This window comes from Colossoma macropomum, unplaced genomic scaffold, assembly GCF_904425465.1.
Source record: "Colossoma macropomum unplaced genomic scaffold, Colossoma_macropomum, whole genome shotgun sequence".
Taxonomy (NCBI): Eukaryota; Metazoa; Chordata; class Actinopteri; order Characiformes; family Serrasalmidae; genus Colossoma; species Colossoma macropomum.
In genome coordinates, this window is record NW_023494791.1 from 12,355,891 (window position 1) to 12,500,069 (window position 144,179).

The 144,179-nt window shown below is 40.1% G+C and overlaps 1 protein-coding gene across 10 annotated transcripts; it reads right to left on the minus strand.

The window, feature by feature from the left end:
- Nucleotides 1-42,436: 42,436 nt before the first annotated feature.
- Nucleotides 42,437-100,958, minus strand: fgfr3 (fibroblast growth factor receptor 3). 10 transcript variants are annotated; one of them, XM_036573935.1, is made up of 18 exons: nt 100,373-100,958; nt 95,275-95,534; nt 81,662-81,946; nt 76,732-76,785; nt 70,978-71,144; nt 61,878-62,001; nt 61,589-61,779; nt 58,754-58,904; nt 53,962-54,143; nt 51,091-51,236; nt 50,381-50,502; nt 50,114-50,224; nt 49,264-49,454; nt 48,953-49,075; nt 47,525-47,595; nt 45,241-45,378; nt 44,957-45,062; nt 42,437-43,407 (listed from the first exon to the last, which is right to left on the minus strand). In XM_036573935.1, exons 2-18 carry the CDS (start codon nt 95,414-95,416, stop codon nt 43,243-43,245), a joined length of 2,469 nt encoding a protein of 822 aa, XP_036429828.1. In that variant the 5' UTR covers nt 95,417-95,534; nt 100,373-100,958; the 3' UTR covers nt 42,437-43,242. The 10 variants fall into 10 exon arrangements, with proteins under 10 accessions (XP_036429828.1, XP_036429829.1, XP_036429827.1 ...); XM_036573936.1 differs by lacking the exon at nt 58,754-58,904 and adding an exon at nt 57,190-57,334 and having other exon boundaries at nt 51,091-51,239; nt 53,968-54,143; nt 70,978-71,147; XM_036573934.1 differs by having other exon boundaries at nt 70,978-71,147.
- Nucleotides 100,959-144,179: the final 43,221 nt, after the last annotated feature.

The following is a 144,179-nucleotide window of genomic DNA, read 5'->3' on the forward strand; positions in this document are numbered from 1 at the left end:
TCTGTAAGTTTGTAGACACCTGCTCATTCAACATCTTCTGAAATCAATGGTATTAATAGTGAGTTTGTCTCTCTTTGCTGTTGTAGCAGCCTCTAATCTTATAGGAAGATTTTACACCAGATGTTGGAACATTGCTGTGAGAATGTGATGGCATTCAGCCACAAGAGCATCACTGAGGTCAGATGCCGGTGTTGGATGATTAGTTCTGAATCACAAATGCCACTCCAGTCCATCCCAAAGCTACTGGATGGTATTTTAGACAACACCTCAGCCAAATGTAGCTAAATTCATTCATTAGAAGATGTCTACAAACTTTTGAACATGTAGTGTATATATTTGTCTTCACTCTTATTCCTCTTATCAGTGCCATCACTTCAGCCTTCGTATATATATGTCTCCTCTCTCTTTTTCTTTCTTTCTGTATCCACACCCCCCTCTATCTAAATGCTGTGTGTAGTTGTACTCTCTCCTCACAGTCAGTCTGCAGTCTGCCTGTAATAATATTGTTCCTCTTCTTCCTACACAAACACATCTCCTCCACTCTCCTCCGTTCCCCTCGGTTACCCTGCGTCGTCACGGCGCCTGCAGTCACCAGAACCCTGGCATGGCGTCCGGGAAACAGGGTTGTCATGCCAACGGCTGCGGTCAGCAATGGGAATGCTTATTGGCTGGTGAAGATGATCTCTGTGAGTCATGAGAATTTAAAAAAGATGAAGAAAAAAGGGGGCTCAAAAACTATGAAAACAAACAGTACTGGTTTGAACAGAGGAAAAATCCCACAAGCGGCATTTCAGAGGCTCTGAGGTTTGCCCAGTGCGCTGCTCTGAAATGCTGGGTTAGCAAAGCCCACTAAATGGGTAGTTATTCCGGCCTTTAGTCTGTATCCCAAACCCACATTGTGACATACACATCAGAAGCTTTATATAAACTCATTATAGGACAGGCACACTGTCTTTACTCTCCCAGTGCCCTATATGACTGTATGGAACAAATGTGCAGGCATGTATTTTGACCTCTTTGCTATGCAACAATGGCAATTTTAAATGGAGTTACAATAGGAGGCCTAGACGGGTTCCTGTAGGACAGAGTCAATATTGACCCTTTGTACAGCCTCACCCTGTTCCCTCAGCACTGCTCCACTGCTTTAAATGTCCTGAGCGGAAAAGGTGCCCAGGGCAGGCACTCCAGCGCTACTGTGGCTGTTGCTCGGTGTGCAGCAACACTCTTAAAAGGTGCCCAAATTGGTTTGTATTTGGAGCAATGCTATAGGGAAACAACTATTGGTTCCCTAAAGAACCAAGAAAGAACCTAACAAACTAAAGAAGGAACCTTGCAATGGAGATGTGCAAGTGAATAGACTAACTTTAAAGTTTAAATATTATAATGTAAAGGTTCTATACCATTAAAGTTTTTTTCTAGAGCCCATATCTGTCTAGGTTTACCTGTGACCTTTGTTTTTGTCTTTGCTGCAGTTTCACAGCCATGAATGCAAATCTCACAAGTTTTCACATTTCTCAAAATAAAAATTCTGGTGCTACTCAGCATCATTGCAGTAACAGCCTGTACTGGACTCATCTTTGTGTTTGGATTACACCTCCCAGCATTATTGACCAATACAGCCACTTTATATTAAGCTCCAGGGGACTGATTTTGTGTGCTGACTTCTAAAAGTCCTACTTAAATGAACGCTAAACAAAAGCAGTCAGCATCTAAATGGTGTATATATTCAATATTCAAACATCCCCCTGAATGCTGCATTAAACTTGATACATCCTAAAAGGGGGTGCAGGATGGCTTTTATCTTTGGGTTTTCCATCATCCACCTCCATACAGGCCCAGTGCTAGAACAAAATCCTGAGAGTGGCACTCGAAAACCACAGAGAGGATGGGGATGGGGGTTGGTGGAGGGGGATAATGTGGCTACTGGGTGGCAAGTACAACATTTAAGCCAAAGAAATTACAAGTACTAAATGTCTGGTATATCTAGAACTAGATCAGGTTAGAATTGAGACAAGAGCCACTTTTACAGCAAATCATCAAAGGTTTCGTTTAGAAAATCTGTTTATTTGTCCACCCACAACATACAGTCATCCCTAAAATGCAGCCAATGTGAAAGTGAACCCTTCTATGTTAATCAATAGCCTCTCATATTGGGCGTCCATGGCAAGGAGCAGCAATGCACAACTACTTCAGATTCACTTTGTTTTTGCCACCTGCCACTAAAGAAACCTGGACTGGACAGTAGGGCATTGCCCCACCAAGTGACCCCCTGACACCAGGCCTGCCTATATTTCTGTCAAGGTCACAGGTAGGAGAACTGTACAGCCAAGCCAAGAGCCATTGAAACACCTTTATTTTTAAAGCTGAAAGTTGGACGCACTTAGGGGTTAAGGAGTGAAGATGTCATGAATGAGGATGTGGCTCACACTGAGAAGAGAGAGAAGTTAGAGTGGTGCTGAGAGTTTGCTGTGAGTGTGTACTTCAGTGTGTTGAGACCACGTTTGGGTCTGGCATTAGCTTAAAGCTGGCAGTTTGGCATGGACCGGACAGTAAAAGGCGGGCAAGATTTAAGGGAATAGAATGGCGTGTGTGTGTGTGGGGTAGGGTTCTGTTGAGCAGGTGTTAGGGAAGCTGCTCTTTATGAAGGCTGAAGCGCTGGCACTGATCAGAGAAATAAGAGAGAGAGGGAGGAGTAAGGGAACGAGAAAGTGGCTGGTGTAAAAAGGATTTCCTGGCTGGAAGACAGCTGGTCATTCCCTCAGGACTCATTACTGCTCTCTGACAATCTAGTGGCAGTGTAACACACACACGCACACACAAAACTAGGCCACTGTAGGCTCATATGAATGTATAACCATGTTGTAGTAAAATACAACATATGAGGAAAGCTCTAATACTTAAAGCGTATCGCTTGAGCGTTATGATTGACATGCCTCTCAGCAAATCATAATTGTCTCCTTTGTAAAGGGAAAGAAAAGCTCTGACGAAACACCTCAGAACCCACCAATACTTTCAGAAGAAAAGGTGCTAAACTGTCACTGGGGCAGTACCCTTCTTGTCACTGGGGTTGTACCCTCAAGGGTACATCTCAGTACCTTTAGTCAGGGAACATAACTGTACCATAATCCATTGAAATGATATTTAAGTTATATTGCCTCCACATATTTAGTCTCGTCTCCAGGCTTTTTATTTTATTGTTCTGTTTTAAAACATTCGGTTATGAAAAGGTACAAATATGTACTTTTCACCTGGAAAAAAACTTATTTAAGGTACACAAACCTTTAAACCACTGTTGTACCTTTGAGGGCACATTTACATTGTTTGTCCCTTGATGAACGAAAAAACCACCTGCACAGAACTGTTATTTCCAACAGTGTAGAGTGAGAACAATGGTAGCAGGAAATGAATCCATTTTTAGGCAATTATTAGGCTAAGAAATGGTGGAGAGGTGTTGCTGAAGAACAGATAATGACTGACAGGTGCTATCCTGGTCATGTGCAGGACGGTGCTGTTTCATTTCATTCCTGATGCTGAAAAAGTTTTGTGGAAGATCAAACTTGCAACTCAATGTCAAAACTTTTGAAAAAGACTGATGCATTTCAGGTGTTGTAGGTGTCAAACATTTTTAATGATACCCACTGATATTCTGAGAACCAATGGAAGACACATAAAAACACACACACAGAGGAACTATGTTGCTCTGTAGCTGCAGTGTGGTGGAGAGCTATTTTTAGAGCTTTGATGTATAGCCTGCTCTGTTTGGTAATGTAATGCATTTCAGTTGCACAGCAATGTGTTTCTGTGTGCATGTGTGCACATATGTATGTGTTTTTGCAAACTCAAAGCAAAATATGACCACATTTTTTTCAGTATCCCCAGAAAGACGTCTGCAGTGAACATCACGTTCTCTGCTCCTCTCAAGAGTCTGATTGTACCCTCTCAGAAAAGGGGAGGTAGGGTTCTGTTGAGCAGGAGTTCGGGAAACTGCTCTTTATGAGACAAACAGAGGACTTAGAGCATATCAACACTCTTTGTCCACTTTATCAGGTCCACTTACCATTTCGGTACTGTGCAACAATCAGAGACCACCTTCATTTATTTAAAATGCCCATTGAGAGAAAATGGGGTAACCATGCAAGACCTTGCAGACCACTAAAACTGTCACCATCAGATAAACAGCACTTAAAGCTTTCATCTTTGAGAGAGAGGAGAAAGTCGAGCTCCACTTTTGCTTCAGATCTGAAAGAATCCACAGGTGTTTCTGTCCATCTTTCCACTGTGAGAAGACAACTCCACACTATGAGTCTGAAACGATGTGTAGCTGTCAAGAAGCCCTTACTGAGAAAAGGAAACAGACAAAAAAGATGAACAAATCAGACAAAGAACAGAAAAGTGAAAGCAAGTCCCCTGAAAAGAATGAAGGTTGTAAAAAAGGCATAGTGAACACACCACATACCGAAAAATGTAATATTATATTTACTGTGTTGAGGCTTCTGTGTAATTTTCTGTTAAATATATGTTTTCTGCTTTTTTCCTGATGATGTGAGATGAATAACTGCTTAATGGCGGCTTTGAGTGGAAATTCTGACTGGATCCGACACAGCAGTTTTGCTGGAATTTTTAAACGCTATGTGCACTTAATGTCCACTGTAATAGACACACCTACTTTGTTGATCCATCTTTTAGATGTAAAGTTAGAGACGATAGCTCATTTGTTGTTGCATAGTTTGTGTTAGTCATCCTCTAGTCCTTCATCAGTGGTCAGGAGTGTGCTACTGTGGCATGCTGATGTGTAGACCTACACCGTCTCTGCAATTCCAACCAGTGTTCCCCCTGCCCTGATCAGTATAGGAGTAAAAAAATGAGAGGTGTGTGTATGTGTGTGTGTGTCAGGTTTATGCCACATTGTGGGGATACTGAGGACCTGGTTTTAAGATGAACACATGTGTTACGGTTAGAATTATGGTAAGGGTAAGGATTAGGCTTGTAGTATTTATGTATTTATGTAGAATTAATGGAAGTCTATGCAATGTCCCCACAATTCACAGAAACAAACGTGTGTGTGTGTGTGTGTGTGTAATACTATGTGCAACACAAGCGCATTTGTGTAGTGCACTCCATTATCCTCTCTTTTTCCTGTATAAATTCTGAATATGACAGAATGTACCACCTGTCAAGTTACATTCTTTCTCTCTTTATCTCTCTCTCTCTCTCTCTCTCTCTCTCTCTCTCTCTCTCTCTCTCTCTCTCTCTCTCTCTGTCTCTCTCTCTGTCTCTCTCTCTCTCTGATGGGGACAGATGGCTGTGCTGCAGCGCTGTAGTGGTTAGGCTGCGTCTTCATTTATTCTCATTACTGTTTGGGCCTGATATTGAGACACTCACTGCAGTTCTGTGTGTCCATAATACACAGAGTTTCTCTCACACACTAAAGCTCTATGGATTTCCATTACATATGAAGCTGAGTTTGCAGGAGGCTAATGGGACAGAGAAACTCCTCCAACTAAAGCCACTAGAGATTAGAGTGCAGTTATAGAGCTGCTGGTCTAGCACAGAGAAAGTGAGATAGGCCTGCTGTGAGTACATCCTTAAAGAAACACAAATTAAAAGTTCCCTTAAGGTTTTGCAGAGTCCAGCATTATTGTTAATGATTTAGGCTAAGCTTTTCATTTATGAGTGTTTCACCTCGCTTAATCATTCTTTACTGTTTTGTCAGGCAACATTAGTAGGGAAAACGTCACCTAAGCAAAAGTGCCCTTGAAGAACCTTTTTTGTGTTACATTTTTGCCATATAACCATGTGTACACAATAGCAATATACTCAGCATCCATAGTAATATTATTTAAAGGAGTAATTCAGAAGAAAAAGTATTCACTGTACCACTAAAGTAGCTGATTAGCATTGTGCAAACTGCATGCCTGAATTGTCTGCATGGCACATTGTTGTTTTTTTTTTACAAAATTGGACAAAAGTATGGACAAAATTCAAGCTTCAAGATAACAGCTAATACTGTTTAGAGCTATGCTATGAATTTCTGTTCATATTTATAGAGAACAGTGTGTCATATAGTGTCAGAAAGCACATAAGCAAGTCTATTGAGATTATTAAGAGGAAAATTCCATTGATTTTTAAAAAAGTTCTGCGTAGTTAAATTGTTGAGTATTGTTCACAGCAGTGGAACCAGATGTCTGATGAGTTTTATGCCTCTAAAAGCTACCTCAGATAGTTATTACACAAAATAGTTACAAATATATGTAGTGCTCAACATAGCACCTGTTTACATGGAAAGTCTCACCTTTCAAGGTCAGCTCGCTAGTTATGTCATACGTGGGAAAAAAAACTCCCTCGTTAAGGAGATAAGCTCATGTGCAGTAGCCAGAAAAAGCTGAAAAATGTGTTTTGTGTGATATTTGAGCTTCAAACTATTTGTGCTGTTTTGCTCAGATTTGACCAGTGATTTCAAATATGTTTTTCAAACCTTAACATGGCTTTTCATTTTTAGTATATCACTGCTGTTGGAACAAAACCTCGTATCTCCATTATTGTCATTTCAAAATGTTTGTTGCCGTTTACATTGTGTGTGAATTTCATGATGAAAGGCCCAACAGAAACAGCCCAAAATGACTTGGAGAAATGTTGGGTTTCAATTACTTACATTAAAAGTAAAGTAGGTTTTTTCCTTCTCCTGTAAAGTCGTCATTTTTGGTGATACAAGGTTTTATTCCGACAGCAGCAATATACATCTCTCTCCTTTCAAAGAAATAGGAGTCTGGTTTTGTATGACTGGAAACAACTGCCCGGGAGCAATGCTGAGATGGCCATCGAATGGACAGACTTTCCTATCCGGACTTTGATGTAGGACAGTGGTGCCCAATCCTAGTCCTAGAGATCTTCCACCCTGGAGAATTCAGATCCAACACACTTCTAAGATCGAATTTTCCTTGAAAGCCTTCATTACCTGGATCAGGTGTGTTCAGTTAGGGTTGAAGCTAAACTCTGCAGGGTGGTAGATCTCCAGGGTCAGGACTGGGCATCTCTGATGTAGGACATCATCAGGCAAAATAGCACCCAAAGAAAACATGTTTTTTTTTCAGATTTACCACTACTTTACCACTCTCAGCATTACATATATATATATAAAAACATAGAAGACACATGTAGGTTCACTAGTTGTGTTTAATAGTACATAAATTCTTATATTTGTGCTGTAGACATCATGACCACTGGTTTCTATCACCACCACTGTGACGAAATCTGAGCCAGTAAGTTTCTCTTAAATTAGCCATTTACATCAAATAACTCTGAATGACTTTTTACATTGAATAATAGAGAAAATTTGAAAAGTTGGTGGTAACAGCTTAGCACAGTATAAGGCCTAATAGCTCTAAACATATCCTGACTGATCGACTGCATTTGTGATAAGAGGAAAATTGTGCACATCTTATTATTTTGCTCTTTATTTCTTGTAAAATATTCAAAGCATTCAAACATGTCATACATGGACTTGTGATTGTTATGACTGATATGTCGATACCCATGGGCTGTTTAGTAGGGTGCACTGTTCTTTATTAATGTCTAATAAGCCATAAGAATGTTTTTGTGAAGTTCAGCCCTTCAATTAAAGTTTAAGTGATTGTACACTGTAGACAGCACAGCAGGAGCAATGATGCTAAAAGTAGATTAGCGACTCATTAAAATTTGTGACAGGTTTATAATTACCCTTTAGCAGAGTTTAAACATAGTGTCTCTCATTCACGCTGTGACGTTAAACCTTTGAGGTGTCAGTGTGTGTGTGTGTGTGTGCGTGTGCGTGTGCGTGTGTGTTTGTGTGAGACTGAGTCAAAGAGAATTTGGGATAGAGTCATGTGTCATGGCTGTCACCTCTCACTGAGTGGAAAAAAGCACTCTGCCACTGAACGAGGCTGAATGCTGAAAGAGAATTTCACTCACGTGCTCGTGGGGGTCAACAGCAAAAGGACGGTGTGTAGAAGTGTATGGATCATGGTCTCTTGAGGCCCCCTGGGCACATGAGTCTTTTGGAAGCCCCCTGCCTTCGCTTCCTTCTCTTTCTTTGCTTTTCTTTTGGAAGCACTGCTATTCCAACACAATCCATTATCAATTCTGTTGTGCACGCTCAAAGACATTCAATGTCAATTGGTTTACGTTCTTAAAAATGTCTGCAAACAACACCCAGAACTTTGGCTGGATACCAAAACAAAACAATTTTTCTTAGCTTAGGGTCAGATATTGGTTTCATTTGTTATGTTCATTTAAAGATTACTAGAGCTGTGTTCAAAACATTGATATCGTAGATGAGCTTGAGGGGTGCAAAGTGGTCTAACAAGTGGGGTGGACCAACATCAGGAGGCTAAAGCTAACATACAGCAATTCAAATGACAATTTATTATCATATTCATATCATATCATCATATCATCATATCATATCATATAATCAAAAAATTACACTCATCATATTGATATAACAAGCTTTATTTGTCATTGTTAAAGCACATAACAAATATTAGAGTTAACAGGAACACTGATTTTATATGTAATTAATACAGAGATTCAATCTTGCTTTTTCAATCTATTTTTTTTTCCTTTTCATTGTGTCACTAAAATTCCTAGTCTGTTTAAAATTAAGAGGAAAATGGGAGGTCTGTTAAAAGCGGTTATGGAATAAGTCACAAAAAACATTCATAGTATGCTGAAGCGCTGAAAACGATTCCAGTGCAGGTTACTGCTTATGTCATTTTGTCATTACTGACTATGACTAAATGAAACAACCTATTTGGGGTTTAATTACAGTTTCAAACTATAATAGACAGTAATATAATAACTGATATCTGACAACTTTGTAACTCAGCTGTATACTTCTTTTCAGCAACCATCTCGCAACCCTCAAAATTTAAACAAATGATTTGTAAAAGTGCATCCCCCCATGAATTTGCACCAGTGGGTGATATGTATATTAATACAGTGATGGCTATATCAATATTAATACATTCACTTTTACACAGTGCATGAATGCTGAGTGAAACAGATTCTGCATTGGAGTCTGAGAGAGGTAGGTTTACATCATCAAATAAGAGGCAAATGTGCTTAAATAGTCAGGCTTTACTTTTTAGTATTATAATGTTATGACAAGCTCTTTTACAAGGATACGTTTCATTCCGGTCCCTTCTACACATCACGCATTCAGATAAAACAGGCATGGAGGTTATCATCTGCTGCTGTGTGTGTAAGTGACGTGATTCTTCTTTAATAATTGTTCTGAATGCTGTATGATGCTTATTAGTTGTGTACTTGAGTTAGTTTTACTTTCACAGACATGTTTTAGTTCATGATTGTGCTGAGTTATGTGTTTGTAGCTGCTGTGATTAGCACATAGCCATTAGCATTTTGGTTGTGTGTTTGTTTAAATACTATAGAACTTAAATACTAATGGATGATGTTACCGAGATGTGTGTGATCTGTGGCACATATAAGTGAACACTTTATTGTTTATTAATGAGTTTATAGCCACAGACTCTCTCAGGTACATATGTGCCCAAATACTGGTTACTGGATCACAGGCTGCTGCAGCTTCTGCCACTCTGTGCTCTGACCAGCACATTGAATCCATGGCAAGTCAATGTTAAAGTGTCAGTGTTAACTTCATTCAAACATTCTAATGTAATTTTATTACTTAATTACTTTTGCACTCTGAATTAATATTGAACAAACATTGAAATCTTAGCAAATATTTAACTTAACAGCAATGCTACCTCAATTATTTTTCAGCCCTTAAAATTCTATTACTACCATGATGTCATAGCCATCCTGCTTTATCTCCAGCAAGAATAATTTCTTAAAGGGGAATTCCACCATTTTTTCACAATTTCTAGATAAGTCAGGGGCTGAGATGAAAACAAAGTCAGTGTTTTGTTGTGAAATGGTTTATTGTAGAGAAACTTATCGATTCGTTTCTTTACAGTGGTGGTGATAGGAACCAGGAGTCACAACGTCCACAGCACACATATAACCAATTAATATATTAAATAACATGACCAGTGAACCTACATGTGTCTTATATGTGAACTTATAGTTTGTATGTATAACGTTGATGATGGTAAAATAGTGGTAAATCTGACAAAATATAAAAAGTTATTTTTCCTTCAATCTTCTGCACGTGAATGTTTTTAAAAATACCTTTTAGGCCAAAACATTTTTTCTAAACTATCGTAAAACAATGTCTCAGACAGCGTATTCATAACCTTTCTGTGAGGGAGCTTTAGAAACATTGAACTGTTCAGGCATCTGGTTCCTATCACCACCACTGTAAACAATTCTGACTCTGTAAGTTTCCCTTGAACAGAGCATTTCACACCAAACCACTCTAAATGACTTTTTTACATCTTAACCATTTAATTATGCAGAAATGTTTATCAAATCAGTGGAGTTCCCCTTTAAAGCTCCCATCAACATGGCTTCAAATGTTATTTAATAGGAAAGAAATGCCATGGAAAAAGCGTTTACCAAGAAATGCTTATAAATTATTACAATTTAATAGGAGCCACTCATAATGGAGTTAGTGTTGTTATATTTCTTCACATTTGCTGTTTAATTATTGGTGTGTAGTTAGCATGTGGTGCGCATTTATTCGTGGAGGGCTGAGGGACTTGCTGTTCATCTATATTTACAAGAGTGGTTTCTGGACCTGTGGTCAGGCTGGCCCAGGGGCCCTGCTGAGGGGTGTGATTTCTTCAATTATGTAGACTTTTTTGCATATTCAGGGCTGCTTCATCCTTTAATTTGTACATCTGCGGTGGATTCTCCTGAGTCTTTGAGCTGCCTCAGGCCTTGTGGTCTGCGGCCCTCCAAGGCCTTTGGCAGAGGCTCATGTGCACTGGCCCCACTGGCCCATTCAGTAATCCATCCCTGTGTGCAGGTGTGTGTGTGTGTGTTAGAGAGTGAGATTCAACAAGGGCTGAGAGTGACAGCCCTTGTCGATATCTCCATCTTGGTCACGGCTGGGTGTGTCCCTCCTGTCACCAGTCTGAATAAACAGGTCACGGTGTGCCATGTTCTTTGGCCTGGCCGGACTAACTGCTTTTCTCTCCACTCACTTCCCCTCATCTCTTCTTTAGCTCCATTTTCCACTCGGCTCATCTTTTTCATAAAGGCCCTCCTCCTGCGCGCCGTGTTTTAAACCCCCAGCATGAAAAGCATCAACAGCAGCATTATGCGCAAAACCCCCCGCAACTTCTCTCCATATCACTCCCCTGCCCTTATAGCCTCCACGCCTGGACAAAATCAAAAGCCTGTCTGCAAGTTCAATACATATCTAAGCTACTCACACACACATACTCTCACACACACACATGGCCTAAAAGGAGTTTCATTGTCTGCAGGCTGCTTTTGTGATAGCAGAAGAAGCGGAGGGGGATCCTCTAAGCCATGTTAGCGAGACTGACAGCTTCATAGAGCAGAGAGCGAGAGGGATGGGGAGAGAGAGAGAGCGAGAGAGAGAGAGAGAGAGAAAGGGAGAGAGAGAAAGGGAGAGAGAGAGAGTGTGGGGTTTGAAATCTAAAAGAAAGGGCCTCGTGGGGTTTTTGGAGCCGCTGGCTGCAGAGAGCTGTCCAACCCTGTGCTGCTTCCTGTCTCTCTGCAGGCACTCAGGACTCCCTCAGTGATTCCTGATGATGCAAGTCTCAGGTGAAGCAAACCCCAACCCACAAAGCTTCACTGAATAATATGTTATTCCAAATATGACAGATCTTCCATCGCTCCTTATTTTATGAGATTTACTTTGATGTTTTTGCCTTATTTATGTTTGAAAAATTGTATTGAAAAGCATCATATGCGTCCATTCTTAACATTTGCATATTGCTGCTGTTCTGTCAAAAGCTTATAATATTTTGAAAGCACTGGCTGCCCTGAACATTGTCATTGTATGAATGTTTCATGGTAATAGACCAATAGAAATGGTCTCAAATCACTTTGTATAAAATATTGTAACAAATCTCAATTCCAGAAAAGTTGACACCCAGATTTATCTCAGTACCAAATCCATCAAAAATCCACTCCCAGACAGTTAGAAACTTGTTTATGTGAGATTAAACTCTGGATGAAACATTACTTTCTCAAATTAAATGGTGACAAAACTGAACTCCTTCAAATTGACTCAAAATCAGCTCATCAGCTCTCAATAAAACTGGCTCAGTAACTCTTTCACTTGACAGTACTGTAGTCTCCTCTGCCCTTCAGCTCAGAAATACTTGACCCGACTCTCTCATTAAGTGTCCACATTTGGTTGTTAAAATGTCTTTTTCATCCTCTCTATAAAGGTAGAATTTGACCATTCCTCTCTCTTTCTGCTGATGTATCTCTTGTACAAGCTTTCATCTTTAGTCATTTGGTCTACTGTAATTCTGTCCGTGCAGGCATTAGCTCTACTCCCTTCACAATCCTCTGATGGTCCAGAACTCTGCTGCTCACCATCTCACTCATACTCGCTGTCACAGCCACATTACATCTGTTCTCCATGATCTCTACCTGCTTTCTGTAAAGTATCACATTCACTTCAAAATTCTTCTGCTCACTTACAAAGCTTCGCTCCTTTCCACCTCTCTGGTTTTCTCCTTCTTTATAAACCCACTCGTACTCTCCACTCATCCTCAGCTGATTTGCTAACCATTCTTCCATCCAACCTTCATAGTTTTGGCGATTAAGCATTTTCTAGATTTGCTCCTCGTCTCTGGAACTCTCTTCCTCCACATGTCCATCAGCCTTATTCTCTTTCCATATTATTCTCTCTAGCTTACAGCGTACTGCCAAGATAATCTTACACTCTATACTTTAGGTAACTATACTTTACCCTGTCTTCTTCTCTGTTGTCAGTTTGTGTGTTTTTGTGTTTGTCTTCTAGTGTTCTATTGCAATTCTCAATGTCTTTGCATTCTTGAAAGCACTATATAAGTTTCATGTACAATCCCTTTTCTAAAAAAGTTGGGATGCTGTTCAAAATGTAAATAAAAACAAAATGCAATGATGTGTAAATCATTTCAACTCTAAATTTAATTGAAAATAATATAAAGACAACATATCAAATGTTAAACCTGAGATATTTTCTTGTTATATTTGCCCATTTTAAATTTGATACCAACAACAAGTTTCAAAAAAGTTGGGACAGAGGCAACAAAAGACTGGTAAAGTTGTGTAGTGCTAAAAAAAACACCTGGAGGAACATCTCACAACTAATTAGGTTAATTGGCAACAGGTCAGTAACATGATTGGGTATAAAAGAGCATCTCAGAGAGGCTGAGTCTTTCAGAAGTAAAGATGGGGAGGGGTTCACCACTCTGTGAAGGACTGCATGGGCAAATATGTTTCTAAAATAGCAAAGAACCTGGGGATTTCATCATCTACAGTGCATAAGATCATTAAAAGATTCAGAGAATTCAGAGAAATCTATGTATGCAACGGTTGCTAAAAATCAATACTGGATGGACCTTAGGCATCACTGCATTAAACACAGACATGATTCTGTAGTGGAAAACAGTGCATGGTCTCAGGAACACTTCCAAAAACCACTACAAGTACAAAGAAATATTTCATGTTACATTAAACAGATGATGATATATATGCTTGGGTATAAAGGCCTAGTCTTTATGAACAAAGACAGGTCGAGGCTCACCACATTCTCTAAAAATGTGTCAGCAAATAATCAAAAAGTTTAAGAACGATGGTCCTTAAAGAGCAATTGCAAGTATTTTTCACACTCTACAGTGTATAAAATCATTAAAAAATTAGAGAATCTCCGTTAAAAAAAGAACAAGACTGAAAACCACAACTTAATGCCTGTAAACTTTGATCCCTCAGACAGAACTGCATTAAAAACCGGCATGTGGGCTCAGGAATACTTCGATAAACTATTGCCAATAAACATCGCTTGTTGCAAGAGCTACAAATGCAAGTTAAGACTGTACCATGCAACACAGAAGCCAGATGACAGTAATGTCCAGAACTATTAGTGTCCCTGGCATGGGTCACTTGCACATCTGTAAAGGCAGGATAACCACAGGAAGATATAGACACATTTTGAAGCTGCCTTCTGGACATCGTCTTTTTCAGTGACGTCCATCTTTATTTCAGTCTGACAGCGTCAAGCCAATTCTGCGTGTTACACCAGCATGGCTGCATAATCAGTGTGTGTAAGAGAGGCCTGTCTGCAGTCCAGAAGACTATGTGGAACATTAGGAAGTGCAAAATACAATAACAAAAGACACTCACATTTCAAGTTCATGGTTAACCTGGCTGGCTAGTTTGCTATCTGACATGTCGTAGCTGTACTGTGGTAGTTATCTGGTGTTACTAGTTAAATGTTTACAGTTACACTTTGCAGCTAATTCACATTATGATACAGTGATAGTAAGTTAGTAATCTGCTCAAAAGTTAACTTACTTTTATCTGTGAATATTTGTGCTGCATAGAATTTAAAAGTCTGAAGGGCTTCATCCTCTTTGAGGTCCTCCAGAAACATCTCCATTGTGTTGTGACTGGCTTGTCAGCGTTTCTGGAGTTGCATGTGTTTTCTGTATTTGCAGCATGTTTATGAAATGCAACCTCTGTGTCATCATTTTGATGAAAGTGTTTTCTGAGTTTGCAGTGTCTGCAAAATGCATTGCTTTTGTAAAATGCAGCGTCCATGTTGTTGATTTGATGAAAGTGTTTTCTGTGTTTGCAGCTCATTTTTATTTGCAGTTTGTTGGGTGTTCTCGGCCACCGTAGCTGTCGTCTTCAGGCCTCAAACAATTATTCTGTGTTGTTAAAAGGAAAGATGATGTAACACAGTGGTAAACCTGTTCGTCACAACTTTTTTGGAATGTGTTACAAAAATTGGAATGAGCAAATACGAAAAAAATGAAGTTCATATTGCAAAACATTAAATACTGTTGCACTGTTTTCAGTGTAATACAGATCAAACAGAATCTACTAATCACTTCTGTCTGTTCTATTAGCATTTCACATACAGCATACAAACTTTAGCTCCCAAATACACACACACGCACACACACATTTTCTAAGCCGCTTATTCTTCTGAGTCACGGGGGGAGCTGGAGCTTATCCCAGCAGTCATTGGGTGGAAGGCAGTAAACACCCTGGACTGGTTGCCAGTCCATCACAGGGCAGAAGTTCCAAAACATTGAGACAATATGTGAAATGCTAATGAAAATGTTTTACGTTCTCCTACAAATTTACCTTTTCAGAGTTACAAAGTTTTGTTATGATAGTATAGAAATGTAAAAACAGACATCACGACATACTATAGTTGTATTATATTTTATAGTAAATATAATGTAATAGCGGTAATAAATTTGTAATATATTTGTCAAGTTTAAACACAGCACTCAGAAAACCATGGGGAGCTAGTAATCCAGTATAGGCATCCAGACCCATCTACAGGGTTTCTAAAAACACACACACACAGAAGGAGAAGGGAGCCTGAGGGGGTCTTTGGCTTGTTAATGAGGAGAGTGTTTTGGCTTGTTTGGTGTATTGGTTGGTCTGGAGATGAACTGATTGATATGTATGTGCTGTGGGAATATGAGTGAAGGAGATATTCCTTGATATTCCTCCTCAGGTATTTACACTCTGTGCTGTGCTACAGCCTCCAAGGCCGAAATAAAACCCAAAAAGCATTGAGAGGTATGGGACTGTATGATTACTCAGGTTGCTCAGATGGCATCTGTGGCACAATCATTACCAGACATTAAAAATAAATCATTTTAACTGTGGGCTCTAGAAATGTTTGCAATGTCGAGTAGTCAGTGTGTCTCAGCAGTGTGTGTGTGTGTGTGTGTGTGTGTGTGTGTGAGAGCTGATAGTGGTCAGCTGTCTCATTAGTTATATCATTAGGTTGCACAGCTGAGCATTAAGGAATAGATTTTCTCTCTCACTCTCACTCTCTCTCTCTCTCTCTCTCTCTCTCTCTCTCTCTCTCACTCTCTCGCAGCATATGTTTCTGTGTGCTATGATCTGAATACAGAGCTATGCTTTTCTATGGGGATTAGAGAGCTAAAGACACTTTGAAGCACTCATTATCTGCTGTCTTACCTGAAAAGATTGCTTTTGTTTTTATTACTGTAATACTGAACCGCTTTTGTCACAGCACGCTTCCATATGCCTGCATTGATTTGCTGTGATATCATACCCTTACATCCATCTGTTGTAGTCTTACGTAATGTTAAAAATGCGTGACGGAGGGACAGTCAGTTGGCAGTTATGGTGCCCTGAAAGACAATTTTGATTGACCTCTCCATGTTCTGTCCACAAATGCATTCTTTTGTAGGTTGGATAAGCTTCACAGAACGTTGGCAAAAATCCCATCCAACTTAACGAGAAATTGCAGTGAAGAGCTCAGCTTTTGTCAAAGTGCCAAGATGTAGAGTGCATTATTAGCTTTGCTGGCTAGTTAATGTCACAGCCTGTGGTACTACTTACTGCAGCATTGGCAGCAGCTACTCTAAAGGCCATTGAGCACTGACCCAACATTCCCCAACAAGAACTAACACTCTAATGGTGTCAGTCGACTTTATACTGTTACAGAATAAGAACTGACAAGCCAAACGAACCAGTGAGAATGGAGGGAACGTCCTAGAACAGTGTGAATAGGGTGGAGTGTTCTAGAATCCTGAATGGAGGAGAAAACGATTTGAATTAGGGGAGAAGACCCCTGCTGAATAAAATCACAGAAACCATTAAAGGTTTGTACTGATTCTTGTTGGTGTTCGATGGTGAGTATTGGTATTTTGTGTTTTCTTGAGTTGACATCACAGTGTAAAAGACTCTGGTTTACTGGGTATTCTGGGACTGATTCCAGATGCATTTGATGGTTTCCTAATGAAATACAAAAGTGTCCTACAGGAAACTGGTCGTTTGTAAGGCCAACAATTAAGCTAATTCCCATTAGAAAGCAAAACCATCAGGTCTTATTCCTACTGGTTCTAATGGTCTTTTTTTCAGCAGGCATTCTAGAACAGTGTGACTAAGGAGAAAATTCTAGAACAGTGTCAATAGGGGGAGAACATTCTAGCACACTGTAAATGGAGAGAACATTCTAAAACTGTGAATGGGGAGAACATTCTAGAACGGTATAAATGGGAAAGAACAGTCTATAACAGTGTGAATGGAGGGAACATTTTAACACACTATAAATGAACAGAACATTCTAGAACTGTGAATGGGGAGAACATTCTAGAACAGTATAAATGGGGAGAACATTCTAGCACACTATGAATGGAGAGAACATTCTAAAACTGTGAGTGGGAAGAATATTCGAGAAGACAGTATAAATGCGAGAGAACATTCTATAACAGTGTGAATGGGGAGAACATTCTAGCACACTGTAAATGGACAGAGCATTCTAGAACTGTGTGAATGGGGAGAAGGTTCTGGAACAGTATAAATGGGAGAGAACATTCTATAACAGTGAATGAGGAGAACATTCTAGAACAGTATAAATGGGAGAGAACATTCTACAACTGTGTGAATGGGGAGAGTATTTTAGAACAATATGAAAGGGGGAGAACATTTTAGAAGACTGTAAATGGGTAGAATATTCTAGAACAGTATGAATGGGGAAGAACATTCTAGAATACTATAAATAAGGGGAAATGTTCTAGAATAGTATGACTGGGGAGAACATTCTATAACAGTGTTAAAGGGGAGAGTATTCTAGAGCACTATAAAAGGGGGAGAACATTTTAGAAGGCTATAAATGGGGAGAAAGTTCTAGAACATTATGAATAGTGTGTATAAAATGGTTGTAAAATGACTGAGACAGCTGTATAACATGATAATAAATTAAAGGGTCTAAAGCTGACTCTTTCTCATTTTCCTCAAATCATTGAGGTTGATGTATTTTGTAAACACTGTGAAATGTTCTAGAGCAGTAAAGATGGGAAAACATTCCAAAAGAGTATGAAGGGGGAGAACACTCTTGAATGCTAAATGGGGGAGAACACACTAGACTATGAATGGGTAGAATTTTCTAGAACATTTGAGAACAGTGAATAGAGGAATATTCTAGAGCATTTTGAAAGGGGAGAACATTCTAGAACACGATAAATGAGGTCAAAGAACAGTATGAATGGGGAGAGCACTCTTAAGCGCTAAATAGGGAGAATGTTCCAGAATACTATAAATGAGGAGGGAATTCTATAACTCTAAATGGGGGAGAACATTCTAGAAGACTATGAATGGGTAGAATGTTCTAGAACAGTATAAATTGGGAAGAACATTTAAGAACATTGTGAATGGGGAGAACATTCTAGAACACTATAAATGAGAGAATGTTCTAGAACAATATGAATGGGGAGAACACTCTAGAACAGTGTGAATGGGGGAGAACATTCGGTTGCCTCAAAAGAACGCATGTAGGCTGAGCGTGTTCAGGTCAGTTGGTTCTATGAAGTAATGTTCATTGGTTCTGCGGAGGTGTCGTGCTGGTTGGCACTCATGGTGTATTTGTCACTCATTTTCTCTCTCTCTTTCTCTCTCTCTCCCTCTCTCTCTCACACAGTGGTAGTGAGTGTGTGAAGGCCTCTTTCATGCGGATGTGAGGTGAAGACGTGGCGGTGGAGGAATGGAGCTCTAACGCGTCTTTCCGATAAATGCACAGGAAGAGTAAATATTTGTTCCCGCACAGTTTTCACAAGGCCTTCCTGTTCAGCTCCTCACTGCCTCATTCACCACTCTCTCTGCCTCAGTATCTGCAGTTTGCTGTCACAAATAACACACTCTTAATGATGTGTGTGAGGAGGTATGACAGAGTGTGGGTTTTCAGAGTGTGTGTGTGTGAGAGAGAGAGAAATAGCATATAGTTTTTCTGTTAGTACACTACCTTTCAAAAGAGTAGAATCAAACCATATAAACCCAACCTGAGTGTATAAAATGATCCTGAAATGACTGAGGCAGCAGTATAACGTTGATATTAAGTTAAAGCGCCCACACCATGGAAAACTCACTCTTTCTCACTTTTCTCAAATCAAAGAGACGAATGTAGTTTGTAAAATTTTCAAGATGTACCTTTCATTCCCCAGTTTATCCAGTCTATATATGGAAGCCAAACTACAAAAACAGCCTGTTTTAAATGTTTGTGATGTCATGTAAACTGTCACATTTACATACTATTCAGTCTATAGTGGTTTAGCTCCGCCCATTCATGCTGAAGTTATAAAGAGGGTTTCAACCCAAAGAGTTTATGCAAACTCAAGCAAAGAGTGTTTACATAAAACAATCTTCAACAATAAACAGCCTGTTTAATTCTAAGGCATAAGAAGAGGTTGGATCATGTATGTATGAATTGTATTTATAGCTGTTTTTGGTATCATTCATCATATTTCAAAACTTGACAAAGTATGTAAATAAAGAATTACCGTATATTATTTATCATTTTATTCACTTCTTGCTTACAGAATTCTCATAAGAATAAGTAACATTTGGTGAATGGCTTATAATATTTATATCCACATTGTATGTATAATTATTGTATATAAATAACAAAAAATGTTAATGTGGGAAGTGATTCCAGACTTTTGAACGGGATCTTCTCTGCTGAACAAAGCAGTGTCAGATGACCAATTTCTATGCACGATCAGAACAGCTGCCGCCCCCCCACACACACAATCTTGTTTCTGTGAATTGTGGAAACTTCCATTAATTTCTTGGAGACTTACCTAAACCTTAACCAGAGCTACTAATAGCCTAACCCTACCCTTAACCCTTACCCTAACCTTAACCTAAACTTTACCCTAACCTTCACCCTACCCTCACTGTGAAATTTAGTGATTTACATTGTGGGGACCAGCCTGTGGCCCCCACAAGGAAGAAACATTCCCACAATGTGAGCGCATGAACAGGTTTTGGTCCCCACAATGTAGCATAAACCTGGTCCACATACACACTCTCTGACAGTATTTCTGGTCTCTTCCTAATCTAATGGTCAGATTAAGTTACATAATGGGTGATCCTTATGGCCAAATCTCTCTGTTTTTCATTTGTCTCCTCCACCAACTATTCTGTCTGCCCCCTACTCTCTCTCTCTCCTCCTCTCTATACCCTCTCTCTCTCTCTCTCCCTCTCTATACCCTCTCTCTCTCTTTCTCCCTCTCTATACCCTCTCTCTCTCTCTGTGTGTCTGCAGGATGTCTTTCTCTCTGTGTTTATTTGAGTAGTGTTGTTGTGAGTAGTTGTGTTCAGCGTCTCTGGTATGAAAGCCTATAAACACACTCGGCAGGACTCAGCAGGACTCAGCAGGACTCAGTGTGTGTTGACTGGCCAGAATCCACAGCATCCCACTGAGCACTTTACTCATATCACATCTAATCTCACACACTCTCACACACCCAGCAGAGGAGCGTCAAAGAGCACTCACGTTAGAGCAGCAAAAATGTCTTGGGAAAGCAAGAGACAGACAGACAGACATACAGGATTGTAGAGTTAGCTGCTGTGACTGTGCACTCACTATAGGGTCTTGTAGACTGGACACAGGCCAAAGACATCCAGTGATGCAGATTTCTTTGTTGAAGCAGCTTTGTTGTTAGTGACAGCGAATGATTTTGTAGACAGACAGACGCTCAGTGGACGGCAATAATGCTTGCTTTTATTTTTCAGAAGGAAAGCTACTGATCTCAACTGTTCATGTCCAGTGCATGCTCAATCCGAATGCCTAGTACAGTTAAGAGATAAATATTTCACAAGTACACTTAGTCTCTCAGATTATCTGTCTCTCAGAGTCTGTGCAGAAAAGAGGAATGGAAAAAAGAGAAAATATCTGGATTTAGTAGATTCAGTATTTGCTCTAAATTGGGATCTGCAGCAATATTAAAAATGGGCCTGTCCAAATTCAGGATTTAAAAATATCTGCTGTACTGCTCACGTGCCCGTGTGTGTGCGTGTGTGCCTGTCGGCGTGTGTTCTCTGTGATTCTCTTTGATTTCTCTGTGCTCTTAGATCTCCCACATCTTCCTCTCCTCTGCCTCTGAGTGTCTCATTGTTTCAGGGCAAGAGCCGAAAAATGGTTTAATGTCCTTAATGTAACCTCACACACACACACACACACACACACACACTCCTCAAACCACTCCCACCTCATCTCCTCTCTCCTTTCTTATCTTCCTTCTATATAAATTAAGCGTCTCTCTCTCTCTCTTTCTCTCTCTCTCTCTCTCTCTCTCTCTCTCTCTCTCTCTTCCTTTCTTTCTGTCACTCAGAGCCTGAGGAGAGAGCGGGAGTGATAGATGAAAGGGTGAGAGTTGAAAGGATGAGTGTACAGCAGGCTGTATGTGACCCCGAGGCTTTTCTTTTTCTCTCGGTTTTGTTTTTTTGTTGTCCTTCATTTCACCTGAAAACACATATGCACACATATAAGCCCCCGTACACTCAGACCTGCTGTGCATTATAGTCGTTCGGGTGGGGCCTGGAAATTCAACATGCGGTTATTTTTTACCTCTCCCTTTAATGACAACATTCATTACCATCACACACACACACACCCACACACACACACACACACACACACACGGTAATGACACCCTCCATTAGTCTGTATTTTTAGTTTGGGATGTTTCTGGAAGTGTGTCAAGTGTGTTAAGTGGTGGTTGGTATGGCTGAGTGAGAGAATGCACTCAGGCTTCTATGTCTATCAGTGAAAACACCTTCAACACTGCCCTGGCCTCAAGTCACGTGTGTGTGTGTGTGTGTGTGTGTGTGTGTGCATGTGATTTTTTTCATTTTTTCCATTTTTTTCAGGACAAAGAATATCCAGATTTCAAAGGAAACCCAGATAAAAACAGGGCTAACCAACAATGTCGAGACAAATAAAATGGTCCTGACTTTGTAAAATGTTTTTTTTCAGAAGCTACATTTTGTGGTACACTGTCTACCTATCTATACTAGTAACTTTACAGGAGAAGGAAAAAACCTACTTTACTGTTAATGGAACCAGATGTTTTTCCAAGTTATTTTGGTCTGTTTCTTTTTGTCCGTTCATCATGAAATTTACACACAAGGCCGACATGCATTTTCAAAGTATGTCTGAAAAACTGAAAAACGAAAAAATGAAAAGAAGACACAAGGTTTTGTTCCAACAGCAGCAAATGTACATATATATGTGGTATTAGCCTTTGCTTTTCAGGTTAGGTTTTATACTAGATGTTGTAAAAGTGCTGTGAGGATTTGATTGCATTCCATCACAAGAACTTTAGTGAGGTCAGGTAGTGATCTTGGATGTTTAGTTCTGAATCATAAATGACACTCCAGCTCATTCCAAAGCTACTGGATGGAGCTCCATCACTCCAGATAATACATCTCCACTGCTCCACAGCTCAGTACTGGGCAGACATTACACCCCTCTATCCAATGCAATGGGAATGGTGGCTTTATGCTCATGTGCAGCTGCTCCAGAGTGTTCCATTCTATTGGCAATGCTCTTCTATGGAGATTATACAGGCTGTATGAGCACAATCGAATGCCTGTGTCAGCAATGGGTGCATCCTAAAGTAGCTGAATTAGCTAATTATAAAGGGTGTCTGGATATTTTTGGACATTCAGTGTATTTGGATTCAGCACAGCTCTGTGCATGTATGGATCTACAATAAACAATGAACAATACTGTAAAACAATAAAGTGCAGGACATGAAAAAAATGCAAAAACAAGAAGACGTTAAAAACACCCCATACCGGACATCTCGTCTGCACCCACTTCTTTTTGACTTTTTTGTATTTTCAAGTAAGGCTTTTGTCAGGAGATCACGAGTTAGATCCCTGCAGCCAGATGCACCAGCTGAATGTAAGTTCAATCGTCAGTTGGGGTGCAAAGTCCATCCCAGACCTTACGTTTAGAGTAGTTAGTTTAAACTAGTGACACCCAGAATTTCGGTTGCACCACAGACACTTACGGTACATCTTAACTAGTAGAGCAAACTAGAAACTAGTAGATCAAAACACTGTCGCACAGGACGTTTTTACTCTGCAGCCAATTAGTAAACACTACCTGGCATAACCAAGAAACATTACATGCAGAGAAATGGCTCACATTTCTCTCTTTTTGTGACACCTTTACTTTGCTTAAGGTCTGTCAGTCGCATTAGCTATAATTCATAAAGAGACTGTGTTGTACAATAAAGTGGTGTTTTCAAAAGTAATGTCCATCTCTTATATGTGTGTATATTCTGTTCTGCTGCTGGAATATTCAAACTGGGGTTCTCGTGCACATTATTTTAATGGCACTGAATGATTGGTAATGTTAGCAAGCTGTGGCTAATGTAATCGCTATTTGAATTTGCTGAATGACAAAAAGGTGATGTTAGCTGTGTTAGGTATATTTGCATTATACATTATGTATGGTATGGTAATCAAGTCAGCACCACACACACCCTGAGCACTGATGGAGCTGCTTTTATTGCTCTGCACGCAGTTGACTTGAACAGAGTTCCCACCAAGTTTTGGAATGACCCTCTAGAAAAATATCTCAGTGCCAGACACAAAGTGGGACTCGGGGCTCCGCTACTGTCTGTGTTATATAAATCTGCGGCTAGGAGGTCTGTGATCTTTTCTATCTCTGATCGATGAAAACAAGTGTAATCTATCCTGCAGAAGTGGTTGCCGACGCAAACCAAGATGTAGTTTTCTTGTATGTTTTCCCGTCGATCAAACCGACCAGCCATTTTAACTGATTTTTAAGGCAGAACTTACACCAACAATAGGGTATGTGTAAATTTTAAGATATAACTTCAAGCTATATTGAAACTATATCACTTGAATGTAGTGGCAGTTTACGTTAAAACTAGGCTATGATTGAATTTACATTCAGCTGGTGAAACTGGCCACTGGTGATGCTGCAGCCATCCATGACCGGGAGTCCAGAAGAGCATGGATATAGTAGGATGACCTTTACTTTTCCTTTATTTCTGGCATTACAGAATTGGCTGTTAGTGTTCTACTCCAAGCGTGTTGAGGCAGTTTGAAAAGATGTCTCGGAGGAAGCATGTGCAAGCCTTCACCCTCCCAGCCTTTTTGCATCGTCTGATAGATGAAGACCTAGCTAGTGGAAGGAAATTGGACATGACTACAATGAGGCAAAAATCGCTTAAAAAACTGAAAGAACCAATACTAAGCAGCAGTCACTGGAGTGCAGTTATGAATTAGATCCTCTGATAGTTGAAGGGAGGTTCATTTTGTCAATGAAGAGTCTGTGATGTCTGCTAGAGGGAAAGGGTTGAAGTACGAGGTGTGCTTGCTGAGAGGAATCAGACGTGGTTCAAAGCTCTTTTCTAGATGTACTTGACATACAGGGACTTCACCGATCTCTATAGCAGATACAATAAAAACCTGAGTGGCAGGACTCAGGGTTTACTCTGAAAGCATCCGACTGAGGCACCTGCCAAGCTAGTCTGGTTGCCAGGCAACATCTCTCTCCCCCTCTCGCTCATTCTTTTTTCTGTCTGTTCTGCATGTGCTCCGTTACAAACCTGGCAATAATGCTTAGTATGGGTTTTTGATGCCCTTGAGAATAATACATTTGTGTGTGTGTGTGTGTCTGTATATATACATATGTATGTGTGTGTGGGGTGTAAGTAAGGTTGAAAAACACTGTATGAGTAATTCTGCTGCCCTGGTACTGGGCTGGTTGAGCTAAATTAACATAATCATGCTCTTCAGGTTCAGACAGTAAAGAGGAAGCTGAATAACTACGGCACATCAGGCCTTCTCCAGGTTCTGAGGTTAGACTGACTTTGATTTAGCACAGTAACAGTCTCCCTCCAACAGTCCATTCGGGATGCCCCATCTCTGACAGTATGGTGGCGTCTCATATGTTGGATCCAGTGGGCTAGTCAGGTGTATTTTGGCAGTTTCCATACAGTGACTTCTAAAGATGAGTTTTTGGGTAAAACCACTTCTATTGTTTTTTGATTATTGTTTTGACAGCATTTTTTGAAAGGTTTTTTTTATTTAAAAATTACATATTAATAACTTCACTTTAAAGAAATAAAAATACAATGAAAACATACAAAAAAGTAAATATTTTCACCAGTTGAAATTTAGAGGTTAGGGCTGGGACAGACTGCTTCCAACAGAAATGACCATATAAATGATGATTTTGTATATATATTTAGCTTAATACTGCCTTAATTAATACCTTGGGTTTAAATAAAACATAGCATAATTCTTGTAAATATCACAGCTCTAAATACTTAATCAAGTTAATTGTTCAGTTTGTTCCAAAACTATCTATGAAGAGTTTAATTCCAAAATGCTGTAGATCCATCAGTAGCAATTTTGGATATGAAGAGTTTTTGAAAAAAAAGCAACTTTCTTTAATAAAGGTATTGATCTTAATATAGTATTAATATTTCTTGAATAAATAAATTAAATAAATAAAGCTTAGGACTACACCTCTGGTTGTCTCCATTGTTGTAAAATGTGTTGCTGCATAAGCATAATACTAATAATAATAATAATAATAATAATAATAATAATAATAATAATAACAGCCTCATTTTCAAACTAGAAATAATAGAAATTTGTGGTCAGGTGCTGACGCTCTTTGAGTTCTGCTATATATATAGTACAGACTGGTAATAAAGCTGGTAATCAACCATACAATACAGATGCAGTAGATAGAAATTAAATGTAATAAACACTGAGTATTCCTTAAGTTCTATGGTTATAGGAAGAACATGAAAAAGTACTATATAAAAAAGACAACGATAATGACGCCGAAGAAGTCTGTATGAATCTCTGAATGTCAGAGTTTTCCAAAAGATGTGAGAAATGTTTGTGGTTTAGGGAGATAAAGTGCTTGGAATAGTAAAACGTCTCTTCTAAACTGTGCACACAGTCTGTTTCAGTCTCCTCCATTGTGCACATGCATGTTCTACTCTAGACTTCTTTGCACATAATGTATTAGACTGTAGATACGAGAAGACGTAATGATTATAGATGATGGTGAACCTTAACACATCTATGTACCTCTACATTACCTCTTTGCCTGAGATGAGATAAAGATTTGTGGCATTTCCGTTCATAAATCTGAGGATATGGCTGAAAGTAATGGAGGTTGAGAAGGCTAAATCTTGTGCATATTACACTACTCCCCTCTGCTTCCTCTTCAGGTAGTGGATGCATAAATTTTATCCAGTTACAGAGTCATCTGGCAGCCTCACAGAGGAACAACTCCAGCCAGCATTGTGTGTGTTATCGGCCCTGTAGCAGGCTCTCACACACACATGCTCGTACATACACATGCATACACATACCCTTGGGCTCAGTATGACGGTTTGGAGAGAAAATGAATAATGGTGTATTATAGGATATGATTTGTGTTACTTCTTGTCCTCGTTTCTTTCCCAGCTCAGCAGAACACAGTAGTATTAGACACAGGAAGGCTCTGTAGTGCAAATGATATGCATTTACAATGAGCATGATGGGTGTCCAGATTTTCCTTGTCTGCAGGTGGTGTGTGTGTGTGTGTGTGTGTGTGTGTGTGTGTGTGCGCGTTTGTTCCAGATGTGCTGATTGATCACGCTTGGGCTGTCTTGGCATGGCTAGAATGGCGAGTTAGTGGAGACGGAGGCCAGAGCATTGTGTGTGAGCCGTCCATTTTTAAAGACAGCTGGCACAAAAACTCACACAGGAAGGAGATGCCAGCGCAAAACTTTTACTGTTTCCTCCCTCCTCTTCTCTCTCGCTCTAGCTCTCTCTCCCTTTCTCTCTTTTTGCTCTCTCTCCGTTTCTCTCCGGTTCTGTTCTACAGGAAATGCACACTGAATGGACTCTATTGACTGGCCTCCTCTGCCCCAACAACAGTTGTCAGGGAGAGGGACCCCTCTGAGTATGGACCCCAAAACCCTCCCTACACAAACACACACACACACAAACACCCCTCCCTCCCACTGAAATCTGTCCAGAACAAACTAAACGCTCAACAAAAAAACGTGCAAAATAAACCAAGTCTAGAGAGGATTAATTGGTAAGCAATGGAACAGTCTTGTCACTTGTGTGTATGTTTGTCTACTTTTTATGTGCTTCTGTTCGAACAAGTAAAACAGGCGGAACATCGGCATGGAAATAAAGAAAAAACAACCCACTTTAGGCCCAAACGGTGCTGCTGATTTAGCTCTCATACGCAAGGCTTGTCTGTTACAACCACTGTAGTTTTTACTATATAAGACGTAATGAGTTTCCATTCATTCATAAACACTGCACCATTCATTCTCACACATTTTCCCCAAATACAGCCATTATATATTACTGTGGCTCAAAATAGTGCAGGCCTTAATTCCATCGATTAATGGTGAAAATGTAAACAACCACTTGCAGCTTTCAGAATTTCAGTTTTCAAAAGGTTTTCAGAATTCTCTAAGAAGTTTCCTAGAGCATTTGTACAGTCAGAGCATGTGTGAGTGTTAGAAGGGGGGCATCCCCATCTTGTATTTATAGATTTTTTTTTTTTTATTTACAGCACTTTTCTTAGTTATTTCTCTGTAGGAAGTTCACTGGCGTTGAAGAACACTCTGATTGTGCCACAGCATTTTCTCACTGGACACAGGAGAAAAACTTGTTCTCCCTTTTGATTTGATGATTAATAAACCCTTAACAGAGTATCAGTAACACATCAACAACATATTAGTAGTGAAGCATCTGAATACACTGAAGTAATTATCTTGTAGATGTTCTGTTGATACATTATTTACATTAAGTAGATGTATCGTTAATATGTTACTTCCATTATGCAAAACCTAACCTTACCAACCTTACCCAAAACCTAACCCTAACCCCTAATCCTAACCTTAACCTCAACCCAAAACCTAATCCTAATCCTCATATGTTTTTGACATGTTACTGATAGTCTCTTGAGTGTTTGTTTCATTTAAAAGGACCACTCAAAATAAAGTGTCACCATTGATTTAATTTACTTTTTGCGTAATTTAAAAAACACCTGCTTGCCCTTCAGATTACGTTAACATTTCATGATAAATGGACCAATACAAATGCTCCAAAATTACTTGTGTGTGTTACCATAGTAGATCATAGTTAATTACTCCTTACTAAAATAAGCCACTATGTTGACTAAAATGCAATGATTTAGTAACCAATTACCAACCACTGTGGTAACTACATGTTTACAGTTTCCTTAAGTACAATTCAGTTCCTTAATTAATACTTAAGTGCTTATAAACTAAGCATGACATAATTAAGTGTTGTCATGGTAGGTTATCATTAATTACGATGTTGTAACAAGTGTAACAACACACACGTTTACAGTTTCCTGTAATGTCAATTATGTCCACATGTTCCAAAGATCTAAAGGTTCCAGACTGGTTAACAACAGGAGTGTAGCCCGGGGTTGTTGAGTGCCACATAGCATGAAGCACTGTCACCCTTCTTGTCACCCTAGTTAAACAGTGAGACAGTCAGTCACCGTCAATAAGGAGCCTACTGTGATAAACTACCTTGCTGAGCAAACAAAATTAGGACCATGTTAATCGTTTGCCCTTCAAGTCCCTTCAGGGAGTGTTACCTCATGAATGAATAAAACACGTCAACTTAGTTTCAGTTTACATTCAGCAATAATTGTAGTGAATAAACACATTTTTATGTTATGTTAATTTTGTAGAATAGTGTATACGCACAGAAGAACGCTGTTAACCAATCATTATTTTTGCCTTTGCCACCCCAGTAGAATCACTGGGTCTAACCTGGCAACCCTTTTGTAAAAGTTCTGGCTATGCTACTGGTTAACAAGTCTTTACTCTTTGTCAGTATATTAGATTATCATAGTGATGAGTTATTTATGAACTAATATGGTAACAGTTGATCACTTACTGATTAGTTAATAACTAAATTATGGAAATGAATTAAGGAAACTTTGAACCACAATTGTTTGGGATTGGTTGCACTTTGATCAGTTAAAAGTGATATTTATGATCTACTATGATAACATGATTATTTACTGTTTTTTTTAATTTTCACTAAAGTCCCTGTAGTTATTGAATAAGTCTTAGTGTGTAATAAGCGCTTCTGGGATTTTAAGGGTTTAAGAGGTTAATGTTGCCTTCACAGGTGTGCACGTTATCCATGCCATTAGTAGTAACACACCCTTACACCATGGAGGATGCTGGCTTTTTAACTTTGTGTTGGTTACAATCAGGATGGTCATTTTCTTCTTTGGCCTGGAGAACACTATATCTATTATTTCTAAAAACAATTTAAAAGGCGGACTCACACGTTTTCACTTTTCATTAATCCATCTCAGATGAGCTTTAGCCCAGAGAAGTTGGCGGCGTTTCTGGATATTGTTGATATATGGTTTCTGCTTTGCATAGTAGAGTCTTAACTTGTATTTGTGGAAGCAGCAGTGAACTGTGTTTACCGACAAGAGTTTTTTTGAAGTAATCCCAAGCCCATGTGGTTATGTTCATTACAGAATCGTGTTGGTTTTTAACGCAGTACCGCCTGAGAGATTGAAAGTCATGGGCATTCAGTATTGGTTTTCAACCTTGTCTTTTATTTTTCCAGATCCCCTGAACCTTTAATAATGTTATGGACTGTAGATGATGAAATTACTAATACAGGTCCAATACAGGTATTTTTGATCATCCCACAAACTTCCCAGTCTTGCACTGCCCCTGTCCCAACTTTGGAATGTGTAGCAGGCATCAAATTTGGAATTGACAAATATAGAACATTTACAAAAATCAGTAAGGTTGATGAGGTAAAACATTACATATCTCTTCTTAGTGTTGTCTTAAATTGAATAGCTGTAAAAGACAGTTTACAAATCACTGCTTTTATTTGCATTTTGCCCATTATTCCAACTTTTTGGAATTGAGTTTGTTTGTTTAGCAGTTACAGTTAAACAATCCTGAAATCTGACAGTGATGCAGCCCCCCTCAGCACCCCCACTTCTCACGTCCATGCTACCAGCATATTGCAATGTCCACCATGAGCTCAAGAATTCCTCCCTCCAGTCATCTTTTTCCCTTTGCATATCTATCATGTGTCTTCTGACAGAGGGAACACTTCAAACTCTCTCTCCCTGATACCTCTCTTTCTTTCTATCTCTGCTTGTTTGTGCTTCTTTTTCCTTTGGGCAGTTTGATAGGCAGCTTGCACATGTGGAAGCAATCTCTTCAGTAATAATGACTGCTAATTTCACAGCGAATACGTCCACAGTACTTTCTTTCTTTCTTTGAATCACACACTATTTGCAACGAGCCATGAAAAAAACAACAAAATCTCCCCCAGTCCGACTGGGCCTGAGCGGTTCCCCTTATCTGCTGAACTGCCACTGAACTGGAGAACTAACCAAATCAAAGTCTTTACCTTTTACGGTGAAGGGCTGTATCTGTAACACACACACGCACAGCACTGGACGACATTCCTCTTTATTAATGAGGGTGCTACTAGTCTGCTTGGAGCTGTTTCTTCTGTTATCTCTTTCTGTTCCTCACACACACACTCAGCAGAAAGAAAGTGCTCATTAATCTATTTGCCCTTTAGCCAGATTGTCTCACTGAACTAAAACACACAGTTCTAATTTTCTACTGTGCATTTTGTATTCTCAGTAATGTGTTTAGAGCGACGCTAGACAATTGTTCAGGTTAATAGACCTTCAGGTCTAAGCGTGAAGTAAACACACTGCATTTCTTTGTGAAAACAGTGAAAGGAAGGCCACTTTTAGCAGCAATAGTTTCCAGACAGCAGCTCTTCACCTCTGTAATCTTTTCATTCCTTCCTTCGCCTTCATTTTTATCTCTTCGTCTTTCATCTCAGTCTTCAGTCCAAACTTCTCGTGCTGTTTTTTGGTGATATAGCTGATCATTTACTCTGCTCTGGAAGCTAAATGGGTCACAGGCAAATACCACAATAACAGGTCGGACCCAGTACTCCCAGCCTCAGATGCTCAGGGCCACTTGCCGGCATGTGGACAGTCTGATATTAATTGTTTGCTAAGCTGAACACCACTATCCAAATTCTGTTATGCTCTGATAGGATATCCACACTGGCATGTGCATGCACTTCTGTTGACTGCTTTTCACTAATTTATGCCCTTAAAATCTCAGGCTTATTACATACTAAGGCTTATTATTCAGTAACTACAGGGACTTCAATGCAAACTGGTTGAACTATTCTTAGGTTATAGAAGTGTGTAATAAAACTTTGGCGGGCCCTGGCCATGTAAGGGGTTGATGGAAACACTTTTTTAAGCAGTTGTCTGCTCTACACACTGTGACAACAATGACGGCTTCAGAGCAAGATGTAGCCACTGGATTGAAGAAAGTTTGTGAAGTTCATGGCATCTTGTCTGTAAAAGCTATTCAAGATTTTCCTTTAACTCAGTTAACAAGTAGTAAATGAACTATGCTCGCAAGTTGATAAGAATACAACTTTGTTTCATGTGGGTCTGTTTTTAGTGTAGCGTCATTTAGACAGTTACCAGAAGCATCGTAAAGTTTAGGCTGTAGACAACGTAGGAGAGACCTCTTCAGTACTTGGTCACAAACAATCAAGACAGCCTTAGTTGGCGGTACCAACATTGTGTGAATAAGACTATTGTGCCCAACACTGTGACATATTTCTTTTATAGATTCAGCGTCGTTCTTTAAAAGCTACTTCATTATGTTTTACGTGTACAACTTACATTGTATTGCAAACTCTGGTGCTTTCTTATCCAATCCCAGGTGTTTCCAGCATTTTTTAAATTAATTTTAAAACTTGCACTGCACACAAAGGAGGTGAGGGGAGATTCTTGGCCACATTTGAAATATTCTACAAAATGGGACTTAAGCAATGTAACGGTCAAGAAACATGGTCTAGCTTGGCTGCATCTTTGGCTTTGAGGAATGTCTAGGGAATGCAGTTGCCTGCTTCTACACATCATGCAAAAACAATGAGTGTGCTTACATGCACTCAATAATCTGATCATAATCGGATTTCAGCAGTTATCTGCTTATTCAAATGGCCATGTAAACACCATACTCTGATCTAGAAGTCTGATTAAATAATTAGATTAAGAGACCTAGATTTTAGCTCAGTAATCAGACTTCTTAGTGCATGTAATCTCTTACTCTGATTTCTTTCAGATTTCTCGGTCTGTGCATGTGCAGAACAGATTGCTGTGCCAGAAAATAAGCAAGCTGCATTGCTGCGAGATGCAGTAAAACACTTTTGGAGTGACTCTGAAACCAATTACATGCTTGATGAAATGAAAGATTTAAATATTCTTCAATATTCTAAATGATGTATTTTCATATTTTCAGATAAAGTGGGGCAATGTTTTTTTTTTTTTTAAAAAGCAGCAGCATGAAGTTTGAGTTTTACATTATGTTTATGTCATGTAGACCAGGAGTTTCACATTATCTGATTACTCAAGTGCATATAAATGTGTTGATCGGATTACTGACGAATCTGATTTTCTGCAGTTATCAGAATATTAAGTGCATGTAAACACACTCAGTGACTTGTGGTTGGATGATTTGCATATCAGTTGAATTATCTCTTTCAAAATTCTTAGCTATGTTGAGCGACAAAACCCACTGATGCCTTTTTCTAGTAGTGCTCAGTGATTTTTTTTATTTAATATGTTACTTAATTGCAAGTCAGTTATTTATTTTAAACCTTTTAAAAAGCTTGTTGTCTTCAGTGACAGTTTCTTTTTCAGATTTTGTTTTCAGATTGTGCAAGTGAACCTGCAGGTGCTTAAATTCTACTGATTCCCATTCAGTTATGAAGCGATCACGGATGATCTTACCTCAGATGTCACTGCTCTTCATTTTCATTTTATACTTTATGCTGTATCAGCCCTTAAAACCTAAAAGAAGCCACACTCGGTTCTGATCTGTTTGTTTTATGTTGAGAGTAACACTGGGACATTTTAAAAGGTGTGTGTGAGCAACTAGAAAGAATTACAGCAAAGGTAAATTTCATTTTAAAGAAAGTGCTGCTTTGCTCAGAAGCATAAACTTATGTAATTGCATGAACTAAACTTTATAAACTTGTAACCAAATCTACTGCCAGGCTGTGATTTTTCTCGTTTCTTTTGCGTAGCTTTTCCTGATCTAAAGTGCAGAGTAACTTAGAACTGTTTGTTTGCTTCTTTCTTTTTTTGCGTGAAGTATGATAACAGAAACTGAAAGCAGACCCGAGTGCGTATTTGGGGACCCCCCACAAGCTAACTATTTATTCCACAAAGTGACCGCTGGAGTCAGGCAAAGCAGAGGGCTCTACAGCCGGCCTGGGAGACAGAGGGAAGAGTAAACTCTCTGAGTCTTAGACATGTGAGAGAGGAAAGGTTAGCTGCTCAGCTGTACACACACTGGGGGAAAGCATTTAGGCTCAGAGCGATTGGAGTTGGACATTTAGATAATTGCAGTGCTGAGGTAAAAGCCTGATGTGTGGCAGAGCTTTCAGCCGGCTACTGCACATAGCTGACATTTCAAACCAGTCAAACTGCACTGCTTCACAATGATAGCCACTCTGTGTGTGTGTGTACTCTGTGTGTGTGTGTGTGAGTGTCTTACGAACACCTGTCCCTGAACCTCACTCTTCTTCACGGCTGTCTCACACACAGCCTCTCTAATTGCTGATTTGGCATAGTTATTCTGACAACATTCCAAGGCCCAGTTACAGGAGAAGACCATTCACGCACACATGGACACATACTTAACCACGCACCTCACTTCAACATCAGAAACATGCAACCATTTCTTTTCTTTGCTTATAGCGATTATAAACATTTCCCAATGCTGCTTATGAATAATGACTATAATAGCTGAGAAAGTGGCAGTGTCTGTGCTGAGTAAAGCAGGATTTTGGAGCTGAGCTGTGCTCTCGCTGGGCCGGGCTCTGGCCTTTCTGGATCTTGGAGCGTCCAATAAAACCACGAAACCTCAGATGTCTTATAAAATAGGAATTATCATTATAAATCGTACCCTTCCAGACTTTAAGGCCCTGTAGAAGCGCCATTCATTTTCCACAACTGCATTGCTCAAACATATTTATTCTTCTTTATTATACACTCAAGCACACTCAGTCTTTTAAAGGAAAAGTTTGACAAAAAATGCAAATCTGTGCTATTTTTTCCTTACCTTAAATGTAGTTAACCAAGACATATTTGATTTCTGACATTTGCTTCTTTAGTTTTGAACTGGATGAGACTAATGTAGCTAGAACGTCACTGAAACTTGAAGTTACCCCTAAGTATTGTACAAACTGCATAGCTGAATCATCAGGCACTTGCTCCAAAATGCATGAAGTCATTTCAACTAGACTTGCTTATGTGGTTTCTTGCGCTGTATGACACACTATCAATAAACATGGACAAAAGTAAAGATAAGTAGGCCTTGAGTAACTGCTACTACTGTTAATTAGGTATTTTTGTTTTGCAAAAATAGCAAACTGGACATACAGTTTGCTCAGTGCTTTCTGTTGGCTCTAAGCTCCCTTTACTTGTTAGCTACATTATCCTTGTAGCTCTAATGCAATGCTAAGAAGCAAACCTCAGGTAACGAACATGTTTTGGCCTCACATTAGTGATAAATGTCCAGTTGTTTTTTTTTTTTTTATAAATGTCATACTTAACAGATTAGTCTCCACCCATACATACGGTGATCGTCTGATATCTACAGTAAGCTATGTTGCTAAGCTATCAGTTCTATTCTTATTGGCTATCCACGCTTCCGTGCTGTGGGGGTTTGATCAGTCTGATGGAAACAAACTTTTTACAAGCAGTTGCCTGTTCTGTGACTGTAACTTTCAAAGCAATGTAGTCGCTGGAATCTTATGAATTTCACGGCATGACATATTTGAAAGTTTTTCAAGATATTTCTTGGAAGCATTTAGTAGCTTTTAAATGAGATACCCTCACGGGTTTGACATGGTGTGCTTTCTTTTAGCCCCATTTTATGAATCTATCTAAATTTATAACCTATACATCACAGAAAAGCAATAGACTGTGGTTAGTTATTTTGCATGCCAGTCAATGGCCCTTCCATGTCAAAGTAGGTGGTTCTTGGTCATATTAAGTGCACCAGGTTTTCCATCCACCCCTTTTATGCAAATTTTGAAAATGTGCTCAAAATTGAATGGAAAACTCAGAAATACAGAAAAATCCATAAATATCACAAAATAGTTAGTTTATTGATAAAGGAAAAATGCAAAAAATGATGATGAAAACATCTGGAATAAGTGAACGAAAGTCATGAATGGTGCTACGTCCTCTCAGAACTGTTCGGCTCTGTTTCATTTGCAGGGGGTTTGGTGGGCTGCTGTGGAGTGGACAACCACTTCAACCCTCATTATATGGGCCATTGCTGCCTTTGCCCAGCGTCTCTGAACTGTTTGGGCTACAGCCATGTACAGCTGACAGAGAACTGTCAAAACTGCTCTACAAAGAACTCATCAAGGTTTGAATCTCTCCATTTTATATGCCACGCATGGTAAGCAAGACTCCTGACTCGCATTATGCAATGTAAGAATAGCAAACTAGGCATGCAGTTTGCATGATGCTTATTATCAGCTCAAAGCTCCCTTTACTTGTTAGCTACATTAGCCTTGTAGTTCCAATGCAATACTAAGAAGAAAACCCCAGGTAATGGACCTGTCCTGGAGATACACATTAGTGGTAAAAGTGGGCACATTTTTGCTGAACTATTCCTTTAGACCCAAGTGTGATGTTTCCAGGCCTATGAGGAACTGTCTTACTCCTCTCTGAACGTCCAGGACACACAGTTCACATTCTGCTGCAGTGCTGGAACACACTCCTCTGCAGTGTCTCCGAGCCTTGATAAACACAGGCCGCTCTCAGCGAGGTGGGGAGTCCCCCAGACTGCCCCAGCCAAGGCCCTGCGCCTTCCAGCCTGACGTTATGTTTGACACATCTCTCCTCTCGCAGCTTTTCCCTCTCACTTTCTTGTCATTTTTCCTCTCCTCCTCCTCCCCTCCTCCCCCCATCCTTCTTTCCCTGCGTGCGTCATAAGCGCTGGTGTCTGCAGCGGCTTTTTAATAGGCCTGAAAAATGTCGCCACAGACTAACGGTAAACAGCATGTCTGGTCAGAGCCCAGTCCCAGCCAAGCCCCCTTTCTCTCTCTCTCTCTCACACACACACACACGCACAAGATGTGCACATACCCCTCAAGCCCCATGTTTTAACTTTATTAAATTTAGCAAAAAATAAATTCTCCAATCCTGCCCTCTCTGTAACCGCAGTGAAGCTATTAATTATGCGTAGGCCTCCCAGTTTCAGCCTGTTACTGCATACCCCAGATCACTGTGCATGTGTGTGTGCTTCAGACCACTGCGCTCTATGGGTGCCCCACTACACAGTTAACTAGCAAAATTACAGAGGGGGGCCTGGCAAGACATGAGTCCGACACATACGGCACACACATATACACAGAATGTGTTCTCTCTGTTTTTAGGTTTGTTTATGCGGTGGACCGTTTTGGTCTGTTTCTCTGGTCAGAAAAATATTCAAATATGTTGACTGAGGACGCAGACCAGCACAGACTACAGAAAAACCAAGCCACACATGCATACGCACACACACGTATCACTGAGGAATCCACAGGGCAGAATAGAAATACTGCAAAACACATTACCAGTTAGCCACAATGATGCTGGGGTAGGTACTTTCAAACAGGAGTACACACACTGGTGTTATCACAGCACTGCATCAGCTTCAGCTGTTATTATGTGTGGCGAGCAGTTGTGAACTGTGACTATATGAGCTAGGCCAGGAGTTCAGGCCTTAAACGTCAAAACTAGGTCAAAAACAAGGAGAACGAGAATGGCAGCGCTAATTTTTGCTAATGCCTATGGGATTCTAGTACTATGTACTACTACTATACAGTGCTAGAGTAATACTAGCCCTCATGAGCTGCTGATCACACCGGCGTGATCAAGTCAAGGCCAGGCATCACAGCATAAAAACAAAATCTTGTTGAGCATTGCCATCAACTTCTTTTGAAAATGCTGGCCTGAAACGCTATGCTAGTTTCTGTTTGATGTTGAAAGACCAAGCAGAAACTGAGATAGGATAACATAAATTTGGTATAACACTTTATTTGGAGAGGTCCTTTGTAGATGATTAATTATCTCTTAACAGATTATCAGTAACACATCAACAACATATCAGTGAAGTATCAGTAGTGAAGCATCTGAATACACTGAAGTAAATATCTTGTAGATGTTCTGTTGATACATTACTTACATTAAGTAGATGTATCGTTAATATGTTACTTTCATTACATAAAACCTAACCTTACCAACTTTACCCAACACCTAAACCTAACCCCTAACCCTAACCTTAACCTCAACCCAAAACCTAATCCTAACCCTCATATGTTTTTGACATGTTACTGAGAGTCCATTGAGTGTTTGTTTCATCATCATCATGCATATTAGCATGCAAAATGGAATAGGGCTGGGAGTTCATTTTAAATTTATCATTCAACGTAATATCTTTGTCATTTCGTTATTTATGGAGAAAAGCACATTAAATGGTAGAAATAGTTTTTGTGGTGGCCAGAAAAGATTAAGCTATATTTTACCTCATATATGTAGCTGTTTTACAGTGAGTCAATAATGAATGCTGACGTACAGCTGCTGCCTCTGCTTTCCATTTCAAACAACTGACTGAAAGCTGGTTTGGCTACCAGTCATACTAGCAGTCAGTGACATCTAGGACTCACAGAAGCCCTAGAGTGAAGTTTTATCTCACAAAAATGGTCCAACCCACTGGAATTTGGTTAATTGTTTGATTGCACTGTCACTTCCCAAACATGTTGGCAGTCAATCTGACATTTTGGCCCTTCAGACCAGCTTCTGAAATCCTAATCAATAGTAGAGGTAACTCAGGCTGTACCTGCGTACCCAAATGTTGATCTTTGAAGGTTCAGCAGAGTTAATAATGCTTCTTGTAAAACTCCTTAGGAGAAATAGTGTTGGACATAATGGAGACATGGGATCCTTCTGACCCAGAAGGCTATTAATTATAACAGCACCAACACTGAGAAGGCTCTTCATAGTGCTCATAGTGAGATTCCTTTCTTTCGTTTAGCAACAGATAAACATGAACATTATTATCCTGGTAAAACTGAGTGTGTGACTATATTAAAATCTCTACTAAAAGAGGACACGTGAGATTACTGGGGTCTTGCAGTGTATGTGAGCTGTAGGAGACTCCTTTGTCTTTCCAGCTGATCTCATTGTTGGCTAGCAGAAACTACAAAGATACTACGGAGATCTCTTTTTTATTTTTCTTTCCAATGTTACTAGATACCGCAGCGAAAGAGAAATCTTGCTTGGACAATTTTCTGTTGAAAGTTTCAGGATTTCAACCTTTTTGTCTCCAACAAAAACATCTAAACGAAATTACAGACATAATTTACAGACGTTTTTTTAATTTTGTGAAAAACAGTCCTTCTCTGAAGAGGCAACGAAAGAGTTTTCATACGCATTACACACACAGCCTAAAAGCACTCGTAATGTATGACTGCAATGACTGTCCAAACACACGCTCTTCAACACTGATGTCTAAAGTGATACTGAACATTCAGTAAGATGCATTTTGCTAAGCTAGTCTAACAGCTAACAGGCTTCCATGGAAATTTGAAATAAACTAAAATAAGGCATGTGTGCTGCTGCGAGTCACCCTGTAAATAATCAGTTAAAAGTCAGATGCGTTAGACTGGATTTTGTTGGTGTTTTTCTGCCTACATCACACTTTGCCTGTTAACGTTACTCGCACAGGCACAAAAAGAAGCCCCAGCTTGATGTTTTGATCTCACATGCAAAATTAACATTACACTGAGGAAGATATGATGACAGTAGTAAACAATTCACTTACATCCTTAGAAGACAAGTCCTTCACCAAGTTTTGACTGAGTTCTCTTTGAAAACTCTTTCAATGTGCTCGCAATCTTCAGATTCATCCGCTCAGGAAAGGTGTCCGAAGCACAACTGACATTACGAAATGTTCTTCTGCATGTTGCATGCAATTACACATGTCCACCAGAGAGGTCTCCAAATCCCCAGATCTTACATAGTGTAGCTGTAAGCTATTTCTGTATGGCCTGCAGAACTAGCTTGGGTAGCTTCAGATTAGCTTCAGTCTACATACTTGTTTATGGTGGGATCAGTATGGGGTTTTGGCTCAGGCGAGCTGGACAGTTTAGCTGTCCAGACCATAATAGCTAACAAGCTTATGCTGGCTATCCCCTTTACACTCAGTACACTGATGAAAGTGTGGCCTACAAGAAGGAGCATGAGAGAAAAAGGAAGAGAGTGAGAAAGCGAGAGAGGGAGAGATGCAAACTCGTCCCCCAGTGCAAACACAACTCCGCAACAGTAACGTTCATTTAATACTGGCTCTCCCAAGCACTGCAAACACATTTGTGAAAGAGGCTCTTCAACTGCGAAGCAAAGTCTACACACACATACGATGAATGAGCCTCTTCAGCTTTCTGGAGAAGTGCAGGATGTTCCCCTTCTGGCCCTATTGCAGACTTTAGACTGCAGGGAACCTGCAGGAGTCAAGAAAACCAACACACGATTTTTGATTAAAGAAAAAGAAAAAGGTTTTATGGTCCATTGCTTAATGTATAAATAAATAATAAACAAATCTAAATGCATAAGTCTTTTCTCATGTGTTTCCCTCTCACACTGTTTCTGTTTACGCTCTTTGATCATTTTCTTTCTTTTTGTTTATGCCCTTTGTAATTTCTTGTCTATTTAACTGTAAATGGTGCCATGGGTTGTTTTTCTTGAGGAGAAATGAATAAAAAAATGGAAAGCAGAGAGGCTAAAATGAGAATGTGAAAAGTATAACAAGAAGTCGCTGCTGAATAACGCATTCATCCGAGCAGAAAACAATGTGAAATAACAATCAATAAGAATAATAGAATGAACGCATACAAGAAATATCACAAAAAGCGATTCATTTCGTATTGTGTTTATTGAAAATGTTTTTGATTGACAGCAAAGTTCTGTCAGGCACAGACTGCGAGTGTAGAGAGGTTCAAGTCCACCGTCTCTGTGGGGTGGAACCGAAATACAACGGAATGTTCCAGAGAGCAGAGACACAGACCAAAAAGAAGGTATTCATTTCAAACTGTTAGTAAACTTTTGTTTCCCCATTCATGTGTTAGAAAGAGAGAGGAGTAGATGGTGGCTGAATGACCTGGGTCCTCGAATTCAGCAAACTTCATTCCCTCACAACATACGAGAAAATAAAAAAGCCTACATGGAATGCATTGTCTGACTACGTCCTTTGTGAGAAAGTACTGTCACTTCTATCGAAAAGAATCAAATCACACACCTATATAAAATCTACTCAATGTACAGTAATAATCTGCAAATTAAAACTATAATTTAACTTAATATCTTTCTCCTAATAAGAGCTGAATGGCGCTATCGAATAGAGCTATAAGAAAACGAATTAAAGACGAATGGATGAATGGTCATCTGACCGTATTGCTCATCATTCCAACCAGTTCGAAAAGTGGCGGGAAAAACAATGATGTCTCAAAGCGCTGTCACAAAGTTCATGTAAACATTTTCCAGGTCGCTGGAAGTGAACTCTCTTCAAACCCCAGAACACTTCTTGGCCCTACCTCCATCTTGGAATACGAAAGCATCAAGACGTTAACATCTTTGTACGTAAGTCTAGACAGAAATCATAAATACGTTGAAATAAATAATGCGGATTTTTAAGCGGAAGGGGAAAAAAAGACCAGCTATACTGAGTGAACTACACAGTGCTGGTGGGGGGGCTTTCAGTAGTAGAGCAGGGGATACGGAGGTGAGCCAGGGGTCAAAGGGTCAGGAGAAAGCATGTATTATATTCTAATCAAAATACATGCAACTCCAAACAAAACGGCAGTTAAACACCCGGCGCTCTCTCCTTTAGGAGAATGGCCTCCCTCGCCTGGAAGAAGAAGAAGAAGAAGAAAAAGAAGAAGAGACTGAACATTCCGCACGAATGTCTCGGATGCGCCAGGCTGAGAACAACAGTAAAGAAGTGCCTTACAAAAAATTAGTTTTAAGAAACACCCTGCTTATGTCCCTGTTGCTGTGGCTGTACATTCAAAAACCTCTAGCAAAATATCGAACCCTCGGGGGCCAGGCACTTGATGAATACAAAAATGGGCCGATAAGAAGAAATCAGAGAGGAGAGAGGAACAGCATTATGCTCATCAGGTATCAAATCTACAGTTTTCTTGTTTTAGCAGCAAGCACGTCACCATGCTGTCTCTTCCTTCGTCCCTTTGTAGATTATTGCCGGTTATCTGTTCGGAGCGCAATTGTCTAAATACACCCTGAGACCCAATCAAGACATCCCAGAATGCTTTGCTTAGATTTACATGATCAGAGACACTCGAGTGACATCAATGCACTCTCAGATCGAACAGCAACGAAAGGATCTGTGCTCATTTTACATACTCAGAACAGAAAGGAAGATGAAGAGTTTGGCACTTTTACAAACGTAGCGACAGAAGATTGCCTCGGTTATTCGACATTACATTTCCGCTTAGCATAGATGAACAAAAAAAACACACTTATAAAACGGTTTGACCATATAGTTACTACTGTCTTAGTTTATGCTATTTGGGTTTCAACCACGAAGCATTCCTTCATATCATAGAGCAACACAGAGGACCACAGTGTTCATCCTCAGAGAAGACTGTCAGACTGTCACTGCTGTGATATACTTTCCTCTAATACAGCTTTACCTCCAGCTGTGAAGAGAAAACCTCTAGCTGGATGAAGAGAGATCTAATGTTGATGCAGTTATATAATGACTTTTTAGGGCTTGAATCAAATGATAAATGCTAAGAAATTCGTGACTTTAAGTGCTGCATTCTGCATTGTGTGCTTGACCCTCTAGAATTCTGCACATTTCTTCTCCGGGGAAATTCACGTGTGGTCCTCATGTGGCGCAATTCAACACTGAAATCACAGTCAAAACAATGTAAAACATTTGGCATCCTTTGTTCGTGTCTCAGAATTTGACTTCTGGTTCATTGTGTTACACTGGTACTTATATTGCCAATGGTGTTTGTATACATTCCTGTCACTGTAAACAAAAAGATGGAACAACAACAAAAAGAAGAGGAAGAAAAGATGATGAAAAATAACAAAAACCACTGGCTGAGAAAATGTTGCACCTCTGTGGTAAATAACTTACAAAAATTAAAATCTGAACAAAAAAAACCCCTTTGTTTACAGTACCAAAAACCCTAGACTATAATTTTAGACCTTAAAATCCTTATGTTAAGTCTATAAATAGCTTTACAAATATACATGTTAATTCAAATAAAACTTTTGTTTTGCTTTTTAAGATTAAATGTTTACATGACCTCAACAGTGTATGCTCATTTGCAATGTATTGTTTTCTTAAAACTCGCTTAAAAATCAATTCCTTACATACACTGCTGCTGACTGCAATATGATACATATTTATATCTATATATTTACAATAGAAAATTTAGATACATACAAAGCACACAATTATATTCGCTCAAATCAAATCTCACATGTGGGGCTCTTTTCTTCAAAGTTCACTGTGAAAAAGGTTACAGAGTAAAAAACATGAAACTGGCCTTGTGTTTGAAAGCAATGGTTTGAAATCAGATATTGCGGTAAATGAAAAAAAAGAAACTTTTCCCACAACTTCCCATATTGTCCTGTATGGAATGGCACTCTGTGTGTCACTCCAACATGTTGCTGCGCTGTGACACGTTTCTCCACTTTTCTTTTTTGTCCCGTCCAGCTGTTTCTGCACTTGTTCGGTAGGCACGGAATGGTTTCACCCTTCAAAATGCCGAGAGGAAAGGAAAAATAAACTGGCCGAGTAGAAAAATAGGAATTCTCTTTTGAAAAAGCAGAATGTCGGTTTGGAAGCAGAAGAGGAGCAGGAGCAAGAGGGAGAGGACTAATGTCCGTCCTTTGTAGCCACTCAGTTCAGACTCTACACACAGCCTTTCCCACCCTCCAGCCTCAGTGTGTGGGGCTAGAGGGCTGGAGCGCTCTGTGCAGTGTAATGACACTCAAGCTGGTCCACGCAGCTATATGGAGGGCTATAGGGGGTTTTCCTACAGCAGGGTCTCTATGACCCCTGAGCCCTCTTAACTGTGCTGAACGTTTAGGGATCTGATGTGTATACGATGCCATTGCTGTGGTGGTGTTAAGGCCGTCTATGTCCGTATGACGCCGTTGCTGTGGTGGTGTTTAGGTAGGCATGGTTCATCAGGCAGGGGGTCATGAGCAAACACAGAGTCGTCACCGGACGAGCAGGTGCTGTTGGAGTCTGGACAGGTGGGAGAGTACTGCTCAAATGGCACGGAGAGATCCAAATACTCCTGTGGAGTTCATAAACACACACAAATACACTCAGGTTTGTGATAATGCATAACAGCTGAGTACACAACGCTCATTATATAGTATACACTGCAATGGCACACAGGCCAAAGGTTTGAAAGCAAAGCTAACTTTGTAAAAATAAACATGAAAATTGTAGCAGACGGTTTAAAACAAAAGGCTTTAATTGATTGTCTGCAGCGACAGTGAAGCCTACAACTAACAGGTTCTTCATTTGTTTTGTTCCTGGTGCTCACACTGCGTTTTATTGTAGTTTTATTCCAGTTTTATTGCAAAATTAGGAGTTTTGTAAATAAAAACATGTAAAGGGCCTGTTCTCAAGAAAGAACATGAAGACTTTCCCATATAATAGGCTAAAGCACAGGTTCTCAGCCCTGGTCCTGGAGTAGCCCCTGTCCTATACATTATAGTGTTTTCCCTGTTTCCAACACACCTGATTCAACTAATCAGCTGATTGATTGGCCCTCATTGAGCAGACGTTCGTCTGTCCAAAGAGGAAAACTGTAACATGTGCAGAGCAGGGGGTACTCCGGGACCAGGGTTGGGAAAAGCATATCACTGCAAATCATATAAATCAATGGAATACTTTGGAAAAAATTTCTTTGGTTAACCCCTCCCACATCTAATGTCTCACCAGCAATACATTCGGACCTTTTGGCTTTGTCCCCTATAACATGTTAGAATTAACTGCCAGGTTGGTTACAGTGTATGCATGTTCAGATTGGGCATAGTAAAAAAGTAAAATTCCTATTATACATTTTATTATGGCTGTCAAACCAAATCATATGTAGCATGTCTATGGCTATAACTCCTCTGAGAGCCCTCTTGCTCTCTCTTTTGTTCTTGTTCATACGGCTCTTTTCTTGTTACAGTGGGAGTTCTCAAGGGTAGCTGGATATTTTCACTTTGCCAAAGCCAGTGGTTGGCAATATGGGCAAAAATATTATATCAAGATGCTTCAAGAATATTTCACAATACACTATTTATCACAATATTTTTTTTGCTCACATCCGACGTGTTGAAATAGGCAAAAAAGTAGTTCCACATTTAAAAAATACTATCAAAAACTGAGTTCAAATGATTTTTACTTAACGTTTCTCATGCTTTGATGCACTAAATCCAATTAAACAGGACTAATTATGCTCAGTGTTCTATTATGCTCAGAAATGCTTCTGGTGACATAACGTATCACAAAAAAGATAAACATATTTCCCAGCCATAGCTGAAAGTATAACTTTAAAATGCATTTAAAAAGAGGGCTACAATCCCAGATTTTATCATAGCAACATACAGTGAGCGAAAAGCTGGGCTACAGCCTGGAGTACTACATTCAAAGGGTTAAACTTGGGAAATGTGTTTATGAGGTTAAACATTTTCTGACGTTCATAATTTATTATGTTAACACTATTAAACAAATGCACTTGAACTGCTGTGTATATCTGGAGACACTGAGAAGGAATGTGATGAGGACAGAGAAACGGAGAGAGAGAGAGCGAGAGAGAGAAAGAGTGAGGATGAGAGCGCTCTTACATCAGTCGATGTCATGGACAGCACTCTGTCGTGATCCTCCACCAGCTGTCTGAATGTGGGTCTCTGAGAGGGAACAGCATGCCAGCACTCACGCATGATCATATACCTGCCAGAACCACATAAGCATCAGAATAAACATCCTATTCTCTCATTCTGACGAAAACAAATCTCAATGAAAACAAAATCAGGAATGTAGGAATATTGCTCCTGCTTGGAGCTAGTGATGAAAGAATGCAGTATGAAATCTGTTTTGAGCTGAAAAGTGAGTGGCTTGAGTGGCGTACAGTTCATGAGTGCAGTTGGCGGGCTTGTCCATTCGATGGCCCTCCTTCAGCAGCTTGAAGAGCTCCTCCACAGGGATGCCGGGATACGGCGAGCCGCCCAGTGTGAAGATCTCCCATAGCAACACCCCGTAAGACCAGCTGCAAGAGCAGAAGAGGCCAGAGGTGAATACACACCACCAAACAGAGAGAGAACATGGGTGGACAACAGAGAGTAAAACCACAAAGCTGTATGGACAGTGTGATTAGATCAGTGGGTGAGGGATTGCCATATATTGTGAATTACAATTGCATTTATTCATTTGGTAGATGCCTTTATTTAAAGCGACTTCAGTGTGCAGTTATGATAAGAGCTGTTGCCCACATATGTAAATTAACACTTTAATAACAGTAATGCAATAAACTATTAATCACACTTTTTTTTTCGCTGTTAACACATTTTTCTAGTTTGGCCTTTTGAACCATCTGTAGTTCCAGCCTGAAGCTCAGCTTTTTAAAAGGAAAGTTCCATCGATGGCTGTCTTGACAAAAGTTATTTCCAGCTACTGTCACGCTGTGCATTTGTTTTCCCACTGAAGTATGTAGTACGCAAGTCCAATGTAGCATTTACAAGCCAAAGATGATGCTGAGATTCATCATTTAAGGTGGAATGGGAAAATTTGAACAAGAAGCTGGCGAATGAGAAGCTGACTTCAGCCTCGTAAAAAAATCGAACATCGAGAGACATTTTACAAGAAAATGTTCTACTTTTGAGGAAAAGTTTCCTGACGGAGATGTGAGAAAACCAGCTAGAGCTGAGCTAAAGCTTAAAGCAAAGCGAAGTAAATCTGAGTTTTTGTTTGTATTTTTTAGCCTTTACTAGTACATTAACACATATAGAAACGTATTTACAACCAAGATGGTAAAATGGACATAAGATGCTGTGGCTCCCAAGGTGGTTTGATTTTTGTTGAAAGGACAAAATGGCTCTTCTTAACAATTGAGTTGCTGACCTCTGGGTTCAAATCACTGTATTGTTGATTTGTTTATTTGCATATACTCTAATATTGGTGTTTTTTTATGAACAAATAAATGTTTACAGCCCAGATAAACAGCTTTACATATCATTTTCTCAGATGCTTAGGACTTGTGGACAGTACTGTATTTCTTCATTAATTTGCATCTTCAAGCTGTATAAACACCTTCGCAAAGCTTCAAAGCTGCTTCTCTCTCTCTCTCTCTCTCTCTCTCTCTCTCTCTCTCACTCTGGGGTGTTAGGTTGTTGGCGGATGTGAGAGAGCAGTATTGTTGGTTCTCAGTGAGGCCTATAATGTGTGTCTGTGATATGAGAGGCGAGTCTATTAAGCAGTGTGTGTCTATGTGTATGTGTTAGTGTGTGTGTGTGTTATCACAAGCTGTTCTGTTAACCCAGGGCTCTTTTGTTTGGCCTCATTCCTTCCACACCACCACTGAGCAGCGCTAATCAAATTAGGCACGCTAAAAGACAACAGGAGCTAAGAGCCAGTTAACGCTAGCCAGCTAAACTCCCCACTCTCTCTCTCTCTCTCTCTCTACCTCCCTCTCTCTCTGGGTCTCTCTCCCACACCCACACCATAAGAGGCCCAATGAATGCTGAATAATTGGCCTATCATCGCATCAGTATCCATTCATTAGCTTTATGTCAGACTCAAGTCTTATTCATTCATATCAGCAGGCAATGAAATGAGAATTCTTTGGGGACACACATACACATACATACATACACCACACTGTAGAGCTAAAAACAAAACAGATCGTCTGAATTAAGGCCTATTTCCAGCACTGCGGTGCCTAGGGGAGCGTGCTGAAAATATGATTTCACTACAGCGATCTCACTCAGCTTAGGCAGCAATGATTACGTTCCATTTGAAACATATGGGAAAAAAACAGCACTGTGTGTGTCCATGAGAAGACCAGGAGGACTACTGTATTGCTTTGTGACACACTGACATGCTAATCAAAACCTGGTGTGCGAGCAGACAATGAACAGAAACCTGCTCTCACTCCTCCCCGTCACTATTAAAGTAGGATGGAATGTGAGTGTGCTGGTGTAGGTATTAGAAAGTATGTTGGACAGTAAAACATACACACAGACACTTTCCCAACCCCACGCATGGCTGCGTTTGATGGTAATACCCGCAGTCACGGTGTTCAAACAGTGGCATTCTTCTGCCGGTTTATGAGCGGGCCGGATGGAGCGACGGCATGATGGAGAGAAAAGATGGAGTGAAGGGGAAAAGAAGGGATATGCGAGGCAGTGTAAACTCACACATCGCTCTGGTGCGTGTAGACCCGGTCGAACAGCGCCTCCGGTGCCATCCATTTAACGGGCAAACGACCCTGAAAGCACACAACGGTTTGGTCAGAACAAGAGAAAAGCTGAAGAGGCAGAACACACAGATGCCCAGATAATGTCAGCAGCGCTTCTGCCTAATCCTCTACTGACCCATCTAATACACAGATACTTCAGTAGAGCACATCTGATCATTCCCACCAGCTGAAGCCCAGTGAGATCCAGAACTGTTCCCATAAACAGCCTTCTCCTACTGTCCACTCGTATCGCTTCAGTAAAGCTCTTTACAGCATGGAGAGTCAATATCAACCCCTCAAACTGGTGGGTTATTATTCAGTTATTAATCTTAAGATTCAATCAATAACTACTTGGGGTAGGGGTGAGTGGGGCACAGAGTGAGGTCACATAAAACACGGACATTTAACGTAGTAAAACAAGTTCAAGTTAAATGTTCTTTTAGCCAGATATTTCTCAAGATTCACCCAGAAGACTGTTCTTATCTTATTTTATTTATCAAGTGTTTTTTGATTACTGAGTTGTGTGTATGTGTGTAAGTAAGAATTCACTCCAACAGTACGCCAATCACCCTCTTTATGGCTGTAATACAAAAATACCAAAATATATTTGAAGCATATCATTCATAGTGAAACAAATCACAGTGAGAGCTAGCCAGGCTAAAGTACAGCCTCCACATGGCAGAGGTAGTTTTAACACTAGAACTACAACTAAGCCTGCTGAAACGAAGTCCATATCCTTGTGCATATGGGGTTAATTGTAATGTTTGCACTCCTGCCACTTTTAGCTGAAATGCTCATAAATGGTAGGTGTTTTGTAGCAGGGATGTATGGGTTGATGTAAAAAATATTAATCTTGCTCAAACACTTTTACAATTAAGCAAAAAAAAAGCATTAGGTGGCGCCCCACTCTTCAACTGATTCAATATTGAAAGGGTAGAATCAGTCATATTGAATTCCAATAATATTCAATAAAGTATGTACTCCAAACGTAAAAACTGTCTATATTCCACTAGTGTATAATGTTGTAGTTCCTCTTAATTGCTCAGTGTACTTTTATTAGTAATTCTGATCTGTACCAAAACTTCCCTGGAAACAAAAACACCCGGATCTCCACCTTGAGACATTTCAATGGAATATTTTTAAAATGCTATATTTTTATTTAGCATGTTTCATTGTAATACTCATATAATCTTGATGTAGTGCTTTGACCTTAATGGATTCTAATGTAAACAGATCATATCATAATAATAACATCTACATGATCTGACAGCATTATCAAAAGTAAAACACAGCATACAACATAGTTAATGTTTTGTCACCTGTAAATAACTAGCACAACAGTGCAGTGCCACTACTGCAGTGAGATTAACAATCATGTCTAACTTACATTGGTGGTCTTCTTGTAGTAGTCTATGTTATGCACATCCCTAGCCAGACCAAAGTCTGCAATCTTCATGACGTTATCGTCCGTCACCAACACATTCCTGGCTGCCAGGTCCCTATGGATACACTTCACACACACAGAAACAGGAGAGGTCACAAATGGCCCTAAACTACTTTCATGGACCATGCAGCCCTGCACAATTCATTTGAATTCATATAAATACACCTAACTTCAAGTGTAAAAACACTTACATCAACAAAGCATGCATAAGATTGAGGTGTTAGAACAATAGGTGAGTTGTGTAAGTGTTTTACCTTCTGAGAGGCCAGGTACTCCATGCCTCTGGCCACCTGATAAGCACATGACACCAGGTCTTTGAATGTGAGTGTCTCGTTGGGAATCTTACAGGTGTCGAATGAGTAGTCCATACCAGGAGGCCTCCGAGCACGCAGATACTCCCTCAGGTTCCCTTTAGAGGCATACTCAACCAGCACATAGAGAGGACCTACACACACAAACACAACACATTTAATTATAATATTAATTATTATGTTTTTGTAAATTTCCAAGACCAAAAACATGATTTTGTAGGAAAACTAGTGAAAAACTGAGCTTATATCCTTTATCAGGACCACCAAAATGGCCTGACTTTGTAAAGTGATTTTAAACAAAATGTTTCATTTTTTAAAACTGACAGGATAAAACCATTGGTTTGATTACTCAGATTAGAGTTAAGAGCTAAATATAATATCATGACACTTGAAGACATTTTCATGATACACTATATGAGTCACATTTCGTTTTTCTGAGGTTTGATAAGTTGGAACAGAGAAAAACACCAGTAGTGCCACATTTAGAGAATACTATCAAAAACTACAGTGATGCATTTCACGTACTGCACTGCACTATATTCAGATAAACAGTACTAATTATGATCTCTTTCTAATGAAACAGGCAGTTGGTTAGTGCTCTTTAGGTACTAACGATATATATGATGACATAATTTATCACTATAATGATGAAATATGGTCATACTGCCCACCTCTAGTTGTTACTACATATGTGTAATTACATGTAAAGTATATAATACATATGGGACATATGTATGGTTTCATAAAAAGTACAAAAGGGGTATAAAAACAATTTCTGTGTGTGGTCACTAACCATCTTGTGTGCACGCTCCAAGCAGGTTGATGATGTTTTTATGTTTACCAATCATCTTCATCATCTCCATCTCCGACACCAGATCAGACAGGTCCTTATCTGTGCCATCATCTGAGAGAAAAAATACTAAAACTCTTATTATATCCTTATAAAGATAATTACCCAACAATCACCCTGAGCAGCAGTTCTGCAATGGGTGCCTCCTCATGCGTTAACAGATTTACATGCTATGACAGAGTTCACTGGTAGTGTCTTTGTCTCACACACCTTTGAGCATCTTTACGGCGACCGTGAGAGGCTTGTTGGGTTTCTCTTTATCGATCCCGATGGCTTCAGCCATCACCACCTGCCCAAAGCAGCCTTCCCCAAGAGCCTTCCCCAGCGTTAGCCTACAGAAACACACGCAACAGGACAATCAGCTGAATTAAAGGAGCAAACACAATACTGAGTGATAATGAACACATAGGAAAATACTCAGAAAAGAAAGATAAATGATCTGTGATAACTTTTAAACACCAAGTATGTGGGCATACACTTCAATTCATTATTTAGTTATGAAATTATTCATAGTAGTTACTGATTAATAAATAAATCTTAATAAATTAAGATTAATATAAGCTTGCAGTTTAAGGGGTTAACATTAGCCTCACATTGATATGTATCTAGAAGGGCAGCACAATATATCATTTGTTAATTGACATCACGATATTGGACTGTGTAAAACTGATACTGTAAATGAGACCTCTGGCCAATTACTATGTGTTTTGCTGTGTGCTATGAGCATCTTGATCAATCATAGTTCTAGATGAGTGTTTCTGTGTTTCGATTAATTAACGTGTTTACATAATCCAATAAAAGTAAACTATATTGGTCAAAATAATGCAGGCCAATCTTAAAATGTGAAATTATTAATATGTATGTTTCAATGTGTATGTTTAATATGTATATGTGGCAATGTATGTAGGCAGGGAACTCACTTTGAGCGAGGAAACTCCCACTTGGGGTCAGAGGGCAGCTCCAGTTCAGAGACGTTGGGCAGCATGGGTCCATCGCTGGACGATAGGCGGGCGATCCTGACCAGTGGAGTGTTGGAGTTCATGGAGGAGTTTGACTCCAAGGACACCTGCTTGAAGGAAGAAACAGAGGAGCATGTTGTCATCTCTGCCCAGGAGAAGAACACGAGGAAGTGTGTGAAATGGACAGAGGGAGAGAGTGAGAAGGCCAAAGATGAGTGTGTATGAAAGTAAAGAGATAAGGATGGTGTGTTGAGAGAAAAGCAGTGCCCGCAGTGTGCTGGACGGAACTTGTCTCTTTGCAAGCTCCGAGAGACAGAAACATGGCGGCTGTCCGTTCTTCTCAGCCACAGATCCGCACAGAGAAAGGAGCCTGCACCTGCCAGCTAAACCGAGACGGAGCATAAAGACACACAAACACCCACACACACACACACACACACACACACACACACACACACACACACACACACACACAGACTTATATGTATTACTGCTGTCATCTCGTATCCTAAAGAAATGCCTCAGGGACTGTCAGCTCACCTGCTGCTTCTTGTCTCCTACCATACTCATTGTCAGTGTCTCTCTCTCGTTCTTTCTGTTTCTCTCTCCTTTCCTCTCTTGCTCGATTTCTCTCTCTCTCTGTCTCTCTTGTGCGTTCTCTTTCTGGTTCTCCCTCTTGCTCTTTCCTTCTCTCTCCTTCTGTTCTCTCTTTCTCTCCTTTTCTTCTTTCTTTCTCTGTCGCTTTCTCTCTCTCCTTTTCTCTCCTTGGTCTTTCTTTCTGTCTCCTTTTCTTTCTCTTTGTGTCTTTCTCTTTCTCTTCTTTCCTCTCTTGCTTGATCTCTCTCTCTCTGTCTCTCTTGTGCATTCTCTTTTTGGTTCTCCCTCTTGTCTTTCTTCCTCTCTTTCTCTCTCTATGCTCTTTCCTTGTCTCTCCTTCTGTTCTCTGTTTCTCTCCTTTTCTATGGGTCCTTCTCTTTCTTGTTTCTTTCTGTCGGTTTCTCTCTCTCCTTTTCTTAACTTGGTCTTTGTCTCTCTTCCTTCATCTCTTGTCTGTCTCTCTCCTTTTCTCTTGATTATACTCTTTCTTTCCTTATATTCTGTTTCTCTCTCCTTTTCTTTCTTACTCTTGGTCTTTCTCTCTCTCTTTTCTTTCTCTGTTTCTCTCTTGCTCTTGGTCCGTCTCTCTTCTTTTCTCTCTGTTACGCTCTTTCTCTCTCTCGCTCCTGTTTCTCTCTTTCGTTTTCTTTCTTGCTCTTGGTGTTTCTCTCTCTTATCCTTTTTTTTCTCTTTCAGTTTCTCTCTCTCTTTCTCTGTTACTCTTGGTATTTATCTAGCTCCTGTATGTGGTCCTCTCTCTCTTTCTCTCTCTGTTCTCCCTCCCTCTCTCTCTCATGTACTGACTCTATATCTACATCTTTCATACACTGACTGTTCTATCTCTCCCCTCAGGTTGATGGATGGTCCTGCTAGAAATAGAGAAAAGTCTATCTCAATGATCTTTTCTCCTTTTCTCTTTACCTCTGGGGTATTTCTCATTACAAACAAACTTACCTATCTCTCTCTCTCTCCCCTCTTTCTCTCTCTGTCTCGCACTCTGTCTCTCCCCTCTTTCTCTCTCTAGTGGTGTGCACATCAAAAGCTCAGTCAGTGATGACTCAATCTAAGTGCTGTCAGAGCTGCTTTTATAGTCGACTCTACAGCGGAATATCAAACACCTGAGAGACAGCGGGAACACGAGGTTCCTCACAATCACCACACACATTCGCTCGCACTCACACCTGGGTATGAAGTGTCAAAGACAGGCAGTAAAAGACATCACTCCAGCTAACACTGAGATGACACCTGAACAAATAAGATGATGACTAGAGACAGGTTAAAGAATCACTGAACTTTCATTGATTGGAGCTGAAGTAGGCTGAGATAACTGTCTGTGTAGAGTCCAGAGAGGAAGAGGGAGAATGAATGAGAGAACGTAGGGGAGAATCTGTGTCTGTGTGTGTGCACGTGTGTGTGTGTGTGCATGTGTGTTTTCAGCTGCAGCTGCTGCCGTTTAAAATCTTTAAAACAACTGAGAGAGACTGGGTTGCAGTGAAAGTGAAATATGATCCACACTCTGGCAGTCATGGGAGAATATGAATAACCTGCTGCTACATTACAGCTATGACAAACTCCCATTCTCTCGCTCTCCCACGCATACACACACACACACTCACTCACTCACTCACACCCACTCCATACTGTATACTCAACTCTGCATACAATACTATGCAAAATCAGAGACCATCCTTCATCTATTTATTTCGCTGTTGTCAAAATAAAACCTCCTATCTCCAGAATTGTAACTTTACAGGAGAAGGAAAAAACATACTTTACTTTTAATGTAAGTCAATGGAACCAGACTTTATTCCAAGTCATTTTGAGCCATTTCTTTTGGTCTATTCATCATGAAATTTTGACACAATGTAAAGTGCAACAGGCATTTTCAAATGATGTCAAAAACTAAAAAACAACAAAAGTTTTTGTTCTGATAGCAGCGATTCATGAGAAAATTGCATAGAAGTCTTAATAGTAATTATATTTTTTTCTCTCTCAATCATAAAAGCTTTAGGTCCTGTTCATCTGACGGTGACAACCTCCTCAGAAATATCTCCTGAAAAATTAATAAACTGTACTTCCTGACCATTTTGACTGGTCCGCTATATCAAGCACCATGACATATGCAGCACAGTTACAGTGAAGAAAGATAACTGGATTAAAACTAAATGAAAAAGAAAGAAAGAGAGTGTGAGTGGGGGGAGGGGGGTAGACTGATCAAATCTTGTATCTACTTTCTGTTACCTGTCTCTTGAGGGGGAATTTGGAGAGCTTTTGCACAGGAGGAGTGGGCAGCGTCTTCTGCGTGTTCATGCGCATGCGGCAGAGGATGATGATGATGACGGTGAGGATGAAGAGCACGCAGCCCGTGCCGTAGATCAGGAAATCGGCGTAGTCGTCCTCCTTATCCAACTCCACGGCTGACACAGGGCACGGGGTAAAGGTTAGAAACATGTTGGAATGTGATTTATTCAATATTAGCACTGAATTAACACTGAATTAGCACTTTATTTGACATATTGTGACCTGTGATTAGCTTTATTAAGCCCCATTATCAAATCAAACTGGAAGAAACCTGCACCTGCACATTTAGAAAAGTAATGAATAAAAAAGCACTATTTAGTTTTAGGAATGGGCGTGGTTATTTGAGTATATGAATATTTGAACGCATCTTTGAATTCACGTCTTTGAGGTTTAAGGGATGCATGATGATACTGGAATCATATCAGCATCGGCAGATATTTGCTTTTAAATATATAAATCAGCATCGGATAGATGTTTAGATTTGATCAATATTTGAAACTGATATTTGGTGAGGTATTTATTGTACTTTTGAGTACAACAAAGAGCAAAACATTTAGGTGATGCTGGGCTGCTGTGCTAAAATATCTAGATATTAATCAGTGTATTGCATTGGTAACCCTATACAAATAAATGATACATTTCCCCATAATACTAATCCACGTAGATTTATAAAGGTCTCAGCATCAGCAGATATATAAATGAAAAATACTAGCTCTACAGTTCTCTTACTGATGAAGTTTTTAACTGAATCTGCAACATAGGACTGCAGATGCAAATTTTTGGACAAGTTACAAGCAGTGTAAGTTGCGCAAGTTATCGTTCTGTAGGTCAGGTGGTGGTTGCTTAAATGCCATACAACTAAATCATAAAGATAAATAACTAAATCAAGTCGACGGTCATGTCGTTGCTTATTGTCGCTTTAAAATCAAATTGACACTTGTCTTTTCTTCTTTTTTTAAATTTTAAACTATTTGAAAAAAACTAGCTGCATGAATTATCAATCCTTCCGTTTTTTTCTGTTTTTTATCCATAATAATATGAAATAATTTCTCTTTGGGTTATATACAGTACTGCGCAAAAGTTTTAAACACCTGGCAAAAGTTGCAGGTCTGTCCACTGAGTCTTTGGTGGGTACAGCAACCAGCTGACACATTTCAGGTTCAAACATATATGCTTGAGGCTCACTTGTGCTGAAAATGCTGACAAAATCGTAATCAGACGCTGTTTTTCCAAGTACACTAGCTGAGCTTTTTCGGCCAAGTTACCTTATGTCTGTGCGTCTGTGTGTTTAGGAATTAACGTAGCCCTGCTTTCGGTCGTCTTGCGTGGAATGATACCACATATTGTACTGAGGTACAAGTGGTTCCACATCGATTTGTCAGTGCGAAACGAATGAGGATCTGGACGCATTTTGAGTGGGTTAAGAGGCGCTTCTGGGCATTTATTTATGGAGAAGAGTTTGGTGACAGTCTAAGTCCAGTATTTGTTAGCAATATCAGCCCAGCATCTCCAGCAAACTTCAGATACCAAGCATGTCTTGGCTGAACGACTGCATCTGGGATAAATGATGAATCATGTTCATTAGATTTTGTACCAACATATTCCTTTAAACAATGTGCTTAGGTGCCTTTGCACAGTACTGTATATGCAAATACTCAAAGAGTAAACAAGGTTTAAATGCCCATCCCTAATCCATATCTGAGCACATCAGTGTCTGTCAGTACTGTGTTCTTCATAGAGCAGGTCATTAAGCTAAAAGCCCACAACCAATTTACAGGCTCATTACAAACTAATTAAGCAGCTATCATGCGCCCCTGCAGGTACACACATCCCATAATGCTCCCTTCCCAGGGGAGACCGTTATTCATGTGGCATGAGCATCCCAAGCTCCCCAGAACAGGCCAAAAAAAAAGCTTTTTTAATTAAAGAAGAGATGTGCACGTGTTTGTATGTGTGGAGGGCTGAGGACTAAATGTGTGTGTGTGCCGTCATTTACTGCAGCTCCCCGCAGCGGTGTTAGGAGTAGAGTAAAGAAAGTGAAGTTGAATAGCATCAACACACACTGAGCTACAAGCTTAGAGCTAAGAGCTCCTGACATGTTATGAAGCCTCAAACAGAATCAATGAATAAAACCCCACCACATTCTAAAACTCATTCTCTACAGCCCACTTTTACTGTTTTACCCTATATGGAAAGTAAAAAAGCTCCCTCTGTTGTGTTTCTTCTATTACCCATGCAACACATTTAGCAAAAAAGGTAGTTTTTGCATTTAGAACAACAGAAAAGTGTGAGAAATAATAAGAAGACAATGTTGAGAAGGCAACACTTCAAAGAAGTACAAGAGGAGCTTAACCCTCAGAAGTTTGGCTGTTATTCCTAATGTGGATACTGGATACTATTTAAACATCAAACAATTCAAATAATTAATAGCGATTAATCACTTTATTTAATGCAGCAATTTGCAATTGCTTTTGTTAGTTTGCTGCTCATTGATTTATTGTAGTTCTCCCGTGAGCACCCTCCAGCGTAGCCCACTAAAGGTGCTAAAGCCTTTGTTTTCAAAGCCATTTAAAAGCTGTATTTGAAAGAGAAGGAAACAATCATGGATTCTATCATAGCAACATGGAGTGCATGAGCAGTGGGGCTTCAGCTTAGTACAAAGGGTCAAACTAGAGCTCTGTTAATGGCTTTAGTAGAGTTAATAATTTAATAATAACAAAATTGACAGCCCTAGTTATCATATAATTACAAAATGAATTCTGTAGTTAGTTATGGAATTAATTACATATACATTTACTTTACATTTACAATCAATGGGTACAAGTTTGCAGTGTTTTTCTGTTAATTTACAGGTCAAACAATGGCACAAAATGTGTAAAGGATTATTTAAAAGATTTTATTCATATCATCCCCATATTCTCTTTTACTTAGGGGCACAAATGTGATATTGAATGAAAGTTTTCAATCTACACATTTGGCAGAATTTTGTTTCAATGAGCAACAATTCAAATCACACCGTGTTTATGTTATCATCTGCTTTGACTTCAACTTCTGAGGGTTAACATGAGATGCATGTAAGGAAAAGAAAGGCAGAAGACAAAGACTTTAAGGCAGAAGACAAAGGGCAGTGAGCGGTCAGACAGAGAGAACAGCTGGTTGTACCTGGTATAACGGTAAGCCAGGCAGAGTGATAGGCATAGCCAATAGAGTTCCCCGCAAGACAGGTGTACTCGCCCGCATCCTCATAGGACACATTGGTCAGGAGGAGAACCTCCAGCTCCTTATCCGTAGTGTTAATGCCAGCCGTCTGGAGGGGAAAGGGGGCGGAGGGAAAGGGAGAGGGAGAGAGAGAGAGAGAGAGAGAGCTATAAACCACAACCCCTGAGAGAGAAAAAAGGGTGAAAATGGAGCCCGTCACCTAGAAAAAAGCAGTTATCCCATCACCAGATAAACATCAGCAAAGCTTCCTGTTGACACCTGGTTGACACTGAAACAGCCTGGAAGAAATAAAGACCCTCCACCTTACTGCCAGCACCATCAAGCCACATGGAAAGAGTGTTTGAAATGGGCCCCTAATCACTATTTACTACATTGGAAAGGCAAGTTACAATTACATTTTGTGTTTTTATTTAGTTTGTCTTCATTTATTTATTTAATTTAATGTTTTTTTTTTATTTTATTTTATTTCGTTTGTCACAAAAACTACAGTTTGAACAAGTAAACATATGAACTGGGGAATGTAATCACTCACATTTTATCATTACTGTTTTTAAATAAATCAGTAATAAGTGTTTGCCACTCCAAACTACGCTCTGAATAAGCTCACTTGAAAAAAATCACCGCACATACAGCAATAAAGGAAGCCTGGTGCATCTTTTATACAGTGATAGAAAACATGGTAACACACAGAAAGCTCTGATTCTACATGCTGATGTGTTTCACTGTGGCCAAATTCTCTGCATCGTGGGCGAAATGCGCTTGCTAGGGTGAAGAGTACACCCCATATGCTATTCCCCACTATGTTTTCAGACACCGTTTGAAAATGGAAGACTGAAAATAGCGCTCTATATGTTGAATAAGACTTAGTCTGGGACATAGCCAGAATCTGCATCCGGAGTGGGTGGTTGATTTGTCAGAGGTCTAGGGGCCTACCCTTTCCAGACTGTGTGTTTTCAGTGGCGCTTCAGTGACTGCGTTCTGTGTCTGTTTCCTATTTAAGTTGAGTTTAAAATACTCTGTGGTGAGGTGGCCATTAATGTCTTTAAGGCTTCTTCAAGCTCTCTGTAGTTAACGCTGCCATCCATTCATCAGAGAGGGCTGCCAAGTTTGTGTGTACGTCTGTGTATATGTTAGTGCAAGTGTGTGTGTGTGTGTGTGTGCAGAAAACGAGTAATGGTTCAGTTGTGGGTAGCAGTGTATGGGAAATCAATATGAATGTGTGCGGATGTATGTGTGTGTATGTGTGTGTATTTCAGTCTTGGTTTCCATTATAGTTCAGACCCTGTGTTTCGCATCGATCGGAGAAGATGAGGAAGCGCAGAGTAAAATGAAGCAGACACAGATGCCCTGTGTCCTCAAAGCAGGCCTGACATACAGTCCAAACATTAACAAGAGAGTGCAAAACAAAAACTAGAAGTCCACAGAAGCCACCGCCACCGACAAGAGAATATGATTGACAGCTGCTGTTTTTGGGAGACTATCTGAGGCGTTTGGGGGCGGGGTTTACCTGTTTGGCGCACTCGCACTGTGAGCCAGAAAGAGATTTCAGACTTGCCTAAAAAGTTGGAACCTGTGCATGAGTACTGTCCTGCATCCTCCTCTGTCACATTGGACAGAGTGAGGGTAACAAGAAACTCCTTACTCGTACTGTTCAGACTCTGCAGAAACACACACACACATGCATGCATACTTAGTAAGGGCCAGCAAACTCATTAACCAAGGGGAACACTAGGAGTGGGTAATATGGTGAAACAGTAGGATCACAACACTTGAGAATGTTTTCATGATACACTATCAGGATACTTTGAATATTTAGATTTTTATCAAATTCTGAGTAGGATGACATTTTTATTTAACATTTCATGTACCACATATCACTACATCCAATAAGGAACAATTAGACTCTCTTGAAATATTTTGAGCTTTCTTGAACACCCCTTTTAATGCAACATGCAGTTGGTCAGTGTTCTCTAAGTACTGGCGATACCCACTGGCAAACCACAACTATTAGACTATTCTAGCTTTTACTTTGTGCACTGCAGTTTTACAGTGACAAAAGTACCCTGATGATACCTATAAAATACTTATATATAGTATTATATATAACTATATATAGTATATACATAGTTACAGTGACAGTTTATCATAATGACAGTTTCATATTGATATATCCCCTAGGGCGCACATTTATAATGAGTTGCAGTGTTCTCCATCTCTCTCACACACACCAGATCCTCCAATACCATTTCACTGTCAATGATGGTAACCAATACAGAAGGAAATCAGACATCTAATATAAATGCACAGAACTATTCGAGCCAGCAATCACTGCCATCTGTGCTGATGATGCTGGTAATCTCTGCATTGATATCAGCATCAAACCAAGCCTTGATTCTCTCCCCCACGTTTCGAAGTGCTGATGAGTTTAAACACAATTCCACTTTCCCTCTCATTCCTCCAAACACATCTCGCACTCTTTTATTTCACTTCAATTACACATGTGCTTTGTTCTCTCTGTCTCTCTCTCTCTGTTTCCCCTCTCTCTCCCCAGACTCTGTGCCACATATGATCTGTCGCTGTGTGCTGTGGGACAGGAGAGGGGGGAGGGTTTTGGAGGTTGCGCAGATGAGTGCAGTGGGGAAGGGTGCACGGCTCCCACTAAAATACTGTTTCAATTATATGGAGTCGAAAATAGAGCGGCGGTCTGGCCAGTCGACTCTCTCTCCCCTCCTCTGCTTGCTGACTCGGCCCTTCCCTCGCTTCCCCCGCTCATTTTTTCCATGGCTTTTTCGGGCGCCTCGTCCCTCGCTCCCTCTCTCCTCCTCCTCTCTCTGCGGAGAGAGAGCGGCTGTCTCCCCGCGTGACGCCAGAGCGGCGGTTAGCTTAGCCCAAACCAGATGTGTGTGTGTGTGTGTGTGTGTACCTCCTTGCTCCCTCTCCCCTCTCCCTCACATTTCCTCAGTGGAGAGAGAGAGTACCCCCCCTCCAATCTCTCCTGTGGCAGGCTGCAGAGGCAATGCTGAGGGAGTGCTGCTGGATGTGTGACTTATCCTTGCTTTCTTTAGATGGAATCTAAATAGTATCATTGGTCGATTGGCATAGTGTAACACCTCACATACAGAAAATCAAAGGTTCAATTACCCATCCAGACAGGAATGCCGCTGCTATGCCAATAAGAATAGCTGATCTAGACTCCTAACACTATATTAATCTATCACTGTATATCACACTTGATTTAGCATCTGCTAAATACATAAATGTACAACATAAACAGTCTTAAAAGAGCTGGCTAAAGAACTTTGGTTCTTAGCATGCCACAAAAGAACACTGTATCTGACATTTTTACCAGCAGTATTATTTGGTTTTAAAGGGCCCATATGATGGAAAATGAATTTTCCTCATTTTCTTGAAATAAAAGAGGTTCATGTCATGAGTAAACACATTTTTCCAAAACATAACTTTCACTCCCCACTCCATAGAGCCTTTTCTGGAAAGTAAGCTGCAAAAACATGCCATTTTAAATTCACTGTTTCCCTGAAGTAAGGAAAACCAACACATTTACCTAAGTCTACCTATTCAGCCTATTGCTGTTTAGCCCTGCCCATCCTTGCTGAAGTTCTAAATGGTGTTTCAGATCAGAGTGCTTATTGAATGAGGCAAAATACAGAGCAGCCAATCAGAACAGAGCTCAATTACATATATCAGTCTTAAAGGCACAGTAACAAAAATAGCCTGTTTAATGAGAGGTTCAAAATGGTCATGTAAAATGAATTATGACTGTTTTTGGTACATAAAAACACACTGACGTTATAAGTGAACCTCAGGGGAAAAAACAAAATACAAGGTAAATGTGGGATATGGACCCTTTAAAATAATACCCTAAAATGCTCTACCTACACTAACTTAAAAAAAATAAAAAACGGATAAAAGCAAGTTAATGTTAAAAACTATTTAATGCGTCTTCATTATATTATAATGTCCAGCACAGTCTGGTCATTTCCCTGCTCAAACACACCTACTAAATCTGGTTCGTCCAGCTAAATCTGGTATTTAATTAGGTGTTTTTGACTGGGTGCACCTGGTCCACCTGGACCTGAGCTGGGTACATCAGATCTAAAGTGTGCATTTCTTATCTTCTAAAGAGGATTCATGTTTCATAATAGTAATTTCAGATGTCTTAATTTATTGCCTCAAAGTGATTTCTGAGACTGTCATCAAACTGGTGCTATAAGCTTTCACTGCTTCTCCCTTAGCCGTGTAGCTTCAACTAAACTAGCAAGCGAACTTCAGATAACAAACATATCTCTGCTGACCGACTGAAATTTGGGTGGTGCTGGTGTACCTTGAGAACAGTGACGTAGGGGGTGCCGTTGGGACCATAGCGGCTGCCGTTCACCTCAATGTGTTTCAGCCACTGTATGTGAGGCTGGGCATCACTGTACACTTTACAGTAAAACTCCACATCACTGCCCACCACCACCGTCTGATTGGCCGGAAGACCCGCCTGCAGGATGGGCCGGTGCGGTGAGCGCTCTAATTGGACAGGAAAAAGACAGAGAAAAAGGTGAACAAATGCACAGAGGTAATGGGAAGTGAGATTTTGCTGGAAGAATGAGTGAGTGTGTATTTACCTAATACATCGAGCTGGTAAGTGTGTGTGATGGTCCCGTATTTGTTCTGCACTACACAAGTGTAGTTCCCTCTGTCTGACGGAACAGCACTCTCCATTACCAAACTCCACTGCTGATGCCTCAGCTAGAGGTGTATAGAGAGAGAGAGAGAGAGAGGGAGAGAGAGAGAGAAGGGGTAGAACAAAATAAAAAATAAAATTCTTTGTAAAACAAAAAAAAGATTATACTGTAGTCGTCCATATGTGAGTCCACATTTCAATTCCTCACTAAACATAATCAGTTTCCTAGAAATTACTAAATAATTTGTAGCAGTTACTGAATATTTTACAGCAGTTACTACGACAATTTAGCATTTGTCAATCATTATCTTGATATCGGCCCTTGTAATACTTTTATTGCAGAGGGCTGTTATATGCAAATCAGCCCTCTAACCAATCATAACATTCTATACTGTATCTTGTGAGCATTTTGATCACAGTTCCACATGAGTGTTGTTGTGCTGCGTTTTCATAAATCAAAATATTCATATTATCCAACAAAAACAAATGATTTTACATTATTTATTCACCAATGTGTATGTAATAATACACATCACAACTGCAATATGTCTCAATATAATTACAAAGCTGGTATTTGTCCGTGCAGCCCTAATTGCTAAAAGTAATAAAGCAATAAGCCACGAGAGGCCGCTTCGTGTTGAGCCTAAGAACACCCTTCCCTGTGATAAAATCGGCGTAACGCACAGCCTCAAGTGGCTTATTGCTTTTACAAAACAGTGGCCAACTTAAAATAGGATTAAATCCACACAATAATAATCAACATCATCAAGTAGTCCACCAAGAAATGTAGTTCCTTTAGAGTATGGTATCACTGCCAAGCAACCATGGTCCGCTGAATGAGGGGAACATTTGGTTGCCCATCGCTGTATATTGCAGTTATTTTGTGAATTTTTAAACTTTTTGTAGTGTAACAATGAACGTATGACAACACAGCACTGTTTTATGCAAACACTTTTGCTTTACACATACTTTTTATCACCAAATTGCCACCGCAAGACTTATTTAGCATCAATCCAGTGGCACCACTCTTCTCATGCTGGGGCTGAATCCCAAACGGCTCCCTGCTCCCTACATAGTGCACTAGGTAGGAATTTAAATACTGGATGCTGCACCCCAATGGTGCAAAATATAGCTAAGTCCTAGTCATTTGGGATTCAGCCACATCCATACTCGATAAATGATGAATTATTTACCTGTAGAGGCTAGAATTTCTAAACTTTCATAGCTAGCACACTATTTAGGGAGTACGGAGCCGTTTGGGATTTAGCCTGGGTTTGATGCTATTTCCGACTGAAACACAAACATTTGAAGTGTATTTTTTTCTGTGCCGTAATGCAGTAATACACAATTCAGTTGTTGTGAGGCGGTCATAGGTGTGTGTATATCGTGGATTTTACAATGGCTTTGAACGTGGCTCAGCCAATCATATTTTAGCGCAGTTTATGTAGAAAAAAATTCACATTTTATTTTACATGACTATTTTCTAACATCTCTCTATCCCTTAGAATTAAACAGGCTGATATATGTAAATAAGCTCTGTTGTGACTGGCTGCCCTGTATTGTGCCTAATTTAAACAAGACTGTAACATTCCTTATAACTTCAGCATAAATGGGCAGGGCTAAACTGCTGTAAACTGAATAAGCAGATATATTCAAATTTCATGACATCACAAAAACAATTTAAAATGGGCTGGTTTTAAATCTTTAACCATGCATACTTAACCACCAAATGCTACACCAAACATCAAACACCAAACTCTAATTTGCTACACGGCTTCCTACATAGTGCACTGTCTAGGTCATTGTACTGTGATTTCTACACCCGAGTAGTGCACTAAATGTCAGAAAAGGAGTCATACAGCTTTCATTGAATATAAATGGCTTCCCATTAGACATATAATGAACTATTTGGCCTCAGAAGCTGTTATTTCATGACCTACATAGCGCACTACATAGGCAGCAGATAGGGAGCTATTCGAGATTCAGCCATGATATGGGCCCTTTAAAGTTAATAACTGAATTATAAGCCTGTGAGGGGTTAAATGAAGTGGCTGTAAAATTCATCATGTTAGTAAAATGTTATGTGTAACATACATGAAACCTGCTTCAGACAGAGCAGCATGCAGACAGAGTTCCTCTACACGCACACACGTCTGAACGCCATGTCAACAGTACCACTCACATGGAACACTTAACATCACCAGACTTGGAAAATGTGCCGATGGGTCACAAAGTATGGCTCTTTAGTGTTTACACGAACCCTTAACCTCTACACTTACACTCGCATGCACATACACACTCACAAAGGGCCTACAACCCATTCATACTACTGTGAGAGAGACTGTACTTATAGACGCATGCTCTCTCTCTCTCTCTTCCTTCTCTCTCTCTCGTTCCCTCTCTTTGCACTTTGGAGGTCGGAGTGGAAAAAAATGTAACTGTGTAAATATTATGGGCTGTGTTTTCACACAGTCGCATGGTAACACTGACCGGCCTTACACACATACGTACACACACATGCCCCAGAAAGTTGGCAAGTGTGTCCGGTGTGCCCCTCGCACCCCTCCTCCTGTTCCGTCGCTTCTCTTCTCCTCCTCTCCGCTCCCACCCCTCTCTTGCCGCTGCTCTCTGAGTCAATGACTCTTAAGAGGCTGCTGACGGACACGCTGCATCAGAGTGTGTGTGAGAGAGAGGGGCTGAGTGTGTGTTTGGGGAGGGGGGGGTCAGGGTGGAAGACTGTATTATTCTGAGGTTGGTATCATGTGAGTTTGCAAGACATTCATCTGAGTGGCTCAGTGAAAAAAAGGCTTAAGAATTCTCAGCTGTTCCTGAAACGGTAAATCAATCCAAATACTATCTACTGAGAGAAGGGGGGGGGTAAAGCAGAGTATGAGAGAGAAAGAGACAGAGAGAGAGAGAGAGAGAGAGAGAGAGAGAGAGAGAGAGAGAGAGAGAGAGAAAGAGTAAAAAGTGAGAAAGAGGGAATGAGAGTAAAACAAGACAGAGAGAAACAGAGTGAGGGACAGCAAAGAGGAAGAGAGGGAGAGTGTGACAGAAAGTATAGACAAAGAAACAGAAAGAGAAGAGAGAGCAAAGAGAAAGAATAAAAAAGAGAGAACAAGGGAGAGCAAAAATAAATAGTGTGAATAATAAGAGAAATAAGAGAGAAAGTAAAGCTCAAAGGAGCTAAATAGCAAGATAAAATCAGTATAATGAGAAAGAGAGTAGAGAGAGAAAAAGAGGGAGCAGAGAGAGAGAGAAAGAAAGAAAGAAAGAAAGAAAGAAAGAAAGAAAGAAGAAAGAAAGAGATAGTAAAGAAAAAGAGAGAAAGATGGAGAGATCAGTGAGAGAGAGGGAGCAATAGACTCCAGAGAAAAAGAGAGAGAGAGCAGAGAGGGGGAGCAAGAAACAGGAGAGCAAGAGAGAGAGAAAGTGAGAAGAAGAAGAAAAAGAGAGGGAGCAGAAAGAAAGAAAGAAAGAAAGAAAGAAAGAGAAAGAAAGAGAGAGAGATGGAGAAAAAGAGATAAAGATGGAAAGAAAGCAGAGAGAGAGAGGGAGCAAGAGATAACTGAGAAAAAGAGAGAGAGAGTGTGAGAGAGAGAGCAGAGAGAAACTGAGAGAGAGAGGGAGAGAGAGAGAGAGAGAGAGAGAGAGAGAGAGAGAGAGAGAGAGAGAAATAACCAGCAGAAAGTAGAGCTCAGTGTGTTTGTTCTACTGTAATCCCTTTCAGCATTGTGATTGCTCCAGATTAAAGAGTTTAGGGATGAAGTTCAGTTCAGAGAAAAAACAAATACAGGGGGCACCGGCAGAAAGACAGGGGACAGTAAAAGAGAGAGAGAAAGGGAGAGAGAGAAATGGGGAGAGAGAGACATCCAGATGTTGATAGCAGGTGAAAGGAGTAAAAGGGAGAAGCAAAAGGCAGAAAGTTGAGATTTCTCTAATGTGAGTGAGTGTTGGATTTATGGCGGTGTCAGGATGGTGCAGGCTCGTTCAGACTGCACAGTGCTGCTTAATTTGACCCACAGAGACAGGAAGCAGAAACTACTGACCCCTGGGCCGGTCATTAAAACGACAAAACTCTCTCGCTCTCCCTCTGTTTCTCTCGCTCTGCTTTTCACAGCAGCGCAGAAAGCACGGCCCTAATTGGAGACACTGAAGTTCCAGCATCAAACAAATCCATCAATCTTTTACAGACTGCCTGTAATTACATACACACAGATGCGCACACACACAGGGATACACATGCACACACACACACACACACACACACACACACACACACACACACACACACACACACAAGGATACACACAGTTATATGAAAGATTGATCAGAGCTCTGAAGGCTGGCATGCATTCAGAAATCCACACATAAACACTGATACAGCCCTCCGATTCCCTTTAAACAGAAAGACTCTTAAAGAAAACCAAAGTAGTTTAGCAGGGACGTGTACCAGCAGAGAGCAGAGAACCTGCCCTTCCACATTCACTGTTCACACACACACACACACACAAACCAACCAACCACATACACACAAAATCTATTTAATAATAAATAAATTGTTGCTGTCATAACAAGACCTCATATCTCTATAAAGGCAACTGGAAAAATGTTCTTAAAGGGACACTCTGGACAAGTTAAACCCTTGTGTGGTGTTCATGTTTTTGTTACTCAGTGGTCTGATGGACCCACCGCATTACTGATTTTTAAACCAATAACCAACCATAAGAAATTATGTAAAAATACCAGATGTTTAAAATATCACAAGTGGTCATGCTTGCTACCTCCTATAGTGGTGCTGCAGTCTTTAGTATGAGATTTCATGGTATAAAGACTAGGAGAGCCTCCTTCTGATGATGTATCTTGAAGGTAGAAGTAAATTTTGAGAGACTGATTTAGGGTGAATACTGGAGGGAGGGATGAATTTTTCCTGATAGCTGGACGAATATTTCCTTTAGCAAATAAATAAATAAATAAATAACGCTTGGCAACCATGGCATCACTAAAGTTAGCACCAATGATGTATTTGTTAGCCTGTAGATCAGTGGCTAGTAGTCAGGTTTTGTCGAGCACTGCACAGATCTCTAGTGCCTGTGTGATATATCTGCATATTGCATGCTGGGTATTGTAGTGAGAGAACATGTATGGGTGGGTGGGTATGATGGGTGAAAAACAGGTAATAAAATTGTAAATGCTGCACTACAGAATGGCACATAAATACCATATCAAATACTAATTTTCGGACGAAATTCCCCTTTAACTTTAATGTACGTTAATATTACAAGCTTTCATTTCAAGACAATTAAAAAAAGGAAAAAAAAAACACAAAAAACACTTTTGTCATAATTTTGACATTGCCCCAACAAAATGTTTCAGCTTTAAAGCAATTAAACACTTAATTAAGTAAAACACAGAGACAGATTTATGCATATATCTGACCATTCACCTTAAACTGAAAGTAAGTGCCCCCACTGAAGGCCATTTAGGAAAGTCAATGACATAGATGTCTTAATACAGCGCTGCAGACGGACTTATTGATTGAGCTGTTTAACGTGTCGTAAGACGTCCACACACACCGACCCAACTCACACACTTTCACAAAAGCCTCAGTGTGTGTATGTGTGTGTGTGGCGTGACTAACCTGTAGCGCCACAGATTAGCATTTGAACAATGAGACCCTGGTAGCCATATGTGACCATGACGATAGCCACGCCTCCCCTGTCAATCAATGGCTCTCAATCGCCACGGCAACACCCACACAGACCCGCCCCCTTCTGATGACTCAATAGAGGGATGACCCCTGACCCCTCAGTCCTGCCAGTCGGTTCAGCGCTCCGTGCACGTGTGTGTGCGTGTTTGTCTATACAGGCGAAAGCTGTGGGAAAGTCAACTGTTTCAACAGCGAACTAGACAGTTTTAAACAATAAGACTACAGGCAGCGGCTAATTTTCTTACATCTAGAGCTCATTAGGCATTCGTAGCGCATTTACACACTATTTATCAAACTCTGATCACCAGACCTGAAAAGAAAAGCCCTATTACCTCACTCCTGACTACGGCTCACTATAGTGACACAAAAGTACACTATATCCCGTATCATATACAAAGGAGAATCAGAGGAACTTTGAATGGAAAACCGGATCAGCCGTTAATCTGAGTAGTACAACTGCCACTTAATTCCTTTTCAATTGTATAAACCTACAACGCACCACTCGTGTTTTAGTCCTGATGGCTTTAACACACATAAACATGGTTCACAACAGACTTAAAACCCTGATGCTTGCTTGTAATTACAAAAATGAGCCAGTCACTCGCTCCCTTTGAGCTTTAAGCATCATCCCAACATGTACAGAATCAAGCACGAAGACTCTTCTCTGTCCTGCACCCAGAAGATGGAATGAACTTCTCCTGGGTGTCTGAACAACTAGGAGTCCCTCACTGTCTTCAAATGCTGACCGAAGACACATCTCTCTGGGTCTGCAATTAATCATACACTTATTAACCCCTTAAAATCTCAGGCTTTTTACATAATAAGGCTTATTAATCAGTAACTGCAGGAACTCCAATGCAAACTGGTTGAGTTATTCTTAGGTTGTAGAGGTGTGTGATAAAACTTTGGGCCCACTGGTGGGCCTTGGACATTTAGATGGCTAAATTATCTTATTGAATCAATCACAATTATGTCTTATGTATTTTGTTTTCTTGTGGTAACTTAGCTAAGACTATTTTCTGAGTGGACAACAAAGCACTTCTGTTAGTCACCCTGGATAGATGGCATAAATGTAAATATAATATTCACAACACAGACACACTCTCTTAGAATACAATCATTTCAATTGTTTTACAATAGTGAATTATGCACTATTGCTGGTAGGTGCAGCCAGACACTTAAACTAGCTTCAGCTTTTACAAACTATAGCTCAATTTTGAGTAAAAAAGTCATCTTTGTCCCCACAAAGTCAGGATTTTCACATTTTGTCTCCACAAAGATTGTAAAACACAATACTCACACATTCAGGGCACATTTACATATGCATGGCTATGAGGGTTATGACTTTAAGCCTGTTGCTTTAATAGAGGTTGAAGGAACTCATTGTGGAGCTGTCAGACGGAGTCTAGAGCCCTGACCCTGACCCTGTGTGTGTATGCGTGTGGATGAGGGTGAGTGGTGGGGGGGGGTTGACAATAATAAAGCTGTCAATTCCATCTTCAACTCTGACCATACAGATGAACTTATCACCACACAGCTGAGCATCAGAAACGTGTGCCAGTGAAAGACAGAAATCCTCATGATTCTACCTAATTCTGAATTTAACTCAAATCTACAAAATAGTCATAATTTGGAAATGTACCTCAGTTGTGGTCAGGGGTGTGACGGTGTTACAGTTGTCTGTCTCGCAAAGTCTTACCATATTAAAAGCTAATTGCAGTAAAATCCTGCTTGGTTTATTAAGTCTGAGGGTAGCGCTAATAAAATCCATCAGGAATATTTGAAAGTCTACAGCACAGATGTGAGTCTCTATGTGAGTTAGAACGGATTTGGTTGTAACATTCCACCTCTCTTTTAAAGTCTGTGTGTTTCTCTGAGTGTGCATACTTGCTTTTGTTCATTTTCCAAGGAAAAATGTGCTGACCACAAAAAAACAGCTACAATGGCAAGATCATCAAAATAGTTCTGACTTTGTAAAGTGTTTTTAAAAAAAAAATGTTTTTTTAACTGAAAGGGTAAAACCATACAAAGTACTGTGCAAAAGTCAGATAAAACCTTTTATTTATTTAATTTCCATCAAAATGGCCATTAAGTACAAGTTATTAGTTTTCGGAAGACGTTTTGGGGGAGATTAGATGTAAGATAATGCACTTGTATAAATACGGCGAAGGTCAAAAGAAAAAACTCCCAACAACCGTGCAAAACCTGGTAGACCACCAAAACTGTCACCATCAGATAAACAGTCCTTAAAGCTCTCATCTTCAAGAAAAATTGCTTTGATATGAAACAATCCACAGGTGATTCTGTCCACCCTAACACTGTGAGAAGACAAATCAACACTATCTAGTCTGAAAACTAGTCTGAAAAGGATGTGAAGCTGTCAAGAAGCTGTTATAAACAGACAAAAAGGAAGAAAAACTGCAAACTGAACAAAGAAGCTGATAGTGTTCCCAGACCAATGGACTGACCACCCCATAGTCCAGACCTCAACATCACTGAATAGGTTTTGGGCTTGTGAGAAATGGAAAATAGGACCAATTTCTAAGACTGAACTTTAGAGGTGAATATATGTTTCCTGATGCTAATAACATTTTGTCTGACTTTTGCACAATATTATAGGTACATACATATAATACATGTAGTATATATGCTGTCAGAGCAAAACATTGTATCTCTATTTTTGACATTTTTCAGTTTTTGGCATAATATGCCCTTCACATTGTTTGTAAATTTCATGATGAATGGACCAAAAGAAATGACCCAAAATGACTTGGTAAAAAGTCTGGTTCCATTGACTTACATTAAAAGTAAAGTAGGTTTTTTCCTTCTCCTGTAAAGTTACCATTTTGGAGATACGAGGTTTTGTTCCGACAACAGCGATATGTATGACCCCCATCCTGACATTGTACAAAACAAGTGTGTGTGTGTGTGCATGTGAGGGGTGTGTCTCTATGCCCCTGAAGGGGTGGAGAGGTCAGTGTTGGGACAGCTATGGTTGAAAACACTATGATATTTAATTCATTTACTACTGGCTGTAGCTCTACCATCAGTGAGCGAGAACATGCAAACACACCTACTTGCAAAAACATAAATAACAGCAGGACCACTCAGAGCACTGATACAACCTGCTCTAATCCTTTCAGAAAGACAGCAACAGGTGCACGCTCCCCAGAGAGAGAGAAAGATACACAGAGAAGGGGAGAGAAGGGGGTGCAGTGTAAACTGTTAATAACTAAATCCTAATTAAATGTAACCCCACCCCCCTATACACACAGTCATACACACACATCACAAACAGTTCAGCACTCATCTGTCTGGCCGAGGAACGTACCTTAATGCCGCCCATCCTCTGTTCACCCTTAAACTCTTTGCCGTTTTTCAGCCAGTGGATGCTGGGCATGGGGTTGCCTGCAGCAGCACAGCGGAACTTCACCGTGTTGGCAGCAGGAACAGCCAACAGTTTCTTCTCCATCCGCTGAGGATGTGTCCAGTATGGTGCTTCTGGTCGGAGGAAGAAATATGTTTTGTTAATCCCTCAAACACTTATTATTCAGTTAATAATACTAAGGCATATTATTTAATAACGAAGCTAATATGTATGTTATGAAAGAAAATGAAATGTGGGCCCATACAGTACTGTGCAAAAGTCAGAGACTACACTTGAAGCAAGACTGGGGCTTAATTTTCTCCTATATCTCAAAGATGAAAGTTCTGAGCACTGAAATTTCTCCATAAAAATCAATATCAAGAAATCAATAAAAGGCTGTTTTGACTGGAAATCAAGTAAATTATGGGTGGTCTCTGACTTTTCCACAGTGCTGTATAGAAGACTATAAAAGATTTAAGAGGTTAAAATAATCTAAAATCTACTACATAAACCTACTTTTGTTAAATGACTGCCTCGTTTACGCCTTTTAAAAAGTAAAAGAATCCTTATTTATTCTATGGTAACAGACCATATCAAATGGTACAAAATTACAGTATAATCTAGAGTGCATGTTTGCACTGTTTCTCAAGAAGTATGTGTGTATGCGTGTGTGTGCGTTTGGGGTCTATAGCCATTTTCTAAAGTGAGGGTAAGGGGTGTTCCCTTTCCGTGCGTGTGTGCGTGTACTCGAGTCTCCGTGTGGGTGAATGTTTATGGAAAATTTCTCTTGCACACTGTGGCAGCGTCAGACTGGCTGCCTAATTCCCAGACTGAATAAAGATTTGTTTGGAAAGAAAAACACACACACACACAGTAAGAGTGTGAATCTATGCTTGAGAGCCGAGATTCTGAAAGACCTTTCTTCAGAAATATTAATGCACCCTGGTCGTTCTCAACCATAGAACATCAATCACTGATTTTGACTGAAATTGTTTTTGATCTCTTAGATCAACACACACTCTGAGATGCCTGATAGAACTACACCCAAATGAACCCATTCAACATCAACATTTCTACACATTTAGCCAACACTGCAAAAAGTGGAACAGGGCAGACGTTTTCTGGAAGTTTCCTTTGCTGTAAAATAATAATTTTGTTCATGTAAACTGCTGTCATCTAAATTTTGCTTTGCATTGTTTTGTTCAAACTATTTTTTTAGTTTATGAAACCAGTTAAACTGTCTGTTGCCATACAATGTATTTTTTTAGGTTGAACTAACAAACCACTTTAACAGTAGGCGTTCCTCGATGTCTGTGCTGTATTTTTATGAATGTGTGCATTGTTGAGGTGTTGGGAAGAAAAGAAGCACTGATAACTGGAATAACAACTTGAAGGTCTGAAACGACAACTTTATAGGAGAGGGAGTACTTTTAGTACTCTGATGTATTGGCTGTATCATAAAATGACAAATTTAGTTTTCACAAACATCAGAAAAACTAAATATCATTTAAACTTACTCTACATATACATATTGTGCAAATCTAAACGCCAATGCACCAATGAGATCTATGCCACGTGGTGTGACGAGAGCCATGAGAGGTGGCGTGAGGATGGTGACTGGCCCTGTGCATCGGTGAGAGCCATGAGAGGTGGGGTGAAGATGACACGAGCACTGACGGGTACAGTATCATGTTGTATTGTACTGTATCGCAGTGCATTATATTATATTGTATTGTTGCATCGTGGCTAACATGTTAGCATGTGGCTAGAGCGTACAAATGTGAGCCACATTTTCATGCACTCATATTTTTGCTGTATTGAAAAATGTATCGAGTCCAGACACCACTGTATCGCACTGAATCGAATAATGAGTTTTGTGAATCGTTTCATCACTATTCAAAAGTATTCTGATGTTATATTTGCCACATTGTTGGCCCTATTCCTTTTAAGTGTGTGTAGTTCTAATCCCAGGCCTGTTTTGAGCTCTCTAAAGCTACTGCAGCTGTCAGCAGCTGCTTTGCCCCATACTTAATCACAGCACACACAGCAGTGGTGTGCAGGACAAGTGAATGGACACAATCTGAAGTGGGCGCTCTACAGCAGACTTCAGGACGATCAGGCCAAGTAAGCAAACAGGACAGGCCTTCATCTCATCTCAATAATTCACTCCAGACCAGATTAAGCCTGTGAAGCCATTTCACACAAACACACACACACACACACACATATAATAGACTCACACATAGGGAAACATGCATGCCTAAGCCCAATTTGGGGACTTAAAGAGAGAAAGTGGGCAGACAGTAGCCACAGCATGCAAATGAATCTAAGCCAAAATGACATTTTTTTCTGAAAACTGCTTTGTATTGAAAATAAACTGGCAAATTCCTGACAGATGCAGGAAAAATGTGGATTTAAGCCCATCATTAATTACTTTTCCTTCTTTCGGGTTCTGTGTCTCTGGCTGTTAGAACGCTGGTATCAGAGATCAGAGTGTGAAGGGTGATCTGCATGCTGGAATTTCCTCTGGCATAATGGGTACAGGGGTCCGGCACACACACACTCTCAGGCACGCACGCACACACACGCAAACAAACAAACACATGCAGGACTGGCACATTACACTTCTGTGAAAGTCTCAGATGATTTGCTGCTGGTCAGTAGAGCGTGTTAAGCAGGAGGCCAAGAATGGCTCAGCCCTCTGTGTGTGTGTGTGAGAGAGTGTGTGTGTGTGGTATTTTGACCTCTCCGACACTCTTGTAGAACTCACTAAGGACAATCAGAGCTTTGAGTGGATGACCGCAACCCTGCCAAAATAAGCAGAGCACAACTATACAGAGCTGCCTTAAACACTCCTGGACAGTGTTGGCAGTTTGCTTCAAATGACGAAAGAACAAAACAAAACTGAACCACCACCAAGACACTGTTGTAAGTACATTTAAAAGAAAACTCAGTATATGTCTCTACACCGCTAGAGGCCCACTTTGTGCAGTGGACCAATCACTGATTAAGAGTTCTGTTCAACAAGCAGCGCACACTGTGCTGTATGAACTCAAAACACAGCATTGTTTTGGCCAAAGAAACATAATTTTGCTTTGAAAAGTCCTTTTCTTTTCAAGTCTACTGCCAGTTTTAGTCCTGAAGAGAGTATTGACCATACGCAGTCATTAATTATAATCATTTTAAAGAAAGTATGCAATCTTTTTTGGCCAAAATAAATGAAATTTCACAAAACCTCCCCCCAAAAAAAGGCTGTATTTTTGTGTCTATATTGCCTGTATTCCTCTACTCTATAAATAGTTCCTGTGCAGTCAGTGTGCTGTTTTTTGTAACTTCATATATTAAATAATACTCAATCATACCAAAATAATCAAATTTAATCAATTCAAACTGTGATGAGATTTAATGTTTTACAATTGACTGAACTGTTTCCTAAAGAATCGCAATTGAATCATATCACTGTGAGGTCACACATGTACAGTACAGCGTTTAGTTTTTCAGTTCTAAAGCTGCCTTAAAACTTTATCAACTTCAAATAATACATTTAACAGAACGCAGTTCTTGTTCTATTAACTCTCTATTTGATGTTTAATGAGCTCATAATTTTCAGCTGCCAGGTTTCTTGCTTTTTAAGTTAAAATAACACATCTATTTCACGGTGCAGAGATTTACACCTCGGGTCATGTAAAACCCCAGCCTTAGTGACATCATCGCAAACCATGATATGCATCAAGTGCTCAGTTTCTGAAATGCAGCTGGTGTTAGTGTGGTGGACCGGGCATGTCTTGTTTGAGCAATACCAAGTTTCTGTGGAGGACCGAGAGCACCTCTTCCTTTCTTTTCAGCACAGAATGGAGCCTACTGTGCACACAGAGGCCTGATGTATAAGAGAGTGATGTCATCAGACTACTCACATGTTCTAAATCCACAGAAAAGCTGAACTTTCACATGATGGGCTCCCTCTCTCTCTCTCTCTCTCTCTCATTAGAGGTGGATTACTGGTCATTAAACTCTAAAGGGGTTTTAAGTTTTCTCCTAATCCCCCCCACCTCCTCCCCCACCCAGCAGCCACAGGCAGCACACACACACACACACACACAAACACGCACGATGCTTAATTGTATGAAGGCAGATGGATTACTCAGTTCAACATTACGCATTATGTCAAAAATGAGCTCACACAACTCTTCCTACTTCACTTTGGTCTGAATCTAATTGACACACATGAACACGTATATTTTTATACCTTGTCGGGACATGCGGTCATACACATGCCCATACATTATATATAACATAACCTTCTACGAGATAAACAGATACCAATATCTCAGAATTGGAAACTGTTTATATTTACAAGACAAGGAAAAAAACATTCTTATTTATTGTATTTTAATGTAAAGACACTATATTCTATATCACTGTGAAACATTTCTATTGGTCCATTCATCACAAAATGTTCACACAATGTAAAAAGCACCTGGAACTCTCAAATAGAGTTACAAAGCGTTGATGTTAGAGTAACAAAAACGTTTTTATCCTTTCAGTTTAAAATATGAAACTACAAAAAAGGAGGAGTCAGGAGAACTTTGTTGGTCTTGGACAGGTAGGTGAGGCCTGGTTTTCTAATGCTGACTTTAGATCTGAAGTGACACAGCACACATGGCAAGCCTACACTGCTTCATGACTCACAAGCATTGTGTTGATGAAGCAGGGAGTGATTTTTGACTGCACAATGTAGCACGAATACTGAGTTTTAGATTTCTTCTACACTGTTAGAAATAAAGGTTCTGTGCAGGTACATTTTTCGTTCATCAAGGTACAAATATTGTAAATGTACCATCAAAGGTACAACAGTGGTTTTAAGGTCCAATTGTCTACCCAATAAATGATTTTTTTCCAGTGAAAAGTATGTATTTGTACCTTTTCATAACCTAATGTTTTAAAACAAAACAATAAAATAAAAAGCCTGGAGACGAGACGGGGTGTGTGGAGTCAATATAGCTTAGAAAATATAATTTCAATGGATTATGATACAAGTATGTTCCCTGACTAAAGGTACTGAGATGTACCCTTTAGGGTACCACCCCAGTGACAAGAAGGGTACTGCCCCAGTCACAGTTTACTACCATTATTTCCAAGAGTGTAGACTGAAACCACCAGTAAACGTCAAAAAGTGGATGCAAAGCGTATTCTGGCACTTCACGTGTGCATAACCGCCGCATGACGCATCTTGCTGTTTGGTGTAAAATAGGCTGCAGTTTTCTGCATGGTGACAACATTTTTGTCCAGAAAATATACAAATACAAATATGCACACACAGCAACCCTGACTGTCAACTTTCTGTCCGTTTTAAATTTTCACTTGAAATAGTCTGCAGAGCCAAGCAGGCTCAGCTAGAATCACATTAGAGCTTTCTTTCTGCTTCCTGTACCCCCTATCCCCTCTGTCCATAGAGCCACAGGAGCTGTCAGCAAAACACCAATGATCTCTCTCTCTCTGCCCTGGTGCACACACACATGCGCACACAGTGTTGCTTGCAAGCCTCTGTTTTTCAGTTCCATGGGAGAGTAGATGATGAAATGAAATGCAAGCTGAAATCATGAATGACAGGCCCAAAATGAGCTTATTAAAATACAGAAAAATGGAATGAAACATCTAATTCCAAAAGAAGAATTTAAAATGAAAGGATGAAATGAGGGAACACACCATTTCCATTACCTGCATCATCTGGCTCTTCGTCGTAGTCTTCATCGTCGCCAGATGAGAGAGAATCTGAGAGAGAGAGAGAGAGAGAGAGAGAGAGAAAGAGAGAGAGATTATATTACCTCACGGCACAGTGGTTTTTCTCACACAACAATGAATCTATTCATAATCCACTGAATGGAGAAAGTGAACTGATAACAAATCAAAAACAATTATTGCACACACAAACATACAACTTTTCACAATGACCCACCACCCCACCAAAAACACAAACACACGCACAGCGGTTAACGGCTGGCAGATGTTAGTAGGCACTCCGTAAGCAAAATGTCCATGAGATTTCTGACAACAGCTGTATTATTACACAACCCCTCTCTCTCTTACACACACACACAGTGAGAGACTCCTCCCGTATGGTAGTTCTAAATGAACTCATTCAGAGGGAGGAAAAAATAACATGACCCTGAAAAAAGAGAGATTATTCTCGCAGTTCAACAGTCGTTCACACAGGTAGCGACTCAACACACACACACACTTTACACACACACAGGTTTCACAACTAATCACCCGATTCTAACCCCAACCTGACTTTAGCTCTCACTAAACACCCTGTCTTCTCTGAAGCTGGGGTAGGAAAAGCCACTCAGACCTTACACAGCTTAACCCTTGTGTGGTGTTGGGGTCTGTGGGACCCATTTTCAGTGTTTACCATGAGAAAAAATTATGATTTATTATTATTTCAATTTCAATTTACTATGATTTCTTGGCCTTTGCTCAATTTCTATGAAGAACACATAAAATAACACAATTTCAATCACTTCACACTGTTACACCCCCTACACATTTATATTTTATGTATATTATATGTGGTTTTGGGGTGAAGTAAAAGTGTGGAGGAGCTGTGTCCGTTCACTCTGTCATTTAAAATCAGCAAGATTTTAATGAATTTAAGGTACACTGCACTCATTTACACTAACAACTACTTAATTCTAAGTAGGTTGCCCAGGTGTCGGAGTCAGTATTGGTGAGTTCCAAATACATACTCTGTCTAAAAAATCAATGCATCCCTAATTTTCACATTAGTTAGTTCAAGATAGTAGGTTTTAGTGCACATGAGTAAGTTGTACCAGGCTTTATAGCAGAGTGGTTAAGTCATTTGCTTTACACTCTGGAGTCAGAAGAGCACACCTCTGCTGTAATAGTAGATATAGTTTCTTGCACTGCATTACTACCAATGAGTGCGTTTACTTGCAGATAATAATCTGATAATTGCAGAAAATCAGATTTTGTCGGTAATCCAATCAACACGTTTACATGCACTTGAATAATCAGATAATGGGAAACTCCGAGTCAGGCAGTAATTGGATTTCTGCTTTGCAACCAGCCAATAAACTCACAGAAAGGATGTGACGTAAACGTAATATAAAACTCGAACTTCATGCCGTGGCTTTTTTTTAAACATCGCGCCACTTGAATACCTGAAAATATGAACATACATCATCTAGAAAATGAAGAATATTTTAATCCTTCATTTCGTCGAGAATGTGTTTGGTTTCAGTGTCGCTCCATACGTGTTTTGCTGCCATCTTGCGGAAACGCTGCTTGTTTATTTCTGGTACAGCAGTCTGTTCCACACATGCACAGACTGAGAAATCCGAAAGAAATCAGAGTAAGAGTTTACATGCGCTAAGAAATCTGATTACTGAGCTGAAATCCAGCTCTCTTTATCGGATTTCTTAATCGGAGTATGGTGTTTACATGACCATTTGAATAATAGGATAGCTGCAGAAATCCAATTATGATCAGATTATTGAGTGCAAGTGTACTCAATCTCATTACATCACTCTGGTGCTGTATGTGTGCACTGTATTTTGAAATGTACCAAATCAGCCCCTAACAATGTGCTCTTCACAGAAACTCACCGCAATAACGATAAAATTATGACTAAACATGCAGCCCTAGTGTATACTGATACATTACATTTCTGTGTATACACAAATGTTATCGAAGAGTCTGGGTATGTGTGTAGTCTGAGTCTGTGCTGTGTGACGGGGTGTGTGTGTTTGTTTGTACTGTTTTACTGTTACTGATGATGAGATGTTTTACAGTCTTTGGCCTCTTTCTGAAGTACTCAGAGTGTGTATTTATGCTGCTTGTGTCTTTGTTCTGCGCTGTTTGAGTGTTCTGTTGAATGCGGGAGTGTGTGTTTTTGTGTTACTGGGAGTAGAGGCATGTGTTTAAGTGGCTAGAACAGGATATTGCTGTCTTGTGGACGTTTTATCGATGTAAGGTAATTGGTGCAGAATTTGTAGCTGATTTTTTTCCTCTCTCTCTCCCTCTACTGACGGAGGGCGGCAGAGAGGGGCTGACTGGACTTGGAGTAATGCCAAACACATGTGCGAAAGAAAGAAAAACTCTCTTTTCTCTCTCTCTCTCTCTCTCTCTCTCCATCTGGTTTAAATGATGAGATGATTCCAGACAATTGCTTTCTAATTAGTTGTCAATGAGCGACTCAGCTGGTGTCCCTCAGTTTCTGAGTTTACAGGACCTCCGTCTAACCCAGGCTACCATTTACAAACACACACACACACACACACACACACACACACACACACATACAGATCTGAGCATTCCATAATTGGAGTGAGAGTTTATTTTCTTTGAGTTAATTATATTTTGTCCTCAGAGTATAAGCGTGTTTTACCCCCTCTGCATGTGTGCGTGTGTATGCAAGGGTGTGTGTGGGTGGTGGGTGTGCCATGTGCGTGTTTGAGGGTCTAACGTACAAAGATAACTGTCCTGTACTATTTGCTCTCTTTAGAACAGGAAATGAATGAAATGTGATTGCTGAAAATCAGGGTGGACAAATATAAAAATTGGCCCTGGCCACTCAGGTCACCAAGCCAATTAATGCTGTAGCCAAAGTTAACCCTTGTGTGGTGTTCAGGTCTGTGGGACCCATGTTTATATTTACCAGAAGAAAAATGACGTGATTTATTATTAATTCAACCTCGGATTTCTTGGCCTTTGCTCATTTTCTGTGAAGAACATATAAAATAACATATTTTCAATGACTTCACACTGTAAACCCCCTACACAGTTATATTACACATGTGGTGTTGGGGTGAACCCATGGGAATAAAAGTGTGGAGGTGCTGTGTCCCTTCACTTTGTTCTCCTCCTACATGACCTGCTGCTGGTGTGTGTGTGTGTCTGTGTGTGTGTGTGCCTGTGTGTGTGTGTCTGTGTGTATATGTGTTTGTATATGCGTGCTTGTGTCTGAGGGTGGACTACATAGACAGGCTGCTGACTGACTACAGCTGCTAAAGGAGAACCCAATGCTGGCCACTTGTGATATTTTAAACATCTGGCATTTTTACATAAATTGTTGTGGCTGTACTGATTTAAAAAAACAATAATGCGGTGGGTCCACCAGACCACTGAGTAACAAAAACATGAACACCACACAAGAGTTAAGAATTCAAACATATAGAAACATATTTGTCATATATGCATTGTATTTATAATTAACAAACAGGTTCCTGTACCAAAAAACAGTCATCCTGACAATGTAAGTGTTTATTAAAAACTTGCATTAAAAAGAACTTTGCTGTTGGGGTGACTGTAGAGGTCCTCGCTGCCTATCTGGCCCCTAATGTCATGTGATTTAGGTTATTAGGTACTGTTAGGTCTTTAGGTACTTGCTTTATTTAAGACCTTATTTTATAAAGAGTAACTAGCCACCTTCAGTCCATGGAGCAGCGTCTATGACACTAAATGGACCAGCTCAGCAGATGGGAGCACCACGGTCACCACACCACCTCACTAGCTTTAGCAGTAATTACAGTCAACAAATTCTGACAAAATCTGATTTGCTGTAATTAGTTTGTATCCGACCAAACATTTTTATTAAAAGTTGGCAAAATGTGAAATGCAGTATGCAATACGCAAACTCTACTCCCGCTGAAAATAGGAAACAATAGCCCACTCTTCAGCTCTTCTTCTTCTTACTCTCCCTCTCTCTCTCTGAAATGAGCAGTTAGGATGTAACAGTTTAAAATGCTGTCTGCCACGCCTCTTTGAGAGTTTACTCTGCATGGAAGACTCTGAGTGTGAGTGTTTTGTGCTTTTTCTTTCACAATGTCGCAACACATCATTACCTGTACGTGTATCTGACAGTATTATTTCATAAGAGCAGTGTGACAGGAATTCTGATTGGCTGCCAGCCACACACACTCACACATACACACACATGCATATCTATCAATGCTTTACAAGCCTAAACACGAGCTACATGGCTCCATTGTGAGAAAATAACAATCATCAAGCCCCAATTTAAGACAGCAGGGGTGCGAGACGAGGAGATAGAGAGAGAGAGAGAGAGAGAGAGAGAGAGAGAGAGAGAGAGAGAGAGAAGGAGAGAGAGAGAGACAGAAGGGGAAAGGGGTGAGAGAAAAGAGAGTGTAAGAGAGACTGTGAGAGGAAACAGAGAAAGTGGCAGAGAGAGAAAGACAGCATGAAAGTGAGAGAGATAGGGGGAGAGAGAGAGACAAAAAAGAGAAAAGAGAGAAAAGAGAAAAAAGCAAGAGTGAGAGAGAAAAAGAGAGGGAGAAAGAGCAAAAGTGAGAGAGGGAAAGAGCAAGAGAGAGAGAGAGAAAGGAGAGAGCGAAGGTGAGAAATAGAGAGAGAGGAAGGAGAGAGAGAGAGAGAGAGGATGAGAAGCGATAAGAAAGAAAGAAAGAAAGAAAGAAAGAAAGAGAAAGAAAAGAAAGTAAGAGTGGAAAGTGAGGGAAAAAGGTAAAAGGGCAGAGCAGGTAAAAGCAGTGAAAAAAAGTTGAAAGAGTGTATGTGCTGAGAGGTTCAAACAATGTTGTGGCCATGGGCGCTACCTTTGTGAGTGTGTGTGTGCGTGCGCGTGTGTGTGAGAGATGAGGCGTGCACTGACCGGTGACTCTGACGGTGTAGTTGCTGAGCAGTGTGTTGCTGTGCGCGTGTCTGCAGGAGTAGACGCCAGAGTCCTCGTATGACACGTTGATGATGCGCAGCATCTTCTGGCCCAGTCGTGTACGGTTGCTAGGCGACACAGTTCCGCCATCCTTCTGCCAGACGATGGGCATCAGGAAGTCATGTGGCGTGCAGGAGAGATCCAGAGTGTCCCCCACACCTGCAACATAGTCCTCCAAAAACACCTCCGCCTCCGCTTCTGCCTCTGCCTCAATTGATGGCCAGTCTGACAGAGGGAGAGAGAGAGACCTTTAAAATTCACCTTTGTCACAGTACACACCGAAAAAATCAGTATACCTAATTGCACCACCTTATCTAGAACATTATTAAAATTCCAAATGTAAAATCAAAGCCTCCTTGTCATGAAGAGCACATAAAACCTCTCTCTGTTGGATTGAGAGAGAGGGTGAGAGAAGGGGGGAGGGATTCACAGCCTGGGAATCATTTTACAATATAGACAGAAAGACAGAAGGTAGGAAAACAGAGACAGAAAGCAGGAATAGAAAAGGAGAGAGAGAGTCAAGATATCTGGTTCTGAATGGGGACTTGTCACAAATTATTCCGAATCAGAGTTTTATTTCAGAAGTATGTAACACATATGAGGAATATGTCTTGAAAATTGCACACATGAATAACATGTAACAACAAATAACATATTCAACACAGAAAATAAGACATAATAGCCAGAGAACAATAAAACAATATAAAAGATAAAATACAAAAGAGGTAAGGTACTAATAAAATTACTAAGTTCTGCACAAAGGCAGGGCTGGGCTGTGCTCACAGAACAACTTGATAAGTATTTACCTACATGTGAGGCTAACTAATGGTAGAGAGTACGAAACAAAGTTACATTTTAAGTTGATGTGGTCCCATCTCCACTGCAGGCAGGCCAGTGCCAGAGCTTTAGATACAGCTTTTACTAGGATAAAATATATTTTAAAGATCTGAGAAAAAATGTGATTTACGTTTTGGTCATTTAATCATGAATATATTATAGATTGCAGCTTCTTTCATTTCAACAAGACCAGGCTTTTAACATGCTTTTCAGGCATTAGTTAGTAGTCCTCTGTCAGGACTATATATGTCATATAGTCCCAATCACAAAACTCTGCAGATGTCTATTCATTTGAAATGACGGATACAGGAAGTAGAGACATGTGGCAACACCCAACCCAGTCTTTCTTCATCTATGTCTCCATCTAACTAGCTAACGTTGAATCAGATACATTTTACAGTTTAAAAGGACATTCGCACTGTAATGTTATTCTCCTTTTAAATTCAAGGCCAATTAATTGCTATTATTATTATTATTATTATTATTATTATATTGTGAAATTATAGGCTTTCCAGACAACAGATAATCCCCAACTAATAATGGGTAAATAATAACTAATAAAAAAGTTTTTGCGTCCCTAATATGCACTCCTGTTCATGACTGTGAATGGCCTGCAGTATTGTCTGCTGCTTTTTTGAGCATTAGTGAAGTAGGTGTGTCTGAGCAGGAATCAAAGCTTCAAACGGTCATTCCACAGTCAGGCCTAAACACACAAACGCATAGCAGGAAAAATAAACAGACAAACATGTTTACCCGCCACCCCACTGATCAGCACAGAGACCCTGCAGAGCCGGAGATGGAGGCACCAGCGGCAAACGAAAATTTAGCCTGACTGAGATTTTCCTTCATCTCACACTCTCTCGCCCGCTGCCCCCTCTCTCTCTCTCCCTCTCCCTTCTCTCTATAACACTGTAGTTCTTAGTCTCTCCCTCTGTGACTGAGTGACATCACTTCTATTCATCTTGTCACCAAAGAGCTGCGCCTGCAATAAAGAAGTATATTTTTGTGAGCGAGTGTGAGGTGGAAGAGTAGAGCAGAGCGCTTGCAGACGAGACTCAGACGAGACTCAGCTTGAGCGGAATACAGAATCAGTCGTATGAATTATAGATCACCAGGGCACAGCTCACACACACACACATACACACACACACATGCCTACACACACATTCACACACATCCATGTACACATGCGTGGAGAATTCACTGCGTGTAATTGCCTCACTGTGTAATCAAACAGATAAGAGCTAAATCGTGTAGAAGGAATCCTGCATTTTATTGATTATAATATTTTTCCCACCATGGATGGTTTTAACCCCTTAACCTCCCAGCTTTGTTACATCCTAGGGATTATAATTAGGGCTTAGTCAGTATCTACATGGACTACAATGCAAACTGATTTCATTGTCCAACGCTACTTCTTGATTAAGATGGGCAATATGACGATTAGGGGTGGGAATCTCTAGGCACCTCACGATTCGATTCGGTTACGATTCAGAGGGCTGCGATGCGATTATAAAACGATTACCGATTATCGATCATCTTTTTTTTCTATATAGCATTTATATTTTCTCACTATGTGAGCTCAAGTTTCGAGTTCAAGTTTCAAGTTTATTTGTCATTTGCACAGCATGTCAGGATATTTATGCATTGAAATGCTTGTGGTGAGGCTCAGATAATCACTCTACAGAAAGTAAATAAATAAAACTACAAGAAAAACCAACAGAAATATATTAAATATACACAAAATATACACAGACTATAGAGACAGTATATATTTTAAAGTGACTAAGTGACTCTGTGTTGTTATTTAAAGTGACTTGGTACTTTTAAAGCAAAGTATTTGTAATGATCCATAATGAATTTACTTCCAATATCTTTTTTAATAAAACAAATGGAAGTGATGTGGCAAGTGAACTAGAAGGCTCTCATTCAGTGCTCTTGTCTGGAGCACGAGACGCTGCTGCTACTCATCTGCGATAAAATGCGCAGTTACAGTAAAATAAGATCCAGTGGCAGTGGATGTCCACGCAGCACACGTTACAGCTATTCTACCCGTTTTGTTTAGTTATTTTATAACTTTGGTTTTGGTCTCATTGTAGAGATGGAGGGGGGGGTCGCTGTGTCAGTAAAATGTCTTTGAGACGGGTCGTGTGCAACGAGTTTCGCCCTGTTTCGCAATGACTGAGAACCGGTGAGCAGACTGCAGGTCACATAAGCTAGCAGCGATGCGTTATTCACATTTATAAGCAGCGCAGTTGGTTTCCTGGTACATTAAATCTGCAACGAGAGACTGTTACACACTAAAAAGTGGCGAAGATGAAGTCGCTTCTCTTTCGAATTCTCCCGTTCCACCTTAAATGGTGCCGCATTTACATTCGGCGCCTCAGTTAGAATTTAAGGTGGAACGTGTAAATTCGAACAAGAAGCTGGAGAATAAGAAGCGACTTCAGCCTCGTAAAACAGTCGAACGTTGAGAGACATTTAACTGATCGACTTCTGAGGAAAACTTTTCTGGCAGAGATGGGAGGAAAGTGGCTGTCGGCGAAGCTTAAAGCAGAGCGTAAATCTGCGTTTTTGTTTATATTGTTTAGCCTAAACTAGGACATTATCACATACCGAGACATACTGGACATGAAATGTTGCGGCTCCCAAGGTGGTTTGATTTTTGTTGAAAGGACAAAATGTTAACATTTGTGTTGTGACTCCTGACCTAACCTGGCTTTAATGCAGAGGGAGCCACAGACTGTCCGGGCGCTGCACTTCTGCACTTCCAAGTTCAGCCTTCTGCGTTCCGTCAACATTACGTTATAAATTAAATATTTAGAAAATTTAAAAATTATTGTCATACACTCTTTTACATTGTGTCACAATATGCTATTTCTGAATATACTGTGGATATCATAAACACTTAAAGAACACTGATCAACTGCATACATCATTACAAAGAGAGAACAATTAGTCCTGTTTAGATTTATTGCAGCAGTGTGTGAAACAATGAGTGCGTTTACATGCACTCAATAAACCGATCACATGATTTCTGCAGTTATCTGATTATTCAAATGGTCATGTAAACACCATACTCCGATCTAGAAATCCAATTAGGAAATCTGATAAAAAGAGCTGGATTTTAGCTCAGTAATCAGATTTCTCAGTGCATCTTATTCTGATTTCTTTCAGATTTCTCAGTCTGCACATGTGCGAAAACATATGGTGGTACCGGAAAGAAGCGAACTCTTTTGGAGCGATGCTGAAACCAACGACATACTTGATGAAGTCACAACTTTTTTCCAGTATATACAGTTGTGTGTCCTCTGTAGAGATTGTGTTAACTTATTTAAAATCACAATACATATCATCGGTCTGTGAGTGTTCAAACTTTTTGCATACAACTGTAGAAGTGCGTAATAAAATTTTGGACCCCTGCCAATTTAAGGGGTTAATTAAGTTTGACTTAGTGATGATTTATAGTTTTGTATTTAAGAAAATGTCACCGAGTGCTACTCACAAGGTCATTTATTCATTAATAAAAATGGAAAAATATTAGCATGTCCTTGTAAACCTGTGTATTAGCACGTCCTTGAATAATTCTAATAGTAAGCCCTTGGTACATCATTTATTGAAAGAACGTGCAGTTGTGTGTGTGTGTGTGTGTGTGTGTGTGTGTGTCTGGGGAGTGAAAATCCCCCTAATGTGTAGAGGAGGATAATAAATAAATATCATAAATGGCTCCTGTGAGTTAGCAAGTAGTCTGTGGAGAGGTGTGTGTAGAGGAGAATGGGGCCAGTGTGTGTCGTGTGTTTTTACAGTGCTGATATAGGAACCTCACGGGGGTTGTAGCTCAGCCACGCTTCAGCCTTTTATGAAGTCTTCACACAAGCCTACCTCCACTGCCTTGGATCAAGTGCACACACACACATACGCGCTCTCAGGACAGTGTTTCTTTGATCAGTGAATGATGAAATGTTATTGTGCTATGCATGGCCAACAGTGGGATTGGAGCTGTGATTCAGAGTCAGCTGCTCTGTGTAAGACAGCAAAGTCATTAAAACTGTTTCTGCAGCTTTACTACAAATAAAACATACAGGTGAACTGCGCGTGTGTGTCTGTCTGACTCTGTGTGTGTGTTTGTGTGTCTGTGTTTTTTGTGTCTGTGTGTGTGTTTCTGTGTGTATGTGGTGGTCTATGTGTGTGTTTGTGTGGGTCTGTGTGTTTGTGTGTGTGCCTGTGTGTGTTTATCTGTGAGTTTGTGGTGGTCTCTGTGTTTTTGTTTGCATGTGTTTGTGTGTGTCTGAGCGTTTGTGTTTGTGTGTGTCTGTGTGTTTATGTGTTTGTGAGTGTGTGTGTGTTCTTTGTGTTTGTGTGTGTCTGTGTGTTTATGTGTGTTTCAGTGTGTGTGCGTTACTCAACATTAAAATCAAATTCCATCTTAATTCAACAATTGCTTGAAATTTGTGAAAATTTTTATACTACAGTCTTTGATACTGCTGTTTGCAATGTTATTATTCTTCACAAACACACACACGACTATTCTGTTCTTTTGCTCCTGTTTCCTGCTGTCATCAGCCATTTGGCATAATCACATTAGCTGTCGACCCCCACTGTCATACGACCTTCAAAGTACATAGAACACAGCAAAACACACACACACACACACACACACACACACACACACAGGTTTGTTTTTATACAATCTTAGGACATGAGACCCTATATATCTCCAAAATGGTAACTTTACAGGAGAAGCAAAAAACATACTTTACTTGTAATGTAAGTCAGTGGAACCAGACTTTTTCCATGTCATTTTTGGCCATTTCTTTTGATCCGTTCATCATGAAATTTACATAGAATGTAAAGGACAACATGCATTTCCAAATGATGTCAAAAACTGAAAAACAACAAAAATGGAGATACGAGGTTTTGTACCGACAGTAGTGATATGTATTACATATATATGTGTAAGTTCCTACATATTACAATAATATTATGCGCCAAATAAATGGAACATGGAGCTTTTTGTAAAATAGTGCTTCACAAAGTCAGGAGCGCTTTGGTGGTCCTGGCGTTGCAGCCCTTTCTTCTCTGGTGTTCCTATAAAGTTGTGAAATTTTTGCCTTAAACATGAAAACAAACACACATAGAGTTATTATCTTACTTGTTCCTCTCTTTTCATTCAGCTGCTGTTTTCTGGCACAGAGTTACATGATTAATAATTGTGCAAATGCTTGCTTGCTGACTGAGTTTAAACTGATGTGTTAAAAATGACACGTAATGTTATTTGTATCTTGTCTGTGTGTCCAGTCAAAGCCAACACACTTTGTGTCACCTTTAACACACATTTAACACGACACGACACAAAACGTGTTGAAGTAGCTACAAAAAGTGTGACGGTAATAAACGCGTCATTTGTCAGTGTGAGAGTGTGTGTGTGCTCTCAGATGGCGGATGTAAACACCTGTGGATAAGGTCCTGAGTGTGTGTGGCTGCTGTGAAAAGGCTCCAGTGGTGAATAAGAGAGAGGGAAGAGTGATCGGGGTTCAGAGTGAATGGGAGGTGGGAGGGGAGAGCTTTTCGGCTTGTTGCCTCTTTTCTTCTGCCCTGTTGAGGCGTGTGTGCGAGTGAGAGTGTGTAGCGCCGCGCACCCCTGAGGAAAGTCTAAGATGGGGTTGCAGCATCCAAAGGCCCCCTCACACACAATCCCGCCTCACTGCACTAATTAGTAACGGAAGCTACAGCATTCAACCTCACAGTCCCCTCCGCCTCACCAAAACTTTTAAAATACACCCACACCTTGTCTCCGAGCTAAGAAATTCACTCTGTCTCTCTTTCTCTCCCTCTCTCTCATACACACAAACATACCCAACTTGTCTTTCCACTTAAAACTCTCTTTCTCTCTCTCTTTCTCTCTCTCTCTGTCACACACACACACATAAACAAGGCTACAAAACTAGGCTGTCTTAATTGTCATTCCACAGACAAAATGGCCTAGTTTCAAGCCCTCATAAACTGTATGGTATAAACTCTCAAAACCACACTAAACGTGCTCATATGTTGAACACAGCAAAGTCTTTTTTTCATAGTTAAATTAGCAGAGTCAATTCTCAGCTCTGGGATAACACCCTCTAGTCTTGCTCAACCTTCCTGAAACTCACAAGCAAGCAGTTTTAAAACTACATAAGGAAAAGATGGCATTTTATTACGATTTGAGTTCAATAAAAAGTTTAACTATTGTGTACTTTCATGCTTTGTGGAAGAAAAAGCACTACAACATTACATTTTTTACACATTTTTGTCAATTCAAAACAGACAAATGTGCGGGCACGAACCTGTTTGGTACAGAATAAACACATGTAAATGAAATTTATTAAATATCCAACTATGCAATTATAGTTAAACAGCTGTAGACCTCGATGGTTTATACAGCTCAAAGAGATGCAGAATCCAAAAACTGAATTTATATTACATTATTGATGTTCCCTTGATGACACAGCAGGGATTCAACCCTAAATCCTGGAAGCTAACATTTGCACTACTACACATTGCTTTCAGCTGACGCTTTACCTTCTTCATTTAAACGCGACACGTGTCTAAAAAACAGAAAGTAAAACTTTACAGAAGAAGGGAAAAACTGTGTTAATGTAACTTGAAGCACTCCTGGGGACCCACTGCCCTGCACAGCTTCAACTATCCCCCAACCCAACACACGTGATCCAGCTCATCAGCTAATTATCAAGCTTTTTATTAGCCAGATCAGGTGTACTGAGGTAGAAAACACCTGAACGTGTGCAGTGCAGTGGGTCCCCAGGACTGGAGTTGAAAAACAATGATTTAAAGTAACCTGAAAGATTTGCTTTTCAAAATTTATACAGGTCCTTTCAACATGAAATGGTTGCACAACACAAAGGGCAGCGGGCATTTTCAAATGGCGTGAAACAAAAAACAAAAAAACAAAAAGGGTTACAAGGGTTTCTTATGACAGTGATGAAAGGCTTATTCTCTGAGGATATTGTCAGTACTGCAGAGTAAGACATTGCTTATTAGAGCAGGATCAATAGATCAGTAGTTGGTCATTTGCATGTGAGTGGACGGGGACATTAGGCAGAGTTGACACCTTGCCCTTTCACCCCCTGACCCCAGGGAGTGTGCATCCAACCGAAAGGACCTGCACATGGCTGCACACACACACACACACACACACACACACACACACACACACACACACACACTCTCTCGCTCTCTCTCTCTCTCTCTCTCTCTCTCTCACTGCTCTGCTGTTGAGAGCTGTAGTAGTACGCAACACACCTGCACTGCAATACAGAGAAACGAGGCAGCACCCATAACATAGTTATCACATCACTCCCTCAGGCCCTTTCTGCTGCTCTTTTCATCTCCGAAAGAGAGAATAAGAAAAAAAAAAACAGCAAGAGAGACTAGTGAAAAAAATGAAACACTATTTTCTTCAGCTACACTGTACAATTTTTTGTTTTAACTCAAAAAAGTTAGTGTTTGGGCTGCCTTAAAACATTGAGTTGATCGAATTTTGAATAGTAAGCTAACAGAACAAGAATCTGTATTTTTTGCCCTATGAACTTCTTATTTGAACAGCCCTGACACTAACCTTTTTAGGTTAAAACTCCCATTTTATCCAGTAGATTCAACACCTTACATGTTCACTATCTGACAGGCAACAGTCTGGAGTTAAATGGTCAAACGGGACAAATTGAAAGGAATGATGGGGGGTAGAGAAATGGAGTAAGAGAGATACACACACACACACAGGGAGTGACACACATACACACTGAAAGTCCTAATGAAAGTATAATTACTTACTTTCTTGCATTTAGCTGCTATTACTCAGTCCATGCAAAATGTTTGTACAGTGTGACTGAAAATGTAAGTGTACTTATACTTGTGAGAAGAACAAACTTGAAAAGACAAGTAATGAGAGTATATGGAGCAGGGTCACGCAGAATTTCAGCAGGTTAGCTGATTTCTGTTTAGTAGCTCTTCTTTTTCCTTCAGATAAGAAAGAGAGAGAGAGAGAGAAATGGGGGGGGGGTCTCTCAAAGCAGGAACACTCCTAATCCCCTTCTTCCCTTCCCTACAGACTCTGACACACACAAACAACTGGCAACAGCTGCTCTGACACACACACACACATACACTCAAACATACATGCACACACATCTTCTCTCTCTCACACACACACACATTCACTACACTGAGATACCCACACACACACACAAATACACACACACATGCACACTCATTCTCTTTCTGTCTATCTCACTCCTGCCCCCCTCTCCCTTTTGTCATTGATTTTTTTTATTTTTCATTAAAAGAAAGGACAAGCAATACCCCCTTCACACCACCCACCCACACCAACATGGGACAATTCAACCTAAAACAAGGACACATTTAGCACAGGACACTTCACAACATAAACACATTATACAGTTAAGCACTCGAGACGAACATTACTTTCCATCATTTCATGTGTGAAGAGTCTGTTCTAGGGGCTGTTTTGCTAATTCTTCTGAATGAAAGTTCCAGACCAAGGATTTCCAGGAGCGCATAAAGCCAGTGATGTATAGGCAATGATGAAGGGGCAACCAACACTGAATGCTAACTTTTTTGCTGCTGTTAGGCCGGCCAGCTGGATTTTTTCAGACACTGTGTTACCGCTTCAGCTTCTGAGAGCATCTCCTCAAAGTGCGGCCCTAATGAGCACAATAGGATCTGTTACTGTGTACTACAAGCCTCATTACACCTCTATAATGCATTATTAATGCACTGACTAACTTACTGAACCGTTCTGTGTAGTCAGAGATTGAAACACAGGCGGTCACAGGGCAGCAGAACTGCACGGTCTCACAATCATCACAGGAAGAAAGTGAACACGTATGTCTCCTGACCACTCTGCCGTTTAAACAGTGTCCCTGCTCTTCAGCACCATCAGTATCGCTGTGTACCGCTGTGTGTGTGTGTGTGTGGTGCGGTGGGGGATGGCGGGGTCGATTCATGGGTGGCTAAGGAGGGGTATGTGTGTGTGTGTGTTGGATTTCTTACAGCACATAACGGGCCATCTGTTCATGACTGCCAGCAGCAATATAAGAGAGCTGAGGGAAATCAAGAACACACACACACACTCTCTCTCATACACACACAGCACACACACATGGCTCTTAAAAAACACAACAAACACTTTTTATCTGATGTCCAAAAGTAGAATCACATAAGAAAGGACAGTATGGTTTACATAAGAGACTGATAAGCTGCTTGTTATCAAAAGAACAGAGACAACTTTCCCTCAAGAGACGTTTCAGTCAGCCAGACACAAAGCAAAAGTCTGATACATGTGTTTGTTTCTTATAACATCAGGATGTATGGTCATACATACACTAGCATACATACAAAGTCTGGAATCACTTGCCATATTAACATTGTTTATTATTTTACATATTATAATATGTAATTGTATATTGTATGTATAATTGTATATATATAATATGTATATTCGTGATACATTTTGTCACAATACAGTACAATATGCTCTTCTGAACATATTGTAGATATCGTTGGTACGCTAACCAAATGCAAGTTTAATTATATAGAGAGCAAAATTAGTCCCGTTTAACTGGAATTTGTGCTGAATATTAAGTAAAAATCATTGTGTTCACCATTTGATAGTATTTTTTGAAATGTAACAATACTGGTTCTTTTTTTCTCTGTTTCAGCTGAGCAGATATCTGAAAAAAGAAATATTGGGACATACTGTGCATCATGAAAAAATCCTGAAGTATCTCAATATGATATTTTTGCCATATTGCCCACCTTTACCTGTAAGTAATATGAATTTTCTAAGTCTAACTCAAAACCCCAAGCTTAACCTCATGTTTAGCCCATTCAGTTTAAAAATGGTGCAGTTTTTAAGTTCCCTCTTGTAGTTCCCCCTGTTTTTCACTCGATTTCCTACAAAGTCAAGACTGTTTTGCTGGCGTGGACATTGTAGGTTCCACTGTTTTTCACTGTCCTACAAAGTCAGGAACATTTTGTTGGTGCTGAAAATACACACACACACACACACACAAACACAGACACATCTACATACAAATACACATACGCATAAACAAACATGCACACGCTAACAAATATACATGAAAAAACACAGAAACCTCTGTCCCATTTCTTGGCACCATGATCTACATTTCCTTTCGAATGAAACAATGATTAAAACTCAAATTCCCATCATCCCGCCTGACTGCAACATAGACAACCAAATCAACATGCCATAAAATGTTCTTCAGCAACCTTCACCTCTCACACGTCTATCACTCACTCAATGTATATCTGTGTGTGTGTGTGTCTGTGTGTGTGTGTGTGTGAACAGGTGGCTGTAGATGATGCTCAGAGAGGGAGAGTTACTGTGTTCATCCATAATTCATTGGCTGACCTGCAGCGAGATTTCAAAGAGCATTAATGAGGTGAACACACCCCAACTAACCACATACAACCGTGAACACACACACACATGCACATACACAGACGGGCACCTTTGAGTTGCACCAGCAAAGCATGACACTCCGCTCTCATTTGAATATTTATTGGCTGTAATATACGGAAAGGCCTCAAAGACAGAGAGTGGAATTCATCCAACAGAAGAATCTTCAACAAACAAATTTCAGCAACCTTCGTCTTAATTAAATCCACAAGCGGGGATTTCACAAAGAGGCGGCAGCCCCAGCGCTGCAGTTTACAGATAGGAAATCACACAGTCCCAGCGCTGAACGCTAGAACCAACAGCTCCTGACAGATAGAGGAGTAGTTTAAGCCTTTAAGTAGTTTACATATTTCATAAGGATGTGCAATGATATCTTAATCATATCAGTATCGGTTTAAAAAAAATTAACATTGGGCAAATGTTTAGATTCGAATGGATATGGATCTCGCTGTTGTCGGAACAAAATCTTGTATCTCCAAAATGAGAACTTTACAGGAGAAGAAAAAACCCACTTTAGTTTTAATGTAAGTCAATGGAACCAGACTTTTTTCCAAGTGATTCTGGGTCATTTCCTTGTGTCCATTCATTATGAAGTTTACACAATGTAAACAGGCATTTTCGAATTATGTCAAAAACTAATGCATTTTATAACTGTTTACATATCAGCATGGCAGATATGAACACAATAAATACTGAATGTTGGCCCAGAATTCCCATATCAGTGCATCCCTGTTTGTCAATGCACAAGTCCAAATCCCAGTTAGTGTGAAAAGCTCCTGATTTGGGAATGATAACTGTAATGAGCAACTTAAGCATCAAACAATGTTAACTGAACAATTCAGTGGGTGAATGTTATTCAATGTAAAGCAAAAATGCATTACATGCCCTGATTGTAGCCATGACATGAGCACAACACTCACACACACACACACATTCACGCCCCTATCTGTCATGTAATCCACTCTGCAGCGCCCAATCCATCAGCCTCTGGATTGTGAAATAAATCACCAGCTCAGTCTGTGCTTACACAATAACAGCTACAAGCTCTCACTGAAAGTGCCTAGACTGCTGGCACTGCTCTTCATCCACTCCCACACACACACACACACACACACACACACACACACACACCACTTACACTTACACTCTGCTCCAGCATGTAGTTTCTTAATTGACAAAATTCCCACTATAAATGACAAACTCTCACATTAAAGATGAAAGCATGTATTAAACAATGTTTTTATCTTGTCAATAACATTGTAACTCATATAAAAGAACGTGAATCTGGCATAAGATTGAAATTTTTGAACATTTTGAACACACTGCACATCAAAGGTTTTGGGACACCTTACCCTAATTTGACATTTGTCACTTTTACTGTTACTTTTCAAAAACCCTCTAAAGAATCTGTTAACATAAAAGAGCTAATAGTAATAAAACATTTCCTTCTTTTTCCAAAGTATTGTTGCTGATATTGGAAATCTTTTGGGCCAAAAGTGGTTTAAATACCTGAGTGCTGATGAGCAACATACAACAAGGGAATAAAAAGTGCGACGTTTGGCATTATTCCCAAAATAGGAAAGATCTTAAATGCTCTACATTGTAGAAAAGATTTGTTGTTTCAACATAAAAGGGCTGTCTTAAAGTTTTGAGTTAACTGTATGTCTAATAGTATCATGTTTTACAGTCTACACTGTTAGCAAAAAGGGTTCTATAATGTGTAACAATAGCACTTTTCGGTGCTATATAGAACCAGTTTTAAAATTTTACAACAGGTTATAACCATGCAAAGATCCATTTATGCATTCAGATGATTCTTTGAGTGCTCACAGCTCTATATATGAACATTGCCTTTAGTGAAGAACTACTGAAGAACCATTTCCTAAGGGTGTATTTAATATGTTAATATACCGCAAATGTGTCAAGAAAACATGCTTATTTAGAAACATTTTGAAAAGCTAGGTGTCCCCAAACTTTTGATGGACAATCTATATATATGCATAAAAACGAAGAGGCAACATTTGTCAGAATAAACATAAAACATTACATGCATAATTACAAAGATATATAGAGAGAGAGAGAGAAAGAAAGAGAGACATTCAGAAAGAGAGATAGGAAGAGAGAGACAGAGGGACATACAGAGAGAAAGAGAGAGAGAGAGAGAGAGAGAGAGAGAGAGAGAGAGAGAGAGAGAGAGCGAGAGAGAGAGATTGCTGACCTGTGGGCTGTGCTGAGGGCAGGTGGGCACTGAGTACGAACGGAGGGATGATGGAGGAGAGGTACAGGAGGAGGCAGAGCGCGATCATCCCGGCCTGGGGGCGGGGCCCAGGGTCCTCACCACGGCAACCACACTCACACATCCTCTACACACCCACGCATTGTGCTAACACACACTCTCATGCGTTCTCACATACGCTCTGCGTAAAGCCACACACACTCACATACACACAGCACACGTGTGCCCGGTCGACTGTCCACCTGAAACACAGCAGCAGAGAGAGCCTATTTAATATTCATCAGACATAAGCACGTCTCAGTGAACGAGAAACAAACACTCGCATAGTTTAAGAGGTGAAAACTCTAAAATGTTCCAAACATGCTGAAACGATAAGAAGTGTTTGCTGTCATTCTTCATGGGACACACTATTAGTGACCGTTAGCTGTTCTGGCTGGCTGATGTTGACATGCTTTCAGCAAATTGCTTAGGTACACCGTGCTGAGAGAAACAGGGTGATAATTGCCTGGACTGAATAAAACGGGATTGTTTTGTTGTATTTGTCTAATACAAGTTTACATTGCTGAATTTGTTGTAAACTCTCCCTTTTCGTTGCTTCATTCTCTCTCTCGTCTTCTTGTTCTCCTTCACTCGCTCTCTCCTACCGCTCTGAAACACGTCTTTCGCTGAGCTAACACAAACACACTTATCTCTCTAAAGAAAACACACGCTCCCCTCGCACACTGCGGCCTCTGTGTGTGTATGTGTCTGTGCAAGATTGCGCTTTGCCACATAGAGAGTTTACATTAGTCACAATAAAAGGAATGTAAAGTGGTCTAAAATGCACACATGCGCTGTATGATTTTGTACCCCACAGTGGGTTTTCTGCTTTGAGTATAAGAGAGCTCTGTGTTGTCTTATACTTTAGCTCCTGTTATTTTAGAACAGCCTTGGCTTAGACACATTCAGACACACACACAGTGTTTGTATTAACGTTAAATGATGGCATTTTTGAAGGACGACCACAGATGACACACACATACATACACAGAGGCGCGTGCACACACCCTCCTGAGGCTGGCGCGGAGCTGTTTTTCTTTCTCCTGATGAGCACAGACTCATTTCTTGGTCAGCACAAACTGAGAAGAGGTCTAACTCCAAGACAGTCTGCTCACCAACGCGCACACACACACACACAGGGGTAGCGTGTTGAGTAACGGTGTGTTTTCTCTGGCTGGGCAGAGCAGCAGTGTGTTCAGCGCTGTGGAGTGATAGTGTATCAGGTCTATTTGTATGAGAGAAGAGTGTATTTGTGGAGTCTATCTTCAGTGTGTATTTCTGGAGCATGTGTGTGTGTGTGTGTGTGTGTCTGGCTCCTGAGGTACCTTACAGTAACACACTAATCACTGGAGCTCTAACTGACATAGCACCAAACTCACAACTCACTACACTGTGAAAAACAGAAAACAAGACAGAAGCTGATTTGAAGTGTTTGTGAGATTTGGTTTGATGAAAAATAGGAATTCTGTTCATCTGAATCCCAAATTTGCCCACAGGGATCAATATAGTACATTTTTCTATCTATCTACACTCTTAAATCCATAGGTGCCAGAAAGGCATACTTGGGTGGTGCCAAAGAAGAACCACTTTTGGTTCCCTAATGAACTTTTCAATGGACGGTTCTTTAGAGAACCATTTTTGCAAATGAGATGTGTTAATGTTAATACCCTATTTGAAACATTAGAATCTCTTTCATTTTAAAAAACGAGGTTTTCTATGACATGGGTCCATTAAAAACCTCCCCAGGGAACCAAAAGTGGTCTATTAGGTCTATTATCTGTTGGGGTGTAACAATTCACAAAATTCAGAATTTGATTTAATACATTTTTCAATGCAGCACAAATAAGAAGTGGCTGAAAATGTGCTTTACAGTAATATGTTAATGTTGCTATTTTCAATTTGTTAAAACATTCAGCACTACAAAATGACAATATCTGAAACTGAAGCTGTGCTTTTGTGACCCAAGTTAGCCCCATGTTAACACCCTAACCACAAGCTGCTTACAATACAATATGATATGATGCACTACAATGCAATAAGATACAACACATCCCTACTGTCTATTATTTTGCTTTAACCCCTTAGACTCTAGACTTTTTATTCAATTATTCATTTTAAGGCTGCTTATTATCCATTAATAATCTCAAGGCTAATTTTCCACTTCTATGAAACTTAGTTATGTGTTTATATGAGTGAGGAATTGAAGTGTTGGCCCACATACAGACCCTTAGGGTATAAGACGTTAATCAAAGAATTTATTTGACTTGATTAAAACCAGTTAAACTACTTCTTACCACATGTACATTTTTAGGCTGAAGTGACAAAACACTTGTATAACGTACTGCTACTACTTTCTTTAAACAAAGTGCCCATATAAAGCACCGCAACAGTGTCGTGCGCGGTGAGAGGTCAAAAGGGCCGAACTAAATCTCAGCGGCTGGATTCAGTCTTCAACACAGCCTCTCAATGAGCGTCACTTACAGGGAGATGGTAACACACTGCCTGTGCTTAAATGTAGTTTAAAGTTAATGCTGGAGTCTAAACACACAGCGAGTGTGGCGGACAGGGCAGGCTATTATAACTGATCAACAGTGAACGGTGGAAATCAACCAGAACAGGCCATATTTATCCATGGAATTTACAAAGAAATTGATTTTGGCTGCTGCGAAATATGAATCCTACCGGTCCGGCCTGTAAATGAACATGCTAGTTACCACATTTAGCTTTTTGTGTTCACTCTGTTTCTCTGTCCATGCGTCTCTGACTTGGGAGACGAATCAAAGGGAAATATGCACAAAAAACATCTCATACTGAGGCTAAAGCAGGCAGAGGCTGTAGGCTGGATTGAGTCGCTAGGCTGCTTGGCACAGAGAAATGTTTGTGCATCTATGTAGCTGTGACTATTTTGTGGTAATGGCCGAGGCACTTAAAATATGTATACAAACTTTAACTGCTCCCGTCTGGGTACTAAATATCTAGTGATGGTTAAGGCTTTTGTTTTTAAGAAAGAGAGATCAAATGAAGAGAAAGAGAGAGATCAATGCAGCACGCTAGACACATTTTACAGAAAAAAACAAATCTGTAAATTGTAATAATTAAAAAGCCAAATCGGCCTGGCCTGAAAAAAGCCGGCCATTTAACGCAGGGATTAGTGCAAGAGAGCTGGGGAAAAGCTGAAAGTCTGAGATGTCTCTATTACAGTTTGAAGGAAATCCTTTCTCAGCCTCTCCTGTGTCTCCCTGTGTGCTGTGCTGTAGTGTAGACGCCGTAACCCATTTTCACCGAGCTATATTAAAAAAATTCCTTGAAGACAAAATGTAGTCACAACAGCTACCCCTCCACAACAACACAGTGGCACAGATGACAAAAAGCTCTTTTTTAATGAAGTGGAACAACAGCTGTTTGCCTCTAAAAACAACCATTCCTTTCAGCAGGTCACTGGAGGGCTTCTGGAGACGCATGTGAAGACAGCTCTTCAGGTCTACCAGGCGGAGCCCTCTACTGAGCCTGTTATCCTTACAAAATGAAATCGCGAAGAGCTGCTGATTAAAAACAGGACGAGCGTGAGATGGGATTGATCTGAGTTTGGTGTTGCACAGCTTTCGCTGTTTGAGCTCCTCTGAGTGACGCACTGAGCTTGAGTCGGGCCCAATCGAGGAGCTGCTCTTTTTAAGTGCTGCCACAGTTAGTCAGCGGGGCCAGTCGATAAAATCCTCGTTTCTTCTGGAAAGACAGGCACCTTTGCCCAGATTTCTTCTTCAAAAAGTCATTTAGGGACATGGAAGAAATGTCATGAGTCCGATGGAGAAATCTGCACCCGAAGTCCAACTCTAGATTGAGCCTGACTGCAGACTATTCAGTTGAGACTCCCAATCTAATGGCATAATTTAGCTCAACACCTGGATAAACCAGGCTCTGAAAAATGCTCCAGGTGTCTCTGAGGGCAATCTTGCTCTTAATTGCGTTTGCTACTGTATGTTTCAAGAGATACGAGCCACTATTTGACCATCTACGTCAAACCAGCATCATTATATTTGCCTGCAAGTTTAAAATAAGCTCACTCTGCTCCAGAGGAGATTCCACCACTGTATATGCTGGCTGAGGCTGCCTGTATGAAGCATGAGGGACACGGTCCTGAACGAGAGCTACTTCAGTGGTGGTGCCTAATTACCCCCGGTAGCCCCCCGTTAACACCTGGGGAGACGTTAACTGACTCTGATGTGCACAATTGGTTTCAGATGTCCAGCGCCTATATACAGTAGCGCAGAAACGGACCCACTACACGGGCCAAAAATACACAGCCCTTCTCGAGTGACTTCTGAAGGAATATGTAGTAGTGTAGCAGCCCCTTTTGGCGCTTATTTTTGAAACTATTTTAGGAAAACGCCACACAACAACACCGCGCCACAGGAATAGCAGACGCCCCGCGGCTAAAGGTCTGTTGTGGATTGTGAACTTGTTCCTGTGGTTCAGTAGGGAGCATTAAGCTAATGAATTAGCCTGTGAGACTTTACCACTCATTAGCCTGTTAACACGCTTCGTACAGCCCCAGGTAAGCAATGGATAGCGTCTCGTTCAGCTTCCCACACCGAAGACTGGTTAGTTTTTCTTTTTATTATTCTAAAAACGTCGCTGAACATCTGAACAGCTTAACAAGAGCCTTAGTGGAGGAGCTCAGGTGCTCTCTGCGAAATCGAGTCTGAGCCGCGATAACCGTCGCTCAAGCTTTGACTGAATGGGGCGGAACGAGGCTGCGTCCAAATCCACACACTGTAACATTCTGTGCGTACTCGAATATACGTATTATTCTTTAAACGTTCTATTAATAGAGGCACACTCTTAAGTGCGACAGGGTTCGATTTTGGACGCAGCCTAAAACTCACCAGACCTGTCTAAAGCTACGACAAGGAAACGGCAAAAAGGCACATGGTTGCTACTGACAATTTTGCAGTCAATAAACAAGACCAACAGCACCAGCAGGAACAACAACAACAACAACAACAACAATAATAATAATAATAATAATAATAATAATAATCACCCAAAGTCTCCCGTGTTGTCAGTAATCCTTTCCGCAGGTAGCACAAATTACACCATAAATCGTTCCTCCGCTCTCAGCTGTGTGGAGCTCAGGCAGATTAAGTTAGTCCACCGGGCTCCGTTCACTCACTCACTGCTTCAGTTCATCCAGACGGGGCAAATCCAACAAAGTTGAGTTCTTCGCGAGCCCAGTTTCTTCGTTCCTCGCCCTGGCTGGCGCGCGCTCGCCTGCTGTTCGTGTTGAACAGAAAGCCTCATTTACTAGCAGCCCAACTCGTCCAAGTAAACGGTAACGTTAGAAAAGCCCAGAAGTTCGAGCCAGATGTCTCCTTGCTGGGACCTGGACTCAGGGGGCTCCGCCGCGGGGAGGTGTGTGTGTGTGAGAGAGACAGAGAGAGAGAGAGGTGGGGAGAGTGAGAGAAACAGAGCTCCGACCTCCGCGCGCTCGCGTCTGGCGCTGTGTGAAAGCCTGCCACGGGCTGCCACTAACAGTTTAGAGAGAGAGGGAAAGGGGGGTAAAAAAAGAGGAGGGATCAGATTTCAGCCCCAGTCCCTTCTTCGCCTGCCTGCTGCTGCTGCTGCTGATGCCCCCTCATGAGCTCAGGGGAGAGAGAGAGAGAGAGAGAGAGAGAGAGAGAGGGTGGGCTGGGGTGGGGCTTAGCTCTGGTCACGCCCACAACAAAACCCAATCGTCCAATCAGCTTCTCTCCCTCCAGCGGTCGCTCACTGTCAAATTAGCTGCGCTCAGCGACCCCAAACCGCTAACAGAAAAAACCCGATAAAATACAGACTAGTGCAGGAGATGCGCGTGCCTCTCCAATATAGAGCAACCGCCGGTAGATGTTTCATTCAAGAATGCACAAACGAAGCTTTATTCTGAGCGAGAGATGACCGCATAGCGCAAAATAAGCTTGAGCGTCAGCTATCTGGACTTCATTAAAGCCGGGCTGCGTGGTTGCAGATGGTCAGTGAGCGCACATTGAGTGTTCACATAATGCTGTTAAAGTGTATTATTGGGTTAGCACCTCATAGAAGTCTGACATGAGCTGCAGCTGGCTTGGTGTGGTTCTGCTAAACAGTTCAAGCGCTCCAACGCTGCGTTTCTGTACTCAGTGTGAACATTGTTTGCTGTGTTAGATATAACAAGCAGACTGAAAACAAATTCTGTTATTAGAAAGTGTATTTCTCAGTAAGCTGGATAACGTAAGCCCAAAGAGTGGACTAATGTTAATCCCTATTATCTTTTGTATTGGACAGTCTTGAATTGGGTCTTAAATTCCCAGGCTTATCATATTTTATGCCTTATTATTCAGTACATTCCTGTAAAACAGTGCAGTTATTTTTATCTCACAGATGTGAGAATTCAAAGCCTGGAGATTTAAGGGCCCATAGCCTACATTTCTCTTGTTTTGTTTTCCCCCTTGAGGTCAACTTTTAACATTTGTGTGCTTTTATGCAGCAAACACAGCCATAGTTCATTCTTATATGACCACTTTCCAACCTCTCTTTATTCCTTAGAATGAAACAGGCTGCGTTGATTCATGTGCCTTTGAGACTAATATATGTAAATGAGCTCTCTTCTCATTGGCTGCCCTGCCTTATTCAAAAAACAGGATTGAAACATTCCTTAGAACTTCAGTGTGCATGGGCGGAGCTAAACTACTGTATACTGAGAAGGTGGATATATGTAAATATGTTGGTTTTCATGACATCATGAAAACACAATTCAATTTGGGCTGTTTTTACAGCTTAGTTTTACATATATGGGCTGTATGGACTGGGGAGTGAACGGTACATTTTGAAACTTCAACAAAGTTTACATACTACATCAAACTGAAAATGAGGTGTTCCATAATATGGGCCCTTCAGGGGGTTAAGTTGCATGGCTAACTGAGAAATCAGTTGTGAAAAGCCACAAGAATATAGGTACACTGTTCTGTGCAGGTACATTTTTCATCCATCAAGGTACAAACAATGTAAATGTGCCCTCAAAGGTACAACAGTGGTTTTAAGGTCCAGTTGTAAACCTTAAATAAGTTTTTCCCAGTGGAAAATTATATATTTGTACCTTTTCCTAACCTAATGTTTCGAAACAGAACCATAAAATAAAAAGCCTGGAGACGAGACGGGGTGTGTGGAGTCAATACAACTTGCAAAATATAATTTCTATGGATTATGGTACAATAATGTTCCCTGACTAAAGGTACTGAGATGTACCTTTGAGGGTACCACCCCAGTGACAAGAGGGGTACTGCCCCAGTGACAGATTCATACCTTTTTTCTGAGAGTGTCTGTGTATGTTCTGATAGTTGATCTGACAGCAGCAGCTTCTAATATAGCTCATACTTCAGTTTTCTTCAAAATGATGCAGATTCTGACACTGCTCCTGAGCAGGCACAAAACACCACTCGCTTTAAGACTCAGCAGTAAAACCACAATCGCTACCTTCTTTTGCCCTCATGCACTTTTTGGCTTTAACATTTCATTTTAATACTTGTCAAATCTTAACACTTCTCCTCATTCATCAAAGCAGCAATGCGTGCTTTTACAACAACAAAGCGGTGACAGTGATAAAGCTGAAGGAAAGGGCTGATGTAGATGTGCTGCCACTTTAAATTTTCAGACTGAGCTTTAGATTCATATGCTGATAGTCAGTAACCTGATAAAATGTGTTTTGAAGCTCTGATTGCACTGTTGACAGGAACTTTTTAAAAATGAAATCAAAAACCTTCATTTATTGAGTTTTCTTGGCCGTGTGATTGTTTATACGCAATGAACGTGATGGAAGCAAAAGCATCTTAAAACCCATTGGCTTTAAGTGTAAGTGTGCTGCTAACTGTGTGAGGATGCATTTGTGTGTGTATGTGTGTTTCCTCGTCTCTACCTGGATCATAAAGACGTCCCGCGTGTATCTTGTGAAGGCTGATTAGTGGTGTGTAAGTGCTGATGAGTGCTGTAATTCTGTAGAATAAGCAGTAAACAAAGACTCAATTACTGCTGCAGCTGTAAACATGTTTGCACTGGGAGCTTTATGAGACCATAAAGAGGAGAAATTTCTTCTTAATCACAGACACACTGAAAGAGTGTGTGTGGTGTGAGAGTGTATGTGGTGTGAGAGAATGTGTGTGGGTGTGCTGTCCTTCAGTAGATGTCCATCTGTGTTTGCTCTAAGTGAAGACCCGTTGGCTCCTAAGTGTTATAATCAGCGTGTAAACGTGAGGACCCAGAGAGTCACATCAGCACCTCCACGTACACACAAAGAACAGTTAAACTCACATTCTTACACACTGCTCAACACTGACAGTAAAACATGCAACATGGGTTTAAATATATTGCACATTGGGGAACCCTCAGGGCCTTTTGGGCCTTCACAGAAATGCACATCTGTCATTTATAGTCTATTTTCTTATTTAATGTGATCGTCATGCTTGTTGTGTTTAAACACTGCAAGTATTGTAGCAATACTTGATACTCATTTCATTGTTGACTTTTGTTTGTGTTTTGTGTTCTGCACAAAAATTGTATGGAGCCCTTCTGGTGACATCCCATGTAAAGAAAAATAATGCTAATGTGTTGCAAAGACTTAGTAAGGCGTGGGAACGAGATTATGCCTTACTAAGTCTTTGCAACACATTAGCATTATTTTTCACAAACTAAAGTCAACAATGAAATGAGTATCAAGTATTGCTACAATACTTGCAGTGTTTAAACACAACAAGCATGACAATCACATTAAATAAGATGCCTATTAAATCATGGCCACGCATTATTTTCATTTATACAGGATGTCACCAGCGGGGCTCTGTAGAATTGTCTTATTTTTGTTGTTTGCATCTATTAAAGCACAAGCCTAAAGTGGCCAAACTGACTGATAAACTCTCCCTTCCTAGCTGTCCACACTTTACAACTGATGACAGACAGCTTGAGCTCAAATAAACAAACATAACTCATCGTTGCCCTTTAGAGGTCAGATGATAGAACTTTTGCATGACAGGTCTCAGTAATTGTGTTTCTGCTTTCTTTTGTTTACATGTGTTTGCCTCAACTCAAGTGTTGAAATGTATCTAATCCACATTCAGTTTGTTGCAACATAATCCTATGATTGTGAAAGTGAACAACTGTGGAAAATAATTGCGGTCAGCTGAAATGATTGTGATCAGCTCAAATAACTGCGATCAAGTGATTATGATGATTATAATTGTAAAAAGCCTACACATGTACATATTTGTAACCACATGTAATATTAAAAGCATTAATAATATTCTTCAACAGTAACTTACACAATGTAGTTTTTACATACTTTATTCAACATTGAAAGTTTTTTAAGAAAGCAAGAAGTTATTAAAAGATAAGTAATGTGCCTTTATTATATATTCGTAGTTAAAAGTTTTCTGCCCCCCAGTTGATACGAGCGATTCTGGATATTAATTGTATAATAACTTAATTCTCAATGTTTCTCTGTAATTTTAGAATCATATGCAGCTCTCTTCATCATTCTGAGCACATTCACATAAAATTCTTAATTTTTAATATCTTCCTACTAATTATTTGAAACCTGTGAAGCTGCACATTACTAGCATTGCATTAGAATCACTTTATAAATGTATCTGCAACTTAATTGGTTTTACATTACAGTAATTCCAACTTGAGCGGTGAATGCAGGTCTCTTTCCCTGCCTCACTTCAGCGGCGTGTCGTCACAGCGCACCAGTCAGTAATAACATCCAGCCCAACCACTACTGAGAGATAATGTATTCATGCAATAATTGACAGGCTTGACTCAGAGCTGTTAGCAGTGACCGCTGACATGTGTGTGGGTGTTTATGGCGGCATTTTAGCTGCACTCTCGCACCAGTGGAACCACCAGGCCACTTCCATTACAGCTTCCATTACTAAGAGTGAAAAAAACAGTCAAAGATTCAGCTAAAGGAGAGGAATTTTACAGCAGTCTACCATATGAGCAGAACTGGCTCAGGTGATTGAATGTGTGAATTAGTCTGAAGTGAAACTTATGGAATGAAAGGTGTGTTGGACACGTGACCTCCGTCACTACACTGTGGGGTGAGAGTGTTTGTGGGTGAGGAGGAGGATGATGGAGAGTGAGGTCGAATGCAGACTCAGACGTTTTGAAAGCTGATAGACAAACTGGCCTCACTCAACCTCACCAAACACCCCTGTGACCCCTCAGAGCCACCAATAAGCGTATCGCTGCTGTCAGAACAAAACCTTGTATCTCCATATTTCAGTTTTTGACATCATTTGAAAATGCCTTTTTATGATGAATTGACCAATTACTTGGAAAAAAGTCTGGTTCCATTGGCTTACATTAAAAGTAAAGAAGGTTATATACAAAGTTTTATTCTGACAGCAGTGCTAAAACTTTTTTGAATTGTGCACCACAAAATAGCTTTAATTTTTGACTTTGTTTGGCATGAAGTTTGTTGACACATTTGAATTATATACAGTTCAAAACCATTATTGTTCAGTATGCACAAGACAACAGGGTAAGGGCTTCCAGTTTTTATAAAGTCAGCATCCACAGAGAGATGTAAGCCATTTGTTTAAAAAGACTTATGAATGAAATGACTTTACTGACACTATATTTCCTCCTTTTATCATCAAAATGGACAAAAGTATGGATAAAATTCAAGATTCAATACAGCTACTGTTACTGTTATTAACTATTCAGTGTACTTTTGTCCATTTTTTATGACAGCATGCCAAAGTTTCAGAAGCCACATAAGCACATCTCAGTATTAACTTCAATAATGTCACACTTAGCTATTATTAAATAATATTAGCTATTCCCCAACTGCAGATCCATAAAACAGCTTTCAGTTTTTTGATATATACAGTGGGAAAGTTTAGGTGCTCTGGTCAAATTACATGTTTTGTTGATTTTCTAAGTGAAAATAAGTTACACATCTTCTGCACATTTTAATGCATTACTACCATTTATTTGCTGAATTTATCACATTGGGGAATAAAAAACTTTTGCATATGACTGTGTGTATATTTAGTGTCCCCTCTTCTGAAACCAAAACTATGTCATTGTAATCTGAGAGAATACTGGCCAAGTTTCATAAACTAATCATGGTTCACAAAGTCATAAAGAAGTGAATTCAACTTCCTGAAAACAGCTCACGCCTGACCAGACATCAGGAGAATAACAACACACAGGAGTTTTAAAGTTTCCAAATATAGTAAATTAAGTCTGAACCCAATTACGTACATATCGCTGCTGTTGGGACAAAACCTTGTATCTGCTTTTTTTGTTATTTTCATTTTTTGATCTAGTTTGAAAAAGACAGCTGCCCTTTATGTTGTGTCAAAATTTCATGATGAACGGACAGACAGAAATTGTTCAAATTACTTGGAAAAAAATATTTCTACATTTACTTCCATTGAAAGTTAAGAATGCTTTTTCTTGTCTTCCTTTATAGGAGAAGGAAAAAACATACTTTTAATGTAGGTCAATGGAATCAGATAATTTTCCTAACCATTTTGGGCCGTTTCTTTTAGTCCATTCATCATGAAATTACGTATAATGTAAAGGGCATTAGGTACTTTCTAATTATGTCAAAAACTGAAAAATAGAAAAAATGGAGATGCAAGGTTTTCTTCTGACAGCAGCGATATATGTGTGTGTGTGCGTGTGTGTGTGTGTGTGTGTGTGTTTGTGTATGTGTGTTGGCTCTTTTTGCCAGTTCAGCTCTTATCTGTGTGCATACTTTTACTGATAACCTCAGGAGCTAATAATGCTGTATTTGTTTTCCTTTGAGTTCTCTCTGCCTCTCTCTCTCTCTCTGTTGTAATCATTAAAGAAACAGTTTCATATCTTGCAGTTCCCTTTTTTACAAGAAGAAATGTCAGATGAAATCATCAATGCCATTTTTCCTCTTTGCTTTCAGTTTGGAGATTCAGAGTGACTTACCTACTAAGTTGATTAAAACAAGACCAAAACAAACTAAAACACGACTATAACTTTCCTCACTTAGTCAAGCAGGAACTTACAGTAAGACATAATTGTGTGAGCTCACTGCACAATATTGACACAATTTTAAAATATGTTCATTTATGTATTTGCCTGCTTACTTTCTTTACTCTGATGAAGAAAGATACCCAGAGGGCCGGTCGGATAGCCGGTAGGTAACTTTCACATTGAGGTCTCTCCATGTTGAGTTTACATTATTAGCCAGCTTTTAGCAGAAAGACAGACATGTTTTCTGTCAAAACTGTGGTCGTTTAGTCAGTTTTGATATCGTAAAGTTGGATATCAGGCTTAATGTTTGATGAATGAGCTCACTGTACTGATAAACCCAAGAGTGGAGATTGCACTGATGCACTCTGAGCCTGCTTCAAGTTCCTGTTCCTCAAAATCCAACAAACTTGTATGCTGTTTACACAGATATAAAAATGTTTGGACATGAATATTTGCAAATTTGTAGGGCTTTGAGGCAGGAATGGTGATCCAAGCTTTTTTATTTTTTTGGTAATCCTGTTCATGAGACATTTTTCTTCCATTTTTCAACATTTCCCTATGTATTATAAATTCAGATGCTTTTTTATGAGACCAGAGACCTGAGAACACTAGAAAAACAGAACATGTGGAGACAAAAAGCTTCTAAAACCAGTTAAACTCAGGTTTTGGGTTAAGTGATAATCATCTCTATCCTAAGTTGGTACAAAATATATGATTCATAGGTAGCCATTTATCATTCTACACACAGTCACATAAGTGCCACACACACACACACACACACACACCGCAGCAGCCGTGCATTGATTTCCCAGAGAACAAGGTTAAGCAAAAACCCTTGTATTATTTAGATTTGACGTTTTTGAGCAGTGTGAAATGAAGATGTTCATAGACCTTGATATTAGCTGTTTCTCCTTGACAGCAGAAATGATGCAAGATTGCCCAGAATTGAGCCTCTCTCATAAGGCTGAGTGCTCACATAAGAACTCTATTTACATCCTTTCTCTCGTTCTCTTTCTCCCTCTCTCATTCTCACATTAATGAGAGCCATGATAGAAAGGGGAGTGCAGAGAGGAGAGAAACAGCAGGTCACGGCTGACAACATATTACCCATCATCCTCTCTGCACCACAGGGACCAGTGTCATCTCACTCTGAGAGCCCCTCAATTTCCTCTGTGTGGGTGAGTATGAGTGTTTCTGGGGGAAAAAGCCTGGGTAGGGCCAGTCTGCCAGACCGCCAAGGAGACAAACAATGCCAAATGAAGGAAACTGAAATGCACAATACAGGGAGTAGATTGTAAAGCACCGACTGTAATCCCTAATCAATGTTACACGTTACTCAGCAACAGGATGCACGGAAGAGATATACATGAATGAGCGTGTCAGTTCATAATCACAGCCAGCTGTGTTTTTCTTTTATTTTAGTTAACATTGTACCATGATCCCAACTGGCCATTGTTTGTTCAAAATATGCCAAAACTACAATCCTTAACATATATCCATCTTTTATAAGGTGATAGGAAACAGGGAATGCAATGACTCTATACACTGAAACGTTGCACTCTGGCCAATATGGACGTGCATGAAACATAAATCTTCTGGTGGCAGAAATTTGACCATCATCGAATTCTCAGAATGGATCACCAGCAAGACACCTGGTTTCACAGGGTTGATGCTAATGAGCTTCCATTACATGTTAGCTATATTATCTTTGTAGTTCCATGTTGAAAATAAAAAAACAAACTTCAGACACCAAACATGTCTTGGCTGATTTACTAAAGTGGGGAAAACTATCACTTTAACACCTAAATTAAAGTCTGGCAGTGCTGAGTTTAGCCTGAACCAACATGAAGTTGATTGGGCTTTAATTGAAGTCAGGCCGAGAGTGGGATCCGCTCTGCCTCCGTCTTTAGCAGTATGAGACTGCTGGCCAGTGGAGAGTTTAGAGTGAGTGGCGGAGCTGCTGCTGATCCATATCCAAACACAGCAGCACTGGACCCTGATCCAGGAGGCATCCATGGAATTCCTGCCCCCCTCTGCCCTCTCCACCCCAAAGCCCTGCTCCGTCTTCCCCTAATCTCCTGCTCAGACACCCAGAATTAACGCCACATTCTGCGCTGATAAGAGTTTAATACAAGCCTCTGAAGCATCAGGCTCCTATAAAGCTGATAGTCAACAGACAGATTACACGCTGCATTTCTCCCCGGTGATTTTAGCTCAACGTCCGAGACATGATTAGAGCCCATTTATCGGGCAGGGAGGACAACTTTCAGATGCACACGCACGTCAAGAGGCTTGATGGTTTCAGGGCATGGAGGTTATATCAAAACTGACGCTTGGAGAGCTCATTCCTCCCACTCTCCTATAGCTTTTGATGAACAATATCCATAGTTAATCCATGACGGCACCCAGGAATGCTAGTTGTGAAACTTTTTAGTTTACAAATTGAGTTTCTTAATGCCAAATTAAGACTCTTAAGCTCCTTCAGTGGGATCTCATGTGATGCATGCATGTAGTAACTTCACTATGTCAAGCACTGAGGGCCCTGTGGTCATTACTATAATGACGTCTAAGAAATACACTCAGCATTTCAGTTAATGAGAACGTTTTTGAGATGAATCACGTCCTCTCAGTGTACAGTATCAGTCAAAAGTTTGGATACACCCATAGAAGGGTAACTCTAAAAAAGTTTAACTAACTAACTAACAAACTAAACTTACTAACTAACTAAAAAGTAGGTTCCCTTTGCCTTGATGCTCACTCTTGGCGTCATTTCCTTTAGCTTTATGAGTTGCTCCAGTCTTAAAAACAGGGTTTCTTTGAAGTGTCACTGTAAAAGAACCACTTTTACTTCTCTAAAGTAAATCAGATGTGTTAAGAGTGTAAATGTTTTTATAATCTAAGGAACCACATAATGTAAAAGTTTGATTTCAGTTGAAGGTTCTTCCTAGAGCCATTTTTTTAAAAGTGCACCTTGCATGCTTTTCCAACAGGCTTGAAGATGTTTCCACATTTCATTGCTGTCATATCAAAACCCTGTAACTCCATTTATATGGTTTACATTAATTTCTTTGCATTTTTTCTAATAATTTAAGCACAGCAGTTGCCTTTAACACTGTCTGAAAATTTCACGATGAATGGATCATAGTATTGGGTAGTATATTGATTTATTCAGTAGATCCTGGTTGCAATTCTCCCTCATGTATGACTTTTCATGTATGAACCAGTATGCCAAATAAGCACAGACAATGTGACATACAAATAATGCAAACCATGCTAATATTAGACTCTTTAGTTGAATGTCTTAGTGAGGAGTTTCAAATAAAATTAAAAAACAGTTCCTTGATCACTTAGTCTGTGACAGTCTGTATTTGTTTTAAAGTATAAATAAATTAACACATCATCAAAACACACTTCTGCACTTTGTAATACACAATTACTGTTGCTACACTTAACATAGTGGGAAAAATAATGTAAAACATGGCCTGTGCAAAGGTTATGGCACATTTCATATTATGTTTATGTGTTATTTTTTTTCCCAATGTGTTTTATTTCAGCAAATAAATAGAAATTGTGCACTAAAGTTTGCAAAGAAGTGCCAGATTTAAGTTGGTTCCCTGTAGAGCCCATGTGGCACAATCCTACTCAGCCTGCAAAATTATTTTAATTTTTTATTAATATTAGCCCATTTCACCATGAGGGGCACTACAGATCCCAGCATGCATTGCAACATAATGTGTGCTCCCACCCCCTCCCCAACAATGATCTATGGGACAGCACCACAAAAAAAAAGAACATGCCAGGTGTTCAAGCGAATGCAGTTTTGAAAAAACTACTGTACACTGGGCACATTTAAGGAGGTTTAACAGTGATCTGCAGCGATTGTAGTCTAATGTTTTATATAAATCAATTTGTTTCTATTTAAAACGATTTTTGAATCATTCAAGTGTTCAGTGCCTATTTTTTGCCGTTGCAGTTTTGGGTTTTTTAATACGGCCCTTTCAGTGGTTCAGCTTCACACCCCTGCTGTCGAGGATCTGTTAACTCATTTTTGCTTAGAAAATCAACAAAACATGTAGTTTGTCCATGTGTGCGTGTCCCTGCTGTGCTAACACAGCCAAGCTTCATTAAAACTCTCATGTGCCTGAATGTTGTTTTCAGCCTTAACCTGGTTAGCATAGCCAGCCTCCACACTACGTCTAATGAACAAGTGTCCTAAAGAGCTGTGAGTCACAAGAGCAAACAAAGAAACACCCTCAGCTGTTCACACACACACACACACACACACACACTTATACACACATGCCCACACACACACACACACACCCATACAGATGCATAAACAGGGAACAAACACGGCAGTCCTGTTGGTAGCCAGAGTGGAGCGTCACAGTACTGTTTGCTGAGGGATTTTGGGAGAAAATCTGCTCCTACATTCCTATTGAGATTCAAACTGAGCCGTGTGAAAGAGCCGGATTACTGCCCTGGCTCTAAAGACACCACTGTACACTCACTGTGCGGCTTAGGAACCCAACACAAATCACTGCGATGGAGTAAAAGGGGGGTTGAATTTGGCACTCGAAATGTCTTTACTCTGTGATGTAGTCTGTTTTTATCAAACTAACGGTGTTATCTAATCACGCAGCACGAAACCGAGACCGATATCTTACTTAAATAGACAGAGCAAGGGAGTGTGTGCTGTGTGTGTGTATCCGTGTGTGAGTGTGTGTTTGTGTTGGCACCCTGCCCCAGTGACAGAGTGCAGTAAGTTAAGGGTTTATTGAATAAAGGTGTGGGTTGAAGACATTATTAAGACGAATGGTCATCGGGAGCAATGCGAAAAAAAACCCTAAGAGCTTTATAAGGGTTCAGAATTAATTTTAAAAGAATGTTATATTTTTCAACCAAATCTGTACTGGCTGCTGACTGGTGTTTTCTTGTGCTTAGTTAAGAGTTGAAAACGTATGGACTTTGATGATGAAAGCCATGGGGCCGTCATTGAATTCTGTCACTTATGCAAAACATGCATTTTTGCACACATTCATAAAAATGTCCATCAAAGGTATTTGGAAATGAACCTGTTAAATGGCCAGGACCCACCAAAGCTTTACCTCACACTTCTATAACTTAAGAATAACTCAGCCAGGTTGCATTGTAGTCCCTGTAGTTACTGAATCATAAGCCTTAGTATATAATAAGCCTGGGATTTTAAGGGGTTAAGCTGTAAATCTGTCTAATTCATTCTTTCAGAGATGGGACTGATTTTCCAGTGGGAACGATTTGTGGCAGGTTGTTACCAGTGCAGTCATTAAGGTGGAGTTTTCACAGGCTCCACCTAATTGCACATGAATACCAGCACAGTGAAAGTGAAAGTAACCAGATTTTTTACTGTATTGTTCCAGTGTTTTAAAGTTCATAAAGTTCTTAAAGGTTAAAGCTGTATGAACCTGTATTGCTGGAGTGTGAAAGTTGTAACTCTGAATTTGAAATATAGTAACATACAGATGAGGGGATAATAAATATACAAAAAAAAAAATAAATAAATAATAGAAGAAATCTGAATAAATTGGTGGGTAAACATAACATAAAACATAAGTGTGACAGCATGACACAATTAAGCGATTAACATCCCATCATGCTCTGTGGCATGTATAAAAATGTTGAGTCCCAGTTGACCCTGATTCGGGAACAAGATGGCAAGAAGAAGTGAGTTTGGAAGAGGGTTCATTTTTATGGCACAGAAGGCAGAAGCATCAGTTACAAAGACTGCTCTACTGGCTCATGTTTCAATAGGAACAGTAACTCAAGTGACATCTGCATTTGACATTTATGGGAAAGACATCAGTAAATATGGCAGTATGGTTAAACATGTACATTCAGTGGTGTTTGTGCTTTAGTGTGATATGTAAGGAAAATCAGAAGATCAGCTGTTCCTCAGGTGACTGGACAGATATTCCAACAAGTTATGCTTCACCATATTGTCCAAAAATGGGTGACTGCATGTGTGGTGTACACCAAGAGAACATTACAGGCCTGAATGATTGACACCTACAATTAGAGGGCATACCGGCTTTGTTTTGCTGGCATGATTTTGGCCCACTTGTCCCCTTAGGGGGAGGGGTCACTGCAAATCAATACTGTCATTCTGACTAACCATCTTTGTCCTATGATGAAACGTTTCTATCCTATTGAGGTGGTCTCTTCCAGGATGACAAAGCACCCATCCACAGAACATGAGGAGTCAGTGAATGGCTTGATGAGTAAAATGATGGTCTTCGCAGTCACCAGATCTCAACCCAAGTGAACATCTATGGAAGAGTTTAGACTGACAGGTTTAGATAGCAGTGACAGCGCTCCCCACCATAATCATCAAAACACCAGCTGAGGGAATATCTTTTGCAAGAATGGTGTTCAATCATTCTAGCACAGTTGACTGGTGACTCATTGGCTGTGTTTACATGCAAAGATTTTTGCCAACCTAATTGAATACATTCTGATTATGGATTCAGACTGAGGTGTTTATATGCACTACTCAACAGTATTATGGAAAATCTCTATTTACATGCACACTGCAAGTAATCCGATCTAAAATTATGTGCATGCGTAGAGTACCACTTAATGTAGACCATGTTGCCATGACAACAAGCATCACGTGTGCCCAATCAGAGACGAGCAGCAGTGAGCAGTGCTTGTTTTTAATTGCTATAAAATGATGTCAGACTCAGGAAAACGTACTTCACATGTACTTATTAAAGAAGGGCGAGAGGAAGATGTCGTGTTCTGAGACACATCAGCTGGACGCCAGTCACACCGCTGTCTTTTGTAGTTTTAAGTATAAACTTCGTCTCCTCTGCAGATCAGTTTCTGCTCCTGCCATGTTGAACGTTATAAACTTTTGCTGTGATGCAACACACATGCGCAGAACATGCTTAAACTTTCTGCCTGGGACTGTAATTAGATACAGGCGTTTATACGGTTATTATTCTGCTATTTAACTGATTATTTACAGGGTTACTGACCTTGTTCAATTGGATAGAGATTGTATTCTAAATGGCCTCAATCAGACTAGTCTGTTCTGACTGAGGTGTATACATGGATAACTGAGCTATTAGTCGGATTATTAACAGATTATTAGGCTGCATGTAAACATGGCTACTGTGGCCCAAAGCCTTATTAAGACACTTTGTTTTCATAATTTGTCACTATTTATTCAAACATCTATTCACAAAATTCAGCAATTGGCTAGCAGCTTCTATTTTAAGTGAGGTTTGAACAAGCTGGTTTTTAGTTGTTTAAAGATACAAGTACTGGAAAGAGTGTTGAAATTATTACCCATGGTGATTGATGGTAAGGTCCAGACATCACAGATAGAGACTATGTTGAAAAACAATAGTTTTTTCCTTTGAAGTGAATTACGTCCCTTAACATTTTACATCTGTACTGAAAAGAGTCAGCTGCATGTGTCATTGCTTGTGAAGACCATGCCCTTCTCTGTCTTTGGCTGGCTCTGAAGAGGGGCCAATCTCATCTCAGCGAGGAAGCAAATCCAGGGAACCGATGACATCATGCTTTTTTAATATTTCATAGCTTTCTAATGTTGTTTCAGCTCAGCCTGATACCCAGTAATGAAATATTTTCTACCATCTTGTAATAAGTGCATCAATATCATTTGGTTTCGACATTTCCCCCCCAACGGCTTTTCCCACATCTGTCCATGAAGATCCTCTGTGTGCCCCCGGCTCTGAGCAGCAAACATCACTCAGTGGGAGCGTTTAGCGAATCTTCACACGAACATCTAATGAGGGACGTCTGGCAGACAGCACAACGGGTACACCATAACATTTAAAAGTGAACATAAAAAGGAGACAAAAGGCAAATTGATAATGGTGTTGTTATAATTGTTGTGGAGCTGGTGGCTAGATGAAATGAAGGAAAAGCTATATAAATAAATAAAAATCAGAGGTGCCCGGCGTGGTTTGATTTGATGTGATAAATGTCCAGCTCTGCTCGGAGGACTGTAGGAGGAGGCTTCTATTGATCTGCTTTTTAGCAGCCGGGCAGCCAGCTGCTGGCCCATCAGCCCAGAGATTCATACACATGCCCACACTGCTGCTAAACCATATAGACCCTTTCATTCAGATAGGAAAATCATTTGCAGAAGTATTAGGTTTTTATTAAAATTCATTGTGTGTTCACTCTTGGCTAAAGTTAGCATGATGTCGGGGGAGTGCAGAGTGGTTTTCTCAGTGAGAATTCTGCACTTTATTCAGGGGATATGTGAATGTGAGTGTCCTAATATCTTTTTCCCAAAGGACCATGAATTAACCAATGCATTCAGGAAGTATAAGATATCATTATTAAGCCTAAATCTTTAGTTTACATCTGAGCTTACATCTCTTACCCGCAAGCAGTAATACATATCACTACTATAGCCTTATTTCTGATAATAAAGGCCAAACTGTAACACTGCTGCTAATGATCACAATCCGTACAGTACTGTGCTCCTACTGACAATACTAATACTAAATTGTCATATTGCTGTAGTTGCTTTATTGAATTTGACCGCATGTACACTGAGATTTCAGTCTGGCTCGCATGATTCATGGCAGCAGTCAATATCCAGTCATAATAGTACATAATAAAAAGAAGTCAATGTACTATACAAATACTAATGTTCCAGTAAAGTAGTCCTTGTGACTATCATTAATCTACCAGCTGGCTTATGCAAGACCACATTAACAATGTTAAACATTACAAACTCGTGTAGTCGTGATACAAACATTGACTGCTGTGTCCCTGGTAGTGTCCAGTGTCACGCAAATCAAAAGGATGCAAGCAGATGCCACTGGTGTTAATAAGAAGCTCTAACTTGCAAACCTTGTTAAAAACCAGCTCAAAATATTTAAAAACTAAATAAAACAGTTTCCATCCTGTTAACATTTATAACACTGTGTAAGATTTCCTTTGGTGTTATTTTAAGAGAAACAGAACTAAACAGAATTGTTTAGTAGGCCTCAGGGGGCATGGGCACGTTAACTTTAATAATGCAAACCTAAAATTCATCTCATACCATGAAAAAATAATAGATTGGAAATTATAGTGATATTGAATTTTATCAGCTCCTCCCAGCACTTAAATGCAAAAACTGGGCTGCGAAAATCAGTGATGTGGATTAAACAGTTTTAAATGCTTCTTTAATGCAATCTAAGAGATAGAATCAAAGGAAATTGCCTTGATGTAGTTTCTTCATAAATATGATTATTTATGACTTTATGACTTGGAAGTCTTTATCATTTAAACCCTACAGTCATATGCAAAACTTTGAACAGTTCTGATCAAGTTAAAGGTTTTGTTGATTTTCTAAGTGAAAATAAGTGAACATATCGTCTAAAGAGCTTAAAGCTGGCAATTGCAATCATGCAAACTTTTGTTTCAACATATTTAAAAAAATACAATAAAAATTGTGCATAAAAATGTGTAGGAGTGCGTTCTCTGTAAAGCATATAACTTGACCAGCGGCACCCAAACTTTTGCAAAAAACAATTAGTAGGTATACAGGGAGGGAAAACGTTGTCTTCAGGGCTAAGGCACAACATGTAACACGCAAAATATGAGAAGACACAATATACAAGATGGTCTGACTATCCAAGACGGTCTCTAGCAGTACATCCACATCAGTGTGGGATCAGTCAGAGCTTATCACTGACAGTGATAAAAGGAGCAGTAACAATAGTCACAGTATGGATCTATACAGTAATAATTGTATTGTAATATATGTCAAAGCAAAGTGACATCTTCTTGACCAAAGTCACTGCCTCATTTGTTATGAGGCCTCCTCCTGGCTGTGATTGGTCCTAATCACTGTGTCATTTGTTCTGAGACCTTCACCTGCCTGTGATTGGTCCACTGGACAAAGCGGGCTTCTAGCAGGGCCACATCGAGTGCGGCACCAAGTTCTTTTTGAAGGTCCTATATCATAAAATTGTTGTAATTTGTTCACATTTCAAAACTTACCATTCACTCTATACAGTTCATTTATGGAAATAAAGCTACAAAAACAGCTGCAGTTTAGCCCCGCCCATTTACATTTACTTTATAAGGAGTGTTTCTGGCCGGACTGGACAGGACAGCCAATCAGAACAGAGAGCATACCAGTCATATACATGTACCTGTCTCAAAGAGCACAGCAACAAAACCAGCCTGTTTAATTCTAAGAGATAAAGAGAGGTTGGAAAATTGACATGCAAAAATGAATTTGGACTGTTTTTGATACATAAAACCACATAAACGTCATACGTGGAGCTCAGGAAAAAAATACAAGCAAATGCATGATATAGGCACTTATGTATATTTGCACCAGTGCTCTTCGGCAGTAATTCGATTTTCTTTAGTTTTTTTTTTCAGGGTTTGAAGCACACTGCCAGCTTCAGACTGCACATGCTGTCACTATTGTCACTATGCTGGAAGATTATCCAAATATGAAGGGAGGGGATGAGTTTATATAATAATGGAGGCACCGTGTATGAGTATTTATACACAGAGGACCAGCCGTCTTTCTGTTAATCCGTTCCCATATTAACAGCACAAACCCATATGGCTGTACACGTTACTGTGGCTGCAGAGTTAGAACAGTAAAGCTGCAGGGAGAGGCTGACCGCACCCACTGGACAGACGAGAATTAGATAAAGATTATATAAACCCATAACCTTTGATTCCAACCACGTCTCAGTCAGAATTAATCTATGATTATTATGGATGTTTACACACTAGGATTCTTAATGTGAGCTAATATGTGCCCGCACACACACACAGACACACACACACACTTTATGAAAGAGCAGATGAAAGCCTATTTTCAGCCTATTCCAGACTCTATATTTAGCTGGTGAATTTTTCAGTTGAAACCCCACTGATCAGACCAACATCAAAAAGACAGAGAGAGAGAGAGAGAGAGAGAGGGATGAATCTGATAGTGAAGTAATCTGCTGCAGCAGTTGGGAGAGAGGGACTTGGAGTGATGGCAGAAGATGAAAAGGGTGAAAGGAAGAGAGAGAGAGAGAGAGAGTGAGAGAGAGAGAGAGAGAGAGAGAGAGAGGCTTCTCCTGCTCTAATCACTGTGGGGGCACGCAGAGAGAAGTGCTTCGTTTCTCCTCTCCTCTATCCATTTTTACACTTATTTCTTGTCCCATCAGTGTGCTGTAGGAGAATTGTCACGACCAGATAAACTCTTCACCACTGTGTGTGTTTAACTCCTTTACTTAATAATCTCTCACACTAAAAGCCTTGTTTGAAATGAGTCACAGAATGGAGGGCTGTGTCTGATACAGGCTGCTACATGAGGCCTTAGACACACACACACACACACACACACACTGTTTCATACATCGTCAAGACATGTGGTTGTGCATGGGACATATTATTACATAGAGGTACTTACTTATATGTATTCCCCCATATGTAATAATTACATGTCCCATATGTATGTAAGTATTTATATGTAATAATATGTCTCCTATGTATGTGTACAAGTACATATATGTAATAATATGTCCCATATGTACATGTATGGATAAATGTATTGGGACATCCCTCCTAATCATTGAATTTAAGTGTTTCAGCCACACCAATTGCATAATAACAGGTGGATATTAAGCACATAGACTTGCAGTCTCGATAGACAAACACTGGCAGTAGAATGGGTCATACTGATGAGCTCAGTGACTTTAAATGTGGCACTGTCATAGGATGCCACTTCTGCCACAGGTTAGCTTGTGAAATGTCTGTCCTGCTAGTTCTGCCCCAGTCAACTGTAAGTACTGTTATTGTGAAATGGAAGCATCTTGGAGCAATAACAGCTTAGCCATGAGGTGGTCGCTGAGAGCTGAAGCGCAGAGTGACTATCCTTTGTTGAATCTCTCACTAAAGAGTTCCAAACTGCTTCTGGAAGCAACATCAGCAAAAGAACTGCGCATCAGGAGCTTCACGAAATGGGTCTCCATGTCCAAGCAGCTACACACAAGCCTGAGATCAAAATGTATGATGCCAAGCACTGTGGGGGAGTGGTGTAAAGCACGCTGCTACTGGACTCTGGAGCAGTGGAAACGTGTTCTGTGGAGTGATTAATCACGCTTCTCTCTCTCAGTCTGATGGACAAGTCTGGCTTTGGCGAATGCAGGAGAACATTACCTGTCTGACTGCACTGTGTCAGCTGTACAGTTTGGTGGAGGAGGGATAATGCTGTGGGGTTGTTTTTCAGGGGTTGGCCTAGACTCCTTAGCTCCAGTGAAGGGAAATCTGAATGCTTCAGCATATCAAGACATTTTGGACAATTGTATGCTTCCAACTTTGTGGGAACAGTTTGGGGAAGAACCTTGTCTGTTCCAGCATGAATGTGCCCCAGTGCACAAAGCAAGGTCCATAAAGGCATGGTTACATGAGTTTGGTGTGGAACTTGACTGGCCTGTACAGAGCCCTGACCTCATCCCCATCAAATACCTTTGGGATGAACAAGTACGGAGATTGCAAACCAAGCCCTCTCATCCAACATAAGTCTGACCTCACAAATACTCTTCTGGATGAATGGGCAAAAATTCCACAGACACACTCCAAAATCTTATAGAAAGCTTCCCAGAAGAGTGGAAGCTGTCACATCTGCAAAGGGTGAACCAACTCAATATTAATGCCTATGGATATAGAATAGGATTTCCTAAAAGATCCTGTAGGTATAATGTGTAGGTGTCCCAGTATTTTTATCCATATAGTGTATATGATATAAAAATGTCACATATATATCATACATATGTAAGTACCTGTAGTAATTATTTATAGTCAGCAACAATATACATGTAATTACCCATATGTAGTAAAACACTTTACAAAGTCAGTAGCATGTTATTGGTGCTGACATTACAGGTTTGTCCTGAAAATGTACAAAAAGGATCACACACACATGCACACACACACACACACACACACACATGCACACGCACACACACATACACACACACATGCACACGCACACACAAAAACACACCCACACTCACTTAGCAATGAAAACACAAACCCATTACACGTTACAGCTTATCAACATCTTGAACAGTGCAACACTGTCTCCATCATTCAAGGCTTGTTCAAACCTGTGTGTCTAGGTGTGTGTAGGTGTGTGAGTGCATGTGTTTGTGTGTGTGTGTGTGTGTGTGTGTGTCTATCATACCGTGATGACTTCATTTGAGCTCACTCATGTCACTAAGTTCATCTGCTGATGGCGTTAAACGAGTCAAACAGGCGTTTCAGCCCCCCGCTAACCCCCTAACCCCACAGCAGCACACAGAGGGAAGGACGAGCTCAGCTTCAAATAAATTCCGCCAGGCACAGGCTGGTGGGTGGCTGACACACGAAGAAACCCAAAAACCCCACAAACCCCAGAAAGCCCAGCCCTAAATCTCTCTCTCTGTCCAACAATAGCAGGACGCACAAAGGCCAGCCTCAGGAGCGTGAGCCTGTGTAGAGGATTAGAGCCTTTGTTGGCAAAATACAAATTACACACATATCCCTACTCTCTCTCTTTCTTTCTCTCTCTCTCAGTCTCTCTCTCTAACGCTCTCTCTTTGTCCTCTCGCTTTCTCTCTTTTCTATCTCTCTGAAGCTCTCTCTCTTCTCTCTCCTTCTTTCTATTCTCTATAACACTCTCTTCTCTCTCTCTCTCTCTGCTAACACTCTCTTTTGTCTCTCTCTAACTCTCTCTCAGTTCAGTTCAGTTCATCTGTGCTTTATTGGCATGAATGTAATAAGATACACTATTACCAAAGCTATCAAGAAACACAAAAACATAAATAAGAGAAAGATAATATTCTAGATTATAATAGACCACTAGATTTAGAAAAGTTATTTACAGGGTTATTAGGAAAAGAAAAGAGTCAAGACAATTTCAGAATATGTAATACACAGTAATAATCTATAATTGTTTGTTGATTGTCCTCACTGGTTGTCCCTCAGGTTGTGACAGGCAACCTCATAACTCGCTGCGTGTGTGATCCGTTCGGTCTTCTCTCCTAATATGTATGGCAGTTTCTCAGTGTTACTGCAGAGCTGAAACTCAGGACAGACGCTGCTCACTTTGTTACAGAACTCATTTCTAATGGAGTCATATTTAGAGCACTCAGCTCCACCACTGAGAGCCCCAGTGAGAGCACTGAGTCTGTACATTGTCAACACTTTCCTCAGTAGCATGACGTAATTGTGTTTTGGATGATTATAATGTGGTTGGGTTTGATTTTCTGAGTGAGCGTGTGGTGAGGCTGATGGGTGTTGATGTTGTTGGGTTTTAGATCACTGACACTCAGGGCCAGCTTAGGGGACTACTTTCGATGTTCAGCTCCTGACTGGCCAGTGCTTTAGTGGAGTGATAGGGCGTCGCTGGATGTTATATGATTTTTGACAAGGGTTCTATATGGCACCAAAAAGGTTTCTGCCATTGTTACATTGTCAAGCTTGACACAACAGAAGAGCCCTTTTTGGTACAATATAGAACCATTTACAGCACATTCTCCATCAATCTGAAGAACGCTTTCACGATGCAAAGAACCCTTTAATCATGCAAAGGATTCTTTCTGTGTTCATGGTTCTGCATAGAACCATTTGTTTTACTAAAGAACCCCCCCTCTATAATAGTTTGGGTCAAATTAATCTCCAAAATTTAATACAGGGGCTGATGACTCCTTCATTCTAGATTGTCAGGAAATGGCTTATATTTCAAAGGAGATTGAATGTTTTAGAACAGCCAATTTGAATTTATGGTCTGTGTGTTTTAGCATTTCATTGAAGATGCCATCTGTACTACAGGCTTTCCTGGGTTGGAGGCCTCTGAGTTTTTCCTCTAATTCCTATTTGTGATTGGGAAGTCCCGTGTTTAAGATTGGATACATTTCTAACTTCTATTCTTTTTTTTGCCTGGGTTTTTGCCAATTGTCATTTGTAACTGTTCTCTTCAGGTATATTGTAATTTGGCTGTGGTCAGATAAGGGTGTTATGGCTTGGCTGTGAAGGCTCTCAGGAAAGTCACGTCCAGGTCTCATATGGCATAGTTTACCGTACTGCTGCGAAGAGCTGAGCTGAAGGTGAGCTGACCGAAGGCGTCCATTTACTATGTACAGACCGAGGCTTCAACAGAGCTGCAGTAGGCTCTTCCTATGTGTGTTTACAGACTTTTCTAAGTTTTCTCTGGGGGAGTAAGAAAGGAAAATTAATATTATTTCCTTTTATAAAGTGATTGACTTGAGTGCTGATAAAGTCAGGCTGGTCTCCTCTCTCTCTCTCTCTGAATCTCTCTCTCTCTCTCTTTCTTTCGCTTACTCTCTGTCCACTCCCTCTCTCTCTAATGTTCTCTCCTGTCTAACTCGCCCTCTGTCTTCACTCTTACACTCTCGCTATCTCTCTCTCTTTCTCTTATTCTCTATCTCTATCTGTCTCTTTCTCTAGCTCTCTGTCTCTCTAGCTCTCTTTTTCTCTCTTCACACTCCCCCCAGTACACATTATCCCTCTCTCTCTCTCTCTCTCTCTGTCTCTCTCTCTCTTTCAAAATGCTCACATTCACTCTCTCCTCTCTCTCTTTCGCTGTCTTCTTTTCTGTCTCTTTTCTCTCTCTAAAGCTCTCTTCTCTCTCCCTCTTCTCTCTGTTCTCTATAACTCTTTCTCTCCTCTTTCTCTCCTCCTTTTCTCTAACTTTCTTCTCTCTCTCTTCTATCTAAAACTCTCTCCTCTGTTTTTCTCTCTAACTCTTCTTGCTCTCTCTCTGTCCACTCCCTCTCTCTCTAATGTTCTGTCCTGTCTAACTCGCTCTCTGTTGTCACTCTAATACTCTCTCTGTCCCTCTCATTCTCTCTTTTTCTCTCACTTTCTCTTGCTCTGTCTCTCTAGCGCTCTCTCCCTCTGTCCACTATCTTCTCTGTCTCTCTGTCTGTCTGTCTCTCTCTCTCTTTCGCTCTCTCTATCTCTTCATCCACATCGCCTTGAGAGATAAAGTAGGCAGAGAGAGAATGCTAGCATGGGGCAAAGAGCACTTCGGCAATGGCAAGTGATGCAACTCAACTGTAATAAAAAATTCAATCAACATCAAATATTAATGGACAATATCTTTCATCTTCCAAACTTTTCGCAGGGTCAGTAGGAAGAGCAATTCATCTGATTATAAACTTTCAGAAAGCAGTTTAAATAAGAGGTCACACAGAAACTAATGCCGCCACTCGCTTCAAAACACCATGATGATCCACCTTTGAAGACTGCAACTTGCATTTAGTAGCACTGCTTTAAAACAGTTTAGACTAGAGTCCTCTACATGCGCTGCACTTTTGTAACTTCTCAGTTATGTAAGAAAAATTCCCACAATGACTTTAACTATTTCAAACAGAAAACAGTAATTTACTAATGCACAGCCTTTTCAAACATATTGTGACATCAAAAATACCTTCACAGGAGTTGAAGATCATCCAAGATCAGTACCTGACCCCAGTAATGCTCTTGTGGCTGAATGCAAGCAAATCCTCATAGCAATGTTCCAACATCTAGTGTAAAGCCAAACATATTTGTGGCCCTCAGCATCAGGTTTCACCACCTGGAAGGTTTGAGGGGTGGTGAGTGCTAACTATGATTGTGTTTACATGCACTTGATAATCTGAAATCAGATTTTGTCAGTAATCTGATCAATGTGTTTATATGCACTTGAGAAATCAGATAATGGGGAAACTCCGGGTCTACAAGAATTAGGCAGTAATTGGATTTCTGCTTTGCAACCAGCCAATAAACTCACAGAAAAAGACGTGACGTAAACAAACTGTACAACTCAAACTTCATGCTGTGGCTGTTTTTAAAAACACTGCGCCACTTTACCTGAAAATATGAGCATACATCATCTAGAATATTAAAGAATATTTAAATCTTTCATTTCATCAAGAATGTAGTTGGTTTCAGTGTCGCTCCAAAAGTGCGTTGCTGCGTCTCATGGCAACGCTGCTTATTTCTGGTACCACCGCATGTTTTCTCACATGCGCATACTGAGAAATCCGAAAGAAATCTGAGTAAGAGTTTACATGCACTGAGAAATCTGATTACTGAGCTAAAATTCAGCTCTCTTTATTGGATTTATTAACCAGATTTCTAGACCTCACTCCGATCTACGAAATCAGAGTATGCTGTTTACATGACCATTTGAATAATCAGATAACTGCAGAAATCGGATTATGATCAGATTATTGAGTGCATGTAGACACACTCATTGTTTTAGGTGTTGCAAAGAAAAAGGGCAACATCTAAACAGCTCTCTAACTGATCTTCAGCCACTGCAAACCAACGAAGTAAACATGCTCATTTGTATTAAAACACTTTGAAAATGTGTTCAAGTTTTGATGGGCAGCACAGACTTTACAGTATAAGCATACAGTATAAACATCTCCTACTGAACACACACACACACACACACACACACACACACACAAGCAAATGTTGCATCACTCTCTTCTCCCCAAACTCATGAAACATGTAAACAAAAAGTCAGAGGTTTAAAAATGCAGCCCAGTTGAATACACTTTCTAATTCGTGCTATTACTGTCAACCTCACTCTTACTCTCTCTCTCTCTCTCTCTCTCTCTCTCTGTGTCACATACACACACGCTCATGCTGTCTGAGTGCCTGTGTAAACCTTTCACCTCTGTGCCAGCCTGTGAGAAAGCAGTGGGTTGCCAGATTGTCTAGCGCTGTGTTTTTCCTCTTAGTCTTGGGCACTCGCTGCTCTTTGAAGAACACACTAGCTGATGAAGACCAGGTGTGAATATGTGTGTGTGTAATACCGAAAGCGAGCGAGTGAGTGTGTGAGACAGAGATGGCAAGAGAAGGATGGAGTGTGTGTGTGTGTGTGTGTGTGTGTGTGTGTGTGTGTGTGTTTGTGCGTGTGTGTGTGTGTGTGTGTGTGTGTGTGTTTGTGCGTGTGTGTGTGTGTGTGTTTGTGTGTGTTTGTGTGTGTGTGTGTGTGTCTTTGTGTGTGTTTGTGTGTGTGTGTGTTTGTGTGTGTGTGTCTTTGTGTGTGTCTTTGTGTGTGTTTGTGTGTGTATGTGTGTGTGTGTGTTTGTGTGTGTGTGTGTGTGTCTTTGTGTGTGTTTATGTGTGCGTGTGTTTGTAATCCAGAAAGTTTTTGTATTCTGCAGGGAGAAAACTGAATGCAGCTTCTACAGAGAGCAGACAGATAAAACAACAAATCAACATAATATAAATGTCAATCACCACCAATAAACACCCAGAAAAAATTGCTGCACTGAATTTAGTTGAGTGAAATAAATAATAACATAACTGCACTCTATCAGACTAACACAATTCTTGCCAAAAGTTACACTATGGCCTGTTTTCCACTATTAAGCAAAACAGTTCTGAGCACGGAGAGTAACCGCTCCTGTTTCCACACGGACATGGTTCGGCATGGAATACACACAAATTATGCTCTGTACAGTTTCCACGGCACGGTTAGCTAACCATGCTCAGAGCCACAGAACCATTTGGGTGGGATGGCTTAATGACTGCTGACTGGTTCTATGCTTCACTCGCTTTTATGCCACCTCATCATATGTTAATTCAAAAACATTTAAATAGAAAAGTAAGTTCACCTACACGGTCATCAAACACATGAATACAGTACACGATTTTCATTCATTCCATCATTAGCTATTAATCCCAGATAGTACGATATTTCTGTTGACCTGCTGATGGCAAAGTTGGCTGCCCACTGGCCCACTGGTGGTTAAGCATAGGGTTAGACAAAATGCCACTTTTCATCGCTCAATTTCCACTCACAGTCCAGTTTACTTATTTTTCTTCATTTCTTTCACTATCCTTTGTAAATTAGTTTAGTAATTAATTTTAATTTAGCACTGTCAGTAACAACAATTTCAAAAAAATCATTGTATATTAGGCCTAGTCCAGGGGTCAGCAACATGCAACTCCAGAGTCGCATGTGACTTATTTACTGCCCTGTTGAGGCACCACAGCAGAATTAGATTTTTGGGTAAAATAAAGCTCTGCAGTAAAAGCTTTTGCAGTAAAATAAACCTCTGCTGATTGTTCTAACACAGTTTTAACAATAAACGGTCTTAAACGCTGGAGTTAATGTAGCCTACAACTGCAAATTAACCAACGTTTAACCCTGAAGATAAGCGTGCAGACTACTGGTCTCCACAGCAACGCAGATAACAATCTTGCCTAGCTAGTAGCTAACAAAACGACAAAGGGAAAAATTTAGGACAAACATCGATAATTCAGAGACAAATGGACTTGCGTTTATAAGCTGGTTTCCTGATACATTTAATCTGAAGATAGAAACTGTCGAACACTAAAAAGTCACAAAGTTAAAGTCAGCTTGTCATTCACTACCTTCTTGAATTTTCCCATTCTGTCTTAAATCTTAGCCTGAGGTGACAGAATGTAACTGCTGCACCATTTATTTCAAGCATGAAGCTGGCAAGTGACAAGCTGACTTCAGCCTTGTGAAAAGTTGAACATTGAGAGACGTTTTACAAGAAACTATAAAGTGTTGAAGCTTCCAAGGTGGTTTGATTTTTGCTGAAACGACAAATGGCTCTTCTTAACGTTTGGGTTGTCGACCCCTGGGCTAGTCTAATTTTTTCCCTCAGGAGAGAGAGGGAGATTAAAAACTAGCTAGTTAAACCTTGTATGCAGGACAATAATTTGGATGGTCTGCGGGTGACTGGCCACCAGTCAGCAGGGTGCCAACCTTATCATGCCAGTGGATTGATATGTGCTTGCTATCTGGAATCTAACAACAATTGCTAAATGTTAAATGGTGCTGCTAACTAGGAGAGGGGAGCTGGTTAGCATTAACATGATAACAGCTCTGCTCACCACAGAACAGTTATTATTCTGGCTAACTGAAGAACTACTTACACAGGTTTAGATAATAATGACTCAAATCTGATGGAATAAAGTTGAATGACTGGTGTTTGGGCAACAGAAAGTAAAATGAAATCTGTTCTGAGGTGTTTGGATCTGTACCTCCGTAACCTAATGTTAGCATAGCTAAATTACAGATCCAATCAGTGCCACACACCACAGCACAAGTTCAGCCCCAACTGACTCTACTGACACAAGCGTAGATGATGAAAAAGTGTCTGAGAGTGCAGAGATGAGTGATAGAAAGTTGGGGGTTGGAGTGATAGAAAACACACCTGTTCTGTAGCGTTTGGAGCTGCAGCTTGCTAACGTTAGCTAAGCAGTACAGGCTTGTGGTTCCAGCTCAAATGACACACGTTTAGAGAATGACAGATCTTATCTGATAGCACAAAGTAGAGTGGCTAGTGTTGGAGTGACAGCTGAAATCATACGTGTTTTGTAGTGTGTGTATGCCATTGGGCCTTTAGCCACCACGGTTGTGCATTTTCTTCAGTATGTGCTGGTGCTGGTTTAGCAGCACATCAGATGGAAAAAGGAACCATAACTGGTCAGAGTCTTTGCTGGGACAGAACAGCATGGTATGGCCATGGGAACAATGGCAAATATTCAGACACACCTTCTCATCAATGAATTCAGCTCATTAGAGGTGCACATGTTTTCAACTTAGCACATACCCCGTATGATCTCCATAAAAAAGCATTGCTAGTAGGACAGGGGTGCTCTGGAACAGCCACACAGGCCCAAGGTCACTGTGTAAGCTGATAAGTTTCACCTAGAGGGGTATAAAGCCCCCCAGCACTGGATTGTGGAGCAGTGGAATTGTGTTCTATGGAGTGATGGAGCTCCATCCAACATCTTTAGGAGGATTTGTAGAGGTGTTTGTGATCAAGAACTAATCATCTGACATCAGACCTCACTTGTGGATGAATACTATGAAGAACTCACAGCAATGTTCCAACATCTAGAGCAGGGGTCGGCAACAGGCGGCTCTTTTACTGCTCTGTTACGGCTCCACAGAATTAGATTTTTAGGTAAACATAAAACAATCCTCCTTTGCAGTAAAATACAGCCCTGCTGATCATTCTAACACAGTTTTAACAATCAATGGTCGTAAACGCTGGAGTTAATGTAGCCTGTAACTGCTAATTTACCAACTTTTAACCCAGAACATTGGCGTGCAGACTGCTGGTCACACAGCAATGCAGACAAGAACCTCACCTAGCTAGTAGCTAATGAAGCAGCAAAGGGCAAGATTTAAGACAAATATCGATAATTTGGACACGAATCATTTCATGATACGTTTAATCTGCAATGAGAAACTGTCAAACACTAAAAAGTCACGGAGTGGAAGTCAGCTGCTCGTTAGAATTTTCCTGTTCCACCTTAAATGGTGCAGCAGTTACGCTCGGGTGCTTCAGGCACCATTTAAGGTGGAAAGGGAAAATTTGAACGAGAAGCTGATTCAGCCTAGTAAAAATCAAACGTTGAAAGACATTTTACAAGAAACTATTCAACTTTGGAGGAAAAGTTTCCTGTCAGAGATGCAGCAAAAGTGGCTAGATTTTTGTTAAAAAGAGAAAATTTAGTCTCTTCTTAACATTTGGGTCGCCATCCCCTGATCTAGAGACTTTCCACAAGAGTAGAGGCCGTTACTTCAGAAAAGGGGGGGGGGCAAAGCCTTTGCTTTCAGAAGAAACATTGGTTGAACAGGTGTCTACAAACCTTTGAACATTCACTGCATGTAAAGTGAAAAACAAAATCGTGCTTATGTAATGTATTTTCTTCATGTGGGCATGTACGTTCTAGACATTTAAACCTAATAAACGGAGTGCTTTTTTCAGTGCTGTACACACAAACACACAGTTGTACGCTCTCTATTCCAGTGTCGTCATCATTTCTCAGTTTGCTCTTTTCCTGCAGTTTGCTTTTGAACCCTAATTAATTGAATCCTCTTTCTGAATGCAAACTACCTCATCCCTCTAATGCTGTGTACATTGAGAGTTCTCTGAGCGCTCGTATGGAAATAGGGTGGAGTCTGTGGTGTTTATTTTTATCCGGCTTTTATTTATTCAGCTCTTCTGACCTTCATTTCTTTTTTTAAGCTCTTCCACTGCCTTCGAGCTATAGTGACCACACTTGGCAGCCTGAACCTACACTTATCTACCCTATATCCACTGTATGTACCCATAGAAAGCATTTGTTGAAAAGGTTTCCTTTTTTTGTCCTCAAATTCCACATAAATCTCCCTCTTTTTGCTACTCAGGCAGCTTTTAAGCTTCTACTCTCCAAACCAAGGAAGAAACTTTGGTGAATATGAAGCTGAGAGCTGCGAAATATACCAAATGAATTTGCAAGTAGCAAGTTCATGTTAACAAAGATTTGCAGGGATTTTTCCTACTTAAATGAAAAGTAACAAAAATCATTATTTGGAAAATTGTAAAATTTCAAAAGAAGGCAGAGTGTCTTCAAACAACTTCTTACTGCTAACTTAACCTAACCTGAATTTTATGGTTTAACTTTGTCAGGCCTCATAAATTGCTCCCAAACTTTACTCTCTGTTGTTTAAGTGTACATTTATCACATTTTAAACCAATCTCTCACTTCTCTGTCTCTATTTTTCTCTCTCTTGCGTCATTCTCTCTCGCTCTCTCTATCTCTGAGAGGATCTTGTATGTTTAAGGCATTTCTGTCAGTGGTGCAATGCTTAAATCTAACTTGCTAACCAAAGCAAAAGTTACTGAGATGTGCTCCTGTTACTACTACCGCAGTGCTAAACACACACACACACACACACACACACACACACACATGTCCGTTACTATGTCTGTGTATGGTCAGAGTGGTATGTGTGTGTGGTGAGGTTTCTGTAGCGTGTGTTCAGACAGCTGTATGCAGCCTGTGTACCCCACACTGAAACCAGAATGTTCTGAGAGGAGCACAGAAACAGCGTTTCAGCTCTGTGTAAACAAAATCTCCTCTTTTAATAGAGCAGCTCCTGAATTACCCTCAACCAGTAACCCACAGAACAGGCTCTGATTGCAAAAACACACATGCACAAGAGACGCCCACACACACCCACAAACGTTCACACACACACACACACACACACACTAGCACACAAAATTTTCCTAAACTTTTAAAGTTTCGAAAAGTGTTCATCTTTTCTACCTGTCACATTCAAAAAGTGTATGCTTTTGATCTGTAAAAACAAACAGACCTAAAGATATAGTCAAACTCAAAAAGGTAAATTCAAAAAGGTTTGATCTGTAAAGCGCAAGTTAAAAAGTATGCATCCATTTGATCTGTGAAGTCAAATTCAAAATGTATACATCTTTTTGATCTGTAAAACAGATTTTACAAAAATGTGTAAAGTTAAATTATAAAACTTTGATCTGTGAAGTCTTCAAAAAGTCATCATTCTTTTGATCCATAAAGGCAATCTAAATATACATCCTTATGATCTGCACAAAGCTGGAAAAGATCTGTAAAGTCAAATAAAAAACTATACATCCTTTTGATCTGTTAAGTCACATTCACAAAAGTTCTGTAAAGCCAAAAGTAAACATATATTTGTAATCTATAAAGTTTCCTCTTAATATTCTCAGCTGTATTGTGATTTGCCTGTAAATGGTGTGTTTGTCATTCTTCTGTTATTCTTGCAGCAGGTTAAAAAAGCATAGCATTAGTATGAGAGTGAGAATGTGCTGCAGTGTGTGCGTGTGTGAGTGTGAGGTGCAGACAGCCTATTAAACCCATGTGAAAGCTGATGTTTAATAAAGAGAGAGCGAGATGTCTGTGTGTATGCGCCACAGTCTGGACTTGTTTTGACAGGAGGTTCACATCTCAAGAGATCTGTCTGAAAGAGTAACCCACGGCTCACTGTGTCTGGGTGTGTATGTGAGTGTGTGGGTGCGTCTGTGTGTGTGTATGTACATGTAGAATGCCATACGTCGCTCAAACTCAAGACAGAAGCTGCTTTGAACAGTACCGTGTAAAACTCGAGCTTTATTGATGCGCAATAAGACACCACACACACACACACACGTACACACAAATGCTTAAGAACTGTAACACAATCAGTTTCAGATTGTTAGTAAATCTATCCAAATCTGATATGAACGAGACACATATAACTTCATTTAGCTTCTTCAAAAGAGTCTCGCTACTGAGCTTCACTAAACAGCCTAGAGCGCCAGTCTACTTTTGCAGATATACTCGTAATATGCCACTCACATACAACACACAACAAATACCCACGAATACCCACGTGGCTACAGTGCAGTTTTTCTGGAAATTATTCCCACATCATGAATACTGTCAGAGCTTTATTAACCTTATTGAACCAAGCATCTCGCCAGATATACATTCTGAGAATTTGGCCTCTTTAACTCTTTGTCTCACAAACTACATCTAGATAATAAAAAAAAAGTCAGGATTCAGTCGCATTTTATTGTTACTCTGATAAAGGCAGTCAATACTAAGCACTTACCAATATTAAATTGCGCCCCGAATGAGCTTAAGTCACCCTTATTAATCCTACAATGGGGAAATTTCACCTCTGCCTTTTTTAACCCATCCATGCAGTAAAAAAACACCCACATACACACTAGTGAATGCACACACACACTAGGGGCAGTGAGCACACTTGCCCATAGTGGTGGGAAGCTCTATCAGCAGTGCCTGGGAGCAGTTGGGGGTTAGGTGCCTTACTCAAGGGCACTTCTGTCACGTACTGTCAGCTCAGTGGATCAAACCGGCGACTTTCCGGTCACAAGGCTGGTTCCCTAAGCTCCAGGCCATGACTGCCCCATTAGCTTGTGCGCTAACTTGAAAAAAAAACACAGTTCATCCAATGGCATAGAAAGATATTTTCAGTTCCTCAACACACACAGAGGAGAATGCTAAGCTGTCAAGCCTGAAAGGCAAATATGCGGACTTCCCAGTGACTGGAGCCTCAGTGAATGTTGTGAGTCAACTCCAAATCCTAGCAAAATGCCCAAAACATGAATGTTGATATTTAAATCTTAGACATCCACAGCTGTTCTTACCATTTTGCTATACTATCACACAATTCATTACACTTACATTAGATTTAGGGATTAACTGATAATCTCATTAACCATTAATCAACAAAAACATAAATGTTCAACCAGCACCTTCAGTTAATATCGAATAGGTAAGTTTTCATTCAACTTAAGTACCATTTTTGAACTGTTTGCATGAAGGTGCAAGAGCGCAAACTGTTCCAGTAGCCATACTTAGTGATACTCCAGCTTTTCTGGAGTCGACTCCAAATCGTGACTCGTGCAGCTGGAGGCAATGGAATTGATGCCTTGATTCTGCTTAATTTTAACAGGTGTCACCAGAGCTATTGAGGAAGGAAAACAGCAGCGATTAAACCATCCTAAATGTCATTTGCAGCACTATCAGAACTTAGCCCCTGACACAGTGTGAAGGTGGGCCACAACTTTTTTTTTAAACGTCATGTTACTTCTGTTGCGTAGCCTTAAGCTACAGCCTGCAAATGTGTTAATTAATGGTTAGCCCATGTATTTAGTTAGCCCATGTATTCTGTGAGCTACCGACTTGGACTTATGTGGCAAATGTAAGTAAACAAACTACATTACATGACTGTCATATCTGTTATGTTAGGCTGTGGTTTTTCATTCAATAAAGCCTAAAGCCATAGTTATATAAAACGCACTGCTGTGTTTGATGTTTTCATGGGTTGTGTTTGTGATTATAGGTTTATTAGTTTAGCAATTAATCACCAAGTAATATCGCCCAGTTATTGGTCAAAAGAATTTGCCAAAATTTGCACCCCTAGTTAGATTTTCATGATATAAGGTGAAAGTTTAGAATCTGCACTTTCCGCAGAATTTTTCTGCTTGTTCCAGTGAGCTATGAATAAAAACTAGGGGCCACAAAAGTATTGCAGTGACAGAACTGATTCACACTGTGATCTGAAAAAAACACTTGGTTGCATCGAGTCGTAGAAAATGATTTACAACGTAAAACGGCATACGTGTCTACCTAAACATGCACCCGCATGTGTATATTGTGTATATAACTATATGTATATATAGGTGTTTTTCTTCTAACACTTCCTCACCCATGCGCATACTCAGCAGAAGAAGAGTGCCATTGTTCCTCACAGTGCCTCCGGCTGCTGGGGAAAGTGGAACAAGAACAGTTATCAATCAAACTAATCTCTCTCTCTCTCTCTCTCTCTCTCTCTCTCTCTCTCTCTCTCTCTGCTGCAGGGTTAGTGCAGACGTTCCATAGCAGGTGTCTAAAACCAGCAGTGAGAAATAATTACCATCCCACTAAATTCAACTCCACTTACAGCCTTTCCACACCTCCACCCCCCACATCTCTCACTCTCCACTTCATCCAGCTCTCCCATGCCGTCTAGCTCAGAGAGAGAGGGAGAGAGAGAGACGGAGAGAGAGAGAGAGAGAGAGAGAGAGAGGGAGAGATCCTCTTAACAACTCTTCTCTCTAGAGTGTGCTGAAGTGGCCGGTCTCTCAAGGATTTACTTATCTGTGCGTATGGGTGTGTATGAAGTGTTTCACTTAAGAGCTCATGTGTGCATGTGTGTGTGAGTATGTGTACGTGTGTCAGGGTCCGTACAGTAGTACTGCCACCTCAGCCCCGTAAAATTCCAGGATACTTAATCAGTGGCTTGATTTTTTCTAAATTCAACAAATGTCAGTTCAGCTACAGAACCTGATCTTCATACTAAAGTGCTGCTCAGTGCCTAAACATATCAAAACCCATGCACCACTCTATGTTCAGAGTGCTATTAACACATTTTTTGAATAGAAATGGTTTGACAGCATTAAAGGAAGCAGCTTAATTTTACAAAGAAAAATTAATATAGAAATGTTTTTTGACATGTTGTGTCCAGGAACAGAACTATTTAATTTGTGGACAGATGACAACCATACAATGAAGTAGCGCGCTGCTGTCTCAACAAAACCTCATGTCTCCAAAATTAGAACTTTACAATATGGCTGTTCTCCAACAAACAACAAAATGGTGTCTTCAAAATGGTAATTTTACAAGGAAAGACAAAACACTTTTAATAAAATTTCAAATAAGTTAACACGTAAAATTATTTTAATCCAAGTAATTTTAGACCATTTGTTTTGGTCAATTCATCATTAAATTTTCACACAATGTAAAAGGCTTGTGTTGAAATGATGTAGGACAGCGACAAGTGGCAGCTCATGATGTGTTGCCGGGCCAGCTGAACACTTGCAGTCAATAATCGTGCCTCCTTCCTCAAAATAATCTCTTCGCCATAACGTTTGTCTTACTTCTACTTACTGTTTCTGTTCTTACTACTTGTCCTCAAAAAGTAGTTTGAAACCGTTTGGAAAACCGTTTGGAAAAACACGGCTAACACTGCATGTTGTGCAATTCGCATTATATTTGCTGTAAGAAAGGCCTGCAGGTTGGTTGCACTTGAATGGTTTGTGAGATGTTGTGACCTATCAATTCACTTCGTTCACAGTTCTAGATCTGCATGATATCAGATGGGCCCTGCATAGGTTGACTAGCCCAGGGCCCCACTTACCCCTTGAGATGGCTTCATTTACTTTGCTGTCTGTTTTGTGTTTCTCTGGCTACTCAATATTACAAATGGGCCTTTCGAACATCCTAATTTTTAGATGAATAGTGCTCAAAAGTGTCATCATGAAACCTGTTTATGGACTCCTAAGTGGTGCAGCCTTCAAAGCGTTGGCCCTATCTTTGGGAGGTCATGGGTTTGATCCCTGGTGATTCCGCAGCCACCCATGGCTTGGAGTACAAGAGAGCACAATTGGCCTGAGTCCAGGGTAGGACAGCTCTCCCTGTCATTCTAGCCAACGCTGGCGTCTGTTAGCTATATGTAACAGAACTGGCAGTTAGTGTTCTCCTCCAAAGCGAGCGAAGCTGTCCAACAATGTTAGTAGCAGCTTGAAAAGATGTGGTGGCACTTTGTATGTCTCAGAGGAAGCTCATGTAAGCCTTCACCCTCCATTCTTGGTAGAATAATGTGATAGATGGAGACCTAGCTAGAGGCCTAAACACAACTAAAACTGGGGCAAACACACACACACACACACACATACACACATTTTGTAAACCACTTATCCTTCTGGGTCACGGGGGAAGCTGGAGCCTATCCCAGAAGTCAAGGGGCGGAAGACAGGAAACACCCTGGACAGGTTGCCAGTCCATTGCAGGGCAGAATTGGGGCAAATAAAATGGTTAAAAAGATGCTGGTTTATATTGCGTCATTCATGTGAAGCACCACTCTTCTCTAGCACCCCTGATGCTTTTTAAGTGTAGCTTCTGGCTGATTTGGCTGTAAATAAATTAGAATCAGAATTCTCCATAAAAAAATATAATTACTGTATTTTTAATGTATACCTATGCTAAGAGAGCTCATGTAGGGGTTTTTGCATGAAGGTACTATAAGCAGAAACATTACTATAAACATGCATGTGTGTGTGTGTGTGTGTGTGTGTGTGTGTGTGTGTGTGAGTGCAAGTGCTTCTGTTAATGTCACTATGGGAGTATTACATTGCCGGAACCATTACACACAGTAGCACATGTGTTTGCCAGTTACTTTTGAAATATCAGATCCCTGCTGAAAGCATGCAGAGAGAAAAAGAGAGAGAGAGAGAGAGAGAAAGTGAGCACTGTGTACAGTATATACATTGCTGCTTTGATTTCCCCGTGTTTACCCTGAATAACTGCCGCATTTTACAATGAGATCACCCTGGGACTCTAATTACCCAAATCACAGAGAACAAGAGAGGGAAACAATATTTAATGTTCTCGAGATATGCAGCCTTTTAAACAAGCGCAGGGAAAGTGGAGCAAATTGTGCTGCAGAGAAATTATGCACAAAGATTTTTTTTTCCTACATTCACAACATTTGAGTTCAGACATCAAATAATACTGGGCCTGGAGGTGTTTGCATGCTGTTTCTTTGTGTATGCGTATGTGTTATTGCTGCGGGCCTGAGGTCACGGTTGGGTTGCGTTCCCTCTGGCTTGTAAATGTAATTAAATTGCTCTTTCCACCTCTTGTCTAATTAAAGTATTAATGTTCTTTCTTTGGCAGCAGTGGCTTAAGTTTTTCATCTATAAACCACAGAGAGCTGGTTCACTGAGGACAACCAATATGTATGTATATATGTGTATATATATATTTATATATCTATGCGCTGTGGGTGAAGCCTGCAGCTATGTGCTGCACTTATAACCTCTTTTAAAACAAATTCTCCTCATACTTCCCTCTCACACACGCCCTGATGATGTGATGATGGCAGAGTAGAACAAGCACTGCTGTAGCAATTCTGCAAGCATTCATTACCTTCTCAAGAAATGTTACAGTACTTACAATGCCTTTCACCATACTCTGCACCAGTCCTTTACTTCGCGTGTGAACACTGAATCACACTGAGTGATACAGAAAAGCATATTACCTCCTCAACCAGCATTCACTGCTATAAACTGGATGCAGATAAGCTTGTTGGCTTAGATCATTAATTTTTCATGTGCAGGAGAGATGAAGTAGGCCATGGAGTGAGAGAATAATCTGAGAAAAACTTTCCATTTTTAATCTACAAAGAAGCACCTTTCACGCACAGACCTACAAAGAAAACCAGGATACGCTGCAAACAATTCCACTAGATATTACAATATTCATAACCAGTAGTATGCTAGCAGGTTTAGCAAGATAGTTCTTCTAATGTTGGAATTTAAAGTGATAGCTTAGAGAACATTTCCTCTTATTCAAATGTTTGGTGTTTAATTTTGCGCTGGAGCCATACTGGAACCCATGTCCTAGATTTTACTTACATTTTTTCCCCTTGAAGTCCACATATAAAAACATATTTGTGTGTTTTTATGTTCTAAAAATGATCATAATGCATTTTTACATGGCCGTTTTCCAATCTCTCTTAATCCTTTAGAATTCAACAGGCTGTTTTCGTTACTGTGCCTTTAAGACTGATATATGTAAAAGACCTAACTTCTGATTGGATGCCCTGTATTGTGCCTTGTTCAAAAAGCAGTCCAGACTGAAACCCTTCTTATATCTTAAGTGTGAATGGGCATGGCTAAACTGCTGTAGTCAGAATAGGTGGATACATGCAAATGATTTGCTTTTCATGACATCACAGAAACAGTGACTTCAAAACAGACAGCTTAGTTTCTATATATATAGACTGTATGGACTGTATAGGGAGTGAACTATAAGTTTTGAAACTTTAACAATGTTTACGTACTGTTTATAAAATTTGTAATTACAAAAATTTAAGACGAATTGATTTTAGATGCTAGGGGCTCTTTATGTAGGAACGGAAGCTTACACTTAACAACTAGGAGCGAGCAAATTGAATGCCTAGTTTTTTAAAAAACGGTAGTCTCAACTTGGAAACCTGAATTTTGTCCTTATTTTGTCCAGATAACAGTAAATCATTCAGTGTCAGACACTAAATAAATCTGTTTGAGATTATTTAACGTCTCCAGGCGGTTTGAGGTGTGTGATGATTTAGGCATGACTATTGATTTGGCCTGACTACTGCTGTAAGTTTGTCGGATTGAGTAGTGTGAATACTCAACCCAACCACCCATAGTGAGGAACTGTGAGTCCTGAGCAACAGATAAAAAGATGGCAGAAATGTTTAGCTCCTGACTTTAATCATGTTTTCGAAAAGAAACAAAAAATATTTCTGTATTATGCAGCACCCCAGCGAAAAAGGACTAATCAGCTATTTGTTGAGTGGCAGTATTGGGGGATTGCACAGTACAAAGTAACATGTTACAGTAATATGTTTATTTTTCCTGTAATAAAATGAGTGTAACACATTACAGTTTAACACCACTTGTGGACCCACAGTTTTATTATATGCTTCTAAAATCTAAGAATAACTCAGCCAGTTTGCATTGAAGTCCCTGTAGTTATTGAATAATAAGCCTTAGTTTGTAATAAGCCTGGGATTTTAGGGGTTTAAATTCATATCACAATACTTAAAGGCATTTTCATGCTACATGATTCTTATTGCAAAGCATTTGAAATACAGACACAACGCAACAGTGTTGCCACATTTAAAAAGTGTCATCAGAAACTCTGATTTGTTATTCAACATTTCACATATTAAATCTAATTAAACAGAAACAACATGTAAAAAAGTATTTTCACTAAAATTTAATGGTCAAAACTATTTTTTGAAAGATGGTTAAATGCATGGAAATAAACTATACCTATACTGTATTTTAACAATGCTGTTGATAATTTACAGAAATAGGATGTAAATTCACAAAAACATATTATCACCATTATTTTGCAGACATTTATTTTAATGGTTGCTACAGTAATTATTATGGTAAAACATTATATGTCATATTTAGTTTAGCTAATGAAACCATTGAATTATAGTAAAATGCAATATTTCTAAGAAATTAAATGATTGTAATTTTACAGATTTTTACCATTATTGACAAAATATACTTTTTTAACGGGTTTCGTCTGGCACCCCTCCAACCGGACTTATTATTATTTGTTTATGACAGATTTTTTTTCAGTGTGATTATGCTGTCTTTGTAATGAAACTCATATATTTCTATAGACATTTACTAATCTGTAACATCTATAAATACTATAAAAAATCGAATACATCTATAAACATACATTAGATTATATGTGCTGGTCCTTGTAATTGTGAGCGTGTGCTACCTGCAGCTACTGACTCTGTGACTTTGATCGTGAATGTGAGCAGCGCAGCAAGAGCACAGGAAACACTCTGTGAGCAATCTATCCAAACATCTAATCACTCTTATATAACTGTTAGGTAAACATTTCCATGCTGAAAAGAGAAACAGCTTCACTTGAACAGGTGCATCCTGATTTTAATTAAGGAAAACTCTGTAAACTTTACATTTTTTTTGTAAAGATTTTAATTGAGGCAGCTGTTTTTTAACTGTTTTCACCAACTAGCATCAGCTGTTTATTTTGATCAAGCAGAACTGGGTGTGTCTTGTTCAAAGGCTGGATAGTGACAGGCATTTTAAATGATGTTTGATTGATGGTCGATGACTGATTTCTTTCTGAGTATATCACTGAAAGGAGTACTGGGCTTTTCCCCTGTAGGGCTGGTACAGATGTGTGTGGATTTTACAGACTAACATAGAAGTAAAGTATTGAGTAGTGAGATTACTTTGTCCAAGTAGTATTAAGTACAGTAAACCTATTACAGTTTGAGAGAAGTAATTAATCATTTGTAACAGATTACTTTTTTAAGTAACTACCCCAGCACTGCAGAGTGAGCTGTAAATGAACTTACATTTTCTTGTGTGCATGTTTTAACAGTTTATATGCGAGTGTGCCTGCATATGCCCGTTTACACAGAGCGCAGGGCCTGCAGTAAACACAGACCCGCTGCCACTGCTGGCCAATAAACACCTTTCCCTCAGAGATAAACTCTAACTGTGCCATACACGGCGCCTGCTCCATACAAACTGCAGCAGCTAATCCAGTCCAGGGAGAGAACTCCCCTTACATACAGCACAGCAACATAAATCACACACCCCACACCTTCCGAGCAAGATTAATGCCATTAGTATCGCTCTAATTACAAAGGAGCCACTGTGTGCTCTGGTTATAACTAGCAGGTAATTGTGTGATAGGATTAGCGTGAGGGGAGTAGTAGAATAGCATGTTTTATTAAATCAAATGGAGTAAACTGTGTTATAACTCACCACCATGTATATGTTTTGACTTCAGTATGAGCCGTAGATCAGCCAGAAATCCACCCACATTCCCTCCGGCATTTAGCATTAGTCCACATACTTGAGATAGCACTGTCTGCCTTAGGGTTAGTCAACTAATGTCTCATTTAGCCTAAAGGATTAGCTAGTGTAGCCAATCAGCTAAGACCGTTGGCGTACTGCATGACCAAGAAATAGATGTAAGACTGGTTTTCATGCCGGACTGCGTATGGGTGTGTGCGCTCTGTCAAAAGTTGATTCTTTAAGAATGTAATTTCTCTCCTCTGTCTGTTCAGACACGGCTGACACTTCGAGAGGCCTCAGCTCCTAACAGGCGAGATGGAGGAGCCTGTTCCAACAGTCAAAGTAAATACTTGAGTGATGAGAAAAATGAAACGCCAGCTCCTCAGCTGCTACAAAAAAAGAGGCTGAGTGAGTGAGATTAATAACACACTGCTATTTATAACTCCTCTTTGACTACTTGATTTGCTTTGAGGCTTGACTATCGGACAGGCCTTTTATACTGTACATGCTAAAGTCTGGAACAGACAGGAGATCAGAAGGGAAAAAATATATATAAATATTTTTCTCCCCCCACATGAACTACTTACCTGTAAGGAACAATTATGGCGCAGTTGAAGAGAGGAAAAGCCTGAAAAGATAAAAATAGTTGATAAATGACAACTTTGGGTTTGTGTAATGCTGGCAGTGCTCTTTGATGAATGCTGAATCTGACCCAGTTCCACAATAACTAGTGGCACTAGAACAGAAAGCTGCAAGCTTCAACAGTAGCAGCTTCACAGCTTCACTACAGGAGGCCGAGAGAGAGAGAGAGAGAGAGAGGCAGGGAGGGTAGAAAGGACAGAAAGCAAAAGAGTGACAGCAGAAAAGTGAGAAAGAGGGGATTGAGGAAGGAAAGAGAGAAATTAAGAGAGGGGGCAAGAGTGAGAGATAGGGAAAGAGAAAACTACCCCCTCCCACCCCACTGACCCCCAACACTACATGCCACATTTGTGCTAAAAATGACAAATATATCATTAGTTTGTCAATTAATCTAATTATAATGACAATAATCATAATGCTATTATTGTAATTATAGTAATTAATATGGTTATTGATTGTTATAGTTATTTTCATTGTTTATTACTACTGTTATAGCACTTTATCAATACTGCTCTTCACAAAGTCGTGCTAATAAAGCTAGTCTGAATTCTGACAGGGAAAGATAGATAAAGATAGAGAGAGACAAAGAGAGGAAGAGAGAGACAAAGAGAGGAAGAGAGAGAGAAAGAGAGGGAGAGAGAGGGGGAGAGAGAGAGTGAGGCATAAAGAATGAGAGAGAGAGGGAATTAGAGAAAAAAGAGGGAGAGAAAGAGAGATAGAGAGAGCAAGAAAGGGAGAGAGAGGGGCAAAGAGATAGAGAACAAAAAAAAAGGAGAGAAAGGCAGAGATCGAGATAAAGATAATGAGAGAGAAGTAGAGGGAGAGAAAGAAAGAGCAGGAGAGAGGGAGAGAGGGAGAGAGAGAAACAGAAAGACAGAGATAGAGAGAGAGAGAGAAAGAGAGATAGAGAGAGAGCAAGAGAGGGAGAGCGACATAGACAGAGATAGAGAGAGCAAGAGAGGGAGAGCGACATAGACAGAGATAGAGAGAGCAAGAGAGGGAGAGCGAGGCAGAAATAGAGAAAGATCGAGATAAAGATAACGAGAGAGTAATAGAGGAAGAGAAAGAAAGAGAGGGAGAGAGAAACAGAAATAGAGAGAGGGAGAGAGACAGAAAGCGATGGAGAGAGAGCAAGAAAGGGAGAGAGAGGCAGAGATAGAAAAAGATCAAGATAAAGATAATGAGAGAGTAATAGAGTGAGAGAAAGACAGAGATAGATAAACAGAGAGAGAGAAAGAGAGAGAGAGGGAGAGACAGAGAGAGTCAGTCGGTACTGGCTGACCCCAGCACTAACTTCCCGCAGCCGTCAGATTGGCAGCGTTCACTCTGTAATGACTGCAATTTATTTCAATTAAACTACTGTGTTATTATTGTAAAAATCGTTAGAGTGGCGTCTGGACGATTAACGTGTTATTTGAAGAAGCATGCAGACGGAGGCAAATTAACCGCCATTCCCCTACTGTCCTCCTCCTAAAGGAGTAATGAGAGTGTCCACTGACCACTGTTAATCACTTCAGCTTTCTTCATTTGTTTACATGTAATTCATATTAAGCGATTCTAAAGCTCTGCAGCACGCTAACACAATGCACTCCATTGTGGCATCCGTAATTGCAGCAGTCGTCATAAACGGATTTGGAAACCACTGCATTCTCTTGCATTAAAAAGCCCCCCTTATGAAACATACATAAAAGTGTTAATAGCTCTGAGTTTGTTTCCTGCTGTGAGTGAAAAAAGAGACAACATTCCTGTCTATTTGGCCAGTGTTTTCACGGCTTGAATAATGATTTGATTCATGGATACCAAAAGCAATATTTGCAACACCAGAACCGAGTGTGTCCTGCTCGAGTTTTTCCAGCCCTCCCATCCGTTTTTACTTTTTATTATGTCTGCTTGGCACTGAAAGCATCTCTCGCTCTGACGGAGAGATGGAGAGACAGAGGAGAAGAGTAGAAGAGAGCGAGGGAGAGAAAACGTGAAAGAGTGTGGCTAGGCGGTTTATAACGTGCAATTTTAACGCTCCTTTGACCAATAATTGAGTATTGGAATGCTTAATTCATACAATCCCCCCAAAATGAGATTTCTCTGCCCTCGGATTTATCCGTCCATACAGACAGTGCTGAACACACTGCATCTCGTCATGGAAAATACACAGGCAGTTAATAAGCAGGCATAAGTACACAGTCACTGTAACTATTAACAGTAACAATACAAGCTGAAAGCACCAGAACTACAGCTACAGTGCAGCACAAGCCCAATTCAACACTCACTTTTCATTGCTTTATATAGTTTTTCATTCTATTTTTTTGATCAGCTAAACTATTTACACACATGCACTAACGAGAACACTAACGAATGTGACTGGACTGAATTCTGCTTATTGCAGGATTGTAAAGGTAGAAGGTTACAGTAATTATAAGAGACATCAGCACTACTGTACTTAAGGCAATTAGGCTTCAGTATAGGTTAAATATAGCTAAATAACGCTGCTCTCAGGGAGTGTCTCAGCCTAAGGGACTGCTGGAGATGTTTATGCTCAAGGCCAGCCACTCCTCCAGGACTCCAGAACATAGCGCAACGTAAACAGGAGAGAAAATAACCTGTTTAAACTCGCAGTTCATACATGAGTCCACACAGGATGCAAATGACAGCAAAGCAGTTAACAGTTGATCTTTTCTTATCTAGCCCAGGGCACTTTAGCACAAACTTAAAACTCCTGCAACTGTCAGGCCAGATTTTCATAGTGAAACAACAATCAATGCCAATGCCACAGGAACACACCCATGCAGATGTAGCAATATGTAGCGGAGGGGTTTTCTGTCATGCTGGAATGACACTGACAGAAAAACAATCTGTCTGGATCAGCAGGAGTCGCCACAAAATCTTACGCAAGTAATACAAAACTGAACAAAACTTTAAAATAAAGGTGTCAAAAAGAGTTTTTTGGTGTGAGGCAACTTTCCATTCTTTACACTGTTAGAAATAAAGTTTCTGTGCAGGAACATTTTTTGTTCATCAAGCTACAAATAATGTAAATGTTCCCTCAAAGTTACAACAGCGTTTTTAAGGTCCAACTGTGTACCTTAAATACGTTTTTCCCAGTTAAAAGTAATATTTACGGAGCCCTGCTGGTGACATACCATATAAATAAAAATAATGTGTGGCCACGCCTTATTAACGAGATCCTAATGCGTGGCCATGGCTTAGCAAGACGTGGGAATGAGATAATTAAATCGTGGCCACCACTTAGTAAGGTGTAGCAATGAGAGCATGCCTTACTAAGTCATGGCCAAGCATTATTTTTATTTATACAGGATGCCTCCAGCAGGGCTCTATACATATTTGTACCTTTTCATAACCAAATGTTTTAAAACAGAAACAGAAAATAGAAAATAGAATTTCAATGGTTAATGGTGCAATTATGTTGCCTGACCAAAGGTACTGAGATGTACC

Excerpts from the sequence above, each read along its gene's own strand:
- fgfr3 (XM_036573927.1), bottom strand. The coding sequence starts at position 95,416 with ATGTGTGAGTGTGGTTGCCGTGGTGAGGACCCTGGGCCCCGCCCCCAG. Across the intron at positions 54,144-58,753 it reads AGTGCGAGTGCGCCAAACAG|CCGTGGAGTTGGATAAGGAG; the intron begins GTAAACCCCGCC and ends GCCCTGTGTCAG. Across the intron at positions 43,408-44,956 it reads TGTCCATGACATCGACTGAT|GAGTATTTGGATCTCTCCGT; the intron begins GTAAGAGCGCTC and ends TGAACTCCACAG.